The sequence below is a fragment of the Plectropomus leopardus genome, chromosome 1 (genome assembly GCF_008729295.1).
Source record: "Plectropomus leopardus isolate mb chromosome 1, YSFRI_Pleo_2.0, whole genome shotgun sequence".
Classification (NCBI taxonomy): domain Eukaryota; kingdom Metazoa; phylum Chordata; class Actinopteri; order Perciformes; family Serranidae; genus Plectropomus; species Plectropomus leopardus.
Genome location: NC_056463.1, coordinates 10877303 through 11021481, shown reverse-complemented (window position 1 = coordinate 11021481; position 144179 = coordinate 10877303). Strand labels below are relative to the sequence as shown.

General features: G+C 38.5%; 7 protein-coding genes and 1 long non-coding RNA gene across 8 annotated transcripts in view; 3 read left to right on the top strand and 5 right to left on the bottom strand.

The window, feature by feature from the left end:
* The window catches only part of pde8a (phosphodiesterase 8A), a 64536-nt gene extending 3094 nt beyond the window's left edge, over positions 1 to 61442 (bottom strand). The window contains exons 1-21 of the mRNA XM_042492321.1: positions 60032 to 61442; positions 28187 to 28243; positions 22154 to 22344; positions 20430 to 20486; positions 20172 to 20226; positions 19749 to 19837; positions 18943 to 19021; positions 18090 to 18230; positions 17355 to 17443; positions 17161 to 17212; positions 17023 to 17065; positions 13836 to 13913; positions 13576 to 13646; positions 11850 to 12014; positions 7627 to 7675; positions 7358 to 7493; positions 7056 to 7254; positions 5482 to 5699; positions 3693 to 3825; positions 747 to 911; positions 459 to 588 (exon numbers count right to left, since the gene is read on the bottom strand). Of these exons, the coding sequence (XP_042348255.1) occupies positions 459 to 588; positions 747 to 911; positions 3693 to 3825; positions 5482 to 5699; positions 7056 to 7254; positions 7358 to 7493; positions 7627 to 7675; positions 11850 to 12014; positions 13576 to 13646; positions 13836 to 13913; positions 17023 to 17065; positions 17161 to 17212; positions 17355 to 17443; positions 18090 to 18230; positions 18943 to 19021; positions 19749 to 19837; positions 20172 to 20226; positions 20430 to 20486; positions 22154 to 22344; positions 28187 to 28243; positions 60032 to 60184 (2350 nt within the window). The 5' untranslated portion in view covers positions 60185 to 61442. The remainder of the gene's footprint in view (positions 1 to 458; positions 589 to 746; positions 912 to 3692; positions 3826 to 5481; positions 5700 to 7055; positions 7255 to 7357; positions 7494 to 7626; positions 7676 to 11849; positions 12015 to 13575; positions 13647 to 13835; positions 13914 to 17022; positions 17066 to 17160; positions 17213 to 17354; positions 17444 to 18089; positions 18231 to 18942; positions 19022 to 19748; positions 19838 to 20171; positions 20227 to 20429; positions 20487 to 22153; positions 22345 to 28186; positions 28244 to 60031) is intronic.
* A 2809-nt stretch (positions 61443 to 64251) lies between these two features.
* LOC121942443 lies at positions 64252 to 68845 on the bottom strand. The gene is made up of 3 exons (XR_006105810.1): positions 68774 to 68845; positions 67398 to 67494; positions 64252 to 64369 (listed from the first exon to the last, which is right to left on the bottom strand). It is a non-coding gene; the product is annotated as an uncharacterized LOC121942443 (long non-coding RNA).
* Positions 68846 to 77017: 8172 nt separating this feature from the next.
* On the bottom strand, positions 77018 to 81674 carry LOC121943876 (glycine amidinotransferase, mitochondrial-like). Its single transcript, XM_042487469.1, has 9 exons — positions 81624 to 81674; positions 80705 to 80920; positions 80344 to 80539; positions 79591 to 79781; positions 79255 to 79392; positions 78408 to 78572; positions 78219 to 78282; positions 78004 to 78120; positions 77018 to 77130 (listed from the first exon to the last, which is right to left on the bottom strand). The coding sequence occupies exons 1-9, from the start codon at positions 81672 to 81674 to the stop codon at positions 77018 to 77020; spliced, it is 1251 nt and encodes a 416-aa protein (XP_042343403.1).
* A 2292-nt stretch (positions 81675 to 83966) lies between these two features.
* Positions 83967 to 88255, bottom strand: LOC121944821 (glycine amidinotransferase, mitochondrial-like). The gene is made up of 9 exons (XM_042488738.1): positions 88157 to 88255; positions 86920 to 87135; positions 86559 to 86754; positions 85802 to 85992; positions 85468 to 85602; positions 84918 to 85082; positions 84729 to 84792; positions 84513 to 84629; positions 83967 to 84180 (listed from the first exon to the last, which is right to left on the bottom strand). The coding sequence occupies exons 1-9, from the start codon at positions 88223 to 88225 to the stop codon at positions 84068 to 84070; spliced, it is 1266 nt and encodes a 421-aa protein (XP_042344672.1). The 5' UTR covers positions 88226 to 88255; the 3' UTR covers positions 83967 to 84067.
* A 3620-nt stretch (positions 88256 to 91875) lies between these two features.
* zgc:158482 (uncharacterized protein LOC100009650 homolog) lies at positions 91876 to 103812 on the top strand. The gene is made up of 10 exons (XM_042486742.1): positions 91876 to 92407; positions 93189 to 93398; positions 93508 to 93666; positions 96194 to 96318; positions 100189 to 100383; positions 101129 to 101219; positions 101358 to 101556; positions 102564 to 102661; positions 102809 to 102939; positions 103093 to 103812. The coding sequence occupies exons 1-10, from the start codon at positions 91924 to 91926 to the stop codon at positions 103267 to 103269; spliced, it is 1869 nt and encodes a 622-aa protein (XP_042342676.1). The 5' UTR covers positions 91876 to 91923; the 3' UTR covers positions 103270 to 103812.
* A 2618-nt stretch (positions 103813 to 106430) lies between these two features.
* On the top strand, positions 106431 to 111948 carry LOC121942786 (very long-chain acyl-CoA synthetase-like). The gene is made up of 10 exons (XM_042486044.1): positions 106431 to 106966; positions 108024 to 108233; positions 108357 to 108515; positions 108723 to 108847; positions 109023 to 109217; positions 109714 to 109804; positions 109895 to 110093; positions 110657 to 110754; positions 111157 to 111287; positions 111389 to 111948. Exons 1-10 carry the CDS (start codon positions 106486 to 106488, stop codon positions 111560 to 111562), a joined length of 1863 nt encoding a protein of 620 aa, XP_042341978.1. The 5' UTR covers positions 106431 to 106485; the 3' UTR covers positions 111563 to 111948.
* Positions 111949 to 112675: 727 nt separating this feature from the next.
* Positions 112676 to 118453, bottom strand: hdc (histidine decarboxylase). The gene is made up of 12 exons (XM_042489123.1): positions 118426 to 118453; positions 118119 to 118291; positions 117462 to 117575; positions 116566 to 116688; positions 116335 to 116472; positions 116077 to 116220; positions 115655 to 115721; positions 115347 to 115509; positions 115118 to 115208; positions 114930 to 115028; positions 113739 to 113840; positions 112676 to 113472 (listed from the first exon to the last, which is right to left on the bottom strand). Exons 1-12 carry the CDS (start codon positions 118451 to 118453, stop codon positions 112693 to 112695), a joined length of 2022 nt encoding a protein of 673 aa, XP_042345057.1. The 3' UTR covers positions 112676 to 112692.
* A 3950-nt stretch (positions 118454 to 122403) lies between these two features.
* usp8 (ubiquitin specific peptidase 8) lies at positions 122404 to 138686 on the top strand. Its single transcript, XM_042492300.1, has 19 exons — positions 122404 to 122476; positions 123132 to 123312; positions 124038 to 124182; positions 124295 to 124380; positions 124493 to 124634; positions 124953 to 124995; positions 125182 to 125353; positions 126407 to 126569; positions 126680 to 126821; positions 127528 to 127793; positions 127890 to 128381; positions 129496 to 129570; positions 129753 to 130051; positions 130642 to 130863; positions 130950 to 131160; positions 134246 to 134482; positions 135539 to 135681; positions 135831 to 135963; positions 137126 to 138686. Exons 2-19 carry the CDS (start codon positions 123209 to 123211, stop codon positions 137282 to 137284), a joined length of 3234 nt encoding a protein of 1077 aa, XP_042348234.1. The 5' UTR covers positions 122404 to 122476; positions 123132 to 123208; the 3' UTR covers positions 137285 to 138686.
* The last annotated feature ends 5493 nt before the right edge of the window (positions 138687 to 144179 follow it).

The following is a 144179-nucleotide window of genomic DNA, read 5'->3' as shown; positions in this document are numbered from 1 at the left end:
ATGTACTAACAGAATCTTGATTAATATTTAATCAGCACTGCTTAGTTTAACCATTTGAAATCATTTGTTTTTAGCCTTCTTCTTTACAATAAAGGGAATAGTATGGCACCCACTTCCTGTTCACAAAATCTGGTATTGCAGCCAAACTAAAAGATGTTTCTGAAGAAATTTTAGGTGAGAAACAGGCAACGCAGTAACAGATTCTTGGTTTGACCAACACTACCTAGTTTGACGAAAAAGGGGAATTATAATCTGTGGTTTGATCTGAGCCGAGACACGAGCAGGGAGACGCTGGTAAGGTGGAGTGAAGTTTACCATAATTCATTTACATAATAGGCGACTACCAACATTGTGATGATGATACAAAGCTGAATGAACTTTCCCTTTAAAGTAACAATGATGCAGATTCATGGCAGTACATGTATCTCTAGTGTGTGCATGATATTGTGCTGTCTTACCATCCCAGGCATCAAACATGTCCGTAATGAAGTAGTCTATGAAGGAAATCTGGGACTTTGGGATGCTACACGTGTTTCTGTCAAACACAGGCATTACCACTGGTAGACCTTGTCTCTTCTCCTCGTCCGTCTGCACCAGAGAGGACAGCACAAGTGATCATCACGCACAATAAATACATAAATTACAAAAAAGAAAACAAAAAACTGACAATGCAGCTGCTCCTTGCTGGATTCATCTCCCTTTCCCCAACAACACCATATTATTTATTTTTGATCTTTTTTAATTACCTGTGCAAAATACTCCTCTGAGATGCGTCCGGCCCATTCTATACAGAGCTCCTGAGGCCTGCATGGATTGGAGATGTCTGCACACTTAATCAGCATCCGCTTGACGAGGATGCGATTCTCTGGGGATGTAAGAACGCTTTTGACAGATTCCTCATCATTGTTTCCCTAAAAAACAAAACAAAAAAACAAGTAGACCATTAGCACATAGACAGCTCCTTATAGTGCAGACATAGTAGCTGAAAAACTTTAAAAATAACTGTTGGTACGTAAACCAAACTGGGGAGATGAAAAATGGTGCTGGCAGCTGATGAAGGTTTTAGTTTCCTTCCATTTCCTTTTCTGTACTCTTATTATGAGCTCCTGCAGTACTTACATGAAAAGGAGTCCCGCGTGGTTCGTGCAGTCACATGATCTGCAGGCCTACTGTATGTTTCAAGATTAAATTCGCTGACAATTATATTAAGCAGGAGAACGGAGGGTCTATTTTGCTGAGCTTAATTCAGTGAGGTCTCTGTTTTATTTAAGTCTCGAGGTTAACTGAATGAAAGTACACTGTAAGTGACACAAAGAGCTTTTTTTTATCAGCTAAACTTAAACTCCATTACAACTTAAATCAAACACTTGAAGCTTGGGTAAGGCAGCTTAATTTTGGCGTCACTGGGCAGAAATCCTATAATAAGATTTGAGCAAATTGGAATTCAAGTGGTCTGAGAGAAAATGAGACTTTTGCACCTCCTCTTGGCTCTGTTTTCAGGTTTTAGAACATCTAGGCTGTGATGGGAGACTCTGGTCAATCACAGAGGGCGTTACTATTGGTAGGTCTACAAATGCAGATGCACTTGCACATCTGTTTAGTGAAATCCTGACTCAATGGCTGCGAATCTTGCAGAGAAAGTTACTATTTCAGCATTGGCAACAAATGCCTTCAATGCAAAGCAACCTAAGAAAGGAAGACGGACTTCTAAAAAAGGGAATATGACAATAAACAAAATAAAAAACGTGTTAATATCATCTAAGCTTTCTGAGATGAAGAGACAATGTTGCTAATAGTTTAGCCTTCTGCTAACAGGAAAGAAAGACTCATGACTGCTGCTTCAGGTTCATGTTTATGTAGCTTACATTCGCTAGAGTCTTCAATCACAGTTACCCCTTTTCAACCAAATTAGTTTTGGTTATTGAATTGGTTCTGTTAAGGATTCTTGGAAACTCTGTGCTATCTAGCAAACCAGCCAGGAGGTGGGCTTCTATTACAGATCTGCATAAAATGTAGGCAATATTTTCGAAATGTCGATAAAACACAATTGCGAAATGCTTGTGTTTCCACTGAGTGATGTTATGTGACTTCTCTTGCAATAACATTCCAAGAAGCCTGACAATGGATGTTCAAAACATTAACAGGTTTATTTCTATTGCAGGCATTACACTGACTCATTATTTCTTATTCGAAGAGGACATGGGCGTGTTATGTGAGTGATAATGAGAAGGCAAGCCGCTCATATATGAGAGTGGCCACGTATGAGGAATTTCTGGTGATAGTCCATGATAAGAATTGTGAATTCAAAACTTTTGGATGATCGGCTCTACTTTTGAGTTCTGCAATGCAATAACACCTCTTTACGCCTGCTGCATCACGAGAGAGCCAGTTCCTACCAACAAGCGCATAACCATAGTGCCATGTGTCCTATAAAAGAGAAAAAAGGGTTTCCATTGCAGTTTTGCGAAATATGGCTTTTTCGGATCGCCTGAAATACCACCTCATGCAAGTGTAAAAACTTTTTTGCAATAAATGGGTTTTTTTTTTTTTAACTGATTTATTTCCATTATGTGTATTTTACATTTGCAATTTCAATTTGCGCAATTGGAAGGTCAATGGAATCCTGCCTTGTGTTTTTTGAGCAGAACCATTGTAAACAAGGATGTGTCATCAGTGGAGGGAGATGCACAATTCAGGACAGAAACAACACAAGGGTAGCAAAATCGCAGATTACATCGATTACCTGTTCACTGATATTGTCACAGTTGGCACTTAAGGGCCAGGAAATCCTGCTATTTTTTTAATCCTGCTGACAACCAACTTTCCTGGTTCTGAACCAGTTTTTTTTTGCTGGCTTAGAGTTGCTACAACCGTCGACCGAGCTGAGACGCTGCCCACTCTGCTCCGAGGGAAGCAGTCCACAGAGGCAGGGACCGAGGAGGGACAGTGGGGGGGCTAGCTTGCTAACTCTTGTCTCATTTGTGGTCTGATAAATAAAGAGAAAGATTGGGGCAAGGAATGGCTGAATAAATGCAACTCTACAAAAAAATAAGATTAAATAAATCAATGTATTGGAATCAATGGGTTACTGTATGACACATGCACATGTCTGGTGGAGGGGGGCTTAGGATAGAGTGGGGAGAACGTATTTTTAAATTTTGCCCTTTTTTCTTTTCCAGATTTCTGCCTATCCCTGCTATAAATGTTTAATTTGTATAAACTGGTAAGTTCTGAAAGTGGAAAGTGCACTCTGTATAACAATTTAGAGAAAAACCAACATCAAATCAATTACTTGGATCACTTCTGCCTTTAAAGGGCAAGACAACTTTTAAAAGTCTGTGTTGAGCATTCCACATACACACGAGAAAGATGGTACCAAGTTGTAAAATTCTCCCCCCACAAAGATATCTGCGCCGAGGCAACAACAGGCCACACGTCCCCTGAACCACTTTCACCGTCTCTCAAGTTCTTTAACTATTGTTTCTCGCATACTGTTGAGTACTGCTCTGCCACAGTGTGAGACAGAATGAGATTACAGTAACTGTGTTTATCTAGTGTCTGAAAGCTCCTGTGTTCTTCCTGCTCTGCAAAACAAAACTAGAAAAAAATGCTACAATAAGGACTACTATTTCTACACAGGTATGACAAATAAAAAAACATCTGAAAGCATTTCAGCATTTTAAAAATCTTACCCCGTTCTCCTCCAGAGCAGCCAGTGGCTTGTTGATGCTGTTGACAAATTTGTTGACATGTTCAAAGTGTTTGGTCATCTCAGTTGCCAGCACCATATCAATGATGGCCTGTCGTAGTGTTCGATATTCATTCCTAGAGAGACGGAGATGGACAGAAATCAGATGAAGGAGGGGGAGGCATGGGGAGGAGAAAAACAGAGCGAGGGAGATGACAGTGTGGTAAATAGCATGGAAACCCGTGTGAACAGTTTTCCCCTTCTGACTGCAGTGACAGTGGCCATGAATGGATGCTTTGTTCACCTTCCCCCTCTGAGGGGACCAGCACATGTGAGCTATTCTGCTTTGGGACTCAAATCACATTACTACCCTGCCGCTGTCAACACACACACACACACGCACGCACGCACAAACACACACACACACACACACACACACACACACACAGTATTGCTTTCATCTGTACATATGTAGACTTTACATAACAACTTATGACACTTCAGGTGATGTCTGTATCACAAGGTTTCATGACATAAAATAGGATTTTTCTTAATCTTATAAAATGATATATAATATTTAAGATACATAAATTGCTTATTATATGATTATCAAATAATTTCATTGTTTCTTAATGATCATATTGATATTTCTATACCAACAGATGCATTTACTGTCACTATGACTTTTTTTTTTCTCTCTGCCACACATCCCATAGCCAGCTCCTTACTCAACACAACTATCTGTCCAGAATCAGTAAAACGTACATATTGTTGCCTCTCATACAGACATCCAAATATGCACACACACAATCATTATCCACCCATGCCCTTCCTGATATATTCTAATATATAATATATTCCAGGACTCTTATCAAATCACCACATACATTATTATAACTGCCTAGTGTTATTGTCTGTATATCTGTCTATTACATCTGTCTAATATAGCTTCTATGGATACGTGTCACAAATATTTTGTATCAAGTATAGAATATTTGTTTATTTAATAAAACAAACTTGCAAAACACATTTAAATGATTGGGTTTCTATTATGATTGCTTCATGGAACACTGCATCCCCCAAATGATGATTTATACTGTATGTCAATCACTCAAAAATTCAGAAAGAAAAGGTTTTTCTTGCATGCTTCCAGTCAATGAAGAATCCAAAAACTCTGAAAATTCTTGATTAATTTAAGTCATAGGGGACCACGTTTAACAACGACAAAACTTTAACAAAACACTGGTTTACAAACTCTCACACAACTCATGCAGCATAATCCAAGTCTCATTTATCTATAGTCGTATGCTCAGTATTTCCCAAACACATGCATTTTTCCTGAAACCTCACTATTTAAAACACTTCTGCATAAACTGTGCAGGTGCCATACTCGTCCTTGTTTGAGACTGTTTAATGAATGCATGTGTTTTGGGAGTTGAGTTGTGCAAGAGTTTGTAAAGGATGTTTTGATGTAGTTTTGCTGTTGCTAATTCTGATCTATTATTACAGTGCTTAAATTCATCGAGTTTTTTCCGTTTTTGGATTCTTCCTTATATGGAAGCAATATTATCCCTTAAGGACACAGTGCACTTATGTGATTAGACCACCTGAGGTCTTTGTATTGACGAGTAGTTTAAGACTTGTAACACCATACTTCTTCATCCCCTTAACTTCGATAGTTTAGAAGAATGGTGAAGTTAAGTTTTATGTCTGATGATCTATGAACAGTGGAGACAAACAGATAATGACAACTTTAATTTTCTCTGGGTTAACTTGTGTAATTAATCTCCTACCTTTCAATGTTTTTGAAGATGTTGCACTTGTCGTCTCTTGTGGTGATCTGGAAGGCCAGTGCTGCATGGTGGCTCTCTAGCACAGCAGTGTCATTGTAGAGGATGGCCAGCTCGCTTCCTGCGTTGCACAGGAAGCTGTTGGTGCGGCCTGGGTGGTCCACATCGTGCACAGTAGCAGCAATAAGTGCAGCCACTTCGTCAATGGGATCCAAGCTTTGCTGTTGGGGCAGATGGGAAAGATTGTTGGGCATTAAAAGGAAAGGTCTGCTATATTACCGACTTGGTCAACAGTGCTGAATGATGAACTCTGAAGTTTGCTAACACTTAAAAAGAATAAAGGAATTTGTCACTTGACATTTTGAAGTTGCAAAAACTTCACAAAATTCAGTAAATACAGCTACATTTCAAGTAAACTTGACACTTAGATATAAAGTAAACATTAATTTTAAGTTCAAAGTTAATTTTAAGTTATATTTACTTTCCTTTTTCAAGGCAATCAGTTTCCAAGATTATTTTAAGGAAAATTAACTTACAGTTTAGCTGAGTGTTTATCTACAACTGTGCACAAATACCAGTTTCAACGTTATAAATGAAGCTTCAAAGGTTTGAAGTACTCGGCACAGCCCTAATAAAAAGTCCAGTATACAGATCATCAAAATAAGTCCATTTCCAAATTAATGTGCAACATAACAGACCTGCTAACCTGTCTGCAGAGTTCCAGGGATTCATTAACCTTGGGTGACGTAACTTCACAGTTCACTGGCTAAGCCAATGAAAGATCACTCCACTGAGATCAGAAATAGACAGTTTGGTAATCAGCTTAGCCAGTGCACGGCCTCACACAGTCACTGAGCCACTGACACACCTGGACCGAAACCACGACTCTCTTGGATAACGTAGGATCAGACGGGACACCTGACACTCGAGACTGTGCAGAGAGCTGCGCCTGATAGTAGCAAAATCCCAGCATCTAGATACTGTAAATATTTTGGCCCACAGCCAAAGGTATGGTGAACGAAAGGATGGCAGCCTGTGGGACATGCTGATGCTAGAATCAATATGGTGACTTTGAGCAACGTGTTGAAGTATACAGCCATGTAGTTTCGCATTTTTTCATGACTTTTTTTTTGCACGTTGCATTTACATTTATATAACACTTTGGGCAGTGTGGCTGCAGCATAATGCAAAGATAAAACAAAAAGGCAAGTGAAGAAGTGAGTATTACCAAACACAGAGCAAAAAAGCAGCAGCCAGAAAGTTTAAAGCATCAAATACTTATATTCCTGCATTCTTGTCAATTTGTATGCACTAATTCATGTATGTGTGTGTATAGATGTGTGTGTGTGTGTGTGTGTGTGTTTGGGTGGGTGTGTGTGTGTGTTGTGGTGTGTGTGTGTGTGTGTTTGTGTGTGTGTATTCTATGCATCAATTTACAGTGTACATGTCTTGAACTTTGTCAAAGTGACCGCTGTCAAAATTATAAAATATTTTGACAAGTAGTATGTTTTGTAAGTTTGCCATGCGTTCTTAAAATCGTATGCTTTATTAATAATCATTACTATTTGGTAATTTACCTTGACCCTCTCCTTGCAGAGAAAATACGCCGTTGCGTGCAGGACATCAGCTGCGTGAGAAGAGTTGTGGTAGGAGTTACTGGAGTGGTAGTTAGCTTCAATCACTTGTAGCCAGGAGCGCAAAGTGGCCTCAGGGCAGTTTAAGAACTCGCAGACCCCAAATCTGGAGAAGATCTTCATGCCCAAGTAGGTCAAAGGCCTGTGGGAGGATTCAGCATAGTGGTTTAACATTAACTCTCACCTGAAGCTTTAAAAAAATTTGACACAATTCCTCTGTTGCCCTAACTGTGTTGTTGCCTCACCGTTTCATGGTTGCAGCTTCCAAGTTGATGATGTCAAAGTCCCAAGATTCCTCGTTCTCCATGGTCTGGGCGATACGAGGGGGGATGTCATTTAAAGACAGAGGAGTTGTCAGGTGACTGGGGATATGGTGGGGCTCTGTGAGCAAAGGAAGATACAAGAAAGGAGGCATTAAGACTAAGAGACTAGGAAAAAATAAACATAACTAAAACATAGCATCACTCTTTATACCAGAATCAGAATCTCTCCTGTATGTTGTGTGCAAACTTACGTTTTGTGGAAAGGATGTATTCATTTCCTGACAATCTGCGTAAACCATCCTGTGAACAAGAAAGAAAGAGTCGGTAATGAGGTAGAGAGTGTAAAAAACAGACTGTGTCATACATCCTTTTAAAAAGGCAACAGCAATGAGTTCAGCTCAAGAGCAGGAGCATCACACTTGTCAGAAAAAAAACTGCAAAGGCCTTCAAAATACATTTGGATGGTAATTATTTGGATCCTTTGAGACATTTACTCTGACATTAGATCTGATGTAAAAGTCATCTGTGCTAAATTAAGCTGCTAGGAACACAGACATCAGCTCGGACTTTAGAGTGAAGGAAGTTGGGTGAGAACAGTCATGTTACTGTGACTTGCACATCATGTGTGCACCAGGAGTATCTGGACAGATTATGTCCAACTAAATTCGTCATTTAGTGTTTTCAGTTTGTTTTTAACATTTCTAAAGAGCTATGACCACATTTCAGACAAATACTAATACTACTAATAATAAACATTTCTGAGGATCTAAAGACAACCTAAAACCCTTTAAAGCTGGGGTTGGCAGTTTAATTTTGCCATCACTGGTCAAAACGTCCTTAATAAACAGCATACAGCATATTGTGAATAAATAATCTGAGAGAACATGAGACCTCTGCACCTTAAAACTAAGGTGCAGAGGTCGGAAAACTAAAAGACCGAGATGAATGGCGTCAGATTGTCAAAACTTCATTTCCCCTTTGGGAAGAAGAGGACTAAGTAAGTAAGCAAATAGCCTAGAATGCTGCAGAGAAATTTGCTCCCAGCGTTTGCAAAAACTGCCTACACTGCAAAGCAACCCAAAAAAGGAAGACTGAATTATCAAAAGAGAGTCTAAAAGAACGTCTGACAGTTAGTAAAAGTCAAAATTGGCAAAGAGTTTAAGATAAAGAGATATATAAGATATGTTGCTAAAATTTTAGCAATCTTCAAATCACAGTGCTCCACCTCATGCTGGCTTCACACTGGATGTGGAATTACCCTGATATGTTAATTGTCTCCCAGCCGCCCATCAGCAGTCGCCTGACTGTTCACACCAGGAGCACATATCTCCTTGCAGGTCAGCAGCGATTCTCCTTCTCTGCTCCTTTCGAATCACACAGAGATCTCTCTGTCCCTGCTTGCTTGTGTGTCTCTGGCTGTGTGTCTGTGTTTCAGTGTGTGTGTGTGTGTGTGTGTGTGTTCATCTCTGTGAGCTTGTCTGTGTCTGTGTGTCTGCTTGTCTCTCTTCTGCTGTTTTAACACAACTAACATTGTGGAGCATTTTATTTTAGCATTTATTACGGTCATATCGTGTATATCATATCTAATTTATCCTTTATGTCATTCACAACAGAGCATTGAGTGTGTTTTCCAGCCAGATTCGCTTGCAGCTTGAGGAAAAATAGACCAGACGCTAAAATTTAAGTAAAACTATCTCTGCATTTTGTGAGCTTGTTGCAGAGCTCGGGGCAGTGGAGTGTCCAGCATGAAAGGTCTGATGGCTCATCGCGGGCACCGGAAGCAAGATGCTAGTGCACTATGGAAAAGCAGAGTGTTTTGCAGCCAGTCTGCATCCAGTGTGAATCCAGTATCACTCCCCGCTGCTACAGATGACCTCGCCAAGGGGGGGAAGGCAGCAGCTCTGCAGACACACCCCCAGTTAGCGGCCGCAACAACCCGCATCCAGCCAGACCCCAGCTCCAGGGAACAGGGCAGAACCGACCCCCGCCATTCAGCAAATTTTCAGTTGTTGCCATTACACAGGTTAGATTGGGCGCTGGCCTCCAGTACTGTGACAAACGACGCTGGGGGGGCCTACTCCTGCCGACTATCCTCCTGGGACATCTGGATGTCCGCAGGATCAAGGACAAATGTAATTTCGAATAATAAATCTACCTTCTACCTTCCTCTGCCTTCAGTAAAATAAATCAGAGGAAACAAAGAAATGGATGTTCCAGCTTTTTCATATTAACACTTTTATGAGTGTTCTTTCATCTGTGCTGTTACACAATATTTTGGAGGCAATGTTATGTTGACACCTCATATCGTTCCCCCCACGAGCACAACAGGGAGAGGGGAGAGATGAGGCAGCCAAGCTGAGCTTAATAATGGAACCAATATGCAGTTTAGAAAATGATTTCCATATTTATGAACTGTAATAGTTGTGTCAGAAAAGACACTGTGATAATTGATGTACACATGTTAGATAATCTGCAATAAATTATTCCATTATGACATTTGTCTTCCTCTGGGCAGTGCTGCATGCTGTGACAGTAAACAGGGCTTTTCAGTGGGGTAACACTTCATCACCCAAATAATCAAACTCAGATTCTCAGTGGTTAGAAGTATAATGAGGCAGCTCTTCCATGTTTGTGATTTGAATCAGCTGTGGATAACACACTATGTGTTGGTGAAGTAAATATCGATCGAACTGTTTTTAGCTACAATAGCAGTGTGGTGGATCCATCCACTTTCCAGACAAATATATTTTAAGAACTATATTTTTTTTTTTTTTTTTTTTTTTTTTTTTTTTTTTTTTTTTCACATAACTACTATATTATACTATGAGATAGATTGTCAGAGCAAATGTTTCCCAACACCCTATTGAAAGCAGCGCTGAGGGATTTCAATTTGGCATGTTAAATAATTAGTATCAACTGATCCCCGACTTTGTATTTTTTTGGCTTTACCCATATTGTGATATCGATTAAGGATAACCACACCCAAATCAACCCAGCTTCAGAAAACTGAAAAAACTAAAAGACAATATTTAAAATTTGGATTAAGTCTGATAATTTTTTATGCTTTTTATTATTACGTATTAAAATGTTTTTGGTGATTTGGGTTCTAGAGGCCTTAAACTATGTACCTGCTAAACTTCAGCATGTTAGCACATTGACAGTAGCACTTAGCTCAAAGCACAGAGCCACTAGAACTTACTGCAGACTTTTGGTTTTTGTTAATTGTTGGCAAAAACCATTGCAGTAGTTTTGCATCCATTACAGTCTATCAAGAAAATAAATGGTTTAAATGTGTCTTTCAAAGAATAGCTATGACAAGAAGCTGCAATAATCATTCTGGACAAAAGTATTTTGCCATATGTTATAAAACTGCATTCAGGCTATTGTATGTCATAAAAAAGTTAAAAGATTTTAAAAAAAACCCATGAAACTAAAATACTGTGAGCATTAAGGCCTCTGCTTCACTCAAAAACAGTTGCGCCACTCAACTTTGAAAATGACAGGTCTTCTGGTGCAAGCTATACTGTACATATTTTGAGTGCAAGTGAGTCCATGGGTGTGTGTCGCAGAGTGAAATGTTTACTTCACAAGTGAAAAAGGAAGAGGAGACTGGCTCATCTTTGACCCCAGCATTGTCTCATGGTGGCGCTGCCTCTGTACACACTGGTTATTTTAAGACTCATCCCCAGAAAGATCACAACTCTTCTCTTAATGTTAATTGTGTCATTTGAGTTCAGACCCAACACAACAAACACATACAAATACACCTCACAGACCCATATGTTCGTAGATGAATAAACATCTAAACCGGAGCTTGCACATCATGGTTTTCTGATTTCATCAGCCTTTATCATTTATGCAGAACAAATGTTTTTGTGGAAGGACTGTGTGTGTCTGCCTCTGTGTATCCACAGTGTACATGTATAAGTAAAGCCATGCTTATTCATCTGATCCAAAGAACAGGATGTTTCCAGGCCTGTGGAGTCGAGAGGAAGAGGTTCATGTGAGTGTGACTGTGTGCATGTGTGCAGAGTGAGAGGGGGGGGGGTGGGGGGGCAGAGAGGGGGAGAAAGAGAGGGCGGGGTGGGCTTTCCTCTCCAGCCTACAGGAGCACAAAGGACAATCTAACACTTCCTCTGGGGTTGTTGCCAAGACTGCCAACTTGGCACTCTTACTTGTGTGCTTCACCACTGCTGTCTGTTAATCTCTCTCTCTGTCTCTGTCTCTCTCCCCCAAATATGAACACAAATCCTCGCAAAAAGTCCACACGAACACCTGGCTTCTCTCATTTTTGCATTTAACAAGTTTCATTGTGAATGGTTTACGGAGACGTGTGTGTTATCACTGTGGAATTCAGCAAACGCTCTGACGTGTGTTATCATATGGGAGTCGATTCACTCGTAGCGGAAGGAAGCTGTTTGGGTGTTTCAGACTTTTTGAAGGACCCTTGCGCTCCACGGGGCCTGCTGCTTACCGTCATCAGCCCCCCCACGAGGTCATTGGTATGGGGGTCTTCATCCTTGGTGCCCAACTGCGGGGAGTAGAGCTCAGTCGTCCTCAGGATCTCCAGTACCCGATCCAAGGCCTCCGCCACGGGCATAGGGCTGCTCTCCTGCGCTGCATTGATAATGTTGATTACCTGCATTATGAAATAAGTAAGGTTATATTTTTTTGTAGAGCACTTTTTAAAAACTAACAACAGTAAAAGCCAACTGATAATGTTAAGTAAAATATTTACTCAACTGAGATAAAATAGCATGTTCTGATAATATGACAAAATAAATGAAGACAATTGAAGTAAAAATCAGGGTAAGTGTCACATAAAAATGAATTCAGACACTTTATTTAGGTCATTCCAATGCCCTGTCCTCTGTTGATGTATAAACATGGGCCACGCCATGCAAATTAATCAGCAAGATGGTTGGAAGGTTAAAATAAAGGTGATGTTGTCGCACCTCTTAATTCTGCTTATTCACACTGATAGCCTGTTTATATCATTGTATCTATTGGTTTGCACATGTTTGTACCTTACTGTCAGCTAGTTTTGTTAGCCAAGAAACAGTCCAACAGATAACCTGATGCAAAAACTACAAATTGTACTTACTATTCTTTAATTTTCTGCACTAATAAATCAAATGAGATATAACATGCTAAGTACTGAGCTTTAGAAGTACTTGTAGATGGATTTAGATGAAAGTAAAACCAGGTGCTGGCTTTAATCATAGATTAAATGGACAGATATGATATATCTACCTTATCACTGAACTCTCAGCAAGAAATAACAATATGTTCCACATGTCAGTAGGTCAGATTGGTCTTATGTAGGGTTAGCTGTACCATGTAACGTATTGGCTGAGAGACTGGGTCAGCTCAGCTTATAAAAGCGTAATTTGCAGTAACGATACAATAAAAAAAAATTAAATAGAATAAGATAAAAATAGAGATTTAAAAAACAGGGGAAAGATATACATTCAAACATAACACTTTATAAAATGTAAAACTATTTCTTTGAATGAAGAGACAGTTGCAATAATTGAGATATGGGATAAAAGCATGTAAGATCGATTCTTTATCTCCATCGTTAATGGAGCTGTATGTGACATTACAAACATCAACATAGCAGCAAACCACTATTTGCTATGTCAAGATATTGTGGTTACCATTGATAATGGTGTCGTCTTGAAAGCATAGCACCCATCCTTGTGCAAGAACTCAAGTTCTAGGTAACACACACACACACACACACACACACACACACACACACACACACACACACACACACACACACACAGTAAAAGCAGTTCTATCAGAGCTTTATTCTGGAGAGGATGACGCCTACAGGGACTGACTACACAGTCAAACGATACAGCAGTGGAGCTGCAGTGTGTCATATGACCCATCCCTGGGGACTTTCTCTGTTTCCGACCATCCAGGCTGCAGACTGCATAAACCACTGAAATAGCAGGCCATTCTGGTTGAACATGTGTTCCTGTCTTATGCATGAAATGTGGCGTTTTATCTCCTCTTGACATGGTATGTGTGGCCTCTAGCCTCAGTGTGAGTGGCTTTACAAGAAGTGCTCATGGTAGTCATGACACTTTTATAACCCAAGAGTTCAGTCATGAGGTGCAAAGCATCAGTACAAAGTGCTAATCATATGATGGAGCCTGCAGGGGTGATGGGGAGCGAGATGAACCAACCTTGGTGATGGGAGCCTCTATAGTCATGGAGTGGATTCGGGCCATTGAGGAGTGCCTTCTCTGTGAGCTCCCTGTAAGGATGAAAAAAAATAAAAAACAACACCCTCACGTTAGAATTCATCAACAAATTGAGCTGCAGTTTTCCATATAATGAGCGTGTTTGCATGCATGTCCAATCAACACTTGATGCAAACAGCAAACAGAGAAAGTTATATAAGTAACGCCCAGAGTTTCCATCATCTATCTCCCTACACTCTCACCATCGCTCCCCCGAGACGTTGTGGATCTAACGTCCAGAGAGCCTTTCCTCCGGTCTTTGTGCTTACTGGATTGGATGTCTGGGGAGAAGAAAACACTTTAGATTTACACGCACACACAAACACAGTTCAAGTTAAGTGACATGGCTGGCTTCGGCCCCCCATCACAATATTCCTGGCAATAGGAGGACATGTCTTAATCAGTCTAACCCGAACTTTGTGGTCCGTTTTTCATGATTTACTGTGGTTATTCATACATTTAGTTCTGAGGTTTTAATCCAGTAAACTTGTAATAAATGGTCAAAGTTGGTAAAAAGTGAGTCCGACGGCAAAGACCCAAAAAAGTAAAATGTAATAACTTTATATCATATAAAAAATTGTAGTAACATTCAAACAAGCAAATGGAAACACTCAAAATTAGAAAAAAATTGATATTGTAAAAATCACTCTCACAGGTCAAATCCTTAAGTTGAAAATAGTAAATATTATATATTTTTTTAAATTCTATTTTCGATTGTAGGATTTGTCCTAGACATTTAAGGGATAAGGCTGGTGTTAATCTATACTTTTCTTATTGTCAACAAATACCATAAAAAGTTAAAAACAAACTATGTTTTAGTCCATTTCAGTATGTTTTGACTTCCACATGGCCCTCAGCCTTTTTAAATGGTCAAAAATTTAAAAGAATAATTTTTTTGAAGGGCTCAGTAATTTAAAACATATGGTTGCTGTGGTTTTTAGCAAATGTTTCTCACACAGGACATTTGTGGTGTATGGTAAATAGTGTCTTTATTTGAGACTATTTATGGCTGTAGATTAGTAACCATTTGCCGCTAAGTATTTTACAGCAGCAGAATGACTCGAAATAAACTACAGTGTGTGTGTGTGTGTGTGTGTGTGTGTGTGTGTGTGTGTGTGTGTTTACTGTACTAAATGAACATGTCATCCAGTTTACAATTGATGTTTTAAATACTTTTTTAGTGTTCATTTCGTTAACAGAGATATTATTTTACTATTATCGGGATTTTGTGGAGACAAAGTATACAGTGTCAAAAAGACACATAGGTGGGCAGGAAAGACTTAAAGGTTATTGTGTATTATAGTTCAAAATAACAGACACATGAAAAAAAATATTTTTTAAATGTACAACAAAATATGTGAAATCCCCATTAAAAAAACCCCCAACATTTTCCAGCTTTTATTCTGTGTCCCTGTGTTAACATATCATTGATCTCATTATATGTCAAATATATGTAAAAAGAAATCTGTATAAGAGCATTTTTAGATCAAAATCTGTCTGTTCTCTTTCTTTAAAACCAGCGAAAACAGTGTCTGATGTTTGATGACTCATCTTGGACGGGTGTTTACAAAAGTTCATCCCATCAAATGAGACACTGGGTGGCTAACCACACTGGTCATATAAAACTGCACTTCACCACCTGACAGATGTGTGTTTGGATATCACTGCTCAACCAAACTTTGTCTCCATTTCAAAACCGATGTAGCAGAGGTCTAACTTATTCATCTCTCCCTCATCCTCTTCTTGATCTAAAGGTGTGTGTGTGTGTGTGTGTGTGTGTGTGTGTGTGTGTGTGTGTGTGGAGCCAACAGCTCGCTCAGCAGCTACTTTGCTGTAGCTAAGTATCCCACTGATTTCCAGGTCAACTGACTTTTAGCAGTCCAATCAAATGTGAAGGATTTGATTTAAATCCTTCTTGTAACTGTGCACCACTCAAACATTCTGTTTCACCGGAAAATATGCCGCAATACAGCAGCTAAATATGCTCTAACTTGCGTTTCACAGGAACTTTAAGACTCAAACATCAGCAAAAGTAAATTAAGAAAAAGCAATCAAACAAAACGTAAAAATTAATCACTGTAAAAGGCCAGAGAGATAAAAAATTAAGCTTGCACAACATTTTTGAAATGGTTATAGCATAGTATATGAGGCACAGTCAACCTTTAGACCCCCTAATCAGAAGACCTAGGGGGACGTGGGGGAGTTGCATAAGAGTAACTATGAAACATACTGTGCTGTAAGAACACACAAAGCTTCAGACAAACTGCAAGATTCGAAAGTCACTTCTTTTCAGCGAGCTGGTGAAAGGACGTCAACACACGAGAGATACAATCCCTGTTTTGTTTGCCTGTCAGGAGCGTATCTGCTGCATTTTGAAATCAGTTGCAGCTGTGAATTGGCTATACAGTTGATTCCACGATACAGCAAAGAACAATAGTCCAGTTTAGAGGAAATAAAAGCATTGATAACTTTTTCAAGGCCAACAAAAGAAAGAATCCATTTCTTTTGAGGCATTTCTCAGCTTGATAAAGCAGGACGTGTAGACACTCTGTCAGTCTACTGTTGAAATGTGGCTGATGATTAAAGAAAACAATGATTTTCTGGCATGGAGCAATACATTTACTGACATATTTCCAAAGTTTTTTAGTTTATGAAGCTCAGATTCCCAGATGTTCCTCCAAGTTATTATTAACTTCTAACAGATATTTAGTTCAGTTCAAATTAGTGTATCATTGTGCAAAACTGGAAATAATGTTTTGCTTCTTGATGGCAAACACAGTGTTTACCCTCGACCCTTGTGACAGATCACAAGTGATACCACCATCATGGAGAAAACTTCCATCACTGATGCTGATACCAGTGTTTCACTGTTGTTGTTGTTGTGCCATTTATTTTAATGTGTACAGCATTTTGGCCAACTGCAGTTGCTTTTAAATGTGCTGCATCAATAAACTTGATTTGCCTGATTTGATTTGACATCTGCACAGCAAAGACAACCTGGAAAACTCAAATCTGCAATACTTCAGCACCCTAAATCATAGCGGTGGGAGGAAAAATCGATAAATATATAGCAGATATATTTTGTGTGGCAATATTGTTTAGATACATGGACGCCAAGTATATACATATATAAATATATTTTTTTAATTCCATAGATAATAAGAATTATTTGTAAAGTCAATTCTGCTACAAATGCTTTGGAAATGTGACTGAATTATAATTCTGTGCTTTAGCTTAATGCCTGTTAAAATTTTTTATTTCTTTCCCATATTCACTGTTTAACCGACAGGAGTGTTTTGTTTCTTGTGTGGACACAAGGAAGAATAGCCAATGCTTATGCTAGTGCTAATGGGGACCCAAATAAAGACTGAAAGAAAGGATGATTCTCACCTGTCTGGGACTCTGCCTGCACACGTTCAGTGGATTTATCACTCTGCATGGACAGAATAAAAAAAGCACACTGATACAGGCCGGACAGAAACCTCCTTTCATTCATTATTAATCAACAAAACTGGAAACATATCTCACCTTATTATTATCATTTAAAGGCCAGTTGATAGACACATAGTGTCTGATTTTTCTGTGAACGACAAAAAGCTAATTAGTGCACCAGGAAACATAAAAGGATAAAGTCATTATTCATTCATATATAACCCGATATAATAACTCAGTTACTGGAAAGGTAATTTATGTGAGCCGGGCCTCAACATACTGTCACTCACCCTCCCTGTCCAATTACAGGTGTGATCTTCACATTTTGCTGAATGCTGTCTCCATTCTTCTTTTTGGCATAATAAATCCCCTGCCACTCCTGGAACATTACGACAAGGGAAATAAGACTTACAGACACAAAATGTACAGACAAAGGCACCATTCATCATAATAAGTGACACGATAATCATTATAATTATTTGAAAATGTTCTAAAAGTGGGTGTGGACTGGGTGAAGCATGTTGGTGTTTGTGCTGCAGGTTAGGAGGGCTGGCTCAGGGTATTTCAGAGAGCAGCAAGTTGCTTTAATGGGTAGAGGGAGCGCTCCTGGAGACCGACGCGCTTGTTTCATGTCCCCCCACCTACAGGCTGCTGTGGCAGCTTAAAAAGACTCTTCCTGCTGTTAGCCTGTCTGGGACTGACCTTCGCTCTCTGTGTAGTAAGATTAGAGCACAGCCATCAACCGCTGTTCTTATGCACATGAAACAGAGCTGCTGGATGGCCAGTGGTGCAGACTTACAGCACACATGGATGCACGTGCACGCATGCATGCACAGGCACAAAAACAGGAGAAGATATCTGCAGTGCTAACACAAGTGATCCGATTGTGAAGTGATAGTCGAAGCTATGTACCAGTATCAACAATCACAAGAAGGTGGTGATTCATTTCCTGATGAGATTAAGTTCCTCATCAAGTAAACCACACTGAAATGTATAGTGTAGGTGATTTAATGAATGCACATTACCTTTCCTTTCCGGATGCAGGAATTTATTGTTTCAAGGAGATCAGGCTTATTCTTCTCACTTTTAGGCACTTCTATTATTTCCTTCCCTATTAGCTCGCCTTGTTGGTAGCCCATAATGGACTCGTAGGCAGGGTTCACGTACTGCAGAGGAGAGGTAACAAGACAACTGTTAATAAAAGCCACAATGAGTTTAGAAACAGTAAAATGATGATAAACTATTAACCATGCTGACCAAAACAATTCAGAGAAGCTGACACATTTGTTACTTATATTAACCCTTTGAAACCTGAGCAAAGTGGTTTGATGTCTTTCAAAAAACATGGGAAACAGGCAATGAGCAATGAGAATTACCTAAAAATTACTTTTAAACATTTAACTATGTATTTTTCCTTTTTCATTTTTAGCACTTTCTCTGGTGTTCGTTTAAATTTTTTAAAACATCTCTTTTATTTTCTTTTAATTATTTTCTTTTAGGTTATTTTCTTTTGCTTATTTCCCCGCAATTTCTTGTCATTTTTTACTATTTTCTTGCTAATATTTGGGCAATGTCTTGTTAAGTTGTTCATTGCCTTCTTCTCATGTTTTTTAAAAAGAAATCAAACCCATTTTCTTCAGGTTTCCTCGGTGTTAATGGAGTTAAAAAAAAACATTTATTTTATGTGAAAACATAACCTAATAGCAGGCTTTGATGTTAATAAAATGAGTTATTCAGGGAGACAGAGACCACAGCCCACGCCACTAATGTCTGAGATCATGAGACATTAACAGGAACTAAAACAGCAGAGAAGCAGGGAAGGAGAAAGAGAGAGAGAGACGAACTCTTCAGCAAAGTAGAAGTTTATTAGAAACCCACCTGAATGACTTGATCTTCAGAAGTGATTTCTATGGCCTCTTGGCTTTGTTCTAGAGCTGTGAAAATAGCATTTCCAGCCCTTGTGCAGGTAGAGAGACAACAGTATCAGAATCGTTGGTAATATAGGCAACAAGCAGAGTGTCCACAAATTTACACTTTTCAAACAAGAGTTATTTAAATTACCACAAAAAAGGTGAACTGTTAAAAGCACATAATCTTTCTTAAGTCTTGCTCTGGAGAGTGGACACCCCAGGTGAAAAAGAAAAAAAAATAATAGATATAAACAAAAAACTTTCCCAGTTGATTACTTACAGTAAGACAGTTGTTTTATATATTACACATTTTCAAGTTTTATGTTTAAATAGGCAAATTGTGCATATCTGAATAAATATGCACTGATTTGCATACATTTCCTGAACATAAGTCTTGCCCATTAAAGCCCACATCAGAATTCTTGTTTTACTTTTAAACTGGTTTATGTTTGGACACTGTTTTAGTTCCACATTAAAACTGTTCCATAATTTAACTCCAGTCCTCGATTTGAAATTAAAGTTTCCCCTTAAATCGTAACCCCCCTTTCAATCACTTAACAATTTTTGAATATTTCATGGTAGTAGGTTATATTTAGCCTTAAACATTAAGAGACACGTTCTGGAAGCAAAATAGTGCCAAATTTAGAAATTGACCAGTGCATGGAAAACAAACATGTTTTCATCTGGGGGGTTTTCACCTTAAATAAGGGCAATATTGTATCAAATGTATCTAATAAAAGCAGCTACAATACTGCATCAAAGTGCATGACTCACCTCAGTTTGAACTGCGCCCGCACCTCTCCATGCTCCAACTGTAGCAGCTCATTATAGCAGGCCATCATATTGGCATTCTCCACATATCTCTGAGGGTCAGAGGGCAACACATATCAGTCACGGAAAACTAAAATCCCATTTTCATATCAGTGTATCCATTATAGGACATTTTATACTTTAGAGCTGCTGATGTTATAACAATGATTCATGTACGGGGAACTCGATGCACATGTCTCCTGAGCAAACAAAGAGGATTTACAATCTGTATTCCTGTTTTACAGTGAGTGTTGACAATAGGGATTTAAACAAGCATATCAAAAGAATAATACAAATACAGGCAGCAGAGAACACACACACACACACACACACACACACACACACACACACACACACACACACACGTTCACACACAATGTCACTCACCCTATTAAAGCCGGCATTGATCAGGGGCATCACAGAGGCTTCCTCTCTGTCTGGCCTTAAAAAGAGAACACGTTAGCACCCAAACATCGCTATGACAAATGCTTGTTTAGAGAACATCAGAGGTTTGCTCCATATGGCCTACAGACCTCCGCTGAGTCAGGCATTTTAATTCAGACTACACTCACTTAAAAAAGACAGTGAGGGAAGAGGACAAGAAAGGGCAGAAAGGGACGGGGGGGGTCAGTGAGTTGTACGTACCTTTTCACAACAGCGACTATCACAGTGTTTTCTGAAGAGTTGAGCGCTCTAATTGACCTGAATGTAAACAGAGGGAGCCTTTTAGCCAGTGAGCAGGCTGGTGGAAAAGCCCATGGCATCAAATCAATGTATTTTTCAGTTTTTCACGCTCCGATTCTCCCAGGCAGGCAGAGCCCAGTGGTGGAGCTCTGTGAGCAGGCCTAGGCCTCTGAAAGAATGCAGTGTACAGGGCCACTCATCCGCCTGTGGTTTCCCCCAGCCAGCGGTCATAAAGGCCCTTTAGTTCCCCATCGGAGCCTGTGCGTGTACACTGAACATATGGATTGGCCAAAATGAATGGGGTTAACATACACGCTGGGCAGGGCAAATGAATGTTTGTAAATGTGCTTTTGGTTTGGGCAGAAGCTAAAGATAGAGGGTGGTATGGGCAGGCACTGCTCATTTCTCATCGACGTGACTCCACTAGGTAGCATGCGATGGAAGGGAGAAGCCCAAAGTGAGCTAGACATTTAGCATCGCTTAGAGTCGTAACCACATGTGTTACCAAATGTACTGTAACACATGAGAGCAGGAACTGGTCCTATCATGATCATTTGGTCTGGATTATGTCACTGGCCTTGGATAATAGTTACTAACAGAATTTAAATTCAATAAACTTTGTCCACTACATCAGTGATTCCCAACCAGCAGGCATAAAGAAAGATTGTGGAGTCGCTCAAGTAATTTGAAAAAATTGAAATTACAATTTGATTTTTTGAAATCTACATTTTGAGTCAGCTGTAACAGAGTGCATGTAAACTTGTTACCAAGCAACCAGAGAAGTCTAAACAATAAAATGGTTAAAATAGTTAGCAAAAAGTTAAATTAATGGTTGAAACAGCCGGAAGTAACAGCTAGAAGAATCACTGGCTAAATCAGTTTGCAAAAAGTAGTGGATTTTGTTAAAAATCTTAAAATAGTTTATCGTTAAAGTGGTGGATAAAAGGTCAAAATATCTAGCAAAAAGTAGGCTAGTGTATAAATGATTAAAATAGTTAAAAATAGTGAGTAAAATGTTAAAATAGAAGCTAAAAGAAATAGAAAAATGGTTAAAATAATTATCCAAAGTGGATAAGAGATTAAAATAGTTAAATGTGGTAAATAGATAATTAAAAGTGCTGGATAAATGGTTAAAATCATAGATTGTATATATAGCATAGATATAATAAAAGACCTGAATACATTTTTTTTTTTGGTTTGGGACCCCGTCCATTCTTATGAAAGCTGCAAAGTGGCGCATGAAGCCAGACATGCTCAACTACAGCATATAAAATTTTGGCTTCATGTGGCACTCAGCAGCTTTTGGATAAACATGGCCCTGCTTCCAATGCTGTATCCAGTTCTTTTTATATATCCATTGTTAAAATAGTTGAGTAAGTTGAATAAATAGATGAAGCATACTGATCTAACAGCTAAACACTGACAGTTTAACTGTGCGAAAAAAAAATATTTCGACAATATCTGCTTGTAGCCTATATGATTAATGATTAAAAGTCTTAAAATGCATCCAACTTAGAATCACTTCACATTTACATAATGTGTTAGTAAAGGGGAACTTGGGTTCATCTGACAGGGCTGTGGGGGAACACCAGACAAATATTTGGGAACCACTGCACCGCATCATCCTAGAAATACAACACGAGGTAGTCACAAATACATTGATGAAGAGTAGTGAAGAGGCCTACCGGCATAGTGCTTCAGCATCAAAGTGTCTGGAATGTCTGTGGTCAATGATGACAAGGTCATGATGCTTCTCCAAGAAGCATTCGAGAGCCGACTCAGGCGTTCGTGCCATGCTGCACCTGAAGTTGGCCTTCTCACATGCCCAGCAGAAGCCATTGCTCTGACTGTCCTCTTTGGCAAAAACTAAAAGTACCTGCAAAAAGAGAGATGACTAAGCACATATATCCAAGTGAGGAATTTGTATTTTGAAGTGACCTTTTGCAATGTCACACTGCTTCTACCAAAAATAAATTAAAATGTAGAGTTAAAAAGGGCTTTGCAAGAGCTTTGACACATAGGGAGAGTGAGTATTAAAGAGATTGATGTCAAAACTAAGAGTGGATGAAAAAATGAAGGAAAAAGGCAATATTGAAAATACACAACAGTAAAGAGGTGTAAACAAAAAGGCTTGAAAAGAGCTTTAAAGGATGTAGTAAACCTGCCATCATGAGCTCCACAGACAAAGCGGTTGAGAGACTATAGTTGTCTTATAATGGCAAAAGAGTCAACTTTGAAAAGTCAGCAAAAAATGAGGGTCTCTCAGCATGGCTTAAAAACAGAGAGCTGCAACTAATGGGTATTCTTTCATTTTTGTCAGTTTATTGGTTGATTATGCATGCATTAATAATTCAGTGATTAATCGTTTGGTCTATAAAATGTCAGAAAATAGAGAAAAACGCCTATCACCTTATCGTAGAGCACAAAGTGACATCTTTTACTTGCTTGTTTTGTCTGACCAACAGTCCAGTTTTCAAATATTTACACCACTAAAAATAAAATTTGAAAAAATCTGCAAACTACCGAATGTGAGAAAAAACAACTTAAAAAAAAATCTTAATAAACAATTTAAACAAAAAGATTTTTCGAAAATATTGTCAGTTGAAAAGTAATGTGTACATCTAGCTTTAAAGGTCTAGTGTGTAGGATTTAGGGGGATATATTGGCAGAAATTGAATATAATAATTATGCTTTCTTTAGTGTATAATCACCTGAAAATAAAATTAGTTGTGTTTTTATTAATTTAGAATGAGCAGGTAATTTCCTGCATAGGAGAGTGAGTCCTCATCCACGGAGATCAAATGGCGTCAGAGAAACACTGACATGTAACAATGAATACTGAATGAATTCTAACCAGGAGAGGTTTCAGCTGATTGCGATCTGCAATCCTCCCCACTAGATAACACTAAATCCCCCGAAATCTTACACTGTACCTCAAAGATTTGAACCTGAGCAAATTGCTTTGCCTTCGTTTAAAACCATGGGAAAAGGGCAATGAGCAAAAGAAATGTTCTGCAAACTGTGCAAAAAAAAAATGAGTGGACTTTGAAAATTAGCAGGCCAGGGAAAATGTCCAAAAACTATACTTATAATTAGAATAATGATATATTTAAAAGATATATTACAGATTTATTACCATTTTAGGGACTTTTTTTTCAGTTAATGTCCTTTCTTTCTTTTCTTCTTTTCCTTTTTTGTTAAATTCTTTTATTTTGTTTTGTTTTATTTATTTTTGCTGATTTTGAAGTAATTTACTTCACTGCGTTTCAGAAAGAAATCAAGACAATTTTTGTAGGTTTCAAAGGATTAAATGATGTGATATGATATGAAAATATGATTTATTTGTTTCATCTGTCGCAATTATACGAAAATCTACAGTTTTTAAATGAGCTGTTATTTAATTTATTATAAAATATTAGAGAGCTACAGGGATAACTGATATCACAAAATCTGATTAGGATCATCACAAATGATCCGCCTTCACCCTGCGTTATAGAATCGGATCAATAAGAAATACAGCAACAGTAAAATGCAGTTTTGATGCCTCGGTGTATCAGCCGCTCCGAGATGTCAAGTCATCATCGGTGCATTAATGCACATTTGCGCCCATCGTCATAATCAGCCCGCAGTGTGGGCATGACTGTGACCTCAGGCCTCCAGCGGACAGGCCCTGATTGATCAAGCTCGGGTGCGTCAGAGATTTTATTGTCCGCTGCCGTGATCTATGACACAATTAGTCGAGGTGGCCTTGACTGGCTGCGGGCCCCTCCCACCGGTCTGCCAAGGCTGTGGCAGAAAGTGCTGCTGCTACCGTCAAACCAGCCATTGAGAACACGCTCCCTCTCTCTGCCTCTCTTTGCCAGCATACTTTCATATAACCCCTTACTTGCGTAAATACTGGACCAGGGATTTAGGCCCGCCTCCAAGAGCAGGGCTGCACTAAGAGTAGATTCATGAGTCACTCTCTCAAACAGACGTCATCTCCAACTGTTGGCAGGGAGCAGGATGAACATAAAGAAGGGAAAGTTTGTTCTGCAGTTTTAAGTTTGCATCACACCTGTAAAATTGAGTTAGGCCACAAAGACCCGACTTTGTCGAGAAAACTAGAGTTACTGTCCTCCTCACAATGAGGGGATAGAGGATTTTTCAACAGTTGTCCTTTTGATTCATTCAGATGATCGGTGTGGCTTTATTTAAGTACGCAGCTCCAGGCCTGAAGCGGAGAGCTCTTACGCCTGTGAGGGGTGTTGCTAATGCAAACCATATTCCATTTTTCCTACAAGCTGCAATAAGTGTCCGGGTCATAAATACATCACCACTGAGTCCTGCAGCTATGTTCGGTACGCACAGGGAATTAGATCAGAATTCCACATTGGGATGTTGGTAGAAAAGTCAACATTCCCGGAGAGGTGGAGGAGCGGGGGTAATATAGGCTGAGATAAGGTCTTGTGCTCAGACGAGACAGATAGGCCTCGCTCTAACACACCCAGTCGCAACAGATAAAAAAAAAACAAAAAACAAAAAAAAGTACATGTGAGCGCAAATGTTTTTTAAGTGAGGACACACTGTTTATGTTCCAAAAAGACAGATGGAAAAGGCAGAGAGACAAAGACAAAAAGAGAGAAGAAAAAATAAAAAACTATTCGAAGGGGGTTGCGAGCTTTTTGGCAGTGTCTGGTGGCTCTGTCTAGAAAACATCATTGTTGAAAACAGAGAGGGCCTGGCCAGATCCTGTGAGCCGCTGGCCGCGAGAAAAGAGGAGGAGTAGAGAGAAGGAGGGCATGACAGGATCAGCTGTGAGTGACAAAAACAGGAAGGGGATATCTCTCTACCTCGTTTTCCTACTGTGGTCGCACTGGAGCGCATCAGACAATAAAGTCTGTGTGCTTATATGGCATTAAATTACAGGACGTCTACTGTATCGCTTTTTATGGCTCTCGCTGACTTCATATCATCTTTGTTATACTAAGTTTAGTGGTGTTATTTATCTTTGACTTGAAGAAGATATGCACTGCAACTCCAACTAACACTTAGTTCCATGATCGTTTCATCTTAATGAAATTTAACGTCCCCTTCCAGACACATTTTAAGTACCCAACTATGATTCATATTTTGTTTAAATCGTTTTTCCCACATTAAAAGTAAAGAAAAATGAGACCAGAAGAAGATCTTCTCTTCCTCCCTCATTGAGAAATTTTGCATCTGGCCTCTGCCCACCACCACTGCTGCTTGTGGTAGATTTTCGCTTTCTGCTTTCTCTGTCGTTGGCACAGCACTAAAATGAAGTGTGGAGATGGGTCTGGCTATGGGAGACTAGCTCTGGGCTAGGCTGGCTAGCATTATCGATTGAAGTCGTTTGCATCTAGTTAGTATAGTTAATAGTTTGCATCTTTGATTTTTTTTTTATGTTGTTAGTTAGCTTGTTAGCTGGCAATGGTTTATACAGTGTTATTTGCTGTGAAAATGTTACAGTAACCCCTTTTACAATGCCTATTCAATATTGGATTGTTGCGCTGTTATTCCGCTTCGCTATTGTTTATAAAATCATGTAATGAGGGGACAGAGTTGTTTCACCTTTAAGCCATTAAGCAGAGGTTGTAACAGCGTTGCATAGATGTTTATGTAAAAAGGACAGCTGCCAGAATAGGACAATGAATTCGAAGTCTGTGGCCCACCCCAGGAGATTTAAAAAGCAGTAGTTAGCTGCTAATTCAAAGAGGAAGAACAGGAGATGAAAATGTCCGCAAATTTAGGAGACATTGACATCCACAACCCCCTTACCCTCTTGCTTCAGGGATGCCAGCATGCCATCTAAAATCACACACTGGTGTGACATGATGCTGCAATGGTTCTGCATTAAAAAGCAAAGCATAATAAAGGGAACTGTAGCTGCTCTGTTGTGGGATTTCTGTGTAAAAAGGGCCAGTGTGTTCACATTAGCTGCATTTATACTGCCTGTTCAAGGTGCAAATATCATGCTATTATTCCAACTAAACATTCTGTATATAATGTCCGATCGCACAAAGGGAGGTGTTCTCGCCTCTGAGTCGGGAACGGAGGTAGTAATAGGGCCACGATGAAGTCTGTGTAAAACGTTACAGCCGGAAAGACGTGACCATGTGTGGCACGGGTGTGACGTTTTGAAAACGAGAGGAGGAGATCCACCGCCATATAACAGAGACGGTAAATGATTGTGATCGATATGTTATGCCTTTGTTGTTGTTTAGAAAGTGCTGCTGATGCTTATATTATGTCACACTAGTGGCCGATGCTGTTGTGTTAATGTCAAGCCCATCACGCCTCCTTTGATCACAGGATGCCGCAATGCAGTGTATTATCATACACAAGAGCGGAGACCGCCGTCGTTTGGTTCTATATAAAAATGCTGGCCGGTCTAAAGAGGGGACTTTGTTTAGGCCCTGTAGTGTGATTTCTGTGTAAAAGGGGCTATTGTCACATTGTTATTATGTAATAATATACCAGAGGTCTAAGCAAAGTTTGCAGAAAGACATTTTCCATCTGGCTGAGTTTTTTTATATAACGTGTAATAGTTGCTTTGCGCTGAAGGTTTCAGGTTTCTTTGTCATTATTGTGTCAAAGTCTGTTCCCCTGTCAACACGTGTTTCCCGAATTAGACCGTGGTTAGCTTTTGTATTGGTGATGGACCTAACCTAGCTTGTCTGGTGTATGTTTGAATCTCTGATTTTAGGGAAGTGACCAGACATCTCAGCAGAGGAATGTGAAAACACCTCTCTAGTGACAAACTTTAAACAGATACAAGTCAGTATAGTCAAGCTCAAACATTTTACGGGACATAAACAAAAGGAAAAAACATTTTTGAGTGGAGAGCGTCTTTGGGGAAAAACCTGTGAAAAAGCTGCCCATCAGAATTTCTCTGAGCCCAAAGTGATATCTTCAAATGTCTTGTTTTGTCTCACAACAGTACATAACCCAAAGTGTTCAGTTAAGTAAAATATGTGACAAGGAAAAGCAGCAAATCCTCACATTTGGGAAGCTGGAATCAGCATTTGGCTTGAAAAATGAATGAAATGACTGATCAGATTTCAAAATAGCTGAGTTCTGCATTGTACCCTTGAAACCATGAAACCAAATATTGTACACTATCAAAATACATTTAAAATTCCTCAAAAGCGGGCTTTTCGAAGTTTTCACACAACAAGCAGCAATGCATGCCCAAGGAACAGGCACAGTACCAAACTGTATAATGAACCATTGAACGTCAGAGAATGTCCTCTTTGCAGTGACGAAACTGGATCCTCTGTGCAGCTTCTCCATAACATGCATTGTTCATTATGATATGTTCTTGGTCATAAATGTTTGGTCTTGTTGCCTTGACAACCCAAGGCGGCATCACACACAATAAGTCCATTAACATTTTTTTTTCTTCCTCTTCTTTGAATGTTTGCATGGGGACTTTTTTTCTTTAATCTCTTAGTGAGGTGTGGTATCTTTGAGAAATTTAAGATTAGTTCCAACTGCAAACAAAAGTTGGTGACATTTTGAAATGCTAATCCTAGAAAAATGCTACCAAATATTGACAGTCACACCAAGTTTAGTTCCACAGCTCAGCTAAAAGCCCCTAAATGATATGAACATAAACATTTCACTGGAGCACTTTTGTTGTTCAATGGAAAACCTTAATGCATTCAAGCACATAAGCATCAATCATTCCAGTGTTTGGCATTGTTTTACGATACCTGAAGTGGGTCTTTAAATAACTTCATTGGTCCAAATTGCACCTCTGTTAATGTGGTCTGAAAGATAACAAGAACAACACATGGATTAGAAAAAAAACATTTCAGAAATGTGATATTTTCTCAGTTTTTCATATTTGTGTTTTTTGACATTTGCTTTACTTAATTATTTAGGGCCCGGGCCACAGACCCCACCGCTGCATGTTTAATAATAATAATAATAAAAGCAAAATTTTCTGACCTTTCAGTTCCTGACCTTATTAATACACAATATGTAGAAAAGTACTGAAGTGGTAACCCTGCTCTTTGAAACAAAAATAGCATGCACATTTGAGTTTGAAGATGACAATACACAGAAATAATTCTAAAGCAATGTTGAATATCCCCCAAAAACAGAAATATCTCTTGTTTATGTTTTATGGGTTATTATTTTATTGATTTATTTGTAAAGGAAAGAAAAAAAATAAAAATAGATACAGGATTTCTTGCCACTTGCTAATTTGCAACCCCCTTTTTCTGGTTTTTCTGCTTAAAAATTGCAAAAAGTTCTAACATTAAAAATACTACAATTACAATCACACTACAATCACATGTGTGTATGTATGTAAATTCCCAAATTCATGGTAATCTACAGTGTGTTATGTGCATACTTTTTGGTGTGTGTGTCAGTAGCCTTTGTGAGTATGTATGTTAGTTTATCTGTGTATCTGTTTGGATGATCAGTGATTTCATCAAACGTCTATAAATCAGTTTGACTTCTTATTTCGGTTCGTGGGGCATTCCAAAAATGTATTCTTTTACTGAAACTAAAAGTAGTAGATAACAATAGATATTTATTAACAAATATCTAATAACTGACCAATATCTACATAGCGCTTACTTTTGTGCCAAGTTACTTAGCCTAGGTTAAGTGTTTACTTTATCTGTCAATACTGTTACACTGTTTATTCCACTTTTTATCTGACAGCTTTAAAGATTTTTTTTTTTTTGTTGAATTTTCCCTTTTTTTATAGGACAGCTTAAGCGTGAAATGGGAGAGAGAGGAGATGACATGCAGCAAAGGGCAACAGTTCAGAATCGACCTGCAACCACTGCGACACAGCCTCAGTTCACTGGCCGCCTGCGTTACCAGGTGAGCCACTGGGCAACACTGATCTGCAGATTTAGATTTAACAAAAAACAACACAATCATTTCATACATTTTTACAGATTTAACAACCCCCTAAAAATTACGATAGCTACAATAAAATGCTTCTTTCACATTATTAGATAATTAGAAAATCAATAAGATGATATAGTGCGACACCCAAAAGGCCAATTTTTCTGCATTAGAAGTTATTTTACTTTTACTCACACATATTTCTTTATTTCTGCACACACTACATACTTTACATACTATACATATTTCTATATTTTTAAATACTTTATACACCAGTGTTACATGTTATAGTATTATGGACTTTTTTTTAAAGACTTTGCATAGTAGTGTTACACACTGTAGCATAATGTGCATATTATATTTTTCATATTTTAAAATACATTATATACTAGTGTCATACACGGTAGCATAAAGTGCATATTATATTTTTCATATTTTTAAATATTTTACATACTTGTGTTAAAAACTGTAGCATTATGCCTATATTATTTTTTATATTTCTAATTATTTTACAAACTAGTGTTAAACATGGCAGCAGAACGCATATATTTTCTTTTTCTGTTTTTAAATATTTAACGCATTACTGTTAAAAACTGTAGCATTACGCACGTTTTATTTTTAGATTTTTATATATTTTTACATACTAATTTTAAACATTGTAGCATAATGTACACACACTATATTTACATAAGCAACTTCTCATTGTTATATTTCTTATTTCTACTTTCCATATTTTTTTTATTCTCTATGCTATACATCAGAGCAACTGTAACATATCACAATTTCCCCCCAGCGATCACTGAAGTATTCTCTGACTTTGATTTTGATACTTCTTCCACGACTGACTGAATCAGCAAAAACAAATGCTTGTAATTTGATCTACTGACTTCAAATCTATTTTAAAAGAACTTAGGTGTAAATAAATAATAATAAGACAAATTCCACGCAGACAGGTTTTCAACTCATTACTCTTTCCCTACATGAGCTTACTCCTTTCTGTCTGCAAATAATTTAGCTTCCTTCCTGCTAAATGGAACCCAGCTCAGGGGTTAGTAACCATAGCAACCAAGCCCCTTGCGGACCGCCATCCCTCTAGAATTCCTCTTCTCCGTAAACAATCTACACATGTGAGGAGGAATACAGAGAGGAATTTTAGAGCGTGCTGGGCAGCAGCAAATCACTTCTTGCTAAATTGTAAGCCTTTTTGAAAGCTCCATTGAAACAACAAAGAGGGGGAGAGAAAAAGAAAAAAAGCTGATTAGCCCTCGGTTGTAGCCAAATTGACGTCATCATGACACTAGGCCGTTTGTTGGAGCTGTCCGCAAACAAGGAGTAAGGCATCATGATGGTTACAAGCTGATGCTCTGTGATCATCTGATCTGTCGCGGACACGAGGACATGGTCGCATGATACACTCATGTGCACCCATCTGCACTGGAGAGACAGTGTGTGTGTGTGTGTGTGCGTGTGTGTGTGTATGTGTGGCTATAAAATAGAGACTAACATATGGAAATGCCACAAAGTCATGCTTTTCCTAGAGGGTTTGACCAAACAAGAGTTTTCCTGTTGTCAAATGTGATTTCAATGACTCCGACCACACGTGTCAGAACAAATAACTTGGCCCTCAGCTTTATTAATTTTGATCAGAAATTTGAACCGCACATTCATTTTCCTGCAACGGTGAAACAAAACTCTTCAGACTGCTGCTGGGCAAATGTGACAGATAGTGACCGCACAAAAAAAATATACCACACATACTAGAAATCATGTTTCCACTGTTAGTCCAGCCGTTTGTTAGCTGAGGTCGGGGTCTTGACGTATGGAGCGAGACCACAGAGCCTCCGGCGAGCTGAGGCCTCGCTACAGCAGCACGCAGCGGTCTGTCTCTATCCAGGGAGACTTCCCTCGCTAACTGACACTGACACAACCAATGCACAGCTGAGGTTGTGTAACTAGAATAGCCTGCCTGCCACACACACAGAGTTGAACCAGTCTGCCAGCCTCTTCGGGCAACCTCTCGTACAGTGTACACACACACACACACACACACACACACACACACACACACACACGCACACACATACACACACACACACTCTCTGCAATGAATCACTCAGCTAAGCATTTGCATCCCGCAAACATCATGCTGGCACTCAACCAGAGGCAAACAAAGCAGGGGAAGTGAGTGAGCATGTAGGCCAGGCAGGCGAGGAGTACGGACGTGCTGTGTATGCCTACGTAATTTTGGTCCCGCCCTCTTGGTATATGCTGCTGTGTTGTACGAGTCACACTGGGATCTCTCTCCGTCTCTCTCGGTGCACAGAGACACTTGATAATCAGAAGAGTTTGTTGAGCAGCAGAGAAGGCTGAGTGCAGATGGAGTTGTGTGAGTCTGAGTTGAATGCAATGCATTCTGGTCTCTGTAGTTTGTCTTGACTTAAAGTTTTCTAGTTAAGATGTGATTAAAAAACAATAAAGTGAATTATTCAAGTTTTTTCTATTGTAATTCTTAAGAGTGAAGCACAGTTTATTGCTTTGAACATTTTTTAAGTGCAACTTTGTACAAATTTACTATATCAAGATATATATCATTAATTATTCACTTATTGAAACCACATTGCCTAATGGATTTTTAGCATCCGAAATTCCCAGTTTGTGGGGTCAAATTTCCTCTCACAGACCCATTGCGACAAACTTGAGCTGTAGGCTCTTGTTCAACATCTGTGCAGGGTGTACATATATTCAGCTTGCCAGTTTATGAGGTACACCTTCCTAAAACTGTAGTCTAACACAACAGTCCTGCAGTCCTAACTCCTCCCTTCATGAAGGTTATAATGTTCAGTTTATATTATGGACCTGTTAAAGAGAGGTGTTGATTCAACTTAATGGTAATTTTAAATGAAGCTGTTAATGGTGATGTTAAAAATATGTTTTACCATATTCAGAAATTTTTAAAATGTTATATCCAACCCATTTATACATATACAAGGGCACAGGTCTCGTTTTAATATTGAAGGGGACACATATGAAATGCAGGTTTTGCGTTCCCAACACTTAATTTCCTGCATTCTGTTGTTTTTTTACCTGATTTTTTTTTAAACCCATTTGTTTCTTTTCTGCATTAATGTCTGGTGTAAAAATTATTTACTATTGTCACATCAAAAGTTTGCCAGTACTTCAATAGTTTTATTGTACAAATATACATTATATGTATAACACTGCTATATTTATATACGTATACCATATATATAGATAATATAAACACCTGTCAGTATAACACATTACAATTTAACAGCACCACAAACTACAGCCTCCAAAATTACCACAACGTTGAATCAACATGTCTAAAACTGTTTCATCACAGACCTTTGTGAAGGCAGGAGTTATTGCAGGACTGTTAGTGTTAGCCTACACTAGTTTCACCAAGCTGTTCCGAATAAACTCGCAAGTCAGTGTATATGAGTAGTTTGTACTTAATGATTAGCTTGTGGAAATTTGACCAAAAGCCAAAAACATGATGATAAACCTCTCAACTAAATTCTAACTTAGTAATGCAGGTGTTATCTTCATGATTTTTGTCTTAAAATACTCAAAAATTGTACCTAATTTGGTTTAGAATGCAACAATCCAACATTTTCTCCATAAAATCCTGAGCCGATGCCTGTAATCTCAGCTTGAAATATGTATACCTATGTGTGCTCTGTGTTCAGGATGCTGTGGTACTAAAGAGTGAGTCTACAGTGATTAAATAAATGTAGCAGTCACCTTGAATTTCATAATCATATTGACGGAGAAACTGTACACATGAGGTGGATCGGTCACATCACTGCCAAAGCGTGATATGTTTAATAAGGTCAGGATTTGAGCTGATAACGATCCAGCAAATGACTAAATCCCTAAGTCTAATTACAACAAGCCAATTGCCACGCAGTGAACCTGGAGAGTTTGGGTCCTCCAAGGGTTGGTTTGAAATGCAGTCCTGCAAGTATCTTTAAATGCTGGAATTCAAATTTATAAACTTGTGCGTGATTTAGTGAAATAGCCTTAAAAGTCACTTCCTTGCTGTGAGGTGACAGTTTCCAGGCTGACAGCTTCAAACGGTCTGATGTCACGTGATATCACACTGCTCCTCCTCCGTCAGGCCGATGTGACCACATCAGAGCAGCTGGGTGTCTACAGTCATCTCCAGCAGCATTCAGGACAGTCTGCAGTCTCCTGCTTCTCTCATTCAATACACCTAATGTATTTACATAGCGGAGTTGCCTCTGACCCTATATCCTGCTCCCAGTGTATCCGGCCCTATAGATCTCCTCCTCCTCCTCCTCTTCTCCTCCAGCCCACCAGCTTTTCTGTCTCACACACACACTAAACCATACACTCTGGGAGAGTGGCTTTCCACTAAAGTGAAAAACAGGAAATTGGATGACATTGTTCGGTGCGCCGACGTCAGCAGTGAGAGATAGAAAGAGTAAACAACTTCCTCCACCCCAGAGCTGGGACCAGGATGCAGGGAATCTTGGGATGCCTGCCCCTGCTTGTGCTTCTTAGGAAAACGTGCACGTGCATCTCCATACCCCTCGTTTTGAAACAGCTCCCTCCACCTCCTGCTCTCTGATACCACTTCTTCTTCTTCAGATTGTCCCTCCTTAAAACTTCTCTCCATGTGGTTAAGTGGACTATTATATGCAGGGCTGATGACACTACGGCAACATTAGAAGAGATCAGCATTTCCTTCTCAAAGTGCTGGCGTGTTTGTGTATGTGTATATGTGTTCCTGTCTAAAAGTGTGAATCAAATGGAGATGAATCAATGTTCTTCATTAGGTTTGATTAGAGGGGAGCAGCCCCAGCCACAGGTGTGGATGCACACAATGTACCAGACAGACAGACAGACCAACAGATAGTCAGACACACTAACTCTCACACACACTGAGCTAAGTGATGGGCTAAATGGCACTGAGTGACACATCAGCCTCGCCACATGCTGAGCCACTCAGATACTAGTGCTAGCTGCCCATGCTGTGTGTTACATCAAAGAGAATAATTCACTTTCATGTGTGCTGCCCATAGATCTGCGCCAAAGCCATCGATGACAATAAAGTTTCAAACCTGCGACCAATCAATGACCAGCCCGGCCCACACCTCACCACAACTATATTATACTGCTTTCCAACCAAAATTATTGCATGCATGTGGGTTTTTCAGACACAGGTAAACCTGCTAAATACTGTATTCCCACTGCCAGTAAACACTGCATGAGTCTGCCTTTCTGTCAGCTGTTGTGTGTTTGGGGATAGTTTGTTGTGTGTCCGTGCGATGTCACAGACAGGCCGAAGAACAGGTAAACAGTAGACAGCAGCAGGAACAGGGGTCTTTGAAAACTTCTCAGTGGTTTCTATACCCCTTACTTATTCAGTCTCTCTTTCAAACTCGGTGCAGACTATTTTGGATCGGTGCCTTAGCGGTGCTTTCAGAGGAAACAAAAAAAAAATTAGCATGTTATTGTAATTGCAGTTCATCTGTTTAGAGAACTCACTCCAGATTTTTGGTGCCTGTCTTCTTAAGGCCCCCATCCACATAAAAGCCCAGTCTGCTCTGACTGGTCAGCGTTTTCAGGTCCTCTGTATCTCACTATCTCTGCGTCGTCATTGCAGCAGGGGAATGATGTAACAGAGAAAGCAACATTTTCTAGCATGAAAAATCCCCAATAAAAGCTTCTAAGCACAACCAGACACATTCCAGCAGGAATCTCATCTGAAATCACAAGGAAATCCACAACATGAGCAACCAATATCAAATGTTTCCCTTATGTTAGCATGTAGCTACATGTAGCTTTGTGCTTGCAGCTGGGGAATGACTGAGTATAGCGGCACTTTCTCCTATTGAAAATCACCAATAAGAGCTTCTAAACACAACTACACATGTCCCAGAAAGAATATGATCTGAGAGAAATTAACAAAATCAGCAAACAAGATTAATGGTTTCCCGATGTAATCATGCAGCTACATGTAGCAGTGTAGGCTACATTAATAAAATATTTGCAGTAGCATGCCTGGTGCAGGGGACCACATACAGATATCTGTCACGATCTGATATCATCTTGTAGCCAAAGTAGAATAAAACATTTAAACAGAGTGTTCATTACAGTCTCAAGTTTGAGGGGTTTTTTTCTTTTCAGATAACTCATTATTTAAAACGCTGTCCATGTTTATTTTGGACACCCATCATTGTAATATAACATACGGTATATGACAAAAAATAATTAAAAGTACAACAGGTCCCCCTTAAGCAAACTAAAAAATTTGGTCTGTTTGGTTTTTAGGCTTAACTAATCTGATGAACCATTATTTCATGATCTCCAAACCCCCTTTGGTTTTCAGCCCAGTGGGAAGCAAATGGTGATAAAGTGGCAAAGTGATGATTATGTGTGAGAATTCAGAGCTGAATGTGGTGGTATTTTTTTTTAGTAATCTCTAAGCGGGGATTTCATATTACTACATACTTTTCAAAATAATTTGTCCTTTTCGGGCCAGCACTGGAATTTATCTAATCCCCCTTTATAAATGAATATATAAAACCAGTACCAGTACAGCAGTGCACAGCTGCTGTAGGAATCGCACACATGGCCAGTGATTAAGCCCAGACTGCAGAAGTCAAGACACTAATACAACTTCCCACGTTAGCAACACTTCCTTTCCTTCAACGTCTTCCTGGTATGTTCCTGCACACTGCTTTTCACTGCTCTCAGATCCCCACATTCATCTACATGCAGAGGCTCACACATGAAAACACACTGTCCCTGTTCCCTGAAGTTTGTTCAATACTGGTTTTATCTCATTCTTGTCATAAACTTTTGTTTCCCGACAGCACTTGCATCTGTGTCTTTCTGTAATGACTTATATGAGTATTTCACCATTGGAAAGATAGTCTTTTCACAAAACTAGGCTATCTATACAGTAGAAAGGCAATACTTTTGAAATCTGTGTTACGTAGCCAGAAAAAACAGAGCATTAAGGGCTGTGGCATTTGCTTTTGCTCAAAAGGTAGAAAACCTACAACTACCAAGATGCACTGTGCTGCATCACACCAATAAATCCTCCCACGAGTGGACGACATAATGCAAGTTGGTTTCAGCTCATAAAAAACAATAAAATGGCCAGCTGGTAACAAAAAAATATTATATAACAGTTAAACTACAGGTTAAAATATGTTTATGAAAACATTTTAGGCAAGAAATAGGCAATGCAATACCAGAATACTGGGTCATATTTGAACAGTGCTGCTTTGCTTCATTATTTGATCTGGGTTTGTTCTGCATTTAAGAGAGAGAGGGGCAACTTTCTGTCTCGTTTGCTGCTTTACTCTTTGTGTCTGTTTTGGCAGCAAGCATACAAAAATGAAAAGGTACAACCAAGCTCCCAGGAACAGTGCCGAGCTTTGAAGCCAGTTATACAAAGTGGAATTACACTGTCTCGGTCCATCATGTGATAGCAAATAATCTTTTCTCCAAAGACTTGGGCCTACATTACAAAAGAGTCATCTTTAAATCCTAACCCTAACCCTAACCCTAACCGTAACCCTAACCCTAACCCGCACCACTATCAGGATTTGATGCATTTGGATAACAATTTGAAAGTGCAGAAGAGACGCACTATCAAATCATTTTTATCTCCATTCAAGTAAGTGAAGCGTTAAACCTGAAGTAAGCTGCTTGGCAGCTGTAAATCTCTCATGCGCTTGCTCTATGGTCCCCATGATGCGGAAGATCCGAGTAATTTCATACTGCGGAAATTGAGCTTTTTTGGCTTCATGTGCCACAGCGCAACTTTCATTGGAATGACTGGGGCCCTGTGTCCAACACTGTCTCCAGTTCTCTTTATGTATTCGTGGGTACAATCTGTAGTTCAAGTAACAGCCCAAGGGCCAGCAAAAATGTGTGTATCGGATGGATTTTTGCTAGAAAATACAATACAATATGATACAGTACAAGAAGATACAAGACGATACCATACCATACGATATGATACGATATGATATAATATGATAGAATACACTTTATTGTCCCCAAAGGCAAATTAGTCATGGACTCAAATGCTGCACCCATGAATGCCTTCACAGTCACAATAAAACAAACTACATATGAACAAAACAGCACCTGCAGCACCAAACCACACCAATGAATTGCTCAGAAACCAAATTGGGCATACAAAATATTGTACATACATGGCACAGAACGCATTTTGTACAACCCATTGTTAGAACATCATAGAACTATTGCCCAATCCATGCAGCATGGTTAAAAGTATGATGGAGGTACAGGGAGATTTTGGCGCTGGCAAGATGGAGTTATGTTTAATATGCAGTCAGTCATTTACACATACTACCCATATTGTTATGATACAAAGCTGGATGAATATCAGCAGAGCATCCCTTTAACAGCAGTGGAAATACAGAGGTGACATTACAAATGATAAATAAAGCAAATATAAATTCCAGATCATCCAATATTTCTACTTGTTGTCGTTATTCTGCATTACTTTCATACAGTAGTAAAAAAAAAAAAAAAAATTAGCATGTTATTGTAATTGCAGTTCATCTGTTTAGAGAAATAACTGCAGCCGTGTGTACTCTGGCTTGGTCCACATGTCTTATCCATGGTGACCAAGCCCACAGTCAGCCAGGCAGAAGACTTTAGTTGAGTCACTGGCATGGCTGAGGGAAACTAGGCCACTGTGGATCGGTTTGTCCCAGAACATCCTCGCTTTCTCTGTATTTCTAACTCTGCCTCTCTCCCTCTCTGTCTGTCAGTGTGGTGGAATGCACTACAGAAGAGGGACCAGCCTCCTGGAACAGAAACTAACAATATCCTGTAAAAAACGTGCTCTTAAAGAAATATCAATTTAATGTAAAAATAACTGGGTTCAACAAAATGTTATTTTTTTATTCAGCTAATATCTTCCGGCGTTTTTCTTCTTGTTCAATGTGCGTCAGATGCAATGTCACGGGATGAACAATATGCCTCCTTACACCTTCTATGACAATTGCTTGACTGTGTGCACATGACAGGACAAAGTAACTGGCTACAGTAAATGAGTTACATGTCATTGCATTTTATCTTTCACTGTCCTTTATGCTCTCCATGTTTTTAATATTTCCTAATGACACTTTCCTACTGTGTGTGTGTATATATATATATATATATATATATATATATATATATATATATATATAATGTTCTTTAGCTGCAAAACAAATCTCTTCACCTGTAATTGTTTTTAGTGGTCTGCTTGCTTTTGCGTGGCATGTGATTTGAGCTAGGGCTGCAACTAATGATTATTTACACTTTTGATTAATCTTTTTATTAACGATAAACTGAGTAAAAAAAAAATAAAAATCTGAAAATAGTGAAAAATGATGATGATCGCAATTCGGCAGAGTAAAAAAACTTGTCTACAATCATATAAACCAAGGTAATGCATCAAAATGCTCATATTTTGAGAGGCAAGGAACATGACTGTTTATCTACTGCCCTTGGAAATATGACCAACAATTAATTGATTGTTAAAAATAGTCTAGAGAGTTTGCAAAGTGTTTCATGAAAAAACAACAACAAGCAAACAAAAAAAAAAACAAAACAGAAAAAAGTCAGATCACATACGCAACTGCTGATGAGGAGAGGACATGCCCTGGGGGCAAATGAAAAAAAAAAAAAACTCAAAATATGACCATTATAACGAAGAGCAAGACTCAGATAAAAACCAGAGACAGGACATTTTGCAATAATACATAATATCATCTAGCTGTGCCAACAATTCAAAATTGTAACTGAACACTGAGGTTCATGAACCCACTGAGGTCCCCGCTCACTCATGGACCTCCAGGTACATGAGTGAGATATGTAGATAGCAAGGCTCATGCAATAACAATACATGCTTAACTATTGCTTTTTTTTTAAATAGTGTAGCTATCTGAAGTCTACAAAGATATCTCTACCAAGCCTGACAGAGACATAGACCAACAATCTGAAGTTTTTTGCCCAACTGCGAACTCATATCATATCACAAGACTGATGCACCGTTACGCCATGTAAATCCAAACATATGTCATGGCATCACATCTCAAATGTCCTTCTGTACCATCAGGTGACAATATGGCCTCCAGCAGAAAAAAAAACAGTGAAATTTATGTCTGACATTATTCTCTAAATCCTCACATTTATGTTCCACTTTTTCCTTAACGGGCATGAAAGAATCATTACAGCTGTGTTATGATTTCCAGGATTACTGACATCTTTCCAAAGTAATATTGCAGAGAGAAAAATGACAGTGAATTCTGTTCCTGGTGTGTAGTAATTCCTCAAAGAGCCAGTAGCTGCTGACCTAAAGGGAAAATGAAAAATCAAAATATTTTGTCCTCTCACCTGTGGCACTATCACTGGAGCCCCTAAAAAGATACTGAAAAAAAAGATGCTGAAAAAAATGTGATGGTGAAAAAAATAAATGGTAAAAAAAAATTATAGTGGGAAAAAAATAGATGGTATTAAAAAACATTCTTCCGAGAAACTTTCTCAGGAGAGAATTTGTTTTCTATCCAATTTTTTCAACCACCAAATTTTTTTTCACCATCATTTTTTTCCATCATCTAATGGTTTTCCTCCCTCATATCCCTTTAGGTGCTCTGTAGCTATCTCTCAATCTCAATTGTTTTGGTGTGAGTTGCTGAGTGTTAGAGACATCAGCCATAGAGATGTCTGCTTTCTCTCAATAATAATGGAACTACATGTCACTCAGCTTGTGGCGTTAAAAAACAACAAAAAAAAAACATTACAAAGAGAAACATTTCAAAACTCAACAGCAATATATTTTTTTCAGAAATCTTGCCAAAGTTACAGAAGTTAATCAACAGACCTTGTGGGTGTAGCTCAGTAGAAATAAAATAGTTCCTACATATTACTGCTTACAATAAGGTCTGTGGATTATCTTGAGTAACTGGGTCATAAATTCTGGAAAGTGACATTGCTGTTGAGTTTTTCAAATGCATTTTTTTTTTTTTTTTTTTTTTGGTGCTTTGAGCACCACAAGCAGAGTGCCATCTCGTTCCATTATACTGGAGAAAAAGACAATATCTCCAACATTAGGCAACTCACATCAAAACAATCTAGATTGCCAAATAGCACTACAGGTAAGAGGAAAATGGGGATTTTTGATATTGACGTGAATTATCCCTTTAAGCTCTGGTTTAATTTTAAGTTGAGGTGAGTTAGTTTGCAAGCTATGTTGGCTATTCATGCTGCTGCCATTTAGAGTTATATACAAGAAAGAGAGAAACACAATAAGCTGAAGTTTCTCTTAGTGAAGAATCATAGGCTACGGATAAACACTTCTTCAACACGCTGTACCAAATACAGCGATTTCTAATCGGTCACGCATATAAGTCCACACACACACATTGTCTTTTGTGCTGTGCTTCCAGAGTACGCCCTGACCTTTATTCTGTCTGCAGTGACATCTCTCCTACCTCACCAGATAGTGCGGAAATTCAAGCATACGGGAATGCACATACACACACAGAGGGAAGACACCGAGTAACTCACAGGAGACTGCACTTGTCCTGGAATTCAGTCCCAAACGCCCTTGAATGACGTCCGTGGTTTAAAAATACAGAGTTTGCAGAAAATGGATAGGTTACTTCATCCTTGGTGACCTGTCCCTGTTTCTCACTGGTGTTTCCACACCTTGCAAGCATCGCCTCAGATATCACGCCAAAAAAAGGGGAAAAAAAAGCATGCTGCTGTAGTGCAATCTCTGTTTTTTTTACAGTTAAACAAAGAAATATGAGAAATTGATATTTAATACTGTACAAACTCTAGACAAGAACAGACACTCAAAAGAGCCAAGTCAGAACACCAGCACGCAACGTTTTATTCTGCTCCTACAGAGAAAATCTGTATGGTGTGTTTATATTCTTTCCTAAAATTAAATGTGTGTTTGGATTATGTTCCCATGACATAAGAGTACATGCTGCATTCCCTCAGCTCATGGCGCTGCCTAGGCCTGCTTACGTACCCTGTGTCCATAGTGGCGCGAGTGTGTATGTGATCTGTGCGTCACTGTGCCAAGGAGAGTAACTGAGGCCTGGCAGTGGAGCAGCTCCTGCCGACAGGCCAAGTGACGGGGGTGAGAGCGTGTGCTCAGAGCCCTTGTACGCTTGCCTACAGGGATCTGTGAAGACGAGCAGGAGCAGAGGGGAGGGCCGCACTTGTTAAACACGGAGAGAAATACATACTGTTCGCCACATCGCTGCGTATGAGCTAACTACCATACGATGATGATGAAACTGGCGCTGGGACTTCTAAGGTTTTCCAAAGATGGATGATATCTTAATGTGACGTTCTCCACTTTTATGCATCTGCTGTAGCTGTGTTTGTAATTTTTTCTTATTTCTCCCTCTTCACCTTATCAACTTGTATGAATGTTGTAGTAAGAGTTTGTCCAATCTAGGACGCTGACCACTGAGGACCCTACAGCAGTATGAGCTAAATCCAACTTTTGGGTCTTAGTAAGAGATCTCCAGAGCCTGTGCAGTGATGAAAGGCAGCCTCCAGAAACACAGCAGCAAGCGTGCACATGGTTAAAGGAGTAATGCAGCCATTTATTATTTCTATAAAATTAGGGGACTTTTAAGAGTCAGAAAGGCTTCTTGCACTTCATGTCACTTTGCATTTTTCTTTTTTATTTTTTTTACTTAAAATGAACCGATTGACAGGTGTCGGGTTATCAAAAGCTAAATTAACCAATCCACACATCCCTAAGACACATTTTATTCTTTTCAAAAAAGTTACAATCAAAGCACCAGAGACCTAGATATCCTATTTTTGGTTCCTAACATTCGTCAAACTCCAAAAACACTGGATCCTACATTTGCAATGATGCAATAGTATCTCTCATTTGACCTTCCCTGCCTCTTAAATACAATTTCTTTTAAATCCCACACCTCCAATTTGTAACGCAGGCTTTCTGTTACTTAATTGTTATTTACTCAATTTTAAAGCCTTAAGCCTGAGCTGAAAACAATCAACGGAGCGCTCCAGTAAACGGAATATATACATGACGTCCTTTGCATCTACGACCAGTGTGTGTAAATTATTAAAAGGCAGATCCACGAGAAGCTGAGCACTTTCTCCAATGTTCACCTTCAAGGTATTTCTGTCCTTATCCAGATTACCCTGAAATCCCTGTAAGACCTTGACAATCCTAAGCCATCCAGGGCTCTGGGGCAGCCCCTTACTAAAACCTCCTACTCTTCCTCTGCCCCCGGCAGCCTCCATCAACACCACCATACTGGTTTTATTTTTTATTAAATTTCAGATAATACCTCAATTTTACCAAACACAAACACACCGTAAATGCATGGTTATATACAGGTTAACAACACTCTGGAATTATCTGTCCAGAGACATTACATCTAACATCAATGACAATTACTTTTAAGAGGCGTACAAAGAAACAACAAGATCAACACTGATAATATGTGTTCATTGTATGTACTTATGATTTTTTGAAGATACTTAAATTACTTAAATTTTATTAAAATTTAAATTACTTAAATTTTCAAGAAGTTATCTGTTTTCTTTCATGAATTTATGTGTTTTCTTCCATAATTTTATCTTTTTAGTTTGCTTGCAATATTATTGCCTTAATATCACTTTATCTGTCGGTGGTTTTTTTTTGTTGCTATCTAATTGTACTGCTTAGACTACTATTACATATAGGTATTAGTCTAGCTTTCAGACTATTTTATATCTTAAGTTGTCTATACTCTTATGTACTGTTGTTATGTACTGCTTTTTATCTTAAGATACCTGTACTTTTATGTTTGTACTGTACATTTATGTGCTTCAAATGTGGATCCTTGAATGAACAGCAGACAATAAACATCAAAGAATACTTATGATCATGTGTTTCTATTTTTCTGTCTGTGCATTTTAGCTATAAATCCTGAAACTTTCCCTACTGAGTGTCATCTGCACTGTGAACCACTGGCAGCTGTTGATCAGGCGGTGTGTAGTCCGCGCTCGCCTTCCTGTCTGAGCTCATTCCAGGTAAGGTCAAAGGCCAATAAAGCAAAAGGACAAGCTAAAGGAGCTTGGGAAGTCTAAGTGGGACACTGCCTGGTCCAGTGACACTACAGCGTACTGTAATCTTACCAGGAACCTTTCCATTGCTGTCAGCCACTCCTCCTCCTCCGTCCAACCAAATACATAACAACAAGACAAACAACAAGATAAACAACAAGACCGTCCTGCATAAGAGATCATTAGCATAACTTTGTCGCCAGAGCCATACCCAACTGTACAATCTTAATGACCTAACCAGCCCTATGGCCTAAAGAGAGGATTAGAATTAGCAGTACACCCCCGATGGCCACACCACCCCTGCCACTCTGCCTGCGTGGCTCCACCTCTTCATAACAGCTTAGATGTTTTTGGAAAATATCAGACGCGGTTCTACGGAGCTCTTCAGATGGCTGCGAGAGCATTAGATAATCACCGGACTCCCCCTCCTCTTCACCTGCTAAAACAGGAGCACTGATGTCACCGTTGCATGAGGGATCAGTGAGTGACACGAGCTGGAGCGCCGGGGCTTGGCACACTTGATTTTAACACGCACGCAGACACAAACACTGGGTGAGGACGGGGGATTTGATGACAGGCCAACACACACATTCATGGTAGTTTGCAAGTGCACATACACATAAAGCTAAAATATCCTGGTGCATTTTTAAAATAAAGGGATTATGGGTTAAAAAACAAATGCTTGCAGTAGTAAACAAAAACCCCTGGCAGTGAAAAAACAAGGTTAAAGCAGGCCAGCAGCAACTTTTTGACAGAGTGAGTCTAATATTACCATAAAATGATGCGATAAATTATGTTATTTTTAGCTACTGTACCCAATATCACTATAAGAATCTTCTGTTAAACGACGATAAAAAATGTATTAGAGTAGAAAGGACATTGAACTGTTTGCTTTGGTCATTTGACCAGTAAAGAAAATGGCGATTATTGTTAGTTGTTATGGAGACAACACACGTCAGTGCAGCCGCAAAGTGTCTAACACTCACTAGTTTAAGAACTTTTTTTGGCTTTTCTTACACCTTTTTTTCTTATTAAACAGAAAAATAAAACTGTACACCTATTGTAGTTTCTCTCTTTCACTGAACAAAGACAAATGTCAGCTGAACTGCCTCTCTAATTCATCTTTAAATACACACACATGTCATTCAAACTCAACAAAAACATAATAAAACTCTCCGAAACTGTCTTTGTTAGTCTTGTTACACATCAGGTTAGACAGTCCTCTGTTCCAGCAATCAGCAACTCCGGTTTGATCAAAATAAACCCTTCATTCAAAAAGATTGATGTGCATATATGCTGATTTATAACTGCAGTCTCTGCCTCTCAGCTACAGTAACATTACATTTTGTTTCATGAACAGGCAATCAACAGCAACAAAAGAAAGGGAAATACCAGTTACATTAATATTCTGTAACTAATGAACTGCTTATTAGAAAATCGAACGTTACAACTCCACTGCTCGTTCGGTCATTACTGCAAAACTTCACCTCAGTGAGCTTGGGATTTGTTGAAAGTTGGGTTTTTTATAAAGACGTTAGCCCGCTACAACAGTTAGCAACAGTACACATCTGTGTTTCCCTGGCACAAACAAATAAATGACAAGAAACAACAATAACACCATAACCCACAATATAAAAACATCTGTTTCGGCTATCAACCAATTGCCATTTTAAACAATTTGTTTTTAACAATGGTACCGGCCCAGAATTTCAGAGTTGGTGCATTGCTTCAATAAGAAAGTAAATTTGCAGGCTACTTTTAAGTATTATTTCACATTATTTTTCTCATCATTTGAGATTCTTTTGCCAGGCTTTATATTTGCATTTCCTATAATGTGCTAGAACCACCACTGATAGGAAAGTCCATTCTATTCTAGTCTGGTCTAGTCTAGTCTAGTCTAGTCTAGTCTAGTCTATGGCACTTTCTTTAAGTTTTGTAACAAATACTCTTAAATAGTGAAATTTAATCCTTATTCAATACCTGTTGAAATTCAAAAAGCACTGAACCTCCCTCTTTGAATTTGTGAACCCGCGAAGAGTACATTTTTTAAAAAAACGCAACTTGAAATTACCTGATGTATATTAAAAATGGGAATTAAAACCAGATAGAGTCAGACAGATGGTTTCTCATTGTAATATTATACTGTTTTTACTGATATACTGTAAATTCAGTAATATTTGACTGTCAATACAGTACTGATTAAATTTCACAATTAGGTATTTATATGCTCGAAAGATTCAAATCCTTCTGGCCCTCTCTGCTTCCATATTGACCGTGACATTTAAATTGAGTTTTTTTTTCTTTTGAAGAGGTTATTGAAGAAGTAGGACTTATTTAAAAATGTGCACCTTTATTATTACAAAATACAGTCACATAGATTCCATACAGATGTAAACTTAGCAATAGAAAATAGTACAACAATTGTAATTCCATCTTTAATAAATTTGATGTTTATGGATCTGCTGACAACTCTACGGCAAAGCTTTGCTTCTTCATTTAGATTTAAGGCTTATTAAGGACATATAATGTGCCTTTTCCTTATGCATTATGCAACAGTATCTTACCCTCCCCCATACTTTTTGTACATTTTAAGATACAAACTGTAAGATCTCAAACCTCCCTTTTAATTAAATACTGAATATGAGGACATGAATGCCAAAAGACTTGACAAGCTGATGTGACGAGACATGTTTTCGAGGGATTATTTTCTGGCAAAGGCTTCCAATTTTCCTGGGAGTCTCAGATGATTGACAGTAAGTAGAGAGTGATGTGATGTTGCGCTGATATGAAAACACTTAATATGGATACAATAAAAAAAAAAACAAGACACATTTCAAGTTTCAGTTTTAAGAATTATTTGGTTCAGAAAGATTATGTGGAATCTGTTTCTGTGCAGAAAGGATTAGTTGGAAATGCCTCTAATACAGGTCGGAAAAGGGGACCTAAATATTTTTTTACTACACTGATTGTATGCAGACATGCGCAGGAGTAATGTGGAGGAGGAAATAAGCAAAACAAATACATAAATACATTATTTGGATTATGTAAACTATAGTATAACATTTCATATAGCTACAAGGAGCTTTTCCGGTTACACTACACACAGCTGAAACTGACGACCTGTGAGGAATGTAAACAGTCAGGTGCGACAGGTACAATATGACGCAGGTACTTTTGACAGAGGTGCAGGAATGTTTTAACTACTGATTCACTACTATTACAAACTCAAGTGTGTTCATTTGTCTTTCATTGTTGTAAGCATGCATGCAAATTATTTTTAATGGGGCATGTACTCTCATAGTTTCCACTGAAACATTTCTTGCTCTCCTGTTGCTTCCAAAATGCCATCTAGATTATAGATCTGCCACTTAACATATCACACCCTGTGCAATGACTGATTATTCAGCAGTGTTTGGGCACAAGTGGCTCAATAGAGAGAAAAGTCTATCGTGATTTTTTATCAACTGTTATGAAACTTTGTGCTGAAGAACAGTGTTGAAATATTAAGCCATGACACACTAAGCCAACAGCTGGTCAATGTGGGGTCGTCTGTGAGCATCTATCATCCTAGTTGTAGCGGTGTGTCCCCCAACTTTAGCACTAGTAGGCCCTTGTTGGTGGATTTTTGGCTGATTCAGCATTTGGAATCAGCGACAGAGTCGGAGGTGCCAATCGCTCTGATTGGCAGTTAAGCTCACAAGAAGAGAGAGAGAAGTGAGGGAAGCAGATAAACATCTAACATCAAGAGGAGAGATTGTAACAAAAGTGTTATAAAGTGCCCCAGGGATGATGTTTTTCTGTAGGCCAATCTGGAAACTCATGCCGCCCTGCTTCTCTTGTCAAAAAGCCTAGGGGATTTTTCCAGTGGATTTTGAATCATTGCAGAAAAGAAACTATGTGGAAAACAAACTTTTGTGATACTTTTATGTTTTGTTTAGCAAAATAATATTCACAAATGAACACCATTTTTAGGATTCTTGCAGTCTAAATGCAATTGCTGGGACTAAAAAACTAGTGCTATAAACAGACTACACTATGGGCACGCCACCACCACTGCAAGGCTGTAACCACGTTTGGTGCAGTCAGCTTGATGAAATTTTGACGTTTCATTTTCTACATAAAAGAACACATCAGGGAGACACATAAAAGCTTCAAAGTTCATGAGTTGGGTATTTACTGACGTATTTAATGTCGTAGTACAAAACATGAAAGTCTCTTCAGCGTATGTTAACCACAGACCTTATTTCAGGTTTCTAACCAAATACCCGTTCAAAAAACCTTAGGACAAGGGAACCAGAGCTGGTAAAATGCTAACTCATTTTGGGTTTTTAAGACTCATTCCTGGGGTTCTCTATGTTAGAGTAAGAGTATTTTTTTTGCCAGAGATGGTCAGTAATTGTTTGTATTTTGTTCACTAGCACATGCTAAATATCCTTTGTCCTTTCAATACTGCATTGTGCTTTTTAACGTGCTAACTGGTGTCTTAAATCTGTCCTGCTGATCTTCTGCTTTCTCTTTTTCAATGACAAAATTAGACAACAGCCGCCTGCTGTTACGAAGAGTTATTTCCTCTTACACAAGCGCAGATTGTACATGTGAGTCGGCCGTTGGTTTTAATCTTAGCGACGTGCTCAAGTGCAACTTCATAGCTGAGGAACGGGCAACTTGTGCCGACATGTGGCATGCAGTGGCTAGAACATGGGCCGAACATAATACTTAACAGTACACGGCAAATGCATTTTCCCCAAAGATGTTTCTGACATTTTAAGGCTGTTCTTATTTCGCTGATGTAAGTTCAATTGTTAATTTTTATAAGATTGATTTTAATTAGTTATTTAATGCTATAAAAGGGGAGTTTGACATCTTGATTGACAGCTGCGTTCACACACCAGTGTGCTCACAGTCAACAGTGCCGCTCGTGATTCGTCAGATGACGGGATGTTGATACTGCGTAGGTTGCTACTGCACAGACTCTGACTCGAAGTGACGTAACCAGCGCAGGATGCTGCGGCCGTTTTTTGGACATTTTGGCTTCATTGTTGTACAGTGGGAGGAAATGGAGATGTGTCATCCCTCTTTATATACAGTCTGTGGTCTGGGCCTTCACCGTGTTCACAAAAAAAGTCTGAAGTAAAGTGAAAGTGAAGTGAAGTAAAGTAAAGTATCATCTTACTTGAGTACGCTTTATCCAGTCAAATCAAGATTATATGGATATTTCTTCCTAAATTATGATAGTAAAAGCAACGCAGACAGGCTCACTTCCTGTGTCTGCGTCTTAGCTGCAAAATTCATTTGCATGTCACAGCCAAATGGTTTACAGTACTCTGGTACATTTGAGTATCCTGATGTTATGTTGTATTCTATACGGTGGCGCTTGATCTTTGCAAAGATCTTTTGGTCAAAAAGTTACCAAGAGGAACAACTGACCAGACTATATTGTTAAAATGTGAGATGAACTTTGGACTGAATTGCTATACTGACTCCAAATTGTGCCCTTGCAACCACACACCCCACGCTACAAGAACAATGCGCACCATCTGTGCTCTGCCCTGTAAAAACTGTAAGGGATATATCAACTGAGGGTACAGTATATCTTCAGAGCAAAAGGCCGGCCACACTCCAGAGAGTTTTGCGTCATAGCCGTGTGTCCATTAAAACAAGGAAGGAGACAAGCACTGCTGGCTTAATGTGGTGTTCAGCAGGTGAATGAGTGTCTTGCGTGTTTACTACAGCCAATAAGCTGCTGGCCTGTTCACTTAAATCCAGCAAGGCTCTTGTCTGCTCAGCGCTTCTTAAGGCAGAAAAAAAGTGAAGTCAAAGCCTCAGGAGCATTTTGATTCTATAACAGCTTCAGATCAACTGCCAAATTCTGCCGTGAAATACACATAAGGTTTATAATTTAATACTAAATCTACCAATTTTTGATGCTTTGTAAATCTTGCTTCGGGAAGGCTCTTTCAGCACTCTGTACAGTGCACAACCTTTCTTCAGTTTATTCTGGCTGTGAGGACAGTGGTGTGACAGAGCGTGAAAATGGCCAAAGTACTTCAGAAAACCAGATGCTCTTAACTTGACTGTTAGCATTGTTGTGTTTTGCATGCTCCACAATAGCCAAAAGACGCTCCTGGAGGGGAGATTAAAACCTCGCCTATGGACACTGACACTGTGACACCATGCAAGAGAGATGACTCTCAGATGAACTTCAGAGGAACAATGATGGTGTGTTCTGTACATGGTGTACTTTTCAAAACCACTCTTAAGTGTGGAATTAAGACCTCGAGATATGTTAGTATAGAGGGGACGCACATGACGCACTGTGGTATGTGAAGGGGGCATTCACATAAAAAAGCAACCCTGAAAATATGTCTAAAACAGTAAGTAGTTGTGGTGCTACCAAGTGAACAAACAGAAGTTTCTACAGAATAGCAAAGGCCAATGAGAAGAGAAGCTAATAGATCACAGAAATCAAATGACACAGCTATAAAAGTAGTGCCAGTAGCAGCCTTTAAGCAGCCCAGTGAATTAAAATATTTATTTCTCAGTCTATAGTTTGCTCTACTAAGAAAAAACTGAAAAACATCATTTCATTTTATGGAGAAGCTAAAAAAGTAAAAGTTTACAATTATGCAGCGTTAGTTAAAGAGCTGCCAGATCTTCCGCATCGTTGGGCCCATAGAGCAAATGCACTAAAGGCGGCTGAGCAGCTAACTTCTGGAATAGGGACAAAATGATTTAATCACGCAGTTCTTCTAGACTTTAAAAATTTAATGTGAAACCTGTCATTTGTTGGGGGCTGTCTTTTTGGGCATCACATGACAGACCTGGTCAATGTAATTCCACGTTTGGCCACCATGTAAAAAAGGCTTCAAGGCTCGGCGTGACTCCTGGGGGCTTGGTTGGCTTCTACTGATGCTAGCTAGGTAACTAACACAGGCCTGACTACATAGGTGACAACTTAATCCTAAAAATAACACTACATCCATGTCTCCAAGCACCTCTAAAGTTCACAAATTAGGATGATACATATTGTTTTTTCACTCTGCACAAAAAACAAAAGAGTAAAAACAACATGCTATGGTTTATGCGTTAATTAATACGCTTCAGAGGTGCTGGTAGTATGGATGAACAACTGAGTGAGCCTTGTGGACCAAAGCGTCAGGGGTCCCCTGGCCTTCACCTGCAAAATGTCACTCAATTTAACAAGTACCAAGCAGGACCAGACTCAAAAAAACTAGAAACGGACGTAAAGGAACTGCAAAGACACACAAAATATCTACAAAAAAAAATGAAGAACAACTATCGCACAAAGAGACACAAAACAACCGCAGCATGATGGCTACAAAGAGATTAGAAACAACAAAAAATAGGTAAAAGTTTCACAAAGTCTGTGTGTCTTGCTCCTATGTAGGAAAGGTGGTGGGGCCTTTTGCATATCTTTGCCCAGTGGCCCACTGTCTTATGATTCACCCATGGTTGGTAGGTGTTCCCATATATAAAACTATTAATTGAATTGCCTTTAGACTGTGACTATAGGGCACTCCCATGGAGTTTGAAAATAAAGTTTACAGTATGAAAACAAGGTGTTTTTGTTACTACATTATTTTTTTACCTCCTAGATTAGAACTCTTCCCATTTGTTGCAGCTATAAAAGTTTTTCAGTGGGTGCTGTATCACATAAAACAGTTATATACTCTCATTATCCAAAACTAACAGATATAAAAACTCTCTAATCCCCTCTGCCAACTCTCAGCTGACACATTAGAAATACACATCAGTAGCATGACACTGCGACCCCCGCAGATGCTCACAGCTTAGAAAGCCCAGAATTTGGGGGAGACGCAGTCCAGGAGGAGCTCAACAGGCCACCGGTGGACCTGGGCCCACTCACATCGACATTCCTGTGAGCTTCTGAAAGAGAACAGAGAGCGTTGCTGCAAAGTAAACACTTGTAGTGCCTTGTTTTGGAAGAACATTATTTCCATAATCTCATGAAACTATCACATGCTGACCTTATGATACTAAATTCTTAACCTGGGGGGGAGCAGAAAAAAGCTTTGAATGTGGCCTTATTTGTTAAGACTAATTCAAAAACAATGGGAGGTTCTGTTTCACAAGTACATGCACCCAACTGACACCTCATAAGCGAACGAGCTCTCAGAGATGAAGAGACCCAGTGTATCTATACTCAAGGTGACAAAGGGATTTATTATATTATCCTAATTTGATTTCTACAGAGGATCAACTTTCACGCTGTCAGCAGTGGGAGACTGTGGTGTCATTACATCAAGTGCTGGAGCTGCTTAATGCTCACGAATAGATTGGTTCTAGGAAATAAAATGTATAAATACTGTACTAATGTCATGTTTCACCCTGAACTCTTTGACATCTGCTGCAAACATTTTTGCAGGGCGATAAGCTCTAGAGGTGCCAATACATCAATCAGTGGACTGTGGGTGCTACACGGGCCCCATCACACTTCCTCTCAACTCCTTCTGCTCATGTCCCAGAGGAGATAAATGACATGGCAAAAAAGGAAAAAAATCCCCCATCACTGCCCCTGCAGACACTGCAGACAGGAAGCGAAACACAGGGTCATTCTGCAGCTGAAGTTTTGTTTAAATACAACATAATGAAGAGCCAGAGTCATATTTAAAGGCTGTATTCAAGTAGTGTTTCTTTTGATGTCAGTGAATTTTTATTGAAAAAGAAGAAATCTCTGCACACCTGCATGTGTGACAGGTGCGTCGGAGGAAGGTGCAATCTTGAAAAACAATAAGAAGAACTACTGCACACTGTCTCACTTACAGCTGAAATATTTTTTTAATTATAATGTTTCAGTCCGTCTGGCCTTCATCAGGTATATCGGCAGCATCACAACACGTGCGTATATGTAGTGTGTACATGTGGGAGCTGCCTCAATCATCCAATCAGGGGGGCTCAGAGATTGGTTTGACTGATGATCACCTTGAACTTACTCAAAGCACATGCGTCAAAAGTCAGAGAATGTCATTAAAATGATGAGGAAGAAAGGCTTGTTCACTCTCTTTCCTTCTAAGAAGAGCCTTTATGTTTCATTTATTAAGACTATGACCAAAAATAGGGTCTTGTCTTGATATATATATGATATATACAGTAAGAAAATGGTGGCCTCTTGGTAAAATATTATTTTTTTAACATGGCGCGTCATCATCGACATGAGTCAATACTGTATTGATCTGTAGCACAATCACATCATTACAATGTTGCATTATCAGCAGAGAAAAAACATGGTGCATCTCCAGGATGGTAAAACATCGTCATTGACATGAGTGAATACAGCATCTGCTGTCACAGCAGATGCTGTATTCATAATGCAACATTATGAAATTGTGTTAAATAAAGTATCTACTGTCATATAATAAAGTCAAATAAAGTACTGTTATAATTAAATAAATTAAAGTGGGGCCCCTGGGGCTGGACCAGGCCCCTTACAGGCTGAAGTGTTGATGTTTTTGCTGTGAACATGAAGCCACGCCTTTAAACATGAATATTTATTCACTGTGAGCTGGAAACACACTAACAGCTCTCCATTTCATATATAAATTGTATTTGCAAGTTGCACTGGTGCTCCATGGTCGCAAAATGCGAGCCCTGCAGATACAAAAACACATGCTTCACCTGCTCAAACACTATCACTCAGTAAAAAGTGATCTGGATGGGCTTAGGAGTGTGTGTGTGATGTATCATGTTTGTGAGACTTCTTTTTCTGTATGTTTCTGTGAGAGCGAGAGCTGACACATCTATGTGAATGCCATAATGTTGACAATTCATACACTACATTGACAATATCGTCATTTTATACATCGAGTGTATTCAATATATCACCCACCCCGACTACATATCTGAGGTTGTCATAAACGTACAAGGCCAACATTTATTCTAGCGAGTGGGTTGTGTACAAACATGACAGCGGTATCATCCTTCTCAACCAAAGAAAGATAAGCATATAAGCCAAATGTCAAACTATTTCTTAAAGACACAGCACATGTGCCATTTGGTTGAATGTCTTCATCCAAAGTGCCTTACAGCTACAAAATTTTGCGACCAGTGGGAATCAAACTGCTAACTATGACAGCGGTCCAGGAGTTAGTGCCATGCTCTGAAGTCATAAAAGACCATTGTGCATAAACACAAGACATCGTTGATAGACATAGATAAGCATGGTCCATCACTTGATCCAATCAGCAGCTGTACAGACAAAGACAACAGCAAGGCCATTGAAGTCAACTGAACGTTTCTATGAGTTCACAAAGAGACTGCTCCTATTGTCTATTAAATCATATATGGAGATAAATGTACCAACTTAGGACATTTCAACAGTAATATCTAAGAAAAAATGCTTTTTTGTTGTTTTTTTAATACAGCAGGGGCAACAGACAGGACTGAAAAAGTTTGATAGCTAAATGAAAGAAAGCGAAATAGAGAGAGAAAGAAAAAGAGCCAATATCAGTCTCCCTCCTTTCAGCCAGCAGAAAAAGCACAGTGGATTAATTCATCACCATGCTGAGCCTTTGCCCTCCTCTGGAATAAATTACCCAATGACTCTCAACTTAGACTAAACACACACACACACTACTGACCAGAGAGCACACATAAAAACAGTGGGAGAGAAAACTGACAAATGGAGAGTGGCTGCCCAGGTCAGCCGTGTATCATATCTTTACTACACACCCTTTAAAAGTAAGATACATTAGGTGTTTGCCTCAGATACTTTATTTTTCTGTGAATTTGCAGCAGTTAAGTGTTTTTACCCAATCTGAGGCTTTAGTTTAGAAAAGTAACCTTGTGTGCCTTGTCACTTCTGGGGATGGGAGGGTTTAATAGGGAAGTAGGGGAAGTCTCAGGTATGGCTGAGTGATTCCACCACTTACATTAATGCACGTACCAGCTGGAATCAGGCAGCAAGCAAGATGACCATCTTGTTGGAGAGTAATACCTGTATTACTCCTTATACGCTTAGCACCTTTTATTGCCCTTTTCAGTTTATAGTACAAGGTAACGGTATAACTGAATATACATTTGGGGGGGGGGGGGCTACTTGATTTCCTTGAGTGGGGGCAATCAGACGGGAAAAGTCAAGGCCAGATAAATGGTGTTGTGTTTGGCTGAGGTCTTTCTCTGTCTGTTTGGTGACACACACACACACACACACACACACACAAAAAAAAATGCCCACTATCACAGGACCTTGTACTTGAGCCTTATCATCGCCGGAGCAGCCCAGATGGTAATGTACCCTTGACAAAGACTCACATCACACTCCCAAACTTCTATTGAATCTTTCTCACACCACAGACGCCTGCACATGTTCCTTCTCCGTCTCTCTTGTGTAAACAAAAATGCAAGCAGAGATACAGCACAGGTTTAAAATTTGCTTTCTTTCGGTTTTGTAATAATGGGTTAAACTTGTGCACTTTGCTGTAGCTACTGACAGCTGTGTGCAGATGTGGATGAAGGCATGAGCTCTCTTTCAGATCACAGTGACACAAGCCGGAGCACAACCATGCACAGAGAGACTAAAACAATAAATACACATAATAATTAAACACACAAACGATTTGAGATATATGAGTCTAATATACTTTCTACTGAGGCTGCAACTAATATTAATGGTCATTATTGATTAGTCCATTGATCGTTTCCTCGTTGTTTAGTGTAAAAACTCATAAAAAATCACAAATTGACCCCAAATTCAAATAAAGTCAGTTTAAAATAAAATATGACTAGGAAAAGCAGCAAATCCTCACATCTGACACACTTAAACCAAAAAACATTTGGCATTATTGCTTGAAAAATAATTACTTTAAAAATGAATCAAGATAGTTTCGGTTAGAGTTGCTCAGACACTGAAACAAATATCAGAAATACCTCCGACACTGTCTAAAAAGCCTTAGCGGGTATTGGCGGGGTATTTCTACGCACCGATCTGATACCGCGTAATGTCTGATCTGATCTAATCTGATAAATTCTTCTTTACAGCTCTAAAATAGTTTTTACTCATTATTGCACTGTCAGCAAACTACTCTTGTGTGTGTCTCTTTTTTATCATTCTCTGTCTTCTCTCTAAATTAGGACGTTTTTGCGAGTCGGTGAATGCCGTGGAGGGGAAGCCTGTCATGATTTCTTTTTCCCCTCTGCAGCAGTTTGAGGGGTTTGAGTCGCTAGGAGGACAACTGATCTGAATTAAAAGCATCTTTTAGACCCAGCACAATAAACGACTAAGTTTTACTTTCACTGTGTCTGATGTTCTACAGCTCCATCTGTGCCCAGAGTATGCTCTGTGCTTCAAGAGTGCGGGGCAATCAATAACAGAACTATATACATATTCCAATAGTGCTCCTAATAAACAGTCCTGCTCCAAAAATATAAAATCAATGCGAAGTAGCAGATGTTTTAATTATTGCGGCTGTCACAAATAAATTACTGTGTGGGGGACCCTGAAAAACTGTGATATCTCTAGTTTCGCTTGATCAACAAAATGATTAATCAACTAGTCATTTCAAGTCAGGATCTGGTGCAGCTGTACTATTCCACATAAAACAGTGAGAGCTCTTGAGCTTTTTATTCACAAATGTGTTCCAAATTAAATGCAAGTACTGTGTGTGTTTTATGGCAATGTGTTGCAAAAGGGTCTTTTTAAATCCAGTTAGTGCATGCACACAATTCCAGAACAATCAATAACCATTATTGATCTTTTACAGGGAAAAGAAAAAAAGAGCAACAACAAGCAGCAGCAGTATGCATCACTAAGCCTTAAATGCATTATGGCAAAACTAATGTGCGCATAATGATTAAAGTAACTTATTTTTCTATACATTATGATAAAACTCACTGGGGGCGACCACTGAAGATGTTTAAGATGACGCCTTCCAGAGCACGGATTAACCATTTCCAGCCAAAGGAGATTTGTATACCATTAGTCTTATTCAATCAGGGGACTAATTCAATCAAAGGCACAGTGGGCGTCTTGACGTGGGGGCATCTGTCACACTGACTTCTCACTGCATCCTGCAGTGACATTTGGCCACAAAATTCAGCTTGACAGAGGCCCTCAAATAGCCTGCGGTCTGTCAGACAAATGCACATGAAAACAACCAATGCACAGACACGCTCATGCACTACTAAATTCACAACATCACACTTTTTTTAAGGATGTTTTGTGTTTGCAGACGCCTGCAGTTGTACATGCAAACATTACAGTATGAGCTTATTTTGATTTTATTATCCACTGCTCGAGGCTTCTACATCATTATTTTTCATTTTGAGACAGGAAAACTGTTAATTACTCTGTTTTCTACAAAGGGGATTTTGCCTGTACACATGAAAACTAGGATCTTCACTTTTTGCTGCAAAAAAAATACATCTTTGTCACTTCCAAGCACACACCTGCCTGTTAATCTGAATAATAGTGATAGGTTGTTCTCATGTGACCTCTTACGCAACAAATAATAAATAAAATGCCAAAAAATTACACAAAAAATCATCATCATGTTGATTAGAAACACCTATTTAGTACCTGCACAAAAGCAGGCACAGCACATTCGGTTATCCTCTGTTAGTGTCATTATTTGTGGTCCAATACACAAATGGGACTGTTATTTTTTGCGATGATGTAACACACTAATGGCTAACTTTTAGCTCTAATGTCACTCAACCCTTTTCAATACCTGCTCCAATTTTTCCCTATATGTTTTTGTAAAATGTATGTTTAATGTTATGTGTTTAAACACAAATTTAAGGCCTCAAGAAGGAAGGATATCCTACTGAAAAACGTAACTGGTAGAAAGGTGAAGCAGAGGCCACAGCTGGGTCAAATGATCTGTGTTTGACTGCAGATGTCAGAACCTCATGCTGTCAGATTTTGGTTCTATTAAGTGCATTACTCCAGCAACATCATGCTCATCTACAGTGAGTGAAAGCTACTACAAATGTTTGCTTTATCGTGACTCAAAAAAGTACAAAGACAGGAATACCTCGGGTGAGTGTGGAGGCCTCTGACCCCACGACCTTTAACTGTATCTTCCTCTAAATTCAAAAAAGTTGCAGCAAAAATATTGTGCACAGATACATATAGTTTAAAGTGTAGTTAAAATCAAAGTAATGCAGGTAAGCTGAAGTTGCAGCAATGTTGAAATAATATCAAGCATGAAAATATGGTTTCCTATGAGTTAGTCACATTTAGTGTTCTTTTATTGTTTTTGCCCACTTCTTATATATCTTGTATGCTGTATTTTTTCTATACATGCATCATTAAAAATTATGGGTTTTTTTTAATATGAAAACAGCTTCAAATGTTTGTGACTCTTAAATCCATAAAAAGAACAAAACCTCAGGTTAGTTTGGAGGCTTGTTTCCATACGACCTTTGACTGTATCTTCCTCTAAATACAGAAAAGCTGCAGCTAGGTTTTCGAGCAGTAAAATTTTGTTCTAAGTGAGTTAAAATCCAAACAGTGCAGGTAGGCTGTGCCTGTTGTACTGACCAGTCAAATTTATAGTGCCAATATTGTTTTCCCCCAATTTTAGTCATCTAGGATATTGTACATTTTTTTATGCTTGCATTACTAAAGATGATTTTTGTTTTGGATATGAAAACGGCAATAAATGTTTGCTTCATTGTGACTCTTAAAACCAAGTTATAGTGCAGGCCAGTGACCCTATGACCTTTGACTGTATGCTCCTCTAAATTCTAAAAAGTTGCAGTGAAGTTGTCAAACATGAACATGTATAGTTTCGTCAGTCAAAGTAATACAGGTAAAGCTGTTCCTATTATACTGAATAGTCAAATTTATAGTCAGTTTTTGACGTTTTTCCCCCAATTTTAGTCATATGGGAAACTGCATATTTTTCTATACTTGCATTTGCTTCTTCATGTTGCATTAAACTACAATGAGCAATTCCTCAGGTTAGTGTGGTCGCCTGTGACCCCATGACCTTTGACTAAATTGTCCACTAAATTCAAAAAAGTTGCAGCAAAGTTGCATGAACATACCGATTAAAGTGGAGTCAAAATCACAGTAGGTGGGCTGTGCATGTTGCACTAAACAGTCAAATTTAGAGTGGATTTATTGTTTTCCAGCTAATTTCTACTCACCTGGAAAATCTGCCGTATATTCTTCTATACTTGGTTTACTGAGAATGATTTAAGTTTTGACTACGAAAGCAGCTTCAAATGTTAATTTTAACACGACTTTAAAAATCTACCAAGGGAAAAATACCTGAGGTTAGTGTGGAGGCCTGTGACCCTTTGACCTTTCACTGTCCTCTAAATACAGAAATGTTGCAATAAAGTTGTCAAGCAGTTGTATAGTTTCAAGTAAAATCAAAGTAAGGCTGTTCCTTTAAAGTGTCTTTTAATTTTTTTTCCACCATTTTTTAGTCATCTGGGATATTTATATTTTTCTATACTTGCATAATCCATTATTAAAACTGATGTCTGTTTTAGATATGACAACGACTACTATTGTTTGCTTTATCATGACCTGTAAAACTACAAAGACAACAATATCCACGACCTTTGACTGTATCACCCTCTAAATTCAAAAAAGTTGCAGCTAAGTTGTAAGAATGTCGAGCATGGACATAAAGCCTAGTTTTATGAAAGTTAACATCAAAGTAATGCTGCTATGTTGTGCCTGTACTGAATAGTCAAATTTATCTGGGACTGGTTGTTTTTCCCCTAATTTTAAGTTACCTGGGATATGTTTTGTCTCTACTCACATTATTCAAAAAATAATATACGTTTTGCTTTATTGTGACTCATAAAACTACAAAGACAGCAATACCTTCAGGTTAGTGTAGAGGCCTCTGACCCCAAGACCTCTGACTGCCTCCTCCACTAAATTCAAAAAAGTAGTTTTTATGTGTTAAAATCTAAGCAATGCAGGTACGCTTTGCCTGTTGTACTGAGATTTATGGTTGCTTTTGAATATTTTCCCCTTGGCTTTAGTGTTTGCCCCAAATACTGAGTGATTTTGATGCTGTGTATTTTTCTATTGTTGCTTTATTAAAAAGGATGTGAGTTTTGCTTTATCGTGATTCTTAAAACTACAAAAATAACAATATTTCAGGTTAGTGTGGAGGCCTGTGACCCGAACCTTTAACTGTTCATCCTCTTAATACAAAAAAAGTTGCAGCACAGTTGTCAAGCGTGAACATTTGTAGTTTCAAGTGAGTTCAGATCAATCAAGTAACGCAGGTAAGCCCTATCTATTGTACTGGATACTCAAATTATAGTGCCGTTATTGACCCCAACCCCCAATTTACTGTGCGTATATATATATATATATATATGACATTGCCATTAAAAATGTTGTTGGAAGTCTGGTTGTTTGCTATACTGTATGGTTATTTTCTATTAAAGAAAAGAGGCCTTTTGCAACTTTAAACTGCATGTACACTTTCTCTCTCTCACTCTCTCTCTCTCTAACACACATGCTCACACACACACACACACACACACACACTGTGTTCCTGTGTCTCTGGAAGTGTAAGTGTAATGTATGCAGGGTCTCTCACCTTGCAGCTCGGGGGTTTTAGGGGTAGTCCCGAGGCAGGATTTCCTTGATGCTGAGTGGTGTTAGTCTGCTGGGGTGAGTGGGAATCCTCGGACTCTTTTCCACTGTGGTAGACCACCCTATCAGAGATATGAATACTTGAAGCACAGCCCATGCTTCAACCCACTTCAGCCTTTTTCTTTTTGCGCAAGTGCTTTACTTTGAGGCTACCCGAGTGTCATTCGCCCTCTTTTGTGTGTTTGTAAAGGTCCACTCTTCCACGTGAGGTTAAATATATATAAATACATATATATGTATCATCTAGGCCACAGCAAAGCCGGTTCTCCAATTGCTCTAACACAAGGCATGAATAATATATCTCCCTATCCCCCCACCCCCGACCAGGAAGCTGATTTCCTCCCTCTCTTTTTCACATGAAGTTAATTGGAGGTCTTTAATCAAAGCAGCTGTCTTATCCTGGAAAACTTGGATCCCGTTATTCTTCAGCTGGACTCCTCAGATCCCCATGGACGATTTTTATCCCTCCTTTTCTCGTCTTCTTCGTACCAAATCACCATTTTCTCATTTTCCCCTCAACTTCACTGTTATCAAGTAGGCTAGGCCTAAACACACCATGTAGTCCCCCCGCCGGGTTCATGCAATAGTTTTATCCATTTTTTGTGTCCAAGCTTTCATGTGTAGTCGTCCTCCCCCACCCCGGAGCCATCAAAAAGGATGTTTTTCTCTCTGTTTCTCTCTCTCTTTTTTAAAGAAACTGGGAGCTCAAGACACGGGCCAGAAACCGGTTCTCACGACACTTTGCTCCAGTCCTGAGCGGTTCATCATCAACAGGCTGAAATATTCACACTGCGGGGTGTTATTCTGGCCAGTCGCTCCGATGTCAAACACCCTCCATCAAACATAATGCCATTATGTAGTCCGGCAGTACACTCCATTTATCAGCCCAAATTCAGCAGTTTAGGAAGCGGAGAAATCTTGGTGGATGGCTTGCAAATCTCCATTCAGGCATCCGCTGCCCGGTTGGGGATGATCCGCCTGATATAAGAGGTCCAAACCCGGCTGCAGTTTGCTACAGTGTCACCAGGCTCCACGATTTTCTCTCATTCTGGAGGAAAAAAGGATGTAGAGGCTGTCAGATTGTAAAATGTGATGGTGCCACCTCTGGAGAATGCAATCGCTTTAGAGAGACACAGTGAAAAAAAAAATCTAAAAAAAAAAAAAAAAAAAAAAAAAAAACAAGACCGCTCCGTGTCCACAAGTTTCGGATCTGGAATCGGGGACGGCAGGATTTGTCCACGGTGAGCGAGAGCGAAGGGAAGGCAGGACCGAGCTACATACTGCTGATTTTATGTTTGTCTTTTCTCTGCCTTTTCTGGCGTTTGCCCTTCCAATTCTTCAGCACTGCTTGACAGCGGCACATCCAATAAAAGCACCCGCAAGGATTGACCTACAGCCTTTACTGACGTTAATGCAAATGAGCTCCGCGCAGCTAATCGGCGTCGTGCTCGGCGCCGCTGGGTGGTCCTCCGCTTTCCGTGGGAACTTTGAAAGCAGGAAAAGGAGCTCGCACAGACAAACACGGAGCTGGCTGCAGGTACGCTGGAGGAACATTTTCTGCAGATCGCACATGCAAACCGGGGAAGTTCTGTTTTTTTTTTTTTTTTTTTGTGGGGGTTTTTCATGGTTATATCTGCTGCAAAGTAAATGTTATTTACAGCAGTGGTTAAACGTTTTTGAACACCCATTAAAACATTTTGTTCAGTCTAAATGCTACGGAATACCAGTTGGGCCAAAAATGAATTACTTTTAATAGAACAATATTTAAAAACAAAACAACCGAAAGTAAAACATATCCTACAAAAAATAAAATAAAAGTATATATATATATAAACATTCAGTGATTTTTTTTATTATGAAATATAAGTTCATCAGTGACCACATTTTTGGCATTAAATCAGAATCAGGTTATTTGCCAAGAAGGTTTGCACATGCAACCTGGTGACATCTTTTTTTTTTTTAATGGGGTTTCACAGTAATATCTACTGCAAAATAATTCTTCTTTACGGTGGTGCTTAAATGTCTCATATCTATGGAATAACAACTGGGCCAAAATTAATAACTTTTAATTGTGCATAATTTAAAAACAAAACAACAACAGAAGAAGAAAAAGTAAAGTATACACTTTATGAAAAAGGTATATTATCACCAATAAAATCATTCACTGATAAGAAATATTTTTTTATTATGTAATATCAGTTCACCAGTAACCAAATTATTGACATAAAATCAGAATCAGGTTTATTGCCAAGAAGGTGTGCACAGGCAACCGGGTGACTTTTATTTTCTTTTTTTTTTTAAATGGGGATTCACGGTAATATCTACTGTAAAACAATTCTTTACAGCAGTTGTTAAACATCTCAAATCTACGGAATACCAATTGGGCCAAAACTTGGGGCCAACATTTAATGGGATATTGTCTATTTACTAATTTATTTTAAAGTAAAACTTACTAAAAAAATAAATAAAAGAACTAACATTATTAACGTTTTTATTATGAAATATTAATTCATCGGTGACCAAATTATTGGAGTTAATTTAGAATCAGAATTAGGATAATTGCCAAGTAGCTTTTCACATACAGGCAGTGCTGGGAAGGTAACTTCTGAAATGTAACATCCAGGAAAACATGTTTGGTCAGATGTCAAAGCTAAAGAAATAGAGGTATAGTAGTCTCTCCTGAGGTCATTGACTTTTTACTTGTTTTTTTTAAGTGATCTTATTGCATATCTTATTGCATTGTGAATATGTTGTGTATGGTACTTCTGTGTCTTTTATATCTTTTGTATGTATTGTCTTGCTCTTATCTGGACCATTGAGTCTGTAATAAAGTTTATTATTATTATTATAAATAAGTTACATCTAAAGTCATACTATTTGGGAAAAAAGACAAGAAAATGTAAACATAGCTCAGAGAAAAATAGCTGGATAAATTAACTAATTGCCTGTCAAATAAGTTATTATTATCATTATTATTATTATTTATTATTATTTGATCAGTGACCAAATTATTGCTGTTAAATCAGAATCAGGTTTATTGCCAAGTAGGTTTTCTCACACAAGTAATTTGCCTTTATATGTTGGTGCATTACAATAAACGTAGTAAGAAAAAACAAGCATATACGTATATACATATATATTTTTTTCCTAGCAGGGTCAGCAACTGCCACTTTATTTTTTTTCTTAAATTAATATAATAATAATAATAATAATAATAATAATAATAATAATAATAATAATAATAATAATAATAATAATAATAATAATAATAATAATAATAATAAAATAATCAGGGGAGTGACATAATAGAATGTAATCAAATACAACTAAATACAACAAAGTCTTCAGGCATGAAACTCATTTTGTCCTGTGTCATGAGCTTCACTGCATAGTGTTGTTGTTGCATTATCTTTTCATCACAAGATCAGGTGAAGACAAGAAAAACTATAAACTTCCAGGACTCTGTACACCATGTTTCCGGTGGAGGTAAACTGTAGACGTTATTATACCCAGTGCAAACATGCTTTTCTATTTTTTTTAGTAAAAAAAGTACTAAAGTACTAAAGTAAGTTTAGCATAAATACTGACAAGAAAAATAATTCATAATAATTGTTTAAAAAGTCACTACGAACTAATTTTTCCTCCTTACTCTATTTATTTTGTCCATTATCAGTTTTGTTTTGACTAGTAAGAGTCCTCAATCTGTCAGAGACTTCTGTCACTTGTTGGGATGAACTCTCATCCACTGAATTGTGACAAAAGTTTGCCTCACTGCAAACTATGATCGATTCAGAAGTCTGTCAGTCTACGTCTTTCTAAATATGCAAAATCAATTAACACATATATCTCCACAAGTCTTCAATCAAATGCTACAAAAACAGACACAGACATTCTCTGCATGCTTGTGGTCCAAATGGTGCTCAGCCAAACAGTAAATCTGCAGTGATATTTAATATCTTGTTATTTTTTGTTCTGTATACACTGCATTTTTCTTTTTCATTTAATTCTTTAACCAAGATCTTTGGCAGTACATCCAGAACCAGGAGAATGATGTGTGATCTTTTTTTAACAATTTCATCACAAACATTTTGACTGTTGTGTTTCCAGTTTAAAAAGAAAAGTGGTCCCAGTGGTGTAGTGAGTAAGTCACCTGCTCTGCGGGTTCAGAGATACAGGGTTTGAATCCCAAGAGGCTACATCCAGAATACGATTCGACCTGTGGCCCTTTGCTGCATGTTGTCCTCTGTCTTTCCCCCCGTGTCTTGTTTCTATATTCAATTGTCTTATCAAATAAAAACAAAGAAGCCAAAAAATAATATTAAGATAATAGATAGATAAAAGAATCAGTAGAAACACAGCAATAGCTCACTATAGACAACCAGTTTTGTGGTTTGCTGTTCTTGAACAGCAGTCTCCAGCTCGGCACCTAGGTGACATGCCATCCACTGTCCACCACCCCCTCCACCTCCATGATGACATAGTCAGCTCATATATCAGGTCACTTTAGAAACACTGATAAAATGTGGAAATGTAAAATATTCGTGGTTTGCAGAATTGCAAAATGCCAACATTTACCTCTGGTTACTGAGCTGGGCAGAGTGGTGCTCCTTGTGACGAGCAAACTGACCTTTAAGCGTAAAATTGCTGGAATTCCACTTTAAAGGGACAGATAGGGATGTCATTTTGCACGCCTGCAGTTTTGAGAAGCAGAGTCCGACACACTAAGCAATGTGCTGCTGTGGATCGGGGTCAGCAAAACACATAGCCCCTAAAAACTTTTTTTTAAAAAAATCAGTATAATTTTTTTTTGTGAAATACAGTGATAACAGAACAAGTGAAAAGAAGTGCAGCAACATGTAACAGTCAACAGTCAAAAGAGACATACAATGAGACATGAAACAAAAGACAGCATGACATGTCTCCTTTTATTGAAATGTATAACATTTCAATGTGCTAAATAAATCAAATCAGATTTGTGAAAAAAACATTCATGCAGATGGATGAAAAATCAGTTTTCAATAAATACATCTAAATCGATATCAGTTTAAGCGTACGCTATACTGAGAGTATTTTCACCATTTGTCATCAGAGAGCCCGTTTTCGATGAGGAGGCCGTGGCCAGTTTCAGTTCCACATCTATGCTCTATTCAAAGCCAGACTCCATTGAGAAAAATGGTAATTTTAGCTCACTGAACACGGCAGCTGCTGATCTAACGTTGCTTCGATCAGTTAGTTTGTTATTGTCTGACTTTGGTGAAAGCGAACCAACCCATTAGTTACACATTAACAGAAACAAAAAAACTGATTGAGGCAGCAGCAGACCAACAGCTCATGTGCAGCAATATTAAATAATTGTTCTTCTTAATGTTTGGTTTTGAAGAGCATGATATGATGGCTTCATTTAGTAGCAAAAATACTCTCAGTATAGCATATACTTAAACTGATATTGATTTTTTTTTAGGTGGCTAAAATACATTTTGTTGTGTCTGCAGCAGTAAATTGCTTACCCTCCATGTCAGACTCCAGCCTGCTTCTCCAAACTGGGGGCGTGGTGACTTACATTTACTGTTTGTAGTATACCATCTATGGATAAGTACCCCACACAACACCATTTCAAGTAATCTCAACTATCCCTTTATTGCATGTCAAAAAGCACGAGTGTGGCTTTTGGAACAATGGCCTGCAACAGACTAAAACCTGACCAGAGCGGCAGAATTTGCTGTTGATTCTCAGTTGGATGTGCAATACACCCTGTCCACATTACAGCTCATTACTGATTCAACGTTAGTATCAACGGTAATGGCTTTGTTTGAGCTTAAAGCAACATATCATATGGAGTTGTGGCTAGCTCGCTTTAGACAGAGCATGAAAAAATAAACCTTTAAACCAACTTTAAAATCACAGCCGCAGATGTTTTATTGCTTTCATAAAACAAAACTAGTTCAATACAAAGAGTGTAAGTGTTAAATAAATCTGTGTTAGAGATGTGAGAGATGACGGCACATAAATAAATCCACTGGCAGATTATGTTTAATACTTTATAAGCTTTCTCTGGCTGCATTATTCATGAGAGGATGACATGTTTTCTGTATTCACACTTCTGTCATTTATGTGTGTTTGGTCATCAGTTATCATCATTGTACTTTGTGTTGCTACATTCTTCAGTTGGGCCACTGCAGGAAAGTTAACTTAAAATATGTTTGTTTTGTTTGTTTAATATGTTTTTTCACACTATCGCATACATTTTTATTGTGCCAGTTGTATATCCTTTAACTGTCCTGATACAATTCTTCCAGCACTGATTATAAGTGGCATTTAAGTGTAGTTTAAGATACACAAACTTGAATACTTGTCCAAACTGAAAGTACTGAATTGTTGAAAATGAGTCTGATATTGACTGAAGCGTACAGTATATTTGACTGTCTTCCACTATAAATATAGCTTTTTCAAGCAGAATAAACACCTGCATTTCTGAAACCAGGCATTCAAATCAATTTAACCACATTCAATAACACAAAAAGGGACTTTTATTTTTTTACAGTTAAAGTTAAAATTAAAACTTAATTAGTCTGTAACTCAATTTAGGCTCAATTTTGGTGGGTTAAATACTCAATCAAATTAATTTTGCTATTGAAATTTCTAACTGTTGACGTTTACAGCGAGAAAGAAAAATGAGGATGCAACAGTATACCAGAACATTTTCATATTAGCAGGAGACAGTTTTCTTTAACCCTTTGAACTCTGAGCAAATTGATGCAATTCCTGTCAAAAACATGGGAAAAAACAGCAATGGTAAGAAATATTCCATAAATTGCAAGAAATTAGTAGCTTAAAATATTTTTGAAAGCTAGAGAAAATATCTACGGGAAAAAGGACAAAGCTAGGGAAATAATTCTCAGAATTATATATTGAAAATTACATCACAAAATTATTCTAATTTTTAAGCACTTATTCCAGTTCACTTATTTTATTTTTTGACTTTTTTTTAACTTTTATTTATTCATTTAGTCATTTATTTTACTATTTTTCAGGTAATTTACTTGTACTTTTCAGTACTTTCTTGCTAATTTTAGGTAATTGTTATATGTTTGTGAAGGAAATCAAGCCAATTTGCTCAGGCTTTAAAGGGTTAAAGAGTCAACTGTCCCACCTAACCCCACTTTTATTTTGCAATGCAGATATTTCTTTGACTTCTCTCAATTCGTAAATACAATATAGGTTTATGGGTTTGTAGTTGTGGTATCTTGGGCACATATAGTATGCTTTAGAAGCATGTGGTCATAGTGTGTAAAGCTCAAGAGCTACATTACCATTTACTGAAAGGAGTTAATCTCCCTGTCCCAGTTCACCATCCTCATTGGATCCCCCATCCTCTGTGTCCCCGACTAAACAGGAAATCAAGAAGCCCTGCAAGGACAATAAAGACAAACAAAAAACATATAGCAATATTGTATCAAACAGCAATAGTGCTTCTTCTAGCACTCAAGGTCGTCTTGTTTCGTTAGAAAACAGCAGGTGGGCTTACAGTAGATTTGTTAAAACACAGCAAGAAAACTGGTGTACTGTCCACTGGGATTCACCACAATAAAATTAGAGAAAACACGACTAGGAAGAAGGTCATGGGCAAACACTTTCTAAACATAACTCAAAACATTAGATCAAACTATTCAGATGTTAAGGAAATGTTGAGTGAGAGCAGAAATCTTCAGTCTTAACTAGTGAACAGTTTATCTTGTTAAGAATAATTCCCCTGTAGATCAAAGCATACTCAGCAGCACAACACTTTTACTTTATCATTTTTGCAGCTGTCAAACAATCCCACTTTGGCCATATTAGTTGTCTTCAAAAGATTTTTATTTTTTAAAAAAGGTTCTCTTCATCACATTTTGCAAGTACCAAACACTTTTCAAGTATTGTGCATTGCAGTCTGCTCGTGTCTTAACTAATATTGACACAAGGGGGCGCAAACAGATTTAATTTAGACCATATTCTACACCTCGTGGTTTTAAACCAACACACCACAAAAAGACATAAAACTACTGAAAAGTAATGCAAAACAGCTGCAAGGAGACACAAACAGACAAAAAATAACGACAAAAGGGAAAAACAACAGAGACATAATGCTGCTATAGGCTATAAGGGTGTTAAACAGCTGCAGGGAGACACAAAGACACTCACAACTACGAAACAGGCAAAAAAAACCCACAAAGACAGACAAAACTACTCAAAAGGGATGCAAAATTGCTGCAAGGAGACACAAAGAGACTCAAAGCAGCAACAAAAGGGGCAAAACAACCACACAGAGTCACAAAATGACCACAAAAAAATGCCAAACAACAACAAAAAGAAGGCAAACAACTATAAAGTTTGTGTATCTTGCTCCTGTGTGGGAGAGGTTGTAGGGCCTACTGCACGTCTGTGCCCAGGTGTCCATTGTCTCATTATCTGCCCATGACTGAACAGTTCAGTGGCTGTATCTCATACGTCCAGACGCAACACAGAAAAAGTTTTTTCACTACATTGTCTGCGGCGATGCTGCTGTATTATGTATTGTCTGCCCACATTGTGCTTACAGTATCTTTGTTCAACATGCAGTTCTTGGCAGCTATCCAGTGCAGAACTGTCATTCATTTTACAATGGAAACGTTAAGACAAATTAGATTAAAGCATGTGCATGAAACCTCACCGATGTGGATAAACTCAGGATCCTATAAACTGTCCTCTCTGCTGCAGGTCAGCGACACACGGCTGAATGAATGATGTGTTTTAGAGACCAGAACTCCAGCATATCAAATATTAATCCAACTTCCTGTAATCACAAAAAGAGAGAAAATAGAAAATGGCATTTAAAGGAATCCTTAAAAAAAGTTTGTATTATTTAAAGGCCATTAGAGGAACAAACCATTTTGACAAAGAGAAAAACTTTTTCACAAAAGTATGACGAGTAAAGTTTTCCACTGAATAACATGATTATATGATAGCAGTGAATTTGCTAGTTTATACTGGTGATAGAGCTTTAACGCACTGTTTTGACTTCTTTTATAAGTGACCCTGGCCTATATTTAGACTAAGAAACCAAGGACTAATTGTACTTTTCTTTCTGTTTTGAAAATGTTGGTCATTTCCTGAACTAATTGGATATCAGTCAACTAATAAAAGAATTTCAAAAAAATCAAGAAATTTTTCACGTAAAGGCCACCACTCATCACTGGTATAGTGGTATGATACAGTCTGTTAAAACAATCGTTAAATATCCTTTTAACTTTTTGTGGGTGGTCTTGGAGTCTACAAATTCAAAACAGTCTGTGTTACAAACTGAGGGCATAGGGTTTAAAGATGAGGTCATTTATCGGACAGAAAGAGTCTAGAAAGCTACTTTTGATTGCATTATACAGCGATTTTGGAGCTGAATCAGATGAAATTCAGGATGTCTTGTTCTCTACTGCTTTGATTTTGACCAAAATTATGTGTGACGTTTTCTGTGTTTTTCATTTTCAGCATCTTACATTACCACCATGTAGCTTATGTTTGTCCAAAAATAGGCAACCCCACCCCCCCCAACATTTCTGCACATTAATCTGAGACTAGGCAGTACTTATGAATAAATATTAGGAATAAAGATAAATATTCCTCCCAAATTGTTAGCACATGCAATCATGATCATAGATCAACATAACAAATTGCTGATATTATCACTGCCAGTTCTAATATTACAGTTTAGTGCAGTTCTGCATGTAGTTTGTGCAAGTGGCATTGCTGTACCTCTGCAGATGCTGTTACTTGACTGCTGTGGGTAGATACAATTAATGTCAAACACTAATATCTCTATTTAATTACTTTCAAATGTATTAAAAAGTGGAAAACTATAATGTAATATGAGTGTTACATCAGCTTTAACTATTCAACTTTTTGTAAAGTGTTAATAAAAAATGTTATTGAAAAGACATTAAAAGAAAATGTCATAATGTGTGTACTTTTTATGAGCGGCCCTCAGTCATATTCTGGGCCTAAAACATCTCCCAGCACTCGGCCATCAAAACTTTGAAAACCCTATTTAAAAGATTTTTGTTTGAGAAATGCTTCAAAACGGACAGTTAAGCTGTTGAGATTTTAAAAAATTTCTCCTGGGGAGAATTATCCAAACACAGAGCCCGCTTGAGGCTTGGTTCACAGACGGTGTCGCTCGAAAGCGTGGCACCGCTCTGAGACACATTTATTGATATGCTGCATGTATGCTTTGTAAAGCTTTGGAGATCTGAACATGTAGCTTCTCTCTGGCTGAATTTTCTGGACCAAATTCAGACTCTTAAGTCACCCATGGTTGAGAAGGGAATATGAGAAGATGACTGCTGTTTCCCCCGCAGACACTGGAGCCTAATCATTACCAGATCCCAATCAATTCTCCTGTTTAGAGACAGTTGTTTGAGGCAGCTGTTGCGCAATTAAGCAGCTGTACAAACAAGCAATCCATCTGCAGAAGACTAATACATAGAAGCAGAGGGTGGTTGAAAATGAGGTGCGACTGAACAGCTGTGACGAGAAGCGACTTCTAGTGAACCTGTCCTAACGCACAGTCACCTTCAATTCAGAGGGCGATTCTGAATGTGATTTATCAGCGTGGGAGGAAGCTGCAGGCCTCGTCACAGGCCGCAGCTGTAGCCTGATAGCATTCAGCCTGCGGTGCCTGATCCAAGTCACATTGTGACAAAGGTGAAGCAGTTAAATAGGCAGCGTGCTTGTGCCAAATGTCAGGGAGCCGCACATAGCCCGGATGTGTCTCTTGAAACTGTTTTGGTCCTGTTGAAGTTGTGAATTCAGATGCACTCTTAAATGGATACCTTTAAAAAGAGGTCTTTTAAAGGCATTAGTGTGTTCACCTTTGGTCACAGTTTGAAGAATCCAATTGACTCCAGAAGTATTTGGATTGTACATTTTGACAAACCACAGATATGTTACAATTGCATGTTATAGTAAGTAGATATGTTGAACCTTCATGTTGAAATTTAACATTTCAACAATGCTGTGGTTAACGTGTGTGGGGGAGAGATTCATTTAGAAAGGAGTGAAATCTGTAATATTAATAAGGTTCGGGATGGTTTTGTTACATTTCATGTGAGTGTTTTGTTTTTATTACTTATTATTTTGTGATTGCTGTTATTGGGAGAGCTGGGCCACATGGATATGTGCGGTGACACTCATAACTGACTCATAACTGTGTGATTACTGGGAGTGAGGGTGAGTGGGACGCTGTATGTTTGGTTGACAAAAATGTTGCAAATGCATGAAACAAACAAAAAGTCACTGAGAGTCTGAGGTCAAGCCCTGCTTTACTTGTCTGACACTCACTTTCTTTGTTTGCTGTGATTATTTTAATTCTAAGTTAGTGCATGTAAGAACCACAATATGAAAATAAGTTAACAATCATACAAATTCATTCAGTTCAGACACTGTAGTTATGTTAGTTATTTATCAAAACGTAAAAAGATAAAAATGCATGCATGTTGAATTTTGATAGGACGCTCCCTTTAATCTTGACGTCGTGTGCAGTGTAGTTGAGCAGAGAGCTGCATGAGGCACGGGAGCATGTGCTTTTTCTACTGAGTGACTGAGTGTAATTTAACATTTTTTCAGTAAAGATTTTAAACTGGATTACATCTCCTGTCATCTCCTGAGTGGCCTTTTTGACACTGAGAAGGAATGCCACTACACTGCACGATCCAATAAGTTGATTCTTTTCACTAATAAAATTTATTTAACATGTTTTGGGGGGGAGCTCAGCAAATCTTTTTTATTGACATGTCAAATGAGTAAACCCAACCTCAGCTTCTCAGCAGCTTTTAGTTGGTTTCCTGAACTTGCTACACTGTGGGTAGATTAAGGCACAAAAAGCACTTGGTTATGGTTTGGAAAAGATCATGTTTTGGCTTAAAATACCCAGTTTTGGTGGCACAATCCCAGCTGGAAGTTCAGCTATGTCTTGGTGAAAAACAAGCGCTTTTTATGGCACTTTCCACGATGGAAAAACAGTGACTGGTCGCTAAAAAACCCAATGTTTGGTGCCTAAAAAGCCACTGGAAACAAAGCAATAACCTGATAATAAATTTAAAAACAGTTTTTTTGTTAGTTGGTCTAAAACAGTGGTCTGCAGCTTGGCAGGCATTTTGCCTATGTGTAACGCCCTCCACCATCCCCTCCACATAACGATGACAAAATTAGCTGAAATGCTGTCACTTTTGTAACACTGATATGATAAGTATTAAATGTGCAAATGTAACATATTAGTGGTTTGCACAAACACAGAAAGCCAACATTTTCTTCTGGCAAATGGACTGTTTCAAGTCCCGCTTTGATCTTGTGTGAGGAGCAGGGAGTGCTGCAGCAATATACTTGAGACAATTAAAAAGAAATAAAAATATGTGAGTGCAGACAAATGCTGATAAAAAAAACAAAAAAACAGCTTATCATTAAGATGGGAGCAACTTAAAGTTTGAGAAATAGTGAACAAAGTATGTAGATTTAATACAAAGCAGTAGAAGAATACCAACATTTTGAGTTTGATGTGTAAGTTGACAGACTTTTTTAGTGTGCAAACTTTCAGAGTTGCACTTGCTCTAAAGCTCATTTGCTTTAATGTGTGTTTTGTTTTTACATTTAGAAATAAAGAATAATTCATTCATTCATTCATTCAGTTTGGATCTGAATCGATCTAAACATCTTTAGGATGTTGTCTTAAATGTTGCCTTCTCAGCGCAAATGTTATGTTATTAGTAGCGAGGATAAACATGTCATGTACTAAAATGTCACATTAAGTATTCATATTTAAGTTTTCTATTCGATACAGCTGAATTAAATATTGTGGTCTCAAATTTATTTAAATAAGTCATCATTTGTGTCATTCAGGAGCTTTTTTTTCTTTTCTAATAGTTTCACAACTTCATAGTGCTATCTGTAGTGTCCGCCACTAGATGGCAGCAGAATACAGATATCAACAGTTTAATGGTTTTTTTCCCTCCTTTATTTACCTTTCAGCATATTGTAATTTATGGTTTATTTGGTATCAGACAATCACAAACCTGCAGACAAAGTTTTGAATTCTGAGACAGCAAAAAGTATTTTTGTATTAAGTATTTTTTAAGTGCACTTCACGTTACGACAATCTCTAGCATCAGATACAGTGCCAGAGAAATAAATGAAAAGATATTTAAGTTAAACTTTTTTTTATCCAAAAGGAGAAATTAAATTGATCACAGGTACATACAGGGGTCAGTACCGAAAATGCACAGGGTAAAATTTGTTTTCTGTGGTGCAGGGGTATTCAACTGAAATTCAAAGAGGTCAAATTACTAAAATTTCCTCCCAGCAAAGGTCTGAACCTCATAATGTCTATCAAATAAACTCAACAACGCACAATTCCATATCATTGTAACAATATTCACAGTCAATTTTCAACAACTTCAACATACAGACGCATTATGGCACTTGTATTGAAAACAAATAGTTGCCTTTGCATAAATAAAGTTAGTCCCAGCACAATGAACTTCAGGCCTCCAGCACAACAGAAAACAGACCATAATCCCTTTGAATAACAAAATGCCTATTTTAGAAAACGTGTAAACAGAGCTTTTAACAATCTCTTTTCTCTCTTTTTTCAAATTCTTTTCTACTTCCCCTCCTTTCCTTGCAAAATGAAGCTAAGGCTTACATTTCAAGTGAAATAACAAGTCTCTTAAGTAAAAAGTAGAAATAAAAAGTGCCACTTTTTAGAAAAAGTGTGAACAGTGAGGAGCAGTCTATCTCTCTTTCTCTCTCTGTGTGTCTCTCTCTATTTAAATTATTTTCTACTTTCCTTACTTTGGAGCAGGCCATATCTCCTCCATGGATGTGACCTCCTTACTTTCCCCATATTTCTCTTCCGCGGTTGTGTAACAACAATTAATTTGATTGGCTCGCTTGAGAAGGTAAACGTTTACCGTATTAACTAGTAGTGGCGTCCGTCGAAAAAGAAAAAAAAAAAGCTCCGTGAAGATTTTTATTCTCATTTCTACATTTTATTGCAAACTGGCCACGGGTCCGGATAGGACCACTTGCATGAACAGTACTTTGACTTTTAAGAATACTTTTGACTGCCACTCACTTAAACCAAATGGAGCACTATTTTCAAAGGGACAATTCAATCCCAAATCAAAAATGCATATTTTCCCTCTTACTTGTAGTGCATTCAAAGATTTCATTTAATTTAATTTTATTCGTATTTTTTGAGTGAGTTTAAAAAGTGTTGGTAATAATAAGATAAGAAAATGCATTCATGTTAGCTGCATTTTATTATTGTCGAGGTGGACTTCTTCATAATCTTTAAATCAGTGTTATTATTAACAATGCATCATATTTTAGCCAATCATGTATTTGGTTGAAACTTTTAATGTGGAGTAACTGTAATTATCAAATAAATGTTGTTGAGTAAAAAGTATGATATTTTCTTCCAAGGTGTAGTACAGAAGAAGTCAAAAGTAAAAACATTAGTAGAATAAATATACCTATAAAAATGTGTTGAATAAATGTGGCCATTCTGGGTCACACTGACCTGAGAACCTTGTATCTGTTATATCTTCTTACCTTATTGATGAACTGCCCCATCATTTGCACTGAGCGTGGACATGTTTGCATACGTTTACTGTAACACCTTCATGCCTGTAAACATTAACCAAGCTGATGTGTCAGCGGGAGAAGCATTGCATCATATTTGATCACGTAAACCTGACTCCTGCAAATGCAAAAAGTAGTCAGAGGTAGTATTTTTAGCGAATTAACGCGCAATTTCTTCTATGTTAATACTAAATAAACTTTATGAATTCATTCCTTACCCTTTTCTCACTGAAAAGTCTGTCAGGTGAAATGAGCAGGGCAGACCAGTGATGGTTGTAACATTTTTGGCAGTTTTGTCTGTATCATGGAGCACTTTCAAGCCAGTGCAATCTAATGTGAAACAAACTAGTTTCATGTTTCTGTTATCAGAGGTTGTAGCTTTCATCTCTGTAATACAAACAGAATATGTATGATTTGGTCTCAGACACAAGGAGTGGAAAAATTACAAGTCACCCCACAGCCTAGGTTATTTGTGTCACCACATGGCTAGCAGGTTGGGTGGGTTGGCCTTATCTAGGTGTAAAGCCTGTGTTTTTTTGAAAGAGGGAGTGCTAAAGTAATGAAGGGAGGCTATTAAGGACTAGGTGGAGCAAAACAGTTGGTGAGTGATGTCTCTAAGTGCAACAAGGAAGATGAGTGGTGGAGTTTCCTCCTTTTCCTGATGAAGTCTTTGTTCCAAGTTATTGCCCGCATGTTTAATGTCTACAAATAATACAAATAATACTACAAATAATGCCAAACAGTGTCGGACCACAGACAGCGAGCTCAACAAATGATAGCTATTGGATCAGTTCCAGGACAGCAAGGCAACAGGTAGGCCCACATCCCTTACCTTCAGCCTGAGCCTTTTTTTATTTTTTAAGATGTATGTTTCTGCTGTTTAGAAAGCTTTTTATAAGACCCCCGAAACAGAATCCAAAATTTTGTACATTCTGTCAGAAAAAAAACTACACAAAGGTATGTTTATCCTGATGAGAGTATTATTGTTATTCATGTCACATATCATTTAAAAGTTATTTTTGTTTCTGTGATATAAGGTATCTATAGGCACATCAGATCAATAAGAAGTTCGTTATGAGAGCATTTGCATGGGTGTTCAGCATTGTCCCTACTGCAGCAATAGAGGTCAGAGGTCAAATCCTGTTGTGTCATAAAAATTTGACTTTAAAATAGATTTTTGTCCAAGATTTACAATATGATGTCATGATATTCTGTGGGAGTTAATCTCTTTTATACTGGCTCTTTGTGTGAAATGGCTCAAAAAAACATGGAAAATTGGAGTGATCAAAAAAGTACTGATAGCACGTAGAAAGCTACCAATGCTGCAATGCCATCATGCATTTTTCAACAATAGGAACATACTGTATACATTTTTAAAGAAATCACTACCAAAATTGCTCCCCTCCAAAATGACACATTGGCCAACCTTTGGGCAGCGTATTTAGGGCCAGCCGAGGTTTGTTGTGATGGTTGTAACATAGCCTGGGGTGAAATGTGACATGAAATGAATTTTGCACAGGATAAAAAGCTACATTTTTTCACGTATAGTCACAGTTAACCCAGATTCTTGTATCCATTAACTATCTTAGCATACAGTCAACAGACAAACATTAGAACAACTTGTATGAAAGTTATCTACATAGACACATAATAAATGTGATTTAAGTTCGATTCATTTAACTACAAAACTGGCGATATTACTATTACTATACTATCTCAAAAAAATATTTCAGTATGAACAATTACTTTCTTACCTCAAAAAATGTTTATTTCTACTTCTAAACTTAGGTGATTCTGTCACAAAGTGATACTTTCTCACATGAGGAATAAACATGGGAATAAGGAAGAAAAATAGGCACATGCACATGAGTACTGATCAAAGTAAAGTTAGGTTGTTTTGTTACTATTGAGTATATATAGTGTATACATAAACACGCAGTTAATATACTGTATCTGAACAAAGCTGTTTGCAAAGGCCCTGTTATGCACAACGATGTCAAATCAAAACAATTCATATATTTGGTGCCACCTGTCTTCATCAAGATCATTAAGTTTGTTTTATCCAGGTTTAAAGAATAAACTGCTTTGGCTTTGAGCTGCAGCAGGTGACACCCAAACACACAAATTTCAAACGTGTATTCAAAAATTTGCCAACTGTAGATTTGTGATTAGTGTTAAAAGACATGCTCGACTGATGATAAAGATTCAATAATTAAAGTGGAATTAATATTCCGGACTGAGGCTTTAATCTTTAAAGCTCAATAAAAACTGCCTGTTTCTGGCAAGGCTAGTGGAAGTAGGACAACCGATGTCCGCCGCGGCGGACATCGGTTGTCCAGCAGTGAAAGCCACCACCCAGGGAGTTAGCATGGCGAATATTCACCTTTATGGTCTTGATACCTGCAACAAATACACATTTATGCATCAAATACAGTGTATTCTCCTAACAGATAAGTTGGATGATCAAAACATCTGTTGAAATGTATCTTAAATGTCCAATGTGTAAGACTTAGCAGCATCTAGTGGTGAGGTGGCAGAATGCAGCCAACTGAAACTTCTCTCATGTGCAAGTCGAGTGGAACTAAGGTGGCTGATGTGAAAACACAAATGTCCTGTCTGGGGTCAGTGATTTGTGATTTCTCTGTTGTAGCTGTAGAACAACATGGTGGACTCTGTGGTAGGGGACCTGCTCCAAATGTGTATATAATCAGCTCATTGTAAGAGAACGAAAAACAGGATTCTTATTTGCAGGTGACTATACACTGAAGAAAACATAGCGATGAATATTGTATACTGTATATTTCTGCTGATAGATGCCCATAAATACTAGGTCTTCAACAGGTGTACTGTGACTGCCAAGGGCTCCTCAGAGTTACTGCAGGGGGGCGCCAAACTATTATTTGTTTGTTTTTTTTTTTCCTTTTCAAAAATTAAAATATAAATAAATGTGAATACATGACATTTTTCCTTTTGCATAACCTTATCTTTGTGACCAGTGGACTTTCCTCCCTGGCCAACCTAAAAAGTAAATACAGGTCAAGACTGCAGCCTGAGGCTGGCGTGGCTCTCTGCCTGACAATCTCCATCCATCCAGTTAAAATGCAATTCAGTATTAAACAAAATATTTGGTAGAAAGTCCCTGCTCCATCTGTCTTTCAGCTAAGGAGTCCTTGGCATGAAAGATATTAAAAAACCCCCCACCCTAAATCTGACACATTGGACCATTAAACAATTCAAAATCGGACAAAAAAAAACTTGAATTATCAAACTTACCGAGGCTCTCAAACATTTTCTGAATGCTGCTTTCATTAATGTCAACCATAACACGCTTCTCATCCAACATCAGGACGTTCATGGACAGCCATTTGGAGGACATCCACAGTGGGTGGTCTACACAGGAAGGGAGAGAAATGTTGAGGTTGTTTTCAGTAAAAAAACAAAAAAAATGTGTTTTGCTTATGTAAGAGGAGACCAGTTTAAGCAGTCACCATCAGGAATCAGAGGTGTCGGAGGTTTCACAATAGTCCAGCCGGCCTTCTGGAACATTTCAATCTGAGGTCAAAGGACAAAGAGAAGAAGTGAACATGGAGCTCTTTATGATGTCAGTCCAGTTAAAGTATCAGTCCACAAGAGGACAGCACAGGACACTGTGAGAAATGAAAAGCATCCAGCAGTACCTGGTGACATGGACGATCAGGGTTTGACAGCACCAGTCCTGGCCCGATGATGTTGAAAGTGCCATCAATGTGCATGGGGTTTGGATCCTTGAATGAAATGATGTGGATCTTGTAGTCCGGAGCCAAATGGCGGCGCATCCACTCAATACCCATGTAATTTGTAACCTGCAAAAAATAAATAAAGAATAAAAATAAAAACAGTAGAAGAAGTGTTAGGAATTTATGTATGGTGTATGTTTAGTTATACAAATGCTTGAACTTTCATGTACCTGTATAGTTTTTGAGCAAATAAAAAGTAAATTTGTATTCACAAACACACAGAGATGCCTGTAGGTCAGGGGTACTCAACTTGTTTTTCCAGGGGCCACTTGTGCAGAATGACAGGAGTCCAGGGGCCCAGTTAACTAACAAATATTAACAATGTTTATCAGTATATATAATGAATGAATTGCCTGTTTTCAACATTTTCACGGTTGCTGTCCTCAAGTATCTGTGCCAAGAAGCTAAGACATTTGGGGCTTAGCTCTGACCTGTCAGGGGTCGGGGAGACTAAATAAACAAGCTCTATTCTGATACTTATTTAATGCAGTCTGGCACCTTGTTTACATTAAAAGTACAAAGAAATTGCAGTTGTTAATTAGAATATGGTCAGTGGGTCGCCTATCAGGGCTTGAGTTGAGTATCACTGCTATAGGTCATCTACAGTTTAGCAGTACCAAACATTTATCTAATCATTCGTTGTGCACGTTGCAATGGACATTTAACTTGGACTTCAGAATTTGCACCTATGGAAAATCTCCCTCCATATCAGATAGTGGACACCTCACAGATTTAATAGCTGTCATACCTGACTCCTCTGGACAAAAAGGTCCCTCCCAGCTCGGATGAAGTCCGCAGCATCAAAGCAGGGCTCGTGCTCTGTGGTCACGAACTTCCCCTCAGCAGCCAGCTTCTGTCTGTCCTCCACTGTGCGGATGGGATAGTCCTGACAGACACCATGCAACAATGATGTAACAGTTCATCAGCAATCTCTTGCCATGCACAGGGCAGTAAACAGTGCATGACAAAGAGTTCAGTGAATTAGAAGAACCTAAACAAGGCGTTTTAATGCGGGGATAACTTTGTGGTGAGGTTAAAAAGTGCTGCTGCTGTGCTGTTCTAATCTCACAAGATAAGGCCTCACCTGATCATACAGCTCATCAGCCATAGTGGGTTTGGGAGCAGTGGTCCATTTAGCACCGTTTCTGAAGTACTCCTTGATCAAAGGTCTGTAGGCTCGGTACTCAAAGAAGCGAGCTCTCCAGGCCATAGGAGCCTCGATAATCTCATTCCCCACAACCATGAGGATGTCTCTGGGCATGGCAGCGTACATGCCTACAACAGATCCAACAATACAAAACGATCTTACCTGGAATATTCTGTGAAGTGCAATGTGATGCATTGACACTGTTATCATAAACAGATGAATTTCAATGGTGGAAGAAAGTAATCAGATCATTTATATAAGTAGAAATGGCATAGACACACTTAGGTCTAATTACAAGAAAAAGTCTTACATACATATTTAAACTTAATTGAAATGACTTGTTAGGCAGAAAAGGCCCTTGTCAGTGTATGGTTCTATTAAGGGAACATTATTACTGATGCATCAACAAGTAAACAGCACTAGCTGGTGAAAGGGGAGCTAGTTTAAACAGCTCCATATACTTTTGTGTAATTGAATCCATAAAAATAATAAACTGATCATATTTTTTTTTTTGTATGCAAAGACAAATTTGTAAGAATAAGTAAAGTTAAAAACCTCAGAATTTAACTACAGTACCTGTAATATATGTTGTGTATTTTTTTAACAGTATTTTGACATTAATTGGCACTGACAGTATGTATGAAGGGCCATGTAAGTGAGTGATTTATCTTTGTTTTTGTTTGTTTTTACCTGATGATGTGAAGTCTGGAGTTTTGTATTCCAGGGACCAGTCGATGGGCTCTGGTCTTCTGACAGTGACACCTTCGTGACGCAGAATATTGCACATTTCCTCAATTTCAGCAACAGCTTTTTTCAAGTGGTCCGCAGGAAAAGACTGGCCCCCATACTGCTGGTAGAAGGGCCAGTACTTCGCATATGTGTTAGCCTGTTGAGAGGTTCACAACATGACCACATGGAGTTAACCTCATACTGTCACAAGTGAATTTAGGCAGCATTTTACAGTTTTGATGCTGTTTTTTGTCAGGTAATATACACAGCAGCATCATTACGTAATGTGTGTCACAGAAGTTAAGTTAACATTATTGCTTACTTTCACTTCCACAGTGAAGGGAGGCACATGGGCATTTTCGGCACGACCCACGATCACCTCCTCAAGTGGATCCCATTCATTGTAGCTGCAGACAGGACATTCCTGCAGAGCAGGCTCAGTAACGTGTTCAGCTGCAACAACGTGTGGCTGTGCAGATGTGGGACTAGAAGTGCTCTTGAAGGCCCTCTGCACCCATCCAATCACTGCCCGGCTGAGCTGAGGAGGGAAGAAAATGGATCAAGACTTAAAAATAATAATAATAAATAAATAAATAAATAGATAAATCAATCAATCAATCAATAAATAATTAAATACATCTGCAACTTAAAACTGCCTTCAGTTCAGCGAAATTGTAGATACTGAAAAAATGTGCCACAGCTTTGAACAATTTCTTTTCTCTTTTTTTCACATTCTTTTCTTCTTTCCCCCCTTAAGTCCCGCATTTTCAAGTGAAATAAATATCTCAAGTAAAAAGTAGAAATAAAAAGTGAAAAAAAGTGTGAACAGTGTGGAGCAGCCTCTCTCTCTGTGTATCTCTGTCTCTCTATATTTAAATTATTTTATACTTTCCTTACTTTGGAGCAGGCCATATCTTCTCACTTCTCCAATATCTCTCTTCCGCGACTCTGCGTAACAAAGGTCAGCAATCAACTGAATTGCTGACATTTGAGACGGTAAACGTTTACCGTATTAACTAAACAGTGACGCCCGTCGAAAAAGCATAAAACGCTCCTTGAATTTTATTGTTCTCATTTTTACATTGCAAACTGGGTCCGGATAGGATGGCGTTTCGGTCCGCCAGTTGGTGATGCTTGAAGGAGGTTAATTATGAATGAAATAAAACTGTTGATGATAACAGCGCCACTGGCATGATGAGTACTTTGACTTTAAGAAATTTAACAAGAAACAACATGTTTACGTGAAACTGCTCCATGGGCGTGTCTAAGAAGTGGCCATCAGCCACAGCCATCTTTGTTATATGATCTGCCAGATATCACCAAAAATTATGACTGGCTATCTGCTGAGTCAGTTTGAGGTGTAAACAGAGTTTATGTCTATCGGTCTAATTCAGTCTCAAACCTGAGAGGCAGTAATGTGCCAGAGTAATGTCTAACCTGACTAATTTTACAAAGAAATAAACTGACACAACTATTAAAAAGTTTGCTCTTACAGGATTAAATTTAGTTTTATTTTTTGGTACTTGAATACTGTTGGCAATTTATACTTTTGATCATACTATTTACTTTTGGGGGAGCAATTTATTTAATAAAGTATGGAAACTTTATTTTAAATGTGTGCGGTGTCACTCTGTTGTGTTATGACTTGTAGGTCTATTTATATTTTAAACTAAACAATAAACAGGGATATAAGACACTGCAATGTTAGTAATTAACATAGGCATGGCTAGTGGAGACAAAAATGGTAAATCAAAGCTATGTCGAAGCGTGTGCATGAAGCAGTGCTCGTACTTCATGCCACCCCTGCATACGTCAGAGCCTAACTTGGGCCCCCCTTGTAAAAAAATGCTTGGACACACCACTCACAACAAGGCCTGTGATTTATCTTGAGACATCGATTACACCTGGTCATATATGATGTAATGCTTCTCCCACTGACACATCAGCATAGTTAATGTTTACAGATGTGAAGGTGTTATAGTAAACATAGTGCCATTTATCAAACGGGTCAACAGATATAACAGATACCAAGTTCTTCGATCAGTGTGACGCTACATGGCCTAATCTATTCTACTAAGCCTGTGGTGGTGTTATCTTAATTACCAGTGAGTATATTTATTGTACTACGGTAATTACTTAAGGCTTCTAGTCCACTACATTTCTCTATGAAATATATTCAAGTAAAAGCCAAAAAAATCTGGACAGATAGTGACTTAACAGACACTTATTTAAATGAATGAAAGTGTTTGCAGTTAATACTTTAAAAATGTATCATTCTTGAGGCATATTTAAAGTGAATTTTTGGACTGTTCTTTCAGTTTTTCTTTACTATTGGACTTATGAGACTCTGTTATTTAAATAAATGATTGAACCCTTTGACTTCACACAGAAGCTCATGCTTAGGGACCCCCTGAGCCCCCGGGCCTGGGTCCAGTGGGTCCTTTCAGTATTGCATCCATGCCAGTAATGGTCGATAAACAAACACAAAAATATTGAATATAACAAATAATATGAGAAGAAACCAACACACAGCTCTTTATAATTACATTTAATAATGTTGCATGATACAAAACATCACTTGCATTCCTCTGTTGAGCCATAACTTCCCTTGAATTAATTGTTGCAAACTAAATATCAAGGCAGACTTGAAGAGGTAAACATCTCATATCCAACTGTAGATGCAGCAAAGGATCATAAAACATCCTCACAACAAGACATCTATCATTCTTAGGCATTTCTGCGTTGCACACAAAAGCAGCCAATAAGTTCAGCAAGAATGACTAGTAGCATATAACTGGCCCAGATTTGCAAACGGAGAAAAGGCAAAAGGTACACAATATCTGATATGGACCGCATACTTTTTAAGTAAATATATAAAAACACTAATTGTAGGGAAATCCAATAAAGAGTATGAAAAATATAAATAGAACTTTGTCTTTTTGAATCAATTAAAATCTTTACAAAATAATATACTAGCGATACGAAATTAATATTGTTTAATGACCTTCTTCACAACTTTAATACATTCTTTCAAATAAAAATAATAAAAAAAAAAAACTTTGGAAAAATTATGGTGTTTCCATGAGGAGGTAGCTTCTCTCCTTCTTGTTTGGTGACTTTCACATACCAAATTGTACCTTGTCCTCAAAGTTATGACTTTTTAGATGTATGAGCCATAATTCAGCTTCACAATAGCCAGGCCAGAAATGCAGTTAATATTGAGATTACTGATCGAAGTAAAGTTATGTTCATTTGTTGCTATTGAGCATATATAGTGTATACATAAACATGTAGTACATATACTGTATCTGAACAAAGCTGTTTGCAAAGGCCCTGTTATGCACAGCGATGTCAAATCAAAACAATTCATATATGTTCATTTCAGACATAAAGACTCATTCCAGAAAAGGACTTTGGTGCCACCTGTCTTCATCAAGATCATTAAGTTTGTTTTATCCAGGTTTAAAGAATAAACTGCTTTGGCTTTGAGTTGCAGCAGGTGACACCCAAACACACAAATTTCAAACGTGTATTCAAAAATTTGCCAACTGTAGATTTGTTTGTGATTAGTGTTAAAAGACATGCTCGACTGACGATAAAGATTCAATAATTAAAGTGGAATTAATATTCCGGACTGAGGCTTTAATCTTTAAAGCTCAATAAAAACTGCCTGTTTCTGGCAAGGCTAGTGGAAGTAGGACTGCAGGGTACCGCGGCGGCGGACATCGGTTGTCCAGCAGTGAAAGCCACCACCCAGGGAGTTAGCATGGCGAATATTCACCTTTATGGTCTTGATACCTGCAACAAAAACACATTTATGCATCAAATACAGTGTATTCTCCTAACAGATAAGTTGGATGATCAAAACATCTGTTGAAATGTATCTTAAATGTCCAATGTGTAAGACTTAGCAGCATCTAGTGGTGAGGTGGCAGAATGCAGCCAACTGAAACTTCTCTCATGTGCAAGTCGAGTGGAACTAAGGTGGCTGATGTGAAAACACAAATGTCCTGTCTGGGGTCAGTGATTTGTGATTTGTGTGATATTAAAAACCCCCGCCCTAAATCTGACACATTGGACCATTAAACAATCAAAATCTGACAAATAAAAACTTGAATTATCAAACTTACCGAGGCTCTCAAACATTTTCTGAATGCTGCTTTCATTGGCGTCAACCATAACACGCTTCTCACCCAACATCAGGACGTTCATGGACAGCCATTTGGAGGACATCCACAGTGGGTGGTCTACACAGGAAGGGAGAGAAATGTTGAGGTTGTTTTCAGTAAAAAAAAAACAAAAAAAATGTTTTGCTTATGTAAGAGGAGACCAGTTTAAGCAGTCACCATCAGGAATCAGAGGTGTCGGAGGTTTCACAATAGTCCAGCCGGCCTTCTGGAACATTTCAATCTGAGGTCAAAGGACAAAGAGAAGAAGTGAACATGGAGCTCTTTATGATGTCAGTCCAGTTAAGGTATCAGTCCACAAGAGGACAGCACAGGACACTGTGAGAAATGAAAAGCATCCAGCAGTACCTGGCGACATGGACGATCAGGGTTTGACAGCACCAGTCCTGGCCCGATGATGTTGAAAGTGGCATCAATGTGCATGGGGTTTGGATCCTTGAATGAAATGATGTGGATCTTGTAGTCCGGAGCCAAATGGCGGCGCATCCACTCAATACCCATGTAATTTGTAACCTGCAAAAAATATATAAATAAATAAAAAAAAATAAAAAAGAAAGTGTTAGGGAGTTATGTATGCTGTATGTTTAGTTATACAAATGCTTGAACTTTCATGTACCTGTATAGTTTTTGAGCAAATAATAAGTAAATTTGTATTCACAAACACACAGAGATGCCTGTAGGTCAGGGAAACTCAACTTGTTTTCCCAGGGGCCCCTTGTGCAGAATGACATCTATAGTTTAGCAGTACCAAACATTTATCTAATCATTCATTGTGCACGTTGCAATGGACGTTTAACTTCAGACTGTAGACTTCAGAATTTGCACCTAGGGTGCTTTATGGAAAATCTCCCTCCATATCAGATAGTGGACGCGCTCACAGATTTAATAGCTGTCATACCTGACTCCTCTGGACAAGGTCCCTCCCAGCTCGGATGAAGTCCGCAGCATCAAAGCAGGGCTCGTGCTCTGTGGTCACGAACTTCCCCTCAGCAGCCAGCTTGTGTCTGTCCTCCACTGTGCGGATGGGATAGTCCTGACAGACACCATGCAACAATGATGTAACAGTTCATCAGCAATCTCTTGCCATGCACAGGGCAATAAACAGTGCATGACAAAGAGTTCAGTGAATTAAGAAGAACCTAAACAAGGCGTTTTAATGCAGGGATAACTTTGTGGTGAGGTTAAAAAGTGCTGCTGCTGTGCTGTTCTAATCTCACAAGATAAGGCCTCACCTGATCATACAGCTCATCAGCCATAGTGGGTTTGGGAGCAGTGGTCCATTTAGCACCGTTTCTGAAGTACTCCTTGATCAAAGGTCTGTAGGCTCGGTACTCAAAGAAGCGAGCTCTCCAGGCCATAGGAGCCTCGATAATCTCATTCCCCACAACCATGAGGATGTCTCTGGGCATGGCAGCGTACATGCCTACAACAGATCCAACAATACAAAACGATCTTACCTGGAATATTCTGTGAAGTGCAATGTGATGCATTGACACTGTTATCATAAACAGATGAATTTCAATGGTGGAAGAAAGTAATCAGATCATTTATATAAGTAGAAATGGCATAGACACACTTAGGTCTAACTACAAGAAAAGGCTTACATACATATTTAAACTTAATTAAAATGACTTGTTAGGCAGAAAAGGCCTTGCCAGTGTTGTATCGTCCTATTAAGGGAGCATTATTACTGATGCATCAACAAGTAAACAGCACCAGCTGGTGAAAGGGGAGCTAGTTTAAACAGCTTCATATACTTTTGTGTAATTGAATCCATAAAAATAATAAACTGATAAACTGACTGTATATTTTTTGTATGCAAAGACAAATTTGTAAGGATAAGTAAAGTTAAAAACCTCAAAATTTAACTACAGTACCTGTAATATATGTTGTGTATTTTTAACAGTATTTTGACATTAATTGGCACTGACAGTATGTATGAAGGGCCATGTAAGTGAGTGATTTATCTTTGTTTTTGTTTGTTTTTACCTGATGATGTGAAGTCTGGAGTTTTGTATTCCAGGGACCAGTCGATGGGCTCTGGTCTTCTGACAGTGACACCTTCGTGACGCAGAATATTGCACATTTCCTCAATTTCAGCAACAGCTTTTTTCAAGTGGTCCGCAGGAAAAGACTGGCCCCCATACTGCTGGTAGAAGGGCCAGTACTTCTCATATGTGTTAGCCTGTTGAGAGGTGCACAACATGACCAAATGGAGTTAACCTCATAGTGTCACAAGTGAATTTAGGCAGCATTTTACAGTTTTGATGCTGTTTTTTGTCAGGTAATATACACAGCAGCATCATTATGTAATGTGTGTCACAGAGGTCGTCTTAACATTATGGCTTACTTTCACTTCCACAGTGAAGGGAGGCACATGGGCGTTTTCGGCACGACCCACAATCACCTCCTCAAGGGGGTCCCATTCATTGTAGCTGCAGACAGGACATTCCTGCAGCGCAGGCTCAGTAACGTGTTCAGCTGCTGCAAGGTGCGGCTGTGCAGCTGCTGCACTGGAAGTGCTCTGGAAGGCCCTCTGCACCCATCCAGTCACTGCCCGGCCGAGCTGAGGAGGGAAGAAAATGGATCAAGACTTAAAAATTCAATATAAATAGATAAATAAATCAATCAATCAATCAATAAAAACATCTACAGCTCAAAAATTGCCTTCAGTACAGTGAAATTGTAGATACTGAGAAAATGTGCCAGTTGTTTACATTTAATAGACCATTTTAGATGCACCTATCTAAAACAAAAAATAACGTTTTCACATATAAATTCACTCTCCATAATAATTGTAAACTAGCTCTGCGTAATTAACATTTTTTTAAATATATTTTTGTTTTGTGTATTATTTTATTTTAGTGCCCGATATTAAGTGGATTTAGATGTAATCAAATGAATGACTTGGCTGCAGCTCGAATAAGAGGGCTAATTCAAACACAGTTAAACTGTAGGCTGATAACACAGTGTGGTATCACAGAGAAACGATCCAATAAAGCAATTAGTTTAGCAATTTGTTTGGTGTTAAAGTACACGTGTTCTTAAGAAACCGCTATCTCCACAGATAGGCGAGCTGGCTCAGGAGCGGCTCCCATGTCACTGAGTTTGGGAGCGCATCTGCGCCAAACAGCTGTTCGTTGTCACTCAGCCACCAAACACACGCACGCATACACGCGCGCGCGCACACACGCACGCACGCACGCACACACACACACACACACACACACAAACACACACACACACACACACACACACACACACACACAAACACACGCACACACACACACACACACATAGACACAGCTCTCTCAGTTGTTAGAAACAAATCAAACCTTGGACTAAGGTCCCTGACATAATGAGTGATTTTTTCAAATTGAATTTTTCAACTAAAATGCTTAATCAGACAAAAAAAATTAATAAATCAATGATCTCAAGAAGCAGCTCAGACGTATAGCCTAAATGTCGACCATAATTTCTTTATTCACGTTTACTGATTTGTGCTTTTAACAAACAAAAAAATGTACTTTTCTCTAATTTCTTTTTGTAAAAACAATAAGAACACATGAAACCACCATAATACCAACCATGGCTCCGATCAGATGGGCAGCCTCGGCCCCCCTGCTACCTCCTCTCAGACACCTGACCCGCAGCATTGTCCGACGTAATAGTGAGCGTGTCAGTGAAAATCAAATGGCAGCGCAGGATCCGCGTTTGCTAATGCATGAAGACGCCTCAGCTCGCGGCCAGCTTTATAGCAGCGGGTCTACGTGCCTCTCAGACTATTGGTCGCCTTCATGTTGAGAGGCAACGTGACTTGAGAAAAAGCATTTCTGAAACACAATCCCTGACGCCAGCAAATTCTTATCAACTGGAGCTGGTTTCCAAGGACATGCATCTGAAAATGTATCAAGAATGATTTTTTTTTACTGAGCAGAATATTTTCTCACATATTTCTGCTTAAGAAAGTAAATTAGAATTTAAAGATCAGCAAACTGATTAAAGACACATTATTTCAAAATAAACTACAAACAACTAGAATGTGTCCTTTCTGCTGCAAAAAAAGGCAGAAAACATTTATTTATTTATTAGAAAAAAATATATATCCAAAATTTAAATTAAAAAGTCTAACAATCATTTCTTTTCCAATCCCTTATATCCTGTTTGTCACCAAAAAAAAAAAAAACCCACTAATACAATGCATTAAAAAAACATAACAACTTTAATAAACTTAACTGTGCATCTGAGAGTTATGACTCAGTCAGTCATGATTGCTTATTAGACTGCCTTGACCAACCAGTAAAATAGTGTCATCATTTTGTTTGGGAATATTACTAAACACACGCTGAAAAAGACAGCAAAGGCAGAAAAAGGAGTTCACACAATCAAAGAAACAGATAGCCTTGTGCAGTCTGTGTCACCCCTCTGGACTCCGCTCACAAGTGTTTCACAACCTGAAGACCTCGGTGACCGCTGATATTACCCCGCCTGCTAAAAAAAAATCTCTGGCTGATTCCCAGGGTTCAAAGGATATGTGCAGAGGATACCTTCAGCTCCCACGAGCATCATTTACTCACCAGTCCAACAGTCAAATGAAATCAACAAATATTTAATCATTAAAGCGGCAATGTGAGGAAAAAACATCCAAACAAGATGATAAAGGACAGATATACACAGTGCAGTGATGTCAATAGTTCAAGAAGTAACGGTGCAACAGTAAGAAATAATTCGACACATAACTTCCCCATAAAACTGCAACCTGTTGTTTTTACTCTCTAATAAGCACTGGTTCAGAGCCACCTCAGTTAAACCTTTTAATTAATAATGATTGTTTTGTGTGTTTGAGGCTGTATGCAGTTATACATCTGAATTTCCCCATCAGTGATCCAAATTCATTTCATTTTGTTTTCATTTTATTTCTATAGCTCAAGACCATATTACATGGTGTGAAGCACAAAAATGACATATAAAATAAAAGAATAACGGCACACTGCAAGCCTAAAGCACAACTAATGTTACTTAAACAAAGAAAGGACAATCATGTGACAGATACTTTTCCAAACAAAAGGGTGGTCCCGCTATTAGTGGCAGAGTGTAACTTAGAACATTTACTCAAGCACTGTACATACCTTTATTCAAGTATTTAGGCTACTTCTGCTCCACTACACAGAAAGACATACTTTTAACTCCACTACCTTTATTTAACCACTGTCTGACTGTTTCTGATCAGATAAATTTGACATAAAACTCTCAGGATTAACTTAGTAAATACAACACATTACGTTTTTTGTTTTGACCTGTGAGTGACCTTTTACTAACAGGCTGTGTGTGAGGCGCCTCTCATTTATAGGATTAGGCGTATCTAACAATAAGGTTGCAGAACTGGGTCTTCTCCCGTGTGCAAAGCGTGTAAGAGAAATACACTGGACTCCATGGAAGGCATGGGTGTACAACATGAACTGGATACAGCACTGGAGCCAGGGCCCTGCTCATTCCTATGAAAGTTCATCAGCAGCGCATGAAGTGCAAAACAACTAGACTTCCCGGGTCTAAAATTACCCAGATCTTTCACATGATTAGGCCCAAGCGTACCACAGACTTTCATGAACTGGTGGCCAACTTCCACTGGTGGAGCGGCTTACCTACAGTTACAGTTACCAACTGGTCCAATCAAAGTGTCCAGATTTCTCCAAAGTCATTAGTTCAAGGTCCACAAATTAATATATATATTATAAATTACCACATATTCAATTTCATTTCACAAAATGTAAACAACATGTTTGCTTAGAAAGCAAAGCAATAAAAAAATATTGCAAGAATAAACAGAAATGATACTTAAATATAACAGCTCTGTTTTGGAAATTCACTGTACTTAAAAATATATCATGTTTTTTTACAAACTTGACACCTTCACAAGTCACTGCCGGCAAATTTAGAATGGACCCGTGACCGACTTTTGGACCGCGACCTACCAGTTGGGAACCACAGTTCTAGACTTTTTTAATCTTGTTGGACCAGTCAGTGAAATTAAACCAAATCCTGAGCGAGAAGAAAATAATTTTGAGTGGTTGTGACACTCAAAATAAATAAAATAAAATAAAATAAAATAAAATGGTATGCAGTGATTGACTAACATCTCTTTGCCAATATAAGTCTGTGGGAAAAAGTCTTTTTGGACCAAATGGCATCATATGACAGACCTGGAAGTTGTAATTACAGTGTTTGGCCACAAAGAAAACTGGTTTCAAAGCTTAGTGCACTACCTGGGGGCCTGCTGGAAGATGACTGGCTTCCTGAGTGTAAACAGTTCATTCCAAGGTAGCAAATATTTTATGTGATCAAACACTAAAAAAACCCACAGTTATGAATAAAAGATGCTATTTATGCCAATACATGGTCCTGAATCCTACACACTGGACCTTTAAATAACTATTAAATCAGAGAATGGCTTCTAAGTTGCCTCAGTGTACCTGACTTGAACACCACATGTCATACTGCATTGACTTTTCATAACGTCTGTGGTGATTCGAAGCATTTATTGTATTATTTTGTTGATGGTAACATTTATTTGTTTATTTATTTTTTGTATGTGTATTCATGTGAAGCATAAAACAAGATAAGATACATTTCAAACTTATCTCTCATAATAAAGTGAAATAAAATCAAATCTGTGTGAGGCTCATTAGATAAATTTATCCAATATCTCTTTTAAAAAAAGAAACGATTAGAGAACAGTCCAATAAACTAATACATGGACTTGGTGTGAAAGAACTTGTCACAGATTTGTCTTGTGATCCTTTGAAGGAAGCCTGACCCTTAAGGTTGGAGACCTGGACTAAACTACCAAACTGTATTTAAATCTGTAATAAAGTCCTATTTGAAACCCAAAATACTGTTTATTTTTGAGTGTGTGGCATTTGCGGCTCCGCCCACTGCATCCACTGACCCTGGACCAGCTGCAGAGTTGTCTACTAAACAGCGTTTTTCACCTGACCCTGACACTTGGCTTAAACGTGACAGATATGTGTCTGACTTTTTTTTTTTTTTGCTTGCTTTACACCCTTTACCTTGTGTTGTCCTCCAGATAAGTCTTGATCCGTCCTGCCAGCCAAAGTTTAAAGACCACTTCCTTCTTTTCATCTTGTTTTTGAAATAAAAACAGCGACAGGCTGAACAATGTAATCATATGTAATCCAAAATATTCAACCATTTGACCTTTTTCATGAACTTAACCCAGTTTTTGAGAAAATGCCCCGCCCCACTGAACACAATCCTTATTTGCAGCATTCCCCATTTTGCAGCAGGGGCTGCACTTTTTTTCTCTCTCTCTGAAACTTGTTTTAAAGGAGAAAACATGATGGAGATGTATTTGATTTCTATAATTTTAGCAAGTATCCTCATAATACCGTTCGCAGTCAAAACTTTGTCCCCTTATCTTTGGATGGATCTTGTGTATTTTGGGGATCTGCTGCGGATTTTATTGAGGTTCGTGTCGAGGCGGAGAAAGAGACCTCTCTTCTTTGTTTTGGACCGTTTCATGGAGCAGACCGCTGCGCATCCAGACAAGCCCTTCATTGTGTTTGAAAATGAAAACTACTCGTACACATACACAGATAAGAGGAGCAACCAAACAGCCAACGCGCTGCAGGCTCACCCCGGATATAAAGCTGGGGACACCGTCGCGCTCTTCATGGGGAATGAGCCCGCCTTCATGTTTACCTGGCTGGCTTTGGCCAAATTAGGCTCTCCTGTGGCTCTTCTCAATCACAACATCCGCACCAAGTCTCTGTTGCACTGCTTTAACTGCTGCAAGGCCAAAGTCTTGATAGCAGCCTCGGGTGTGTATCTGTGTGCAAACATGTGTGTTCATGAGCAAAAGTTATATTTAAGGAAGATAGGCCTGCTTTTTAAAGGTGCTGCTGGCTGAAACAAGGCATTCAGATTAGATGCCAGTTTTGTTATGTCCAAAGGTTGAAGCTGTTTTAGAGCAAGTTAAAGGCTGTCAGTGCTGGATGGACCCATAGGCCCTACTTGAGTAAAAGTACAGATTTCTTACAAAAAACACTTTGGCAGAAGTTTAAGACACCTATCAAAACAGTGCTTGAGGAAGAGTATTGTATCTGATATTTACTGTACTTAAGTATTGATAGTAAAAGTAGAAGTAAATGCTGTTAATAGAAATCAGTCAGAATTCAGAGGATTATGAATTTCTTCTTTGAAACATACACCACCTTAAAAATGGAGCCTATAATACACTTGAAGAAAAACAAGGTCTGTTTTTGTTTGTTTGTTTTTTTTGTTTACAACTTGAAGGATTTAAAGATCAAAATCCAGATATCCTCTCCCTGTCATCCCAGCTTTTAACAGAGTCAGGGATGCAATGTGCACTGAAGTGTTTTCGTTGTCAAAACACTTCAGTGCACATAGTCATCATCTCCCGATCTAAATCCCGAATTTCAATGACTGTCTTCCAGCTTCTCACTAACGTAGTACTTATAAATTAAAGTAAAAGTTGCAAGGTTTTAGTTGACTTTTGCATTTTCTGTAAAGCTGCTAATGTCTCTTTAATAGTCTGAAATGAGTATGTAGTGGTTATGATTGTACTGCGTCCGTTTCCAGAGCTAAAGGAAGCAGTGGAGGATGTGCTGCCCTCACTGATGGAGCAGGGTGTCACCGTCCTCCTGATGACCAAAAACTGCAACACCCCTGGGATTGAGAGCTTCTCTGATAAAGTGGACAAGGCACCAGACACCCCGCTCCCTCGGTCCCTCAGATCACACATCACATTCAAAAGTCCTGCAGTTTATATTTACACCTCTGGGACTACAGGTATGTGGTAGTCGCTGATATTTTAGGTTCATGTGATAATCTGATCTCACAACAGTTTACCACAGACAGTTTTCAAGGTCAGTGTTGTTTGTGTCTTGCTGTATGTCAGGTCTCCCTAAAGCAGCCATGGTCAATCAGAACCGCCTCTTAACGGCACTGGTTGTTTTATCTTCAAATGGTGTAACGTCAAGTGATGTCATCTACCTCAACCTGCCTCTGTACCACACAGCTGGATTCATCATAGGCTTTATTGGCTCCATTGAGACAGGTGAGACCACTGAGATGTAAGAGCAGAGTGTAAAATAAAAGATGTGTAAGATTCCTTGCAGACAGATGAATGCTTACATCACTGAGCTCCCAAATTTCAGGTTGTTTTACATGTTTGATAATTGACTCTCGGGGGGGTCTCTGTGGGCTTCCTCCCACAGTCAAACCTCATTTGACTGTGGGAGATTACTTCATTTGTGACTTTAAACTGGTGGGAATGTGAGCATGAATTGTTGTCTGTCTTTATCAGTCATCTCTGTGGTCAGCAGTTCTGATCTGTTCAGGTTACAGGTAATGAATGAATGAACCCTATATCCACGTGAGCCTGATGGATTAAGGGTCTTGTAAATTAACATTGGGGGTCCTTGGAAAGTGCGTGAGCAGTAAAGGTTTGTTTAACAATAGCCAGGTGGGAAAACCTTTGTTGTGACTGGAAGGAAGGTGACCTTGTGAGATGTTGGCCTGTGTGTAATTTAACATAGGCCCTGTTTACGCCTGGTAAATGGGTTATTTGGGGTCTAAAAAATGTTGGGACCACAAATAACTAATTTGAGACATTTAGGATTTGTCTCCAGGTTTTCTGTAAACTTTGACTTATCTGTCTCATTGTGAAGAAGTAGAAAAATAACTGAACACAGTTAGTGTGTTGGTTTTAAGTCTCAGAGTCTGTGATTGTAAAAGCACTTTCAGCTGTCAGAGAAAACTTGAGGTCACATTGTTTACATACAGCACAGCTACACTCACAGATAACTGAGCCTCCTACCTGCCTGTCAAACAACCCATAAACCTTCTCTAAGTCCAGATCTGAGTTGAGTCCTGTAGGGATCAACAGATGTGAATTTGGGCAGCTGGTGGCTGCTCGCTCTGCAGAGGTTCAGCAGCTAACCAACGGAGCTTGGCCTTCAGCCACCGCTACAATTAACAAACTCCGCAAATCCATTCAAGAGCTCCACCTTCCACAGTAAGACATACACGCTCGCTTATTCATTGAATTCACTGAATTACAGATCACGACTCGGCTGCTGTTGCTCTGGTGTGATGTGTGTGAAATAATTGCAAGTCGTTCCCAGGCTCAACACATTTTACAAAAGACTTCAGTATCGTCAAAACATACATTTTTTTAAGCGTTTGTATTATCAAAAATCTATTTTGAGGTAATCAACTTCTTCTCTTTGTTGTGGAAAAAAGGCTGTTGATGAACATTTTTCGTCATAGTTTTTGTTAATGAATATGAATAATATGAACATTGATTCTAATTGCAGGTGTGTACTGACAGACTTAGAGCTGTTTTACGTTTAACATAGAAAGTCTGAAGCTGATAAGAGTCAGCCATCGGAGATACCTGGTTTCCACTGGACAACAATAATAGTTAACATACAATGAGTAGTCATTTTACTTCTGTACTATAAAGATAACAGAATGTCTAAATGCCATGTCTAAATTCTCATATATTTAGTTGTTTGAAAATTATTGATCTTTCATCATCCAGTAAAGGCTGCGATCCTTCACTGGCTTCCCACCTGCAAGCACTGACAAAGTATGTAGGTATTATTTGAACCTCAGATCCCTGCATTTGAAAGAAAGTAATAATATTATGCAGATTCATGACAGTGGCACCTTCATAAGTTTCTCAGATAAATACCTAATTATAAGGTTATGGCACTAAAAAACTTGTAAACCGAATTGAACTCGGCCTCCTTGCGCCTCCTTCTCTCTCTGGTTTTCTTGACCCTGTGGGAGACTAAATGAAAGACTCTTTTGTGCCTGTGAACCAGTAATCTGAACAGAGCCGTGTCAACCAAGACCAGATTACCTCTACTTTATAACCGCGTTTTTCTAAATAGGCTAAAGTTCACACAGCTATTATATGTCTGAGTAAGCAGCCTGAGTTACACACATCAGGAGATATCCAACACAGAACAATCGCCGTCCTGTTGCGCACTACATGCAGTTAGATGGAATACAGTTTAATATTGTTGGCAACAGTGTTTCTGGAATATTCAAGTCTTACATAAAGTGAAATAATTCATCTTTACTTCAATTCAAAGTGGAAATAACCAGGGATATTACTGTTATAATCATGCTATTTGCAGAATTATTATACCTCAACCTTAATGGTCAGTCATTTTAAAAATGTGGATAAACATCCCAAAATAATCATTATGCCTATGCTTAACCCTTTGAAACATGAGCCAATTGGCTTGATTTCTTTCAAAAACATAAAGGCAATGAGCAATGAAAGAAGCTACATGAAAATTAGTAAAAAACAACAACAAAAAAGAAGCAGAGAGAAGGTTTACAAAAAACCAATCAACATAACAAAAATGTCATGCTTAAAAATAATACTAATTCTGTAACATAATTTTAAATATTTGATTATGCTAATTATAAATATTGTTTTCCATAGCTTTTAACCCCCCCTAAGTTAAAACTTTGAACAGCAGAACTCACTGAATTGAAAGCCATAAAAATGAATGTGTTATCAAAATTTAATTTATCAATTTCTCTTTTTTGCTCTTATTTTGAAGGTTCAACTATCATTCTGAAGAGGAAGTTCTCGGCCTCTCAGTTTTGGGACGACTGCAGGAAACACAGTGTGACTGTTGTGCAGTACATTGGAGAGGTGATGCGTTACCTCTGTAGCACATCAAAGGTAAAATGATTTTCACTGTTCTTATCTTTTCACACAGTGGTGTTGCAGCCATGCAGTGCTGTAAAACTGAGCAGTATTTCAGTGTTCATGTTCATTGTAGTGATCATCGTTCAGGAGGTTTTTACCATGAGACGAATTATCCCCAGAGGTGTTGTTACAAATCAATATTTCTCCGATGCTGTTTGGCTTGTGGCAGACTGGCCTCTAGCTCAGCACCTGCTAATGTGTGCACACCTTTATTCTCTGATAACTTGAAATTAAGATGTTAATCAACAGATGTTCTTTCTCTACAAAACATATGGACCTGATGATTTAAACTGGTAAAACACTGAATAAAACAGTTTCACTTTAAAAAACAGTGACTTTCCAACACTGTCAGTCTCATCACAGAGGGAAGCTTACTACAGTGGCCCTATCTAGAGCCAGTGTTTAGTTCGGCCTTTCTGGGCAACTGTACAAACATGCCAATACTACATGGCATACTCCATGGACGAGGATGCGCTCCCTGTGTAGATATAACCAGCTCACCCTAAGGTTAAAAAAAAACAAAACACGTTTCTTATTTTCAAGTGACTAAATACTTAAGAAAACTTACTTAATATATTTGATATGTTCCCCTGTATCCTATACACTGGACCTTTAAGTTGCCGACTCTGTCCTTTAATTTACTAAATTGTTTTTATCCCACTTATTCCACATTTACCTCACTTTTTAGTCTTTGTAGTGTTAAAAAGTCTCTGCAGCTGCAGTGTCTTGATCATGTGACAGCTGAAACTGAAACACAAACCAGTGACATTTCCTTAGGGTTGGCAGGAGGTAAAGGTCACACCCCCTCTCAATCAGAGGACATATGAGGAACATTTGACTAGATAATACCTTTATATCAAGATTTCTTTTGGAAAGTTGTTAAAGATGTACTATGCAGGATTTTCCAAAAAACCCCAAAAAAAACAAAAAACAGGGTATAAACTCATATAGAAATGATCCCTCTTTATCATCATTTATGACCCATGAGAAGATTGTGGTGGTGTTTTCTTCTGCAGAGACTCTGCCCTCTGCCTTTCTTTTCTTTTTTTCTTCTTATTTTCTGTGTTTGGGATGTTATGGACATGTAATGGTACAGCGCTCAGGTGAGGTTGGGGCTTTAAAAAAAGGTAGCAACTGGGTGCTAAACGGTCAGCAGAAAGCATCCAAGAGGCACAGCACTGAAAAAAACGTAAATACAGCAAGGCGCAGTGGTTGGCTTTTACTTTCACTTTCGTTGTTTACAAACAATCTGGGTGTATCTTAGCTGGTCTTAATTTTTTTTACAGTATTTATAGTTTCCTTGTAGCATATCTTAGCATACTCTTATTCCTTTCATTTTGTAACTCTTTTTTGTGCTATTGTTGTGTTTTATATTGCTTGTTTTGGAGTTGCATATTTTGATTTTTGATTTTTTGTTCTTTGTTGTCTGTCTGTAACTTGTGCTGCTGCTTGTCTTGGCAAGGACACTCTTGAGAAAGAAATCTTAAAGTTTAAATTAAAAGGAAAATCCTGCATATTGTGCCTTAAGGGGCAACTTCAATGTATATAATTGTCATCTGTCATCTGAGTTTATGAAGGAGCTGTCATAAATAAACCGCCACACTTGATGCCACATATTTAAAAATATCCCTCCAATATGCGAACTGATTGACATGCTGCTGCAGCCCTATCCAGTAACCTTTATTTATTTATTAAAAGCCATTTTTAAAAACTTTTTTATTCATTTAACACAAAGACAATACATAGAACACACAACACAGAGAAGATATTTACAATAAAGCTCACATACTTATGATACTATTGGTCTTTTCATGTCTATATTCAACCTTACAAAGTACATATTTAATGGTGATATTCCATCCCAAAATGAACCAAACTTTAACGTTTAAAGTCAAATGAAGAAAACAACACATGCAAATGTATAGAAATATGTATGAAAAAACAGTACTAATAATAATGATAAAATAGAAACTAAATTTTAAAAAAAGAAAAAGGATAAACAAAAAGCAAAGCAAAAACCAAGAAAAAACACAAGAACAAAATAGGCATTGCCTATATTAAAGGAGATCATTTTACCTTTCCATTTTCAACTGTTACCTCGCTGTGATTTTTTCCATATTAAGCATGCCAATTTTTAGAGCAATTGCAACTCAAACAAGCTCACACTGGATCTTTGTGAACCACGCCTTCTTGCTACCATCGTAGTCAGTGTCATGCTCTTTTAATTGAGACAGCTGCTGAGACAGAGCACTGTGAACCGGCTGCAGCAGGCTAGTCAGAGATAACTTTCCAAATCTGTACATTCCCCCACCACAGCACAGCTGGCTTACCAAAATAGAAATCGTTAAATCTCAACTATCGGGTTCCAGCTCTCTGCGTCAGTATCTATTGAGGTCTGAACAGCATGCAACATTATGGATACATGTGAATCTTTAGGCTGCAGATATTATAAAGAGACGTTTGTAAAGTAGCATTGCACACCTTTCCGATCCTTTAAAGATGAGTCTGCTGTATTTAGGAGTACTGTAAACACTCTGCAGACATGTATGGCCATTCAGAGTATCTAATTGCATCACATGAAGTGCAGTCTCAATTTACTCCATGACCCTCTTCCAGTCTGTCTGTATCTGGTCACCACTAGGAATAGATGCTGGCCTTAACTTAGGAAGACCATATCAAGTAACTTGGCATACAAATTACCCTGTACTAGTGTGGGTGACATTTACTACAGTGAATTGTATTTCTTACACAGTATTTGTTTTGTTTTTAAAGAGACAAATATTCACATATTGTATGTTTGCGTGTGAACTGGTGTCTCATGTCAAATTTGTACATATAGGCATTACTTGATTACAGAGGATCTTAATTAATGGCTCCATTGAATGATAATGTCAATTCATTACAAAGCACATGACTTACAAATGCGTGTGTTTAACGGCAGTTCAGTCTCACACTGTTTTTAAAAATGCTGACAGGTGGTTTTTGGTAGCATACCCACTATTTCCTCTTTGTCTGGCCAGGTTTTACAGTTTAATTGAAGGTGGGAATGCAGAAATCTGGATTTAGAAGTTAAAAAAAGAAAAAAAGGTAGAATTTGAAAAAACACCCTCCCTCTGCAGCTCCCCCATCTCTGTCCTAAGTCCCTTTCATAAACAGCCATCAGGGACATGCACGTGCTTCATACAGTTACAGAGTGTTTTCCATACACTGATTTATCTGATCTTATTTCATTGCGGAGTTGCATTCAGCTCATTCAGAAGCTGGCAGCAGCGTGGGAGACGGACCTCTGGCTGACAGCAGTAACAGTTTGAATTAAGCCAACGCAAACCCCCCAGCGCCTGCTGTCTGCTGGGTCTTGTCTGTGTAAAGGCAGTAACAGAAAGTTTGCTGATCCAGTGGTGAATCGATGCTGTCTGGTCCTAGCTGCGGTTTGCACTTGCGGGATTTGGGTTGCTGAGTGGGTGACTGGAGCTGCTACATGCAAAGTGCACGGCACAGCAAAGTGGTCTTTAGCGACAGGGACTGCGGTGAAGGACACACTGTGATTCAAAGCACTGATAAAGGTTAGCTACATGAATGTGAACTTAAGATTCAGCCGTGAGCCTGCTGTTGCCAAAGCTGGAATAGCAACTTTCTCTGCAGGATTCTCTGTCATTGAATCATTCTTTCACCAAAGAGACGTGCACACATCTGCATTTGTAAAGCCTGAAAACAGAGCCAAGAGGAGTAGAAGTCCAGTGTTCTCTTAGACCACTTGAATGACAAGAAGAATGACAAAATATTTCTTTAGTACTTACAAAATGTTTAATCTTTTATTTATTTTATTTTTATTTGACAATTCAGAGAGAAAATGACAAGGACCATAAAGTAAGACTGGCCATTGGCAACGGAGTCAGAGCAGAGGTTTGGAGAGAATTTCTCAGTCGCTTTGGAAACATTCAAATCCGAGAGTTTTACGCCTCCACTGAGGGAAACGTGGGATTTGTCAACTACACAGGGAAAATCGGAGCAATTGGACGAGTTAACTTTTTTCATAAGGTGAGAATGAATTTAAAACAGACCTATATACTCTAAGTCTACTAATATCGTTCCTGCCATTGTTTGCAGCCAAATGAGTGTGTATGGAAAAGTCAGTATATATACATTTGTTGGAATCACACACAAATATTCACTGTAAAATCTGATCTCACTGAAAAAAAGAAGGCAACTGATAGCCTTGAAAAATGTAAATAAATGTAACCATTAGTCCTAATTTATTGGAACTTTATATCTAATAATTGAGTTTACTTAAAATTTTGTTATATTTAATTGATTTTGTGAAACTGTTGCAACTTAAAAATGATTAGTTTAACCAAATCAATCTTTTTAAGTTTTAGTGACTTCCAATAAACTGTACTATATATCTGTATTCTGCTGGTTGCAAACTAGTCAATCATATTTGTATTTTCTTAAACTTGTTAACAAAACAGAACTAGCAGATCTCCAAACTTCTTTGCTGGCAAAATCCTCTTTGTATTGATCAAGCTAAGTCAGACTAACTTGGTTTACTGAAGACACTCGGAAAGAACAAGGTAATTTCACTTGTCATTTTTAGGTTGTAAGTACTTCACACAGTTAAGTAAATGAGCTTTGAGTAAATTTAACAATTAGATATAAAGTTGTATTGTATTGTGTGTCAATAAATAATGTGGAAATAATGGGCAATAATATGTTTAATTTTGATGCTGGTGAATAATGTATTGGGCTCATAATGAATTACTGATGTCTGTACTTCCTCCTGCAGAGGCTGTTTCCCTTCGCTCTGATAAAGTATGACACTGAGCGGGATGAACCGATTCGGGATGCTGATGGTCTCTGTGTGAAGGCGCCCAAAGGTGAACAAACTCCTGTCTAAACTCTGGATCTTGCAGGAAGAAGTTTTTATCAACCAAATCAGAATGCAGGTGATGAGGTAGGTAGTCCATTGATAGACGATGGCAGTAAAAGACATGTTTCTCGGCTTGTTCTTTAAGGTGAGACGGGACTGCTGGTGTCAAAGATCACAGACATCGCCCCTTTTGTTGGGTATGCTCAGAACGAAGAACAAACGGAGAAGAAGAGACTTCGCAATGTTCTCAAGAAAGGAGATCTTTACTTCAACAGCGGAGACCTGATGAGGATCGACAAAGACAACTTCATTTACTTTGTGGATCGTGTAGGAGACACATTCAGGTACAGAGACGTGCCCTGATTTGATTTTTGAGCTTATATTCAGAATCACTGACCAAACATCACAAGGTAAAAGTCAGTTAAAGAATGTATTACATATCAATAATGTTTTAGTTTCTGTTGTTAAGCTCTTTCATAACTGGCCTGAAACAGGTTTAAGAAAGATTCTGCCTCTTTTAGTATATTTAGAAAGAAGAAAAAGTTTTTTATTGTGAATAAATTAAACACAAGGATGATATGTTTATTTCTCCTAATAATACGTTTGCAATAATTGCCGGACAACTTTCCCATCTTTCAGAGGCTGTACAGTGCTGGGTTTTGAAATGAGAGCGATGATAGGCCTACTGGTATGTGCAAGTAGAAAACCTGAGCAGTGTGGTACCAACCATGTCATGCTAGCTTTTCAGTAAGTGGGAGGAATAATTTAAAACTATGCCTTGATTGTTCAGTCTTGTATGTTATGCCCCAGGCTCCCTCAATGGTTTAGCGCAGCTTCCCAAACCTCTCCTTTGATTTCTACTTGTCCTGCATGTTTTAGGTATCTCCCTGCTGCAACACAGCTCAATTAAATGATCAGTCATTAAGCAGCTTCAGAAATTCATAACAAGTTGATCATTCGAATCAGCTGTATTGCTGCAGAGAGAGATCTAAAATGTGCAGGACAAGTGGTACTCAAGGAGAGATTTGGGAAACGCTGCTCCAGTGTGTAGGATTCAGTGGCATCTAGAGGTAAGATTGCAGAACTGAAACTTCCCCCATGTGCTAAGTACTGTATGTAGCTGAACATCTTACTTTTGGGTGAGTATAAGGTAATAAAACATAGTTAAGAATATTATATACATATAAAACAAAGCTGTGCAAACTTGTAGTTGTGTATCTAACATGAGTAACAGTTAGGTCTTTGTTTCCTCACATGCACCTGTAGACTAAATTGTAAATTTAAATTGTAAGTTTTTAAAAGAAATAAAATCTACATTGTATGTGAAGTTGCAAATTGTTTGAGCTCACAGGTGGAAAGGTGAAAATGTAGCCACAAACGAGGTGTCGGACATCCTGACAATCGGTGATTCTCTCAAAGAAGCCAATGTTTATGGAGTCCAAGTGCCAGGTGACGGTCATTTCCAAAGTACATTTTACCTGACGGCATGTTTTATAAGAATGTCCTGATTTCCACTTAGCAAAACACTGATAAGAGACATTGACTTGGATTGGTAAATAATTGCTTTGTCTTTTTTAATTTTGGTTGGCAATGCAGGGCATGAGGGACGTATAGGGATGGCAGCGGTCACTGTGAAGGAGGGTGCCCAGTTTGAAGGAAGTCGAGTATATAACCATGTGGTCAGCTACCTGCCTTCATATGCTCGACCTCGCTTTATCAGAATACAGGTATGTTACCTCACAGACACACACACAAACACACTCACACTGCATTTCATTTTTGAAAGAAACATCAGGTACAATAAAGTTAAGGCAGCCATGTAATCAAAAGCAGATGATATTTTGATGCTGTTTTGACTTTGAGTATTTTGTGCCGCTCAGAACGCCGTGGAGGTGACGGGGACTTTCAAGCAGATGAAGGTGAAGTTAGTGGAGCAGAGTTTCGATCCAGGACGTATCCAGGACCCTCTTTACATCCTCGATGACAGAGAGAAAAGTTACGTACCGCTAACAGCTCAGGTCTACAGCTCCATCATTTCAGGAAACATCAAACTATGAGGAGGCTCTAACTCTGCAGGACTTTCAGTCTGCCTACATTTTAATAGTCAACTTTCAGCTCAGTGACTGAACAAATATTTTTACTGATTTATTTGTGTGTTGCAAAACGACATGGAAGCATACACAACTTTCTTAAAACCAGCAGATGGAAAATCGAAAGTGTAGGGTTCATGTCGGTCAGCCTGCAGAGGGGAGGGAGTTTGATATTATATATAATATATTTTACTGGCATGTGATAATATAAATAGTATATTTACAAGCATGATGACTGCTTTCCAGTATAAGGACTGCTGCTTTTACTTTATTCAGGCTAATAATGGTGCTGAGAAGCGTTGCTATGTGTCTTTATAAACTTAAAGTGTAGTTTACTGAGATGCTTCTGATGGTTTTTATAAAGAACAAACTTTAAGATAGAGGCTATCGGCGACCCTCTCACAGGTAGTTTGTGATGTACCTAACAGAATACTTTGTTTATAAGAAAAGACATGAACAGCATGTAATAGCTTACAAAAATATAGGACAGACCCCAATGTGATTTTTAGATTTTAGATTTATGTGCCATTATCTGTAAATATGAATTACCTAAATTTTCTGAAAATTAAAGTAATTCTAGCATTAAAATCAGGATTTGTTTTCATGTACTGTAGGTCTTTTCTGATTTTAATCATACCAACACAAAGACAAATTTCAGATGTGACAGAAAAACCGCAAGGTGGAGACAAATGCACATGTAACCAAAGTCTCTGTCCTCAGCAGTGGTGGAAGAAGTATTCGAATCCTTTAAAGTAAAAGTAGTTATATCACCCTGTGAAAATACCCTATTACAAGTAAATGTCCTGCATTGGAAATGGTACTTAAGTATAACCAGGAAAATGTACTGAAAGTATTGGTAAAAGTACCCTATGCAGAAAAATCTAAAAAACAAACAAAACAATCCCCAAAATTCTAAATTGTTAAAAAAAAAGAAAGAAAAATAGAGAACATGTCTCAAACCTCAAAATTATAAAAAACTGAAAAAACATCCCCAAATTCAACTGACTGATTAATCAACTAATTGTTTCAACTGCACTTATAAAAACTATATTTCACTAATAAAAATCAACATATACTGTAACTTTTCTTATGTTTTTATGCAAAAAAAACCCCATCTTGATTTATAAAATAACTAAAGCTGTCAGATAAATGTAGTGAACTAAAGAGTAGTGGAGTAAAGTATAAAGTGACATAAGAAATGAAAGGCTCAAGTAAAGTACAAGTACCTCAAATTCATACTTAAGTACAGTACTTGAGTAAATGTACTTAGTTACAGTCCACCACTGGTCCTCAGTGTAGTTTAGTCTAGTACATTATGTTATGCATTATAGAAACCAGTGTGAATACACGAAAACTATATGAATGGTAAATGTTTTATTCCCCCTCCTGATTTCTTGCAGGGCGACCAACTGGAGCCCAAACCATGAAAAACAGGACAAAGACCAAAAGTAGACAGAAGTATGTGGACAGGGATGTTCATAGTTTGCCATGTATGCATTTGTAACTGACACCTGTTATGTACTGACATTTACAGCATGTTTATGCATGGTTGATTATTAGACAGTGGCCCCCTCGGTCACCGATACGCAAAGGGCGCCACCGACTCTGGTGCATCTTTTGTGGCTTTGTGCCTCCATGTGGTTATTTTGTGTATCTTTGCAGTTCCTTTGCAACTCTTTGTGGTCATTTTGAGTCTTCTCCTGGTCAGCATTATGTTAATTTGAAATTTGACATTTTGCAAGTGAAGGCAAGGGGCTGCCCTGACACTTTGGGCCCCCGGGTCTGTGCCCAATAGGCCTGTTCAGTGATTTGTCAGTGTATTTATGCATTCTAGTGTTGTAACAATCAGGGAATTTATTACTTTGAAACAATACTCTGAATAATGTAGATATTCAATACCATTTTCAATACCCCAGGGAAAATTTGACTTTGAGGGCATAAAATTGATTGTTTTGTTTTTTTTACTGAAAGACAAATATACTGAGGCAATAACATGGATTACCTTTCTTTTCTTGGTAAGTAACAGAGAACAGCATAATGACTGTAGTAAACATTAACAAAAGTTTTTCACATGAAAGAAAATAATATTCTTGTGGTGGTGCACAGTCTTCACACAAGCAAAAGTGTAAAAAACGCAAAAACGCAAAAAGCAAACTGTAAAATGTTGTTGATTTAAATTTGGATAATCAGTTTTCGCACACATTTATTGTATGACTCAGAACAGAAACAGATATTTTATCACGCTTCAGTGGAAGCCTGTTCCGAATACATGATGATAACACCAGTTTCAGAGGGAAATATTGAACTCTTTACATCACCACATTTATCTGACAGCTTTAGTTGTTTTACAGATTAAGATTTTTGCATAAAAACTTAAACGTTATAAAATATGATGTTTTGTTATGAATGAAATTACAGTTGGTACAAGTACAGTTGAAACAATCAGTTCATTAATCAATCTGTCTGTTCATAGAAAACTAACGAACTATTTTGGCTGAACTTTTAAGTCGTTTTTAGTTTTTAAATATAGAATTTTTTTTTTTAATTTATAAATTTGAGGTTTTAGGTGTTCTTTTGTATTTTTTTTTAATAAATTCTAGTTGTTAGGTGTTTTTTTTCTCCCTTTTAAAATACAATTTAGCATTTGAGAGATTTTTGAATTAATTTCTTTTTTAATAACTGTGAGGTATTAGGTGTTTTGTGGTTGTTTTTAAAAATGTTTATTTAGTTATTTTTAAATCAATTTTGATGTTTGGGGAGTGTTATTTAAAACTATTTTCTTTGCACTGACTATTTTTACTTAAGGTATATTTTCCTGATTATACATAGGCTACTTTCTTTTATTTAAGTAGGCCTACGATTTCCAATGCAGGACATTTATCCTGCTTGAAACAGAGTTTTTCCACCGGGTGATATTGGTACTTTTACATAAGTAAAGGATCTGAATACTTCTTCCACTGCTGGATAACACAAAGATTGCACCAGAGGCGCAGTAAAGGCATAAACATGCAGCCATTCACAGGTTTCAGATTTATACACAGAAATTCCGTTGTTTCCGCCCTCAGAGCAGAAAATCGGCCAGAGTTCAAGAGGCGTTTACTGCGTATATCCAGCTGTTTGCTGTTCAAAGTCGCAACTTTCAGGACTCTGGCTGCAGCTGGACTGAAACCTCTCTGATTTATAATGATCGCATATTTTCTATACACCGCTCTTGCGGGTTTGGCGCTTTTGCCATTATTTCTTTTCTTGCGAAACCCTTACTTTTTACAAGACTTGAGTTATTTAATTACTTCACTTAAAATCTACCGCATCCTGAACAAAATCAGGAAGCAGAAACCCTTTCACAGTATTCTGGATCGTTTTCTGGAACAAGTGAAGAAGCAGCCGCACAAGAAGTTCATACTTTTCGAGGACAGCTCGTTCACTTACAGCCAAGCCGACAAGGAGAGCAACCGAGTGGCCCGAGCTTTGTCCTCACAGGTCCAGCTGAAGGAGGGGGACACGGTGGCCCTCTTCTTGGGAAACGAGCCGCAGTTTGTGTGGACCTGGCTCGCGCTGGCCAAACTGGGATGCACAGCTTCTTTACTGAACTACAACATCAGATCCAAGTCTCTGCTGCACTGCTTCTCCTGCTGTGAAGCCAAAGTCCTGGTCGCTGGTGCCGGTGAGCTGCGAAAACAACACCGAGATTCACTCAGTTCTGTTTTGTCATTTTAGTGTCGCTCTGCTTTATCCTATTTGCCTCGTGTTGATTTAGGAGTAGCCAAAGGTGATGATAGTTTTCCACACCTCAGCCTCTCATTCATCAACACTTGTTCAGCTCTCAGGAGATTTTTGAATGAAAGAAATTGTACTCTTTATTATCAATAATATTGAATTCATATCTTGCTGAGTATGTTCTCTGCATGCTGTCTGAAGTATATATGGACATAACTGCATAAAAAGAAACAGCTAACCTTAATGATTCCTTACTTAAAGAAGATAAATAAAATGTAACCATGTTACAATCTGAAAGAGACATCTATGAATCAAAATAAACTTCTGATTGAAAAAGTAGACTATGTAATAGAAACCCTATTTTTGAAGTAACTAAAACCTAATTTGATGTCAGCCCAGTGTTGGCATTGTACTTTTCTGCAAACAACGAAAACCTGAGTAGCAATTTACAACAAAATTATATGCTTATTTATCAGAAACTTTCTGTTTCTGATAAATAAGTTTCTTTTCTTTCTTTGATACTTTTGACACATATGCAATGATGATTCCTGTGTGATACCTATGTTGATGTTTCCAAATGTCAAGTCTAATTTGTCATGTGCTATCCGGTGCTGTGCTTTCACAAGGTCTTAGGCACCAAACTTGGGTGTTTTGTAGTTTCCAATGGCTTTTTGGGCACCAAACATAAGTACCAGGTATTTTGAGCCAAAACATGATCTTTTCCAAACCATAACCATGTACTCTTCGTGCCTAACCACAGCATTTTCAAGGTAGTTTCAAAGTATCAGCTACCTAATTTTGAGGAACTGTCACAAATCTGTGGTTTGCAGAAATTTTTTCTCTAAAATTCACAGATGCAGACACATCTGCAACTAACTTAGGGCAGCTGACGTTTTGGCGCAGGCTTGGTCATAATAGGCCTAAAGACTGTTTTCCATTTTTTACTGCCACTGCATTGACCTCCATGAGGCCTTCACTTAATTTCCTTTGTCCTTTTCTCATAGAGTTGCGAGAGGCTGTAGAGGAGGTGCTGCCCACCTTGAAGCAGCAGGGCGTCAGTGTGTTCATCTTCAGTGAGGACTGTGATGTGGAGGGTATTGAAAGCCTCTCTGACAAAATTCAGCAGGCCTCAGACGAGCCTCTGCCCCCTCAGCTGAGGGCCAATGTCGGCATTAAGAGTCCTGCGCTGTACATCTACACCTCAGGAACCACAGGTAATGTGAGAGTCCCAAATTTGACCTTCACTTTTAATCTACGTTTGTGTTTTTAGTGTGCAGACATTGAGCTGCTGAATTAGGACAATAAGGATTACATCTGTGTCTAATATTTTATACTAGGGCTTCCCAAGGCAGCTATTATTAACCACGAGAGGATGTGGATGGCAGGTTTTCTTCAGTCTGTCGCTGGCGTACGCTCCGACGATATCATCTACGTGTACCTGCCTCTTTACCACTCTGCCGGCTTTCTAATGGGACTTTGTGGAGCCATAGAAAAAGGTAACTCATTGCATCATAAAATTACAAGACATGATTTCCAAACTGCAGTCTGATGAGTTCACTAAAGGTTAAACAAACAGGTAAATGACCTTGAATGAAACTCTGATTTCCACTATTTGTATTTCAAAGTCCTAAAGGTTTACAGCTCTTATTGAGCTCTTGGTGTGAGATTACATGTTGCTGAAATCTGTGCCTCTTCATTTTCAGGCATCACTGTTGTTTTAAGACGTAAATTCTCTGCATCCCACTTCTGGAATGACTGTCGAAAGTACAATGTGACTGTCATTCAGTACATTGGAGAAATCATGCGCTACCTCTGCAACACACCAAAGGTAAACCACAGTGTATGATCATACCACTCTACCTGTAATATAAATGGCTACAACAATAAATTGATGAATAAATCATAAATGGCTTTAATGTCATCTAATGCCTGCAGCAGTCAGAAATACTACTTGTGCTCAACATAATGTGATGTTTATATCCCTGGTCTTACCTCTCCTCTAGAGGGACAATGACAGAGATCATAAAGTCAGAGTGGCTGTTGGAAACGGGATAAGGGCCGACACCTGGACTGATTTCCTCCAGCGATTTGGGGACATTCGTATCTGTGAATGCTATGGAGCAACAGAAGGAAATATAGGTTTTGTCAACTACTGCGGCAAAGTTGGAGCTATTGGCAAAGAGCATTTTCTACACAAAGTAAGAGCTTCCTTGTTTCATTTTTTTGTTGTTGTGGGACAACTTTTTACAGTTTTTTTTCTTCTGTGGATAACTTTCCGCAAAATGTAACATAATGGCAAAGTTATTTTTTGCAGCTGTTGATGTAACGAAACCCAAATATGCGTCTGAGTGACATCGTTTTGTTTGCCACACTTATGTTTCTTTATTTTCTCCCTCCTTTTTTAAAATCCTTTTATGTATGCCCACTAGTTAAAATTATATGTGAAGAAAGTCTGATGGACTGAAACATGCTAGGCCAATGGGGCAAGCAGATAAAATCTATTATGGGTCCTTGAAAAGTCATGGAAAAGTTTTGAAATAGTGTTAATTAAAATGTGTAGGAACCTCAAAAAGTTTCAACGTATTTGCTACAATATAACGTATTTGTGGTTTGTAGAAATGTAAAATACTAACTTTTTTCTGGCGATAGGGTTGTTAAATCTTTACCATGTTTTGCTCTCGGTCTGGTTTTCAGATGGGATATTCATATGCCCTCATAAGGTACGACACAGAGAAAGAGGAGCCAGTCAGAGACTCCAGAGGATTCTGTATTAAAGTCCCCAGAGGTGAGCCAATCTCTATCAAAAATTACAACTCCCTCCTGACCTTCCAGTTCTTACTGATCCATGACCTGCAGGTTTGGCTTTTACGTGCAGGAGAGACCGGTCTGTTGGTGGCAGAAATCAGCAAGAGAACACCTTTCAGCGGCTACGCCAAGAACATCAATCAGACAGAGAAGAAGAAGCTGAGAGATGTGTTTGTAAAGGGAGACCTCTACTTTAACAGTGGCGACCTTCTAAAGATTGACAGTGAGGGATTCGTCTACTTCCAGGACCGCATCGGAGACACTTTCAGGTCAGATGATGAAACAAATTGATTAAATTTGACAAGCCGAGCAAATAATGGGGTCCCCATCCGGAAACAGTATAACCGTTGATTAGATTACAATGTGAAAGGCTGAACAAAGCCTGAACTATGTGGATGGTTGACCTCAGTAGATGAATGTTACTCAGAATCCCTTCAAGTTTTATCAACTCAGGCTATGTTTGAAGTACAGTTGGAAAATAACTGTATGGAAATAAGTAATACACTTCATCACTAAGAGCTGAATTTAAGACAGAGGCCAAGAAGATTAAAGGGGTAGTTGGATTTTTTTGGGTATGGATGTATGGGGTACTTATCCATAGTCATCGTATAACATACAGTAGATGTCAGTAGCAAAACATATTTTAGCTGCCTAAATAAAGTCCCACCTAAAAAATCAATATTGCTTTAAGTATACTCTGTATTTGGAACATTTTCACCAATTCTTCTTTCTGTCAGACAGCCGTTCCAACGGGGAAGCTGTTAACGACTTTTTCCCTCATTATAACTAACTGCTCCCTTATTTACTGTCTTCGTATTTTTATCCTATACAGGTGGAAAGGAGAAAATGTGGCAACCACAGAGGTGGCCGATCATTTGCTCATGGTGGACTGCATTGAGGAGGCTAATGTCTATGGTGTGAAGGTGCCAGGTAAAAATGACACTATTAGCAATTATTAAGGAATTATAAATGACATGCTCATTAAAAAACAATTACAAATATTTTGTGTCAGAAAAAATGTGTGAAATCTCTGAAATGCAAAACTAGTATAAGCCCTTTCTCTCACCTCTGTATCTGTGTGAGTCTGTTTGTGATTTCTAAACTTATGATAAGACATCTTGGACCTGTAACCTTTCACATGCCTGTTAATCGTTAACCATTGTAATCATGAATCATGTAATCCTGCAAATATATAATAATATATGGAAATTGAAAAAAATCTGAAACAGAGAAGCACCTATTTGAAAAATCTGCACAATAAAAAGTAAGCTGTTCATACTCATACTTTGAAATAAGTACCATTATTTTTATTTTGACCTTTTTACTCTTTAGGTCATGAGGGAAGAATTGGTATGGCAGCGCTGAAGCTCAAAGAAAACATGGACTTTGATGGCACAGCTACATATCAGCATGTCAAAAACTACCTTCCGAGCTATGCAAGGCCGCGCTTCATTCGCATACAGGTAAACAAAGACTTGCTGAATAAGATAATAACACATAAATAAAATAAGGAATCTGACTGAAACTGTCTTGCAATCATTAAATATTTATTCCTCTCTGACAGGACGCACTGGTAGTAACTGGGACATTTAAGCAGATGAAGGTAAAGCTGGCGGAGGAGGGCTTCAACCCGGCTGACGTCACGGACCCTCTGTTCTACCTGGAGGACAACAAAGGCTACGTACCCATGACCCAGGAGATATTTAACTCCATCACAGAGGGAAGACTCAGGCTCTGAATGTGTTCAGTGTTTATTTTTGGATTTTCATCCTCAAAATTGTACATTTGATTTTTAGGTTTTATGTTTTTTGGATTTAGTGGCATCTAGTTGTGAGGTTACAGTTTTCAACTAACTGAATACCTCCGCTCACCCCTCCCTTTTGAAGAGCGTAGGACAGTATTTCCCAAACCTCTCCTTGAGTACCACCTGTCCTGCATGTTTTAGATCTCTCCTTGACTTAACACAACTAATTCAAATGATCAACTCGTCATGATCTTCTGAAGCTGATCCTGCTGCTCCTTTAATTGATAAAGGATGCCAATAAATGACAAATGGCCTGCACATTTCATAAGCTACCTGTGGAATATATTATGTTCTGAAATATTTCAAAGGATATAATTTTGTTTTAAGCACTTTTTAATAAAAAAAAAAATGTTTTAAATTTTGATTGTAAACAAGCAAAGCAATCCCAAGTCATTGATACATTTAGGTAGTGATTGATTCAGGCAAAAACTGACTGTGCCAGCTCAACATCAACACAGCTGGTACAGCAAATTGCTTAATTATTGAATAGCTGAATTCATTTTTGTGTATAAACCACACTGTAAAATCTGACAATTTGATCGTACTTAAAGTAATCTTGGAAACTGATTGCCTTAAAAGTAAACATAGCTATTAATCTGAATCATATCTAATTGTTAAGTTTACTCAAAATTTAGCAGTATTTACTTACTTTTGTGAAGTCATTGAAATGTAAAAACGATAAGTGAAATTACATAGTCCTTTCTAAGTGTTAGCAACTTCAGTGAACCAAGTTTGTCTGACTTAACTTGATTATGACAAAGAAGATTTTACCAATCATGAAGGTAGGAGATCTGCGAGTTCAGTTTTGTTAACATATTTAAGAAAATACAAATATGGTTGACTGGTATGCAACCAGTAGACTGTAGATATACAGTAAAATTGGTTTACTGAACTTCCTAAAGCATAGAAAGATTGATTTAATTAAGTTTGTCATTTTTAAGTTGCAACAACTTCACAAAATTAAGTAAATATGAGATTTTTAAGTAAAAAAAAAATAGGCGGTTTTTTAAGATAAAATCAATTTGTCACATTTTCCAGTGTACTGCACACTTCTGTCAGCTTAACTAGAGGAGCTTCGGTGCAGGGGCAGTTTCCAGTGGTGTAGGAGAAGGAGCTGTGTTGGCTACAGGAGAAGAAGACATACAGTTCATTCTTCTGCAGGTGGAGGACAAGTGTTTCTGAGTTGCCTGTGAAACCTTGACAGGGCAGCACAGCTGGTGCCGGCCGCATTGCACCCACGGGTTGCAAAAACTGGGCACGCTGTAGAACTTTGTCAGCTTTTTCAGGACCTGTTTACCCAGGAGATTCGAAGGCATTTCTGTAATCTTAAACATTGGTCCGGATCCTGCTGCTGATGGTGCGCTGGGGAGGGTGTCTGCAACATCTTTAAGAACAGGCCTCTTGTCAAAGTCATAGCCAGGCAGCGGCCCGATGTAAGTGTACGGCAGAGGCTCGCTGCTGCAGCTGAGAGACCGCATTGGCCTCCTGGAACGATTCCAAGCCTTGTCAATCCACAGCTCCACTTGAGCCTTGTCCAGGCTGGAGGCGGTGTCCTCTCCCTCCTCAGAAATGGTGTCTGAGTTGGGGTCTTGGTTTTCCTCTGTTGCATCTCCTTTCCCTGATTTTGGTTGGTCTGTGTTGTTCAGAGCCTGCGTCTCAGCCAGAAGAGTGGAAGCCGTTTTGGAGATGATGCTCCAGTCCTTAAGGATGTCATCTGCTGTGGTGAACTGTGAGGTCACTGTGAACCGGATGATGCGCTTGGTGTGAATGTCTGCTGGGATGAGGTACATGGTTCCTGACCGGGTCAGTCTCCTCAGCAGCTCCTGGGTCAAAGCATTTCCTCCCTAGAAGAAGTAAATGGATATTCATAAACGCCTTCGGCTCATGAGCAAACCTGGAGCCTTCTCAGTGACATCAAGTCAAGGTTTCGGCTCTTTTTAATGATCACTGATATGACTCTGCCCTTCACCTGAGCTTGATAAAGCCAGTTAACCTTATTCAATAACTCACCTTTGAACAAGGTGTGACTGGGACATTTCGACAATGATTAGCCAGTGAAAGACATGTTGCTTCACAAAGTTTATAAACGTTACATATTTGTGTCACATACTTTCAGACAGAAGACCACCAAGCCGAGGTGCCTCTCAGCAGGAACCTCAAAATTTGGATCACTTCTTATGTGAGACTCCAACAGCTTTGCCATCTCAATGCCCTGAAAAAATACAGAAAAAATATATATGTAAATCCTGAAACTTAAAAACAAATTTTGTGGGTTGTCACTGAATTCCCTACAGTAAATACTCTTTGTGCTAGGTCCTCTTTTTTTGTGATCAAATGTTTATTTTTCAGTATTGGAAGTGAGAAAAACAAAATCATCAGCCTCCACGTACATCTGTAATGCTGGACGTAGGGCTGGGTATTAGTACTCGATACCTTCACACCAGCGTTTCCCAAACATCTCCCTGAGTACTACTTGTCCCTCATGTTTTAGATCTGTCCCTGCACTATCGCAGCTGATTCAAATGATCAACTCGTCATGAACTCCTGAAGCTGCTTGATAACAAGCTGATAATTTGATCTAAAACATGGAGGACTAGTGGTGCCCAAGGAGAGGTTTGGAAAATACTGATGCTATTTTTTAAACAATACGCAACGGTTACTGGGCTTATGTATGAAATTCGTCAAGTGCCCAACAAAGGATTTGTCCTTCCAGTCTTTAAAGTTTCCCTTGATCTTCTTCCCCATCATGGATGGCACACAGGTAAGACAACCCTAAACAAGACTAAAATTATTTAAGTAATATCTTTAAATAAATATCTTTACATATGTGATTATATAAATACAAATTTAAAAAAATAATAATGTATAAACGGATTCACATTGAGAATTTCTTGTGTACTTTGATTGTTAATAAGGTGTCAGAATACATTTAAAAAAGCATAAAAATGTAGATTGTTTGTTTAAAAATATAGAGTCAGGGGAAGGTACCCATTAATGTCTTAAAGTCCTAGAAACGCCCCTGCATACACCTGAGGTTAAAAACAGGCAATTTATTTAATATATAGACAGAGAAATATTAATAATTGTTTGTTTATTAACTGGCCCCTTTGCAAAAGTGGCCCCAGTGCAAAGCAAGCAGAGAGCTTATGTCTAATAATGAAAGAATCCTTTGGGAAAGTTCATAGAAAAGCTTCCACCTTAACAACTTTTTGGCACATCAGACCTAAAAGCTAGGTCTGCATCTGATATTTTATATTCACCTCTAAAATAATTTGCACAAAGAGAACTGAATGCCACTTACATGTCTGATATGAGCCTGGAGATTTTTCAGTCCAAAGGAGCGCATAACAAACCAGAGTTTGAGAGAACGGAAGCGTCGGCTGAGGGGAATTTGCCAATGCTGAACAACAGAACAAAAACATCGGTGCATGAAATGATTTATTATGATAACTGAATCTTAAATGAGGTGAAAAAATGACAGTATGATACCATAAAGTCCGTGGCTGCCTGTGAGTTTTCATGTCTGAGGTAAACTGGATCAACAGTGAACGTCTGCTGGAGCTTATATTTATCTTTTACCCTGAAAAAACAAAGTTAAACCACATTTTCAACACAGCAAACATCCTTTGGATTTATTTTTTTAATTCTTTTTTTATTTCAGGCCAACTTTTTTTAAAAAAGAAATGATGTGAGATGAGGCTTCAGAGTTCTTTCTTACCAGAAAGCTGTGCAGTCAAAATGAACCATCATCCATTTGGAAGGGTTGAAGACAAAAGAGTCAGCAAACTCAATGCCTTGCAGGGACCAGCGGAGCTCAGGACAGAAATAGGCTGAACCAGCATATGCAGCATCAACATGCAGCCACAGTCCTTCTTCTGCACCTGTTAGACATTTAAATGGCAACTATAACTCTTCAAATGTATCTCAGTGAAACATAAACACATTTTGACCTTAAAGGCAGTGATAAACCGACATTACTGGGAGTATTTTTTATTTTTTTTACTGGGAGTATATTTGAATACATACAAACTGGTCCCAGTTCAGACAGGTTGTCGAAGGCACAGACTCCTGTGGTCCCCAGAGTTGCACACAGCTGAACAGGATAAAAACAAAATCACTTATAAGATATAACATTAAATGTTGACATTTTGTCGTATATTTTCATTTCTTTTTAATAAGAACATTTTTTTTCACACATTGTAGCTCCCATAATCTTTAAGTATTGTACAAATACGTTTTTTCACCCAGTGTTGAAACCAAACTTACACCCAGTATCTTGTTGATGAATAATGAAGGCTTTCAAAAAGTAGCTGCCAGTGTTACAACATAACATAACAGACCGCCAAGAACATGATGTCAGCTAAAACATGTAAAACCACTGGCTTAATTCTGACATTCTCCACCCGAACACCCACATGCTTCCCCATCCTTCAGTGTCAAATACCAACCATGAAAGGGACCAGTCCTCTCCTCCTGTCCTCCTGTATGGCTTGTTTCAAAGTGTCTCCTCTCAGAGACAGCTGCTCATCAGTGGCCAGAAACCTGATCTTCACTAGAGAGATCAGACCTGCTTTCTCAACTGAGGAATGAGCCTATAAAAGTAAGCACACATCACATGAATAACTGAATAACACACATCAAATCAGTTTCTCAGTTTATTCATGTAATTGATAGGAGGTTATTGCACAAGAAATGGTCACACTGACCTGATCTGAAGCGTAGGCCACCAGTCTTGAATTCAGGACCGAGTCGTCCACATCCTGGTCGAGCTCAGCACGAAGCTGCATTATTTTGTCTTTCCGGGCTGCCAGCAGAGCAACCAGCGTGCTCTCACTGACTGTGCTCTAACAGGAGAGCCAGGTAGAAGAGAGAGAAAATAAGTTACAACAGAGACAATGTGTAAAGGTTTAAAACAAACAGACAAGACTGCTGCAAACCTGCAGTATGCCTCCACCTCTGCTGTCAGGATGGTGGTGCAGGAAGAAGGAGGGGAGCCCTAGTGCTTTACACAACCAGTCCATCACATTCATTTCCAGCTCTGTGCATGCTGGGCTGGAGGCCTGTTCAGAATTTACAACTGACAATTTAATTTATCCAGATGGAGAAATTCAAATATTGTGATTAGGGCTGGCACAATATTACATTTTCACTACACCTCAGTATCACGGCTGAAAGACCTAACAATGATAATATTATCACGATATCTATAGAAAATTTAAAATAATGTTATCAGGATTTTGTCTCTTTTTTGGTAAATGAATAACGGGTACACTCAAAATACGAGTGTATGGGGGTGGAGGGGGAAACAAAGAGGAACATTAAAAAAAATATGCAAGTTGTGCCGAATTATTAGCACAATATTATTATCATGATCATTTGTGTATTATTAAATCTCTTAAATCTCTAATCTGCTGGATCCCACAGTTGATCCACCATTATAGCTGCAGGCAGTGTGGACAAATGTGCAAACACACACACACACACACACACACACACACACACACACACACACACACACAAACAAATAAATTCTAAACAAGGTAACAACATTTTCAGAAATTTCTAATATGCAAAGTTTATGCACAAAACATCTTGAATTTTCCACTAACTGTGATACATCTTGTAGCTGCAATGACGTGTTGAAACAAGAATATACAAAAATAAAAAATGCATTATTATTACACTTTCTTTTTCTAACTATAAAGCTAAAACCAGGGTTCAAGGGGTTAACATGATATCAGTATGTCATTTTATAAATATCACAGTTATATTCAATACTAGTTGTGATGTTTTTAGGTAATGTAGAGAAGAAAAAAGTGCAGGTTCCCCTCACCCAGGTGAATCCAACACAGTTGATGGCATCAGCCAGCATGTCTCCGAGCATTGAGGGCCATGAAGTCAGACTGGGGTAGTAGGCGTGCATATGAGGGCTCTGCCAGTGAACCACCTGAAGAAAAAGATGAGAAAATACTTGCTTTATTGCCATAAATTCAAATTTACTGATATGATTATGTAGTGGTTCTCAACCACTATTTATTTTCACTATTTTATTCACTTTAGAGTGAACCAAATGTGAGTACTAGTCATAAGAATAACTTCACTGAGCATAGGTTTTACTTTCTTTACAGTTCTACACCATAAAAAGAGATTATTTGTTTTATCTTAAAAAAGTTAATGTCAGAGCTGCCTCAAATTTGAGAAGTCTAGTTTAATCATTATTAATTTACCTCAACTTGTCCTCTTACATTCAATCAACTTAAACTTCCAGCGCAGTGTCAACACATGCTTTTTAAAGTTAAAAAAAAAAGCATTTCCACAGTGTATCTTGGTCTTGATCATATAGAACAACCAAAATCTTTTTAAATCAAGGTCCCTGGGGTGAAAATCTTATCAAAATCTAGGTCCATGACCTAATATGGGTCAATTTAGGGGTCCGTTACACTAAAAAGGCTGAGAACCACTGTGAAAATGGGTGACATTTGGAACTTACTCCTGGCATAATGACTTTCTCGATGTCGTTGAAGATACTCTCCCAGTCCTCCGGCTCTGTGGGCGCAGCATCAGGGAGAAGCTCCTTCATGTAACCCGGTTTCACATCTGGAATCACCCTCCTCTCCCTGATGGAGTCCAGGTACTGTGTAATGTAGTCCACCAGCTCCTTACCTGATCAGTAACAGACACTGTAACATCTGGAATGATGTGTTTCCATATTCCCATGTTTACTTATCATTATTCGCAGTGAAATACATAACAACACATACAAAATGCGTCAATGATAAAATATAAGTTATGATTACCTCTGCGATTGTATTCCTCAGCCTGCATGTTTTTTTTGTTTTCTGATGAGAGCTCTTGGGGTTAATTTTTGTGTGTGTAAGAGGCGGCTGCAGTGATGCTTTGTGTATTGTGTGGCAGAGATCACAGAACTATATAGACCCTCCAGTGACAAACACGCCCTGAGTTGGTGACGCATTTTAATCGCCATACAAATATCCTTCACATATTCTATCAATCATTGGAGTAAGTGGTCACAACACCCATTCACTCCACATTTGTACTAAATATTTACCTTTCTCTGGTTGGTAATGAGTAAGTTATTCACTTTTCAGGGACATGATACTGTATTTAACATGATAGAACAATGTTATCAATGGTTAAACTGATAGTTTACATAAATGCATTTTTTTAATGTAATATACATCAGTCCCTTGGCACCTGTAACAAATATTCTCTCTATATATAGAAAAAAATACAATCTAGTCCATACTCAACTATATATGCAAGATTATGACTTGCTGTGTATCTGAAATACATTTGCTATATGATATGAAACCATGTATTTAAAAATGAGTTTTGGAATTTATTGTAAAATACATCAAGCATATTTGCATTTTATTGGAGCTTAACTTTAACCTTTCAGTTATTTAAAAAAACACACGTCTTTTACCCTATAAACTACCTAAACAAATTTAGCTATTTTTGTAAAAATAAACAATAATGATAAGTTTTACAATGTATTTGTTGATCCCTTACATGATTAAACTGATTGATGCATCATTGTGTATATAGCATTTTACAGATGTAGCTGGTTGAGTTGGAGCATATTTGAAGTACTTTAGGCCTCCTCCAAAGGTATAGGAGATAAAACTGATTTAAAAAAAGTTCTGTTACACAAAATTATATTATTTCTTGTTCTTTGACTTTTCATACTTTTCAGCAGATCCACTGATATATTTATGCCCTGGAAACACCTCACCTGGCTCCGTCAAAAAAAAAAACCCCGACCACCAGCACCTCTAAAGCTCACTTATTAACACACTTTTTAATCCATAGAAAAACAAACAAAAACATTTTGTTGTTTAAAGGTTGTGGATGATACTGGACTATTTCTTGGCCAGGAGCCCTTGCTGGGCAACCAGTGAAGACTCCAGCCAGTTACTGGTTCAGGGCCAAGAGATAGTCTGTCCACTTTAGAACAATGGTGTCCTCTCATAACTGATCCAATTAACATTCTTTGCTATTTCCTGTTATCATGTGGCCTGAACACATTGCAGAAGATGACTGTTAGAGCAAAATTATATTTGTATTAGATGATGACTCTTCACTAACAAACAAAAGGGTTAATTATAAGGGGAAATTACAAAAAATGAACAATGAATGAACACACAGTAAAAGGCAACAGGATGACGAGGGCAAACCCATCAAAGTCACAGCTTATCGCTGCCTTTTAAACTCTGACAAAAGCCGGAGCAGCACCTGGACTGTTCACACACCATGCTGTTTACTGTGCATTGTGCTCGCCCTCATCCGGCTCTCTGGGGAAGCTAATGGTTCGACGCAAATCGAGTCATAATTCAAACACACTAAGCACTCACCTTTGTTATAGAGACAATGGTGAGAGGCAATTCATAGAGTCAACAAAACATATAAAGCACCAGAAGATGGCAATCTAAGCCATTTAAAATCTGTATTAATATCAAAATATCAGATTTAATGAACTTACTTTTTTTTTTCAGGGACAATTTGCACACTGTGTATTATTTATCAACACAACTTACAGGTAATTAATCAGACACAGTCTTTTCTCTCTCTCTTTTTTTCTGTCCAGCACCTGTAAAAATTCAGATTGGATTCATACAGCAGAATGTTACAAAAGACAGTTTTGGTTTTGGTTTGCGCACATTTTGCCAAAAATGATTCACCAAATCTGTTACAGTGTTCAAACTGTTGTGAGTTAATCCCAAGTTTGCCATTAAACCATAAGACAAAGAGAATAGTTAAGGATTGCCATGTTATTCATTATAACACTCTTTTAAAGAAACTGACCATATTGCGTTTTACTGGAATTGTATCATATGATTTCAAAAGGAACCAAAAAATTGATTGATTGAAACTAATTACATTTAAAACACGGATGGTATGTTTGTTTTCCACAAAACCTGAATTTTAACATTTATTCTTGTAAATCCACGCAACCAAAGTTGAGTTTAAAGGTCTAGTTTTAAGAATTTAGTAGCATCTATTGATGTGGCTGCAGAACTGAAACTTCTCTCATGTGCCAAGTTTTAAGGAGAACTAAGGTGGCCAGGGCCAAAATGTGAAAATGTGAATTTCCCCCTTAGCCAGTTTTTGGTTTGTGCATTCTGGGCTACTGTAGAAACACATTGTAGACTCTGTAGTAGAGTAGCTCATCTATTTTATATGCAGTTGCAGTTGCTTAATGCGCCACTTAGCAACTTTCAGAGGGATGAACAGGATTCTGCCTCCGATGCTGTATGTAGATATAAATGTCTCATTTTAAGGTAGCAAAAATACTGTACAACTCATCTTTTTTTTTTTTAAATGAATATTCACTAATGAAAACATTGTTCTGAATATACCATTTTTCCATACATTCCTCTTAATGTCACACACTGGACCTTTAAACCCACAAGTTCTTTTAATCTTAGCAATAACTGTTACAGATGTTTGATCCCACTGAAGGCAGGAAGCCCAGTGGCAGGCAATGACTAGTAATAGTAAGTGTGCGTGTGTGTGTGTGTGTGTGTGTGTGTGTGTGTGTGTGTGTGTGTGCACAGCACAATACACTCAAGTAAATGTTATGTGATATGAAGCTGAGCACACTGTGACTATTGTGCTCCTTGTGGGCCTTTACATCTGAGAGTCCGAGCCTGATGAAAGCAGATTTAACTAGGCCTATGATTGCGTGATTGACATAACATCAAAGTCAAAGTGCCTCCTGATGGATCCTTTTTTGTTGCTTTTATTCAAATTAGCCGAAAATATCAACATGACATCAGCTTGTCACAAAAGACAACAAACACTAGGGTGATATTTCAAAACAAAAATCAGAAACAATTCATAGAAAGAGGATTTGGCCAGATTGACATGAATAGGAGCAGAAACGACACACTCACTCTTTATGAGGCTGTGAATGAAGATGCAAAAAGGTAAACAAGAGCTAGATATGAGCTTAAAAATGTTGCTTTATGGTGAAAGCAATTTTGCTTCACTATAACACACCACTGTAATTTCAGTTAAGATTTAAGGTAGAATATTACTGAATTCAATTGAGGTTTGCTTATAAAAATTGTACTTTCTTTGTAATGTTGATCTCTGAACCTGCAGTATACTCCAGGTACTATAGCAGCACTCATACTTTGTTCCTTCACATATCTCGCCCTACTCTATTTTGTTGTAAGTAAGATGCATAGGGGAAAAGTGCTTTAGTTAAAGCATACATTTTATGTAGAAAATGTAGTAAAGTAAAAGTGAACATTGGCAGAAATATGAAAAGCCAAGTAAAGTATCCTACATATACTCCCAAAAAATACTTAAGAACTATAACAAAGTATTATTACTTTGTCACATTACACCACTGGGTGGCCACAGCAAAAGGGTTAACAAATCTTCCCTCATTCAAAAAAGTTTGGACACCACTATTATGGGACACAGCAGTTTGAACACACTGCAGGAGCACACCTGACAGGTTCTATGAACAATGAACAGAATCTGAAACATTCAGTGGGTTATTATAGCACAGACTGCAGGGAATATGTGTCGTAGAGGGCATGTTCACTGAGCTCTAAAACGTCAGGGCTGCTATTATACATTAATAAAAGGGATTTGGGAGATTTGAGAGTTTGGGGTGCTGAAAAGGTGGGACAAGTCAAGAGAAAGTGGTCAAAGAAGCAGAAAATAAAATTCCACGAGGTGGCGGTAATGCAACATTAAGGATAGCAGCTGCCGCAAAAATCAGAGAAGAAGAAGGAGGAAGAAGAGGCGGAACAGGAATCGGGAATCAGTTGTCAAAAAGTAGCTAAAGTGAAAACAACGGACCAGAAAGAGGTAAAATCACAGTTAACAGTGTCTTATAAACAATCGGCCTTTATATATGTGTCGGAATAATTACCACAGGGCATCTCTTTCACCGTTACCGCTGTGTGTGATTACAGCCGTGGTTAAATAAGCTAGACAGGCTAGCCAAACGTTTAGCTGTTAACTGCGTGAGCTTATAGCGTCGCATGCTAACTAACATAGCTAGCTGGATAACTCTGAAGGTGACAAAACTAAGTTAACATTAGATCGACAATCTTTAGGGTGTATATAGTTAAACAGTGGGGTTTTTTTTGCTCTACGTGTAATAATGTCATTTTTGATGTCCGTTAGCTGCCCAGCAATTCATATGATAGCGGCTAACGTAAGCCACAAAACTATTACTTGTTGTCGTCTATGTTGACATCCTAAAGTTGGCTAATGCGCTAACCATGAGAGCAACAGCCTCTCATATGGGATATCTAAATGTAATTTTACATCGACATGTCATGTTTCCGCTTAACTGTGGCCATTTTTAAATGACAGCCAGTGAAAACTCAGTTAACTGTTTTATGGCGATAGCAGCTCAGCTAACGTTACTCAACAACAGAGTTAGGAGCCGCTGTAGTTGGATGTTTTGGAGGCAGAGTGTGTTTACTTTATTTCGCTTACACAAACACTTTTCCAGAGATGTTCAGAGCTTGTGTGCAGCACTGACTGGTTGCCCTGCCTGCCTGTGAGCTGTGACTGAACACACCCGCGAAAATGCCTGCAGTTTCCACCGATGTCAAAGAGCTATATCTGTCCACATCTCTGGGTGATCTCAACAAAAAGGCTGAAATCAAACCGGACAAGACCAGCACCAGAAGGTCAGTTAGGTTTTGTTTCTTTTCCAAAATTTAAAAGTCCATAGTCTGTGATCATGCAGTTCTGCATTTGGTGTGTTTGTCAAAGTGGTGTTTCTGTATTTAGGGGTGGACGGATTTATTATTAACTGATATGCATTCACAATAAAAATGAAAATATTTCTGTCGAAATTTTAGAATTTGGAAAAACTCCAACACAAAACTTCAAGTCCATGTTTGATATTTTTGAGATGAAGAATGATTTTTAGCGTTTTAAATACTTTGCTCATCTTCACGGCCTATGAGAATTTGGGCATTTCTACAGGCTTTGCAGCATGTTAAACAAGCTTTTCATTTTACAGGTTTTACAAGCATGTCATTGTCATTCAGTGGATTGTTTTAGAGTAATTATGTTCTGTAAATGTATAGTGACAACAATGCTTTGAGATTTTCTGTCTAAAAAGTAATTTGAAAAAGTATTTTTTAAAAGGAACTACTCTGGTATTTTAACTCAAGTAATAATTTGACTCAGCAACTTTCACTTCAGTTGGAGTAATATTTGACCAGGAGTATTGATGCCTTGACTCAAGTAAGAGTTGTGTACTTTGTCCACAACTGCAGACACAAAGAGGAAGTGTGAATTTCTCTCTAAGTGAGGGGAAAGAGATTGGGATAACATGCTAGTCTAGTCAAACTTTAACCAAGATATTGCAATCACACAGTGATTTTCTATATTTGCTGTGTTGCAGCTATGTTCAGAGTGCCTGCAAAATCTTCAAGGCGGCAGAGGAGTGTCGCCTTGACAGAGATGAGGAGAAAGCTTATGTGCTGTACATGAAGTATTTAACAGTATATGACATCATCAAGAAAAGAACAGACTTCAGGCAGCAACCGGTATTGTTAATTACTTTAAAATTATAATTTTTTATAAGACTTTTCATGGAAATGTATCAAAAATTGGAGCTTGTTTTTTCTGTGTAACTCTTGTCTTTTCCCACGTATAAAGGAGTATTACATGACCATGCTCGGGCCAAACAGCTTTAAGAAAGCCATTGAAGAAGCTGAGAAGCTCTCTGACAGCCTTAAACTCAGGTTAGAGGCTTTGGTTGTCTGATTGTACACACAGTGTTAATGCATAAGCTGCAAGATGGGACATCTGTATTTTTCTCCAACTTTACTGGGCTAATCTTTACATTTCAAACAGGTATGAGGAAGTTGAGGTTCGAAAAAAGCTTGAGGAGAAGGAGAGACAAGAGGAGAAGAAAAGGAGGGAGGAAATAACAGAGAAAGATGGCGGTCGAAGCTCTCCAAAATTCTCATCAGCAAACAAAAAAGACAGCAAAAAGGTAAAGATGTACTGCTGTGGTATTTGCATACTAAAACATATTTACACAAGGCAAACACCAGATTTTTCATGAGAATTATAATATAAATTGTAATATAAATGACCATGGTTTGGTTTTATTTACTACACTCACTGAATTTACACAGTTTGAATCATACTAGTATTAAATAACTAGCTTCATAAGCAAACAGATGAGTGTGTTGTAAGAAATGGTATATTGTATCATTAGTTATGTTATGTATGAAGACATCAGTCCAAATGAAATCAGTCTAACCAGTTCAAATGTTTTAACAAGATGATTTTTGTGTTTGTGTGTCAGGTAAAAGGAGAACAGAATGAGGTAAAGAATGTGACCTCAAAAGGTGAGCAGAATAACACAAGTCGACACGAGTCTGTCAGTGTTGTGTAGTCTTTTCTGAGGTGAAAATCATTCTATAAATTGAGAAAATTGCTGCCATTATGTTTAGTCTTATGATTTTTTTTCTAATTTTAGACTTTTTTTTAAACATGTTTTTGTCTTGTGTTGATTTCATGATTTTATCTGATAGCTGCAGCGCCTGCTGGTGGGATCTCAGCTGAGAAACTTTTCCACATGATGAAGGACCAGACAATTACAGTAATCGTCATGGATGCTCGCAGCCACAGGGACTTCGAGGAGTCTCACATTCAGGTCCCAGGTCAGACCTGTGTCAGCGTGCCTGAGGAGGCCATCAGCCCAGGGTGAGAAAGGGGTTTGAAAATCAGGCTTTTTACCTGCTTGTTTGATCTGACATTTAATACATAATTTGTAATTCAGTTTTATCATCTCTATTATCTTATTTCCTTTGTTAAAAGAATTTGTTGAATAACTTTAGTTTTCTTGCATAACTCTATAGAGAACAGGAAATCTAAAAAAAACATTCTTTGTGAATTAAAGTTAACAAGGACCATGCTTAACAGCAGCATAACTATGTCAAAACATGAATTAATTCATTCATTGTTACTGCTCGTCCTCGTAAGGGTTGTCGGGGGGCTGGAGCGTAACCCAGCTGTCATTGAGTGAGAGGCGGGGTACACCCTGGACAAGGTTGCCACTGTCGCAGGGCTGACACATAGAGACAGACAACCACTCACGCTCTTATTCACACCTACGGGTAATTTCGACTTGTGCAGTATAATCCAAGTCTCATTTATCCAGTAGTATTCTCAGAACATCCCAAACACATGCATTTTCACCAAAACATTATGATTTAAAACCCTTCCGCCAACATGCAGTGCCCTAATCATGAGTATGTGTATGGGTGCCGCTTGAATGGAGTTCAGACACACCTGATCCGAGGCGTGCTACTTTGCCCTACATGAGATTGTTTTGAATTGACATGGTTAGAAGGTAAGGTTTTATCAAAATATATGTCTTTGGGAAGTAATGAGTGTACAGCTGGATAAATGAGACTTGGATTACACTGCACAATGTCATGTGAGAATTTCTAAACAGATGTCTTTATATAGTTTTTCTGTTGTGAAACGTGGACCCGTTTATTGTAATTCATGAAGTCGGTTTGCCTTTTTTGGATTCACTGTTATTGTGGAGGCATACGAGAAAAATTAAGTTTTCTTCAAAAATTCAAAGTAATAAGCAGTGAGTAACTGATATACCAATGGTCATTTTACGGCTAAAGCATTCTTTTAACATTTTTCGGTTTTCTCTGTTTGCGTCATTAACCATTAAACAGTGAGAGAAGAGACTCAATTACTAAACCCGAACTCCTGAACTGGTATGTCTTGACTTTTCAGAATCACTGTGAATCAAATTGAGGTGAAGCTGCCGGAGGTGTCAAAGGATCATTGGAGGCGGCGGGGATTTGTGGATTATATAGTTCTGCTGGACTGGTTCAATTCTGTCACTGACCTTAAACTGGGCACCACCTTGCAGAGCCTCAAAGACGCTCTTTATAAGGTAACTGTGTGAATGAGTTGTGCACATGCTTATGTGTGTCTCTTAAGAGTGTTAATAACAACAGCAGAATTTTCCTGTGAGCTACAGTAACATGTTTGCACACTCCACAGTGGGACAGTATCACCATCCTGCGAAGTGAGCCGCTGGTGCTGGAGGGAGGCTACGAGAACTGGCTGTTGTTTTACCCCATGTTCACAACCAACGCTAAAGTTCATGTCCCCAGACAGAATATCATCAGCTCCCTCCCTCAGTGTGAGTATCACCAGCACAGCATGCGCATAACGGTGTGGCTTTTTGCATATATATCAGGCCACATAGTATGATTTACTTCCAGGGTTTGTGTTAATGCAGCTGCTGTTGTTTTGTATAATGAAATCATAAAAGCAATACATTGGTAAAATAAAGTGGCCTTACTTCTGTCTCAGGTTTTGACCAAAATACCAGATTTCATACTGACCACAAAGTCTGTTTCTGAGCCCACATTATGCTTGTGTTTTCTGGCTTTGATCTTTTCTGCACCCTAAAATATACAGCCAACCAATCAAAACTGTTATTTGACACACATGCTTCCAAAGCACATTTTAATGGCTCACCTGAAATGGTTCTTACAACAAATGCTCCCACACCAACTATATTGCACATCATGACCAGTTTTTCTAACTCACAACCTGCATTGTTTATAACAGTATTTAAAAAACAATCTATATCGTTCTGTGACTTTCCAGTAGTGTTTCTTTGTGTTTAAATTCAAACATTCAAATTCTGGTTTAAGTTTTAAAATGCTATTATCCCAACACATGTCCATTTAAAAAAAATACAAAACAAAACAGAAAAAAACACAGATGGACCTGCAGTTTGATCTTGTCTTTCGTGTAGCTGGACTCTTTCGTCTAATGTTTATCAGAAAATAATTATCTCTTACAGTAAATTAATTTACTTTCTTTGTTTTTCTGAACAGTGAACTTTAGCTACCCATCCCTAGAGGAACCAAAGCCTCCAACGCCTCCTGAACCAGAGCCTGAGGTTACAGCCGAGCCTCCTGAACCCTCAGCTCCTGTGCTGGTGAACGGACTTACACCAGCAGAACCCCCCACGTCTAAAACTTCCATGATTACAGACCAGTTGCCAGATGTTGTTGATTCCAGCGTCAAAGGCTCCACAAATCCTGGACAAGATCTTAGTAAGGTCAGCCAGTCACCTGCAACCGCCAGGGCCTTCCCACAGGTATTGTATTCATCCTGATAACTATACAAATCATAAAGAACCCCCAAATGTGACTCAGCATCACTCATTTTTCGTTTTGTCCTTTTGTCGTCCCAGTTTGACCGAACCAAGAAACCCTCAGTCCGGGTGTCAGATGAGCCTAAGCCCAACCAGAATGGGTCAGCGAAGGAAGCCACTCAAAACGGCCCGATTGTCCCCGACCGCTCAGCCAAACCTCCCCTCATCCCCAACACTTCTCTTTCTAAAGAAGAACAAAGCAAGATACACTCTGAGGCGGTGGCAGTGATGGAAAAGGCCAGGCAAGAGCAGGAGAAACGCAACCAGGAGCGTCGTGCAGAGGAGGAGAGGCGGGAGATGGAGCAGAAGGAGAGGATAGAAAAGGAGCAAAGTGAGAAGAAGAAGGAAGAGGAGGAGAATGGACCGCAGGAGAAAAAGAAACTGGAAAGACAGAAGGCTGAAGAAGAGGAAGACAAAGAGGACAGGGTGTGGGATGAGAAAGAGAGGAGGGGAAAAGAGAACTCTGACACCCCCTCAAAGAGTATGTCTCTGGACTCGCCTGCTCCCAACCATGTAGTTAATGAAATTAAGGTGAGTCCTCCTTTTCTTTCAGCGTTAATCACCACTGCAGTTTGATGTTTCAGTTCAGCCTTGTGTTTGAGGGAAAATGCGTGAACAACATTGATGTTTAACAAGGTTTAACAGCTTTTGCTGGTCACAATACAACCATCCAGTGCAGTCAGGGATCCCACAACAAGGACCAGAGTCCTTTAAAGGCCCAGTTGATAACATTTTTATGTAGATGAAAATTAAAAATAAACAAACATCTACAGAGCTTTTGGAAAGGTGCAAAGTATTGCTTTTCCAAGAAAAATGTGAATTTCAAACATTCATTCTCAAAATGAATGTTTTTTTTTTTAATATCCATGCATGATATAACATTTGGTTACCACATCTAGCAAGGCATTTTAACCAATAGTGTAACAGCATTGGTATCATGTGGTATCTCTGTGTCAGCAATAATTGAGTGTCGTAGTAGTTGCCAATTTGTGTGGAAAAACTGATAAAAGGCTGAGTTTGATAAGTGCGTGCAGTCAGCTGAAGGAGTTTCACACTTCTTTGCTTGCCTGTTATTTAAATCTGTGGCCTTTTTCCCATCCAAATGTAACGACACATAAAACCAATAAGGCTGAAACGTACTTGTCACGCTACAGTGTTTTCCAAAGCTGGCAAGCCAATATCCTAAAATCACGAGTGAGTGAGTGCGCATGCGGGCCGGGGTCCCTTCAAGACAATTAATTTATAAAGATAAAACATCTAATAAGGTACCACCCCTTTATACACCAGCCTCATATGTGTTATTTGTCAACAGAATGCATGTTTAATCCACAGGTGGCCCAATGACGGCTGGTTATCTGCAACTGTTGCTCCACGCACTAAACAAATCACTAAATGATATAGCCACTAGATTAAATTTACAGAAGTACAAAATAAAGTTTCGCTTTCATTTCTCTTGATATGTTTGCTATCACATATATTAAGCACAGACAACCTGTTTCATTGTCAGTCTGAGTGAAGTGTATAACAGACTCAAATGATTAACAGTTTAGTAGATAAATGCAATAACTGCCTATGCAGTGTAATTCTGTGCTGTGTTAAATTAGCAGAAATACAAAGTCAGTGTGTGTTTGTCTTTATTCCACAGAGGGAGCCTCTAACCCGAGCCAGGAGTGAGGAGATGGGTAGGAGTGTACCAGGCCTTCCAGACGGTTGGATGAAGGTACCAGATGTTCAAATCTGACATATATTGAGTCATTTTGAGTTACTGGAGATAAAAGTTAAATGAAAAAAAGTTAAAAGGCATATATTTTATTTGAGAATTATTATTTCAGTGTGCGTGATTATCACCTTCAACCCAATGTTCTATTTCTCATCATGTTCACCCCCTCCGTTTTTGGCTAGTTCCTTGACACAGTGACGGGGACCTACAGATACTACCACTCCCCAACCAACCGTGTCCACCTGTACCCGCCTGAGGTCACTGTTCCCCAGACCCCACCCTCCACACCACCAATGGTCAAACAGAAACCACCGCGACCAGCTGAGCCAGACGCTAACCGCGACAGAGAGCGGGAACAGTCTAAACTGAAACGCTCCTACTCCTCCCCTGATATCAGCCAGGAAGTGAGAGAGGAGGCGCAGAAGAAGGCCACCGCCCCTGTTGCTGCTGCTGTCACACCCCCCATCAACAGAGGCACCAAGTAAGGCACATGGATGTTTTATGTCAGTCAGTTTTGGGATGTTGGGATGTCCCTGCCTGGAAATGGTTATGGAATTAACAGAGTGTTTTGGAAAAGTTTTGAATATACATTGTTTGGGCTTTTTTTTTTTTTAAAAAAAATGTTCATAAAAATCCCAAAACTTGTCTAACATGCAGATTACATGAACTAAAACAAAATCTACTGCTGCAGTACATGACCATTGATTGGATCTTTGGTTCTCTGTCCCCCCAAAAGGCTGCAGCCTTTTCATTGTTAAGTATCTTTATGTATCAGTGTGGTCTGGTGGTGTGGTAAATGCAGCTAGTTGGCGGCAGGAATGTCTAACTTAGAAGCAGAGGTAATAAGATAAGCGCTAACAGTTTGCTCTACCATTAAATACCTTTAATGATGTGTGGCTATAACACTATATACCATTTTAAACTACATACATAAAGTCATGAAAACTTGGTAAATATTATCAAAACATTTTGAAAATTCATCAGTTAAAAACGTGTTGGAACCCTGGGAATTCCTGTAGTCTTTTCATAAACTAGACTGGTATTCTCTTACTGTGCTTCTCCGTCCTGCAGACCTCCCAGTGCTAAAGTTTATTCTAAAGTGGAGATTGCACGGCCTTCAGCTGCCAAAATTCGCAACCTGAACCCTACATTTGGAGGACTGGGTTCTTCATTGACTGGTCTTCGTAACATGGGCAACACATGCTACATGAACTCCATCTTGCAGTGTCTGTGTAACACTCCTGCCATGGCTGAATACTTCAACAACAATTACTACCTGGAGGACATCAACAGGTCAGATGAGTCGAGTTACTTAACACAAAGAATCATGCGTGAGGCAAATGTTTAACATTTCTTTCTCTGGACTTTTCCTCTGCCAGGTACAACATCCTTGGCCATAAAGGGGAGGTGGCAGAGGAGTTTGGTGTCATCATGAAGGCCCTTTGGGCCGGTCTGTACAAGTGCATCAGTCCGCGAGACTTCAAGGTCACCATAGGCAAGATCAATGACCAGTTTGCTGGCTATGACCAGCAGGACTCCCAGGAGCTGCTGCTGTTCCTCATGGACGGGCTCCACGAAGACCTCAACAAGGTAGTGCACACATTTACCTCATACAGCATTTAGCACATAATCATCAATGTGGCGTAAATAAAGTCTCAAAGGAATACTTCACCCACAAAATGACAATTTGTTTGTTAGTCTTGCTGTATTACTTTAACTTTAAGAAGAAAACTTTGTTTTTCTCGCATGCTTCCATGGAAAATGGCAAACATACTGATTGACTGGGTATTATGTCGGGCAGCCTCTTGCAATTCAGAGATTTGAATCATCAGTTGGAGACCTCTTAGTTGTTGTTGTTGTTGTTGTTGTTGTTGTTGTTGTTGTTGCTTTTCACTGTGCCGTGTACTATTTGGGATGTTTTGGCTCCCAGACTTTGCTGCAGAATGGGTGCCTTTTGACGTTCACGCTGCTTTTTGGTCAGGGAGCTCTGGACGTGCTGCAGTGGCACAGAGGAAGAGAGACACTTAACCATAACAAGATCTTTTCTGTTCTGCTTAGAAGTGGTGAATTCACAGCTCACAACAGCTTATTTTACGATACAGTCTCTGGCGTTTGTTTGATATCCGGCAAAAAAGTTGTACCCTGTTGACCGTATGTTAGTGACGTTAGCTTGTTTACCATGATTCCTCAATGCTGCTATTACACTATTTGTATTGAACAGCCAAATGACTGACATAATTTTGAGTCGAGCACAGTCATAGAATCACTTTTGAAGGTTCAGGGCATTTAATAAATTTGTTTTCTTTATATAATCAAAGAAATATAAGAATTGTTGTGTGTTCGTTTCCTTTGAATGAGCTCCTCGTCCTCAGAGCCTGCCATATTTCTACAGTTGCCAAATGGACGGACCAAACACCGACTCAAGATAGGGCCATGTAGGTTTCTGCGTTTTCTCGTTGGCCACAGCAGTAAGCAGCTGCTTCGCAATGAGGACATTAGAAAAACACTGATTTTAAGAAAAAACAAATTTCTTCACACATTCAAGATCATACATGATTTATTGTTAGAAAAAAAACTCTCATTTTGTTGGTGAAATATTCCTTTCAAAGAATCTTTTGATATCTGCTGAGAGCAAAAGAAACAGAAAAGAAAAACATCTAAATGTGCTCATCCTGAATTAAATAATAAGTGAATAAATAACAGCTAATTTATTCATTTTAACCATGGCTTTCAATGGCTTGTCTTTTACTACCCCTGTATGTTGTTGCACATTTGCCTGTTAACAATTAAAATGTAGTCTTTTATCATTTTTTCCTTCTTTCTGTTTTTTTTTCACCTGGTTTCATTTTGATGGCAAATTAGAGAGTAAGTAAATAGCTGTGTGTCCTTGATCCTCCTGCAGCAGTGTGAGTGTGGCGTCTCTGCATCTGTCTGGTCTGATGCTCTTGTCAGAACCTCTGTGCATGTAGACCCAAAGACATGCCTCATTGCCTGTATTGACTGATTTTTCTGGCTTCATGTGCATTTGAATGGGGGAAAGGACTAGGTGATTTTGTAAAAAAAAAAAAAAGACGGATAATTTCTTAGCTTGAGATTTATATTTTTCTGTTTTTAGACTCACTAAAACATCAAAACCTGATTGTTTTTCAAAGACATTTTTCTTAGTGAAGAAAGCCACAGGCTGTCAGAGATGACTCTTAGGAGAACAGGCAGCTTTTTGAGATGCTGTGACAACTGTCTCCACCAGGGGTTGAGTTGAAGTAATACGCTCGCCCCATTTTACCTGTCAAGCTATTGTATGTTATAAGAATGATGCGCCAATTAAGTTGAAACAGCTGGTTACGTGCATTTTTCATGTCATGGCACTCTCCATCTCATCACATCCCTTTTGTGTGATGTTCAGACCCGTCTGCCATCAGGCCGGCCCTGTCCCAGTCCACTTTGTCTCTCCAGACTAATATATAAATCAATCAGTCTAATTAATGAGATATTAATTAGCAAGTGTTAACCTGCCTCTCATATCTTCCTACCTTTCATAATGAGAGTGATCTGGCTGCATGCTAATGAAGCTGAAAGTGATCAGAGGGGTGTTGAATACAAAGTTAATTATCTAGACATTCAGTCTGCAGTTGCAGTATTGTAATCATGACGAGTACATTACACTGTAAAATCTGACAAGTTGATTTTACTTAAAAAAATCTAGGAAACCGATGGCCTTGAAAAATGTAAGTAAATATAAATACTAATCCTTATTTATGTTTACTTTATATCTAATTGCCAAGTTTACTTAAGATTTTGTCATATTTACTTTGAAGTTGTTGCTACTTAAAAAGACAAGTTTAATTAAATAAATCTTTCTAAGTTTTAGCAACTTTAGTAAATCAATTATACTGTGCTATATATCTGTATTCTGCCAGTTGCAAACTAGTCTTATTTGTATTGTAACATGTCAGCAAAACAGAACTTGCAGATCTACTTACATTTATTGCAGAACACTTTGTGATGATCAAGTTAAGTCCGACTAAGTTGTTTTACTGAAGTTACTAACATTTAAAAAATCACTTCAAGTCAGTGTTTTTTAAAGCCCAATATCTCAAATCACAGTTTGCCTCAGAGGGCTTTACTGCATATGACATTCCTCTGTCAATGGACCCTCACAGCGTATAAGAAAAAACTTCCCCCCAAAACACTTTCATGGGGAAAAAACCTCAGGAAGAGAACTGAGTCAGGATCCCTCTTCCTGGACGGACAGATGTGCAGTAGATGTTGTGTTTACAGAACAGATCAACACAGTAAAAATTGCAGTAATTCAAGGAAACAGAGACTCACTGGTAATTTTTATCAAGTATTTTTATTAGATTTGTTTTATACTGCAACTATTACAACAAAAACAGAAAACTTCTAAGGTACTTCACTAGCCACTTTTAAGTTACAACTTCACAAAATTAAATAAATACTGCTAAATTTCAAGCAAGTTTGACAATCAGATATAAAGTAAACATAAATTAAGATTTCTAGTTATATTTACTTTCCTTTTTCAAAGCAATCGGTCCCTAAGATTATTTTAAGTAAGATCAGCTTCTGTCACTATTCATGAAGGCAGGTTTTTTTCTAACACCTAATGCTGCAGTAGTTCTTGTGTACTAACATGTTGCTTTTCCACCTCTGGTGTCAGGCGGACAACAGGAAGCGCTACAAGGAGGAGGAAAACGACCATCTGGATGATCAGACGGCAGCCGACTTGGCCTGGAGCAAACACAAGCTGCTGAACGAGTCCATCATTGTAGCGCTTTTCCAGGGGCAGTTCAAGTCCACTGTGCAGTGTCTGACCTGCCATCGCAAATCACGGACATTTGAGACCTTTATGTATCTGTCGCTGCCTCTGGCATCCACCAGCAAGTGCTCGCTGCAGGTCTGTCAGTTTTCTGTGGTTGTAACACTTTGTGCTAAGCTTTAGGCTTGTAAGAACGAATACATTTTCCTTTACGGTGAGGGCAGTGACCAAGAATTCACATCATAAAGTTCAGTGTGGGGATGGCAGAGTCCACATTATATAGAAAATGTACCCCTGTTTTTACCTTTTAAAGGCTGTACTGTTCAGACCTTGTCAACCATCAGTTTAGTTTCAGAGATTCTTCTCTTGTAAAAGAATACATAAACCAATATCTCAGGGACTCAGTATCTGCCAATACTGAGTCCCGATCTGATTCCTGTATTTATCTTGATAATACAGCTGCACAATGCACTCTTCAGATACTTAAAAGGTATTAAAATCAATCCACTGTATATGCATGAGAGTTTAATAGCTCTTCAATGCAATACAAAAAATGCTCGCACCCAAACAGTTCCTAAGGGTGTTTTTTAATTTTATTTTTACAAAATCACAAAGTAAAATTATTTTTATATGGCTCTTACTACAGTTCCATTTTGTTCAGCCTTTGTTTTTTTATGAATTAACAAAGGATACAAACTCAAATGTATCTTCAGAAATTGTTCTCAGTAGTGTAGCATTGTAATAAAATAAGAGAACACTATAAATGAGCAATAAAATCACAATTCCACTTCAAAGTTGTGTTATAGCCGAATTTTAACATAACCAGTCACAACAAATAAAAGTCAATCACAATTCCACTTATCACAGCATTGTAATAAAAATAGTTCACCAAAAATGACTATAAAATTCTTTTTTTCCACTTAAAGTGGTCTAGCAGCTTACTTAGAACATGGAAAAAAATCTGTTCTTTCTTATTGGAGTAGCAGCATTACAACAAAACCTGAATATCTGATGCAAATTGTGCTCTCTGTGTGACAGCGGACATAAACAAAGGATCGATCAAAATAAACAATTTATTAAAAAATGCGTTGATCGGGCCCAATACCAATCCTTCCAATCCGATCGGGATATCCCCAACAAAAAGTGTTTTGTTGTTTTGTTTACTTGACAAATTTGTTTGCCTCTTCTTGACAGGATTGTCTGAGGCTGTTCTCCAAGGAAGAGAAGCTGACTGACAACAACAAGGTATTCTGCAGACACTGCAAAGCCCACAGAGACTCCACCAAGAAACTGGAGATCTGGAAGGTCCCACCCATTGTCCTGGTGCACTTGAAACGGTTTGTTGTAATTCAAAATAATGTAGACAATGACCATGTTTTTCACTTTTCATAAGACCATGATAAGTTATTGTCACTTTTCACACTATGTGAAATACGATTTAGATCAGGAGTAATGTTTCTGTCTTTTTTTGTGTTTGTAATTACAGATTCTCCTATGAGGGTCGATGGAAGCAGAAGCTGCAGACGTCTGTAGACTTCCCTCTAGACTCTCTGGACTTGTCCCAGTATGTCATTGGACCCAAACAGAACCTGAAGAAATACAGCCTTTATGGAGTTTCTGTAAGTAGAAATTAAATTAATTCTGTGTCAAGTGTTTTTATTAAAAAAAATCATAATATTAATTATGTATTTGGTTTTGATTTTGCTTAATTTTGGCTTGTTTGGTTTGCACTTACAGATTAAATCACTGTGACGTTGCGATTATAACACCAGTCACCTCCGGGTAGACAATTGGCAGTTTATGTTAATTACAGAGATTTGTTAAGTTGGAAAACTTGTTCATTTCCGTTGTCATTTTCCGCCGTGACTGTTGAGTTTAAAGATGTAAAGTTAGACACGGTGGTTGAACCTACCTGGTGTATCTGCTGTGCTTATTTTATCTACTGTGTTGTTTTGCTGCCGTCTTTAATAAACCAAATCTACCGGCAGATAGGCAGTGTACTGCTGTGGATGGGGGCTGAAGCAAAAAATATTTTACCTATTGAAAAAGACCCACCGAAAAAATAATTACCATTTTAAGTGAACTCTATATTTGAAATATTTGCACCACTTACACACTAACCAGGAGGGTAGATCAGCAGCTCTGTTTTTTGTCAGAGTATGCAAGGAAAAGCAGTTAGAATTTACACTGTGATTGTACACTTAAAATGATATTGATTTTTTTTTTTTAGGTAGACCTTTTTTTAGGTGTTCAAACACTAACCAGTTGAGGCAGCATTTGCTCTTCCCGATTTTATTTAATGTATAAACCCAATAGTTATTGTAAACAATAAAGTGGTTCAGTCTATACAAAAAGTACAAATTAGATGTGTAAATTAGACAAATTAAAATGTGTTACAAGAGAGTTTAAGAGACAGTAGGCTGTGAAACAAGGAACGTACTTCAGAATACAGACATTAAAAGCAGGACAAGAGATGCAGTACAATATGTAGTAAAGAACAATTTAGTGACATTACTATTATTATGTAGTTATGTGTTGTATGTCTTTTAATAAAGCTGTCAGTTCACAGTCCATAAATACCTCACAGCAGGATAATTTTAATAGACTTTAAAGTGAAAATGACAATAATTATGCAAAAATGAGTATTCCCTCCAATATCGTGAATGGCAATATTAGTCAAAATGATCCCAATTAGATATTTTTTCCCAAATTCTTCGGCCATACTGACTTCTTAAAACATTTAGCTGTAGCTTTCTAACTTTCTTCTTTATCTACTTCCAGAACCACTATGGGGGTTTAGACGGCGGCCATTACACAGCCTACTGTAAGAACGCCCTCAAGCAGCGCTGGTACAAGTTCGATGACCACGAGGTGACTGACATCTCCACCTCCTCCGTCAAGTCCTCCGCAGCCTACATCCTGTTTTATTCCACCCTGTGATGGAGCTGGAGGAGACGAAGAGAGAACACTACACCAGAGCAGTGACGCTCAAAGAGGTTGTTTTTTTTTTCTTTTTCAAAATCACAGCTCTGAGAACCTGGTGCACGTAGTTTCGGGTTAACTAGTCGTGTACGGGCACACGAGGACACACTCGAGCAAGTGGCAACGAGATCCCGTCTGCGGCAGATGAGAGAAAGGTGCAGGCACACTGTGCAACGCTTCAGCTACTAGAGGACCCTATACCTGTTAAAACATGCCGTCTGTTCATATTACTGATCATTTAGTGACTAAACAGATGCTCCTTTTACTCTGACTTGTCAATGGTTGTGTTGTAGGGCTGACAGCTGGTTCGGATACTCTTCACTCTCATTTCTGTTGCTCTCAGCGCGGATGGCCGTATCGCAGAACTGATCAGCTTTCTTGTGCTGTGTATACGCTGCAGGGTTAACAGTTAGATGGCATGTACATACTTACCAATGCTGATGTTGCACATTCAAAAATGTAAATAATGGAGGGCAAGGTGATTATCTGTTAAGTGACCAAATTATTATTATTTTTCTTGAAAGTAGCAGCAGTCATAGTATCACCATATTCATAAAGACAAACTGTGTGTTTTAGGGGTTTAACCCTTTAGCCTTCTGATGCTTAAAATGATCCGATGGCGGAGACCACGAGTGTTGAATTCCTCCCAAAGAGAGGAGTGAACTCAGATTGTTGCTTGTTCATATTAGCCACGTTGTTGCACTTACACAATATGCAATCAGTTTAAGTTGTTTATGTAGAACACATTGTTTAACAGCCGACGTTAATACTTGACTCAGATCATTAAATCATTAAAACAACGCTGATGCTGAGAGCTTGTCCGTCTCGCTCGGTCCAGGCAGTGACAGAAAAGCCTGCTTCTCTGAATACTGTCGTAGAATTAATTCTTAGTTAAACACACTTATGTCTTTACATGATTATATTCAAACACAAAAACTATTTAGAGGAAAAATTACGGGGATAACTTGGCGTCCTTCTTGGCTTGTAACAGGAGGTTCGGACAGAAGTTTTATCTGATTGTTTTCGTTTCTGTGTTCAGTACTTACCCGGGAGAATATGAAAACATGAGAAATTAACCGAGCGCGTTAGTGTCAACATTTGCTGCCTGACTGACTGCTTGACAAGAGCAAGCACAAAGTGTACTGATGTTTCTTCTGAATGGACCCGTGATCTGGGGCGGCAGGATTTGACTTCCTGAGTACAGTTTTATTGCCTAGCATGAAATCATAATCTGTTTTCTTTCTACTTGTACATGTTGATTTTATTTCTTAATGCTCTAAAAACGAATTGTTTCAGATATAACGATTATATTAACCTCAAACAACTCATATGACTATTTATTAAAACTGCTTCAAATTAGTGTTTTGCGTTTGTGTCTGAATAACTGTAAGCAGCTACAACGGTGCAACAAAAAAGACAGTATGTATAGGGCTGGAAATCAGTGCTTGATACCTCTTAGGGCATTGCTGGAAATAACCCAGTGTGAAGTCATATCCAGGGTTTGTGCAGAGACTTAACAAGCCTTATAGGGGATTGAAGTCATTAATCTGGAAAAAAAACTCAATTTGTATTAAAATGTCATAAACAATCTTTAAAAAGCCTTAAAAATGGTCAGACATCGGTAGTAGGATTTTATTAATCTGTTTTTCCAACCTTTAAAGCAAGCCAGTTTGCTCTGGGCTCGAAGGGTTCAGAATGCAGTGCAAGACAGGTTTTAAAGGCTCAAACAGGCTGTAATGATGGCACACAACTCAGCACACGGCATTTCAATTTATTTGGAGAGCAGTTATGAAAAAGCCAGCAGAAAATCAAGCATTGGAGATGTCTGACTGATGCAAGTCCACATTTAAAATAGTTTAAAGAGTTTTCACCAATTCAAAATTGGACTTTTATAACATTGTCAAACCCATGATGAATATTTTTTTTTTAGAAAAAGTGTCAATAAAACAACAAAAAGGATGTTGAAACTCAGTCCCCTCATTGATTTGGCCTGCTGGTTGTGGAGCTCACAGTCCGTTGATTTTTGGTGTTTGAAATGGTTTGCGACTGTAGAGCAGCACATAGGCATTTGGAGATTGCACAAGGCTGTCCCGTACCTCTCTGACTGCTGAGTCATCAAAACAGTGCCAGGTCCGAGTCAGGGAGTTGTGACACAGAGCTGTATAGTGTCCCATATTCAGATGACCTGTGTGGTTCTAGAAAAGGAAAGGTTTTAATTGTCATGAAAATTGTATAAAAGAGAGAGCTTACAAGATAAGATCAGAATTGAATTGCTTTGTTCACAACTTGTCATTTCGTGCAAATTGTATACTCTGGTTTAATTAGGGCCCGAGCACCGAATGGGTGCGAGGACCCTATTGAAGTCCATGGATTTTATTTATTTTTTTCGCCGAATGAAACATTTTTTGAGGTCTAAGCATGCTCAAAAACTCATGAAAAGTGGTACGCATGTCTGGCCTGACGAAAAATTTTGTATTTTGGTGGTTTTGGAAACAGGCTCCACGGCACCCCGTAACATGCAGCCCGACTGGCTGGATTTTTGGCTGTTTCAGGCCTTGTACTTTTGCCATGTTGTCCGACAGGATTAATCCAATCGACTTCAAATGTGGTGTGCAGTGCAAAACTTTTACCGTTTGTCCGTGGCTCAGCATCAAATGCCAATGTTTCGCTGTAGAGGGTGAAGTTATTATAACTTGACTGCACATGCTCATAAGTTCTTCAGACTTGGCATGGAGGACAACAGTCCAGCCCTCAGCATGTCTATATGCTAATTTTCTGTCAGTGTTCTAACATGTCTCAGGAGCGTCCCCTACAATATTTCGATGAGGCAGCCCTCCCACTGCGTTTCACCTGCATGTATGAAATCTGGTAAATGTGTCTGTCATGTCCAGATGTATAAAACAAGCCTCATTACTCTTCACCTGATTTTTCTGCCAAAAGGATCTACGAGATATAGCTGAGTGATACAGCGTTTTAGCCGATAAATCAGGTGAAGTGTTTGGGTTGTCTTTATGACAAAGTTATATATATTTTAAAATATTTTTTTACCGACTTTATTTTCTGAATTTTCCTCTCTGCTCTTCTAATATAAGGGTGATATCGTCAGGAAACAGAAAATTCAGGCCTGATTCATTTATCAGTTGAATTTTCGACACACTGCAGAAACTGAATTTTCTGTTCCCAGTGAGATTTGATCTCACAATCTTCCAGTCATGCACTTTAACACTCTGAGCTAAGCCTCCTGATACTGTTTTCGAAGTTTCCTTTGGCCCTGTACTGAGGACAAGAGCATTCAAAATACACCTGTGCTGAGTGAGAATTGGTCTCATGTTCTCTGAATTACAAAGCAATTGACTCACTCATTTAACCAACCAACTTTGTCAATAAGACAACCCAAACACTTCACCTGATTTATCTGCCAAAAGGATATACCATATATAGTTGAGCTATATATCATTTTAGCTGATAAATCGGATGAAGTGTTGGAGTTGTCTTAATGACAAAGTTACATATATTTTAAGATGATTTTTTACAACTTTTATTGAATTTTCTCTGCCAAGAATTTAATTTTTGGCTTGACTCATATATCAGTTGAATTTTTTCAACACAATGCAGAAAGTGAATTTTCTGTTCCCAGTTAGATTTGATCTCACAACCCTCTGGTTATGAAGCAAGCACCTTAACTCTCAGAGCTAATCCTTCTGATGCTTCTTCTTCTGTTTTTGAAGTTTCCTTTGGCACTCTACTGAGGACAAGAGCATTCAAAATACACCTGTGCTGAGTGAGAATTGATCTCATGTCCTCCAAGTTTTGAAGCAAGCGCCTTAACTCTGAGAGCCAAGAATTTCATTTTTGGCCTTACTTATTTATCAGTCGAATCTTTGACACACTCCAGAAACTAAATTTTCTGTTCCCTGTAAGATTTGATCTTACAATTTTCGGGTTATGAAGCAAGCACCTTAACTCAGAGAGCCAATCCTGACTGTCTACAAGCAGAGCTTGTGGCTCTTGGATGAGCCAATATTTTCTTTGAACAGATAAATCAATATCAGTGTAGAGGTCTGGCATTTTTCTCTTGAAGTTTTTTGCTTCTTATTGACAAAGTTATATATATATAAACATATATACATTTTTTTAAGATGATTTTGTTTGGACTTCCCTTTACCGTTCAAATGTTGACAACATTTCACCTGTCCCAAAAACGGCTCAATCTCACAACCTCAGAGACAAAAACCAGTCATCTAACCCCCTGAGCCAAACTGTTTTCGACGTTCTCTTTCACACTCTCGTTTGGACAGCAGTTTTGTAAAATTCACCTGTCCTGGGTGAGATTTGAACTAATGATGGCATAGTCTGCAGGCAAGCTCTCTAACTAAGCTGAGCTAAACCGTCAGACATGTTGATTGTATTTTAAGTTGCACCTAAGACTCCTCTTTGGGAAGCGGCCTGTAAAACTTACCTACCCTGGATACGGTTAAAACTCAACATTACAAATAGGTTTTTGTTTTAATATTAATTAATTAATTTACATGACTTTTTTAATGGTTTGGTCCACAAATGATCTAGACCAAGATGAGGTAGGTTTTGTGTGGCCTTCAGCACCACCTTGAGCCACAGAAAGAACTACACCATGTGAAATATCTCCCTCAAGTGTCCAAACTCTCCGCATACATTTTCCGACTTTCATTGCAATCAACAATTGCATCACTCAGAGTCCCGCCAGTAGCCCTGACTTGTGTGGGGGTGCAAGGGCCCGTTCATCACTGGTTGCAGCTTTAAATTATTCTTGTTTTACTCAGAACATATTATAAAAATATAATATCAGCCAAGCCTTCCACTTTAAGACAGGCTACGTGTATGGGTCACATAGTGTGGCAGCATTTGTTATGAGAGGCGGGACTCTCCTGTGTGTGCGTAAACACTACCACAACCTGGCCAGCAAGTGAAGCAAATACTTTTCTCAAATGTATATTTGGTTGTGGGTCCTTAAAAGTCGTTGAAAAGTTTTGAGCTTCGAACTTTATTTCCAAAGCATAACATCACTTTGCCATCCTAAAACATATGTGAAATTAAAGGGCAGTGATTTTACTGCAAAAGTTGCAGAGGCACTGTCCAATGACTTTTGGCCATATAGTGTATGTGTGTATGTTGACTCACCACAACTGCATATAGACGGTATGAAGAGCACGAGGTGTTTGGTACAGAGCTGGACAGAAACGGGGTGAGATCGAGCCTCATGGAAAACACGACATTAGTCCTCAGTTTCACCTGGTTCTTTCCCTTACAGCCAAAGCTGCAGAGGAGATAAAGATCACGTTGATTTAAGAAGATATTATTGGTTACAGCTAATAATACTCACAACATTAGCTCTCCGTTATCTCCAGGGTATTTAGATGTAGCAGCCCTTCATAATTCATAACTCATGTTAGTGCATAAAGAATGCTCTCCTTTGTATATGAATCACTCATCATGATCTTGCATGCCTTTACAGTGAATGGAGGAAGCAAAAATGGTGAATATTCTTCTTGAATTGAAGTAATTAGGGATTGCATTTTTCAACAGAAAAACTATAATGTAACACCTGTTTACAAACTCTCACAAAGGTTGTGCGGTGTATTCCAAGTCTTAGTCGTCGAGTCAAATGCTACAGTACTTTACAAAGTCGTGCATTTTCACTAAAACCTTACAATATAAAAAACACTTTGCCCACAAGAAGCGTGTCCTGAGCACGCTTGGAAACACATGTATCAACCTGAGTTCAAATGCACGTGTGAACAGGCACGCTACTCTGCAGTGCATAAGACTGTTTGTGCTTTTGTATTTTAAATCTTAATGTTTTAGCCAAAATGCATGTGTTTGGAAAGTACTGACCATACAAACGGATAAATGAGACTTGGATTATACTGCACGAGTTGTGTGAGAGTTTGTAAACAGATGTTTTGATAAAGTTTTGCTGTTGTTAAATGCAGGCCCAGTTTGCTTGAATTTATGACAAATGTTTGCTTTTTTTGGATTTGAAGTTTTCTTCACAAGATTAAGCTAACACTGTAAGTAACTGTTAATGAAATGGTCATTTTGTGAGCAAAGTATTCCTTTAACTAAACTTCTAAACCAACACATACTAGAAGCCCTTCAGTTGCTCTGAACATCTGCAGTTCTACGGCAACTTGAAAGTTCACCTGCAAATGAAGACCACATGGACCGTCGAGGTGAGACTGTTTTTTCGAAAATGATTCAAGTTTTACATGCATTTTGTCATGATAACTAGAGATGGATCAATTAAAATGTACCCTCACTGCCTTTAATAGATAATGTTATGTGTCTGCCCACCGTTTCAGGTGCAACGTGAGGATTTCGGGAGGTTTGTCCAAAGAGGTGACGACCGCCGTTTCTCTCCTCAGGCCACACCCCGAACACAGCAGCTGCTCTCCTCCGGTCAGGATGGTCTGCTCGAAGAACAATGACAGGCAATCCTGCATAACACAGACACAAAATTGTGAAAAAACACAGAACAACAATATCTAAAACTCAGCATGCATACAGTCTGGATGATGTTTTAATTGTGAAAAGTGGCACCTGCAGGTGTGAAAGGTACCTGAATGGAGCACTTAATGATATCTGTTGGAATGGGCAGTGACAGTACAGTGAAGGTCTGTGTGCTGTGTGTCTGGTGGTCGCAGTGCATGCAGAGGGTCATGTAGCCCAGCTGGCCCTCAAACAGATGTGTGACAATGGTGGTGGAGTCCCCCGCTGCAGTGGCACGGCTTCTGTTCTGGTCTTGTCTCGGCTGTCGTCTTGAGGAGCGCATCTGTCGCTTTGCAGTCTTGTAAACACACACACACACATACACACT

Coding starts and splice junctions, on each gene's coding strand:
- LOC121943876 (XM_042487469.1), bottom strand. CDS start 81,674: ATGGCTGTGGCTGATGGCCACTTCTTAGACACGCCCATGGAGCAGTTT. Junction 80,540..80,704: donor CCTTCACTGTGGAAGTGAAA/GTAAGCAATAAT, acceptor ACCTCTCAACAG/GCTAACACATATGCGAAGTA. Junction 78,121..78,218: donor GACACCTCTGATTCCTGATG/GTGACTGCTTAA, acceptor CTTCCTGTGTAG/ACCACCCACTGTGGATGTCC.
- LOC121944821 (XM_042488738.1), bottom strand. CDS start 88,225: ATGCTGCGGGTCAGGTGTCTGAGAGGAGGTAGCAGGGGGGCCGAGGCT. Junction 84,630..84,728: donor GACACCTCTGATTCCTGATG/GTGACTGCTTAA, acceptor CTTCCTGTGTAG/ACCACCCACTGTGGATGTCC. Junction 84,181..84,512: donor GAAAATGTTTGAGAGCCTCG/GTAAGTTTGATA, acceptor TTTTTGTTGCAG/GTATCAAGACCATAAAGGTG.
- zgc:158482 (XM_042486742.1), top strand. CDS start 91,924: ATGATGGAGATGTATTTGATTTCTATAATTTTAGCAAGTATCCTCATA. Junction 96,319..100,188: donor ACCTCTGTAGCACATCAAAG/GTAAAATGATTT, acceptor TTGACAATTCAG/AGAGAAAATGACAAGGACCA. Junction 102,940..103,092: donor CTCGCTTTATCAGAATACAG/GTATGTTACCTC, acceptor TGTGCCGCTCAG/AACGCCGTGGAGGTGACGGG.
- LOC121942786 (XM_042486044.1), top strand. CDS start 106,486: ATGATCGCATATTTTCTATACACCGCTCTTGCGGGTTTGGCGCTTTTG. Junction 108,516..108,722: donor TTGTGGAGCCATAGAAAAAG/GTAACTCATTGC, acceptor CTTCATTTTCAG/GCATCACTGTTGTTTTAAGA. Junction 109,218..109,713: donor AAGAGCATTTTCTACACAAA/GTAAGAGCTTCC, acceptor TCTGGTTTTCAG/ATGGGATATTCATATGCCCT.
- hdc (XM_042489123.1), bottom strand. CDS start 118,453: ATGCAGGCTGAGGAATACAATCGCAGAG. Junction 116,689..117,461: donor ACTGTGTTGGATTCACCTGG/GTGAGGGGAACC, acceptor AATTCTGAACAG/GCCTCCAGCCCAGCATGCAC. Junction 116,473..116,565: donor GAGGTGGAGGCATACTGCAG/GTTTGCAGCAGT, acceptor CTCTCCTGTTAG/AGCACAGTCAGTGAGAGCAC.
- usp8 (XM_042492300.1), top strand. CDS start 123,209: ATGCCTGCAGTTTCCACCGATGTCAAAGAGCTATATCTGTCCACATCT. Junction 123,313..124,037: donor GACAAGACCAGCACCAGAAG/GTCAGTTAGGTT, acceptor GCTGTGTTGCAG/CTATGTTCAGAGTGCCTGCA. Junction 126,822..127,527: donor CATCAGCTCCCTCCCTCAGT/GTGAGTATCACC, acceptor TTTTCTGAACAG/TGAACTTTAGCTACCCATCC.